Raw genomic sequence first — 107,424 nt, forward strand, 5'->3', positions numbered from 1 at the left:
TTTAGCTCTTGTGCATCCATTTGGCTGTTTAATATGTGTTTTCAAATGATCGTAACTTGTATTACATAATTACATAAAAGGGCAACATCTTTCGTCCAATATCAGATAACAATATATAGTATCTAAAATAAGAATAGTTTTATTAAGATATTAAATGCCCCTTACATTGATGCTTCAACAATGATCAAAGCATATGCCGCATAGACATGTTTGTTAGCGCTCCGCATATATTTATAGAAGAGCTGTAAATTCTAAAAAAAAAATTCTTGTTGTTGTAGATGGTTAAAATGAATCCTCAACAAAATCTCAGTAACTTTGTTGGAACGAATAAAGGCTTTAAATCAAATTTTCGTGGACTTTTTAGCTTCCACCCTGACGAGGCATGTTAGCTGTTCGTATGCTGTTGCACCTGTGTTGCACCTGACACAGTCCGACAAAGGACACATCTTTCTGTATGTAGGACCAGGCTACTTCGAAAGGAGGGTAGTATACCTTACCTAACAATGAATTCACGGTTTAGCTAACAAGCAAGCTATCCAAAGATATTACCTTTGCCTACATACTCAATGGAATCGGCTGTAACTAAAAACTCGAATACATTTTAACAGACAGTGGTCATATTTGCTGATGAATATTGTTTCTCCTAGATTCACTCTTGAAAAATCATTTGGTAATATTTGGTCAAGTAATTTCAGAAAAGATCTTTTTGTAATTGCGGACGCCATGACAATACATGAACCTCACACGACCCCTCGACACAGGTGAGCTCATATATGATCTTACAGCGATTCGGGTTGATAACCAGTTGAAAGTAAGCCAGTTTTTTGTGTGTGTAGATTTGTATTGTTTTAAACTGTTATGACCTTTTAAAGTTAAATGTAGGTGTTTAATCTAAGAATTTCTTTTTTTTAAACTTATATACTTGTTTTATACTCAATTGGTAGTATGAAGCTACGAGATATTAGAAATATTTGAAATTGAAGGCACAATTAACAAAGCAAACGGTAGTTTCAAATACTTTTAAATAGAATGTACGCTTGTGTTGATCCCATGCTAAACATAACAAAAATCTCTGTACAAAGGTTATCTCGTCTTCATTCTCTGACATATTATAGTCTGCCCTTTCATAAAATAGTGAATTTTTTTTTAGTGTTCTATCGAACTTTCGAAAAAAAAAATACCTGATAACCGTTCAGACAAAGAAAATATGTTGAAAAAATCTTACAGATACAGCAAGTGATTCTTAATAGCTATAAGATACATTTTTCTTTTAAAATACAACTTTTAAATCTTACGAGAAACTATTCCAAGCTTAAAACTTTCACTGTAACCTCGCTCTAACTTATCCCCAATCCCCTCCAAAAAAAAACCAAACAAACAAACCCGCAATACTATTGTCATTCTTATAGTCAGCACTAAATTGTTCACAAACAAATGTGTTTTAAGCTGATAAAGACATATGATTCAAACGCTCAGAAAGTCCTTTGTTCTATATTTTTGCTCTCCATTTTTATGCAAAACCTTTTACATTTTTATTTTATGGGTTATTGTTGAAGGTCGTACGATGACGTATGGTTGTTAACACATACTTCCTTTGGTTTATTATGGAAATTTGTCCATTGACAACAAACATACCACATCATCTACTTTATATAAGTATTGTATAAATTACAACATATTTTGGTGATCTTGCAAAATGATCGTAATCCCGAAAATCGTAAACACATTTTCTTATCTTAAAAGGGGGCAAGAAGGTTTCCATTAACAGGCCAATAAATAAGATTACAGTTATTTAAAAAAAAAAATAAAAAAATAGGGCTATTTTTTCTCTCATAATAACAGTAAACAGATTCACAACAATGTCAATTTCAAGAAAGCAGACAACAGTTAATTAGTCAATAACAGTATCAATGATCTTGAATATGTGCCATTTTTAACTAAAATATAAAGGCACAGAACCAGGACATAGGAGCACAGAACGAGGACCGTTTTTCTTATCACCAGCACAGCGTCAGGACAATTCCGTTTAAGGAACTTGCACGACTTTTGCAATATAATATTGTTGTAATATACTTTGCATGGTACTTATGACGAATCAGAGAAAAATTAAGCAACAAAACAGTCCTTGTATTGCCGTCCTGATACAATGTAAACAAACCCATCAGCACAGAATCAGGACCCACCAGCACCTGACAGGACCAAATCACCAGCACAGAACGTTCTCTCGCAGGACAACCATACCCACCGTGAAAATAAACAGATTTTTGAGAATCATTTCAGTTATCATTTTCATTTAACTAAGTTTGGTTTTCGTATCAGCACCTTATAAAATTAGCTTTAAAGTACTACTCACCGCAAACAAACGAATACAAAAAAAAAAAGACTTTTATGGAGACATGTATTGTTATCAAAAGTATTACATCAATAGCTTAAGTTTTTTTTTAAAATTTATCTAAAGACCTTAGATTCAAGTTTTTCCCAGTCTTGTTTAAAAATAATAATTATCATTATGACTAAAACGGGTAACGGGGATTACCAAAAAATACTGTACATAACTTATATGTACAGTTTGTTAACTATGATTTTGTTACGAATACATCATACTGATACAAACATTGCTCTTGTTTAAGTTATATTTTTTTAATATACTAGATGATCTAGGAAGTAAACCTTTGTGCGGATTTTTATCAATTCTTTGATTATATCTCCTCCAAATCCGGTCGAAGCAAAGAAAAATTTTGACCAATATGACAATGATTTCACCAAAAGAACCTTTGTGGGCATGCTTCAAAGACTCATAACTGCTCCAAAAGTAATCTGATAGAATTTCAAGCATGTCAATTGGATATTATCAACAGCTACTTAATTAGTCTTAATATGTCTAAATATCTACAAAGTAATAGTATTCAAAAGGTTATGCAAAATTATTCTCCTTTCATTTTTTTTTTGGTTATATGGATACAAATATAAGTGATACATGTACCAATACAGTATTTGTTGTGGTATGAAAGTGTAGTAATTAACATTTACTGTAACAATAGTAATTCACACAAATTAAGAAATAAACAAATGAATGAAAAATGTTGAACATGCACAATGAAATATAGATTAAGAAATCGATTAGGCCAGATAGGCCTTATAATTTTTTTTAAACATTAAATTGAAGGACCATTTACACTCAGGACCGAGTCATCAGTAGGCAGAACAGATGTATTAAAACAACCTAGCATCATATTGCTAGTAGCGGGAGTAGCATTGTCGGGTAAATTTGGTCTTTTTTTAAAATTTGGTCAATGGACATACATTTGTATAATGTTTGGTTCAAGTCGAAATAGAACGCTTTTATCTCCCTATTACTTACATTGTACATAGAGGTAATACTTCTTTAACAAATCCTTGTACATGAGAAATGTCTGTCAAATCTTTATTTCACAAAGAATGAATTGCATAACAATGAACTGAGCTCAAAGCAAAGTACTTTAATAATACATTTAGACAAAGAGCTAAATCCAGTGATATACTTTGTACTACAGGTCCTTCAGGAACATCCATCGACCAAAATCATATCTCTTATAACATGCCATACTACATGGTTGGATAGGAAGTCCTGAAAAAGACGATTTTTTTATCGTATTTTAAGTACCGGTATATATGCACAGGTAAAAACTTTCTTGTGGTATAATCATTCAGTATCGAGCAACTATCAATTTGCCTCATGCACAAATTGATATAGGTTGAGTGCCCCTCTGTTGGAAATAAGAACACACCTTCACATAATTTTAGTAAACTGCTAAACAAACATTCAAAACTATCAAATGTTTTCCAAGACTTGTCAGTGTCTATTTCCCATTGCCACTGAATCAGTGAAATATGTACACATAATTATATACATGTAAGACTAAAATTTTAAAGTACATATATAAGACTAAAACTGACATTCAGTCTATACTGAAAACTTTATATCCCAAGTCATTTTCAAATCTGACTTCACGATAAAATAAGATTCCATATCTACATGTACAACGAATGAAAATCAAAGACCCTCTATTAGACTAGCATTGAAATCCCAGTTTTCTAAAATGTTAGCTAGGTGGAACCTAAAATTAAAAAAATTAAAACAATATATATTAAATATTTCAAATGCATGTACATGTAATAATATAATTTCTCAAAAATTCGTTATATTTTTCTTTTTTTTGTCTTCTGTTCGAGACTGTATATTGACCTCTAGATGTCTTTCAATTATATTCAGTTTGGTGTGGGTTGATGTTTGATTGTTGTCCATATTACAACCAGAAGCTCAGCAGGGTGCAGCTTTAAACGACTGCAGAGGTCGAACCCGGAACAGTTGGGGAACCCCAAGAATTCAATTTTTGAAGAAATCTAATAAAGTTCAGTTTTGAACCCTTTATACCTAAATGGCGTAGACCAATTTACAAAAAAAATAAATGTCAAGATTCTAAATACACGGTTAGATTCAGCATTTCAAAGAACTCAAATAATTCAATTTTTGATGAAATCAAACAAAGTTTAATTTTGAACCCTCTTTTTCCTAAACTGTTTGGACCAAAACTCCCAAAATCAATCCCAACCTTACTTTTGAGGTTATTAACCTTGTGTTTAATTGTCATTGATTTCTATTCACTTCTAGTAAAGTTATTGTGCAAAACCAAGAAAAATGCTTATTTGGACCCTTTTAGTTTTTAGGGCCCTGAATTCCTTAACTGTTCGGACCAATCCTAACCTTCCTATTGTGCTCATTAACCTTGTGTTTAAATTTCATTGATTTCTATTCACTTATACTTATTGTTCGAAAACCAAGAAAAATGCTTATTCAGGCCTTTTTTTGGACTGTAATTCCTAAACTATTGCGACCCAGCCCCCAAAATCAATCCCAACCTCCCTTTAGTGGTATTGCACCTTCTGTTTAAAATTTATAAAAATCCATTCACTTAAACTAAAGTTATTGTCTGGAAGCTAAATGTGTCTTCAGACGAAGAGACGACGACAACATCATACCATTATACTACGCAAATTTTTTGCTGTTGTATAAAAATTGTCACTTGACCAACAGAAAAAGCTTGCATTTTGTGTATGTCCAATGCATTATTGGAAGTGATTTAAGCAAATGACCCTTAGTCTAGATTCAAGTCATCTAATATCACTTACTATTGTCCGCTGACCAGATAATCTGTCCCACTTTAACTATTGATGTCATACAACAATCCCGTTTCTATTGTGGCAACAGTTATTTTGTATTGTGAAGTCAAAATTTTACAGGAACCTGGGTGATGTCCCGTCATGGCAGACAAATAGCAATACGATGTTTAGGAAAACATGATCTAAAACCTCCTCCATATAAGACACAAATACATGGAAACCGAATCAAAATCACAAAACAGCTGTTACTGTAAATGGACTAAAGAGTATATATGACTTTTAAACAAATGTAGAAGAAAATGACGGAGAAGGGGCCAAATAGAGTTCAAGGGGAGCAAATTGGAGGGAAATTTTAAAGTTGAGTCATCTTTTTAGACGCAAGTTAAATGAGAGGGGGCAGGACCTTTTTCGGGACGTCTGGATCGGGTGTTTTTAAGTTCGTGATTTCGGGATTGACACTTTCGGGGTCAGGGATCTTTTTTTTTCAAATTTCGGGATATCAGGTTTTGATATTTTTTAAATTCGGGACCTCGATCAAGATTTCATGTTTTTTAAGCCGGGGATTTCGGGATCAGGACCCCTCCGACCCACCCTTCTAAAATAATCACTTATTTAGACTTACCTTCTAATTCTATATAAAAAATCACAACTCAGAACAGGAACAATATGACACTATGTCTAATTTACTTCGACTACTGATATGTGAACCTTAAAACAGACACAACCAGATGCTCCGCAGGGCGCAGCTTTATACGACCGCAGAGGTTGAATCCTGAACGGTTAGGGCAAGTATGGCACAACATTCAAGCTGGATACAGCTCTAAATTTGGATTGTGATTAAATAGTTGACACAGCATAGGTTTCTGACACAGAATGAATGAGGTCTAATGAACTTAAAATATTTTTTTTTGCCTTTGAGCAATTCACTATGCTGTTGAATATTAATCCTCTCAAAAAAATGTTTGAAGAAATTTTCTTTTTATTTATGAAATCTGAAATGAGAAAAATTTAACCCCCCCCCCCCCCATTTTTTTTCACATCCCCCTTTCCCTTTTTCCAAAACTGATCTCAATTCAAAATTTTAATGGAGTTTGCAACAATAACTACTCATTTAAATACATCATGAAATATTAAAATGTAACAAAAGGTGCTTGTTATCACTGAATGGTAAAGATTGTTTTAATTTATCAGTTGGTAGTAAAAGTGAATATACATTGTATATTGTATAAAACAATGATTTAAGTTGACTCAACTACTATTCTGGACAAAGAAAGATAACTCCAATCAATTGAAAATTTCTTGCTATTGCACAATATAGTGCAATTAGATATTTCTTGCTATTGCGCAATACTGAGCAATTGAAAATTTCTTGCTATTGCACAATATAGTGCAATTAGATATTTCTTGCTATTGCGCAATACTGAGCAATTGAAAATTTCTTGCTATTGCACAATACTGTGCAATTGAAGATTTCTTGCTATTGCTGAATACTGTGCAATTGAAAATTTCTTGCTATTGCACAATACTTAATATAATAATTTTGGATCCTGATTTGAACCAACTTGAAAACTGGGCCCATAAACAAAAATCTAAGTACATGTTTAGATTCAGCATATCAAAAAAGCCCAAGAATTCAATTTTTGTTAAAATCAAATTTAGTTTAATTTTTGACCCTTTGGACTTTAATGTAGACCAATTTGAAAACGGGACCAAAAATTAAGAATCTACATACACAGTTAGATTTGGCATATTAAAGAACCCCAATTATTCAATTTTTGATGAAATCAAACAAGGTTTAATTTTGGACCCCGATTTTGACCAACTTGAAAACTGGGCCAATAATAAAAAAATCTAAGTACATTTTTAGATTCAACATATTAAAGAACCCCAAGGATTCAATTTTTGTTAAAATCAAACTAAGTTTAAATTTGGACCCTTTGGAGCTTAATGTAGACCAATTTGAAAACGGGACCAAAAATTAAGAATCTACATACACAGTTAGATTTAGCATATCAAAGAACCCCAATTATTCAATTTTTGATGAAATCAAACAAAGTTCAATTTTGGACCCTTTGGGCCCCTTATTCCTAAACTGTTGGGACCAAAACTCCCAAAATCAAACCCAACCTTCCTTTTATGGTCATAAACCTTGTGTTTAAATTTCACTGATTTCTATTCACTTAAACTAAAGTTATAGTGCGAAAACCAAGAAAATGCTTTTTTGGGCCCTTTTTGGCCCCTAATTCCTAAAATGTTCGGACCAAAACTCCCAAAATCAATCCCAACCTTCCTTTTGTGGTCATAAACCTTGTCTCAAGATTTCATCGATTTCTATTCACTTTTACTAAAGTTAGAGTGCGAAAACTAAAAGTATTCGGACGACGACGACGCAAGACGACGACGACGCCAACGTGATAGCAATATACGACGAAAAATTAAAATTTTTGCGGTCGTATAAAAATATCATAAAATAGTGATTGAAAGATTGATTGCACTTTGAATATTTACTTCAGACACGTGTTACATGAGCCGGTCTGTTTACAAATAATAATGTCACGTGCTCTCGCACTGACGTCACAATTTGCATCGATCTTTCAATTCACTACACAATTCATTCATACAGAACCAATTATCATGCAAACATACATCGTGAATGTGATTGGTTATCAAATAATACAGAAATAATGCATGTACAGTTTTAGGAGAAATTAGTTCATCAAATAGATTAGATTTTCACCTTTTACACGAATAGGTCGGGTTGACATTCTGTCATCGGGGATAATATTCAGATAAATGGGATCAAACTGACCGTCAAAAATGTCTAGAGAAGCACATCTCGAGAACATTAACATCAAAAAGCCATACTTACCAAAATTACTCTATATTAATAAACTCTATGTAAATAAAATTTCACAATGACTACGATACATAATTTTGATGATGGCAATGATCAATGCTGGATAAATTGGCGCTAAAAATATTCTTACTCCTATTGCTTTACGTAATAAAATTTGTATGGAATTGAATTTGACTAAAGTTCAGCATAAAGAAAACGTTAATATGCAGATGCATGACAATATATTTCTGATAAAGTGTATATATATTTCTGTAAACGAAGTTGCCTGAATACTTTACTAAGGATTACATTGGAGCGCAAGGAGATCTCTATTTGTGAATCGGTTTATTGACCCCTTTGAAACCAGGGTCGAAGTTCAAGATGTTAACATATTAACGGATTTTTTTTGCTTTGCGTTTACATTATTGAGGCCATCTATTTTTAATGCGGTGTTTCACATATTTAAATCGGAGTTATAGAAAAATGGAATGTTGTTAGCAGAATTAAAACAGAAAATGATGAATAAAGGCAACAGTAGTATACCGCTGTTCAAAACTCATAAATCTATGGACAAAAAACAAAATCGGGGTAACAAACTAAAACTGAGGGAAACGCATTAAATATTAGAGGAGAACAACGACACAACACTAAAATGCAACACACACAGCAACGGACCAAGCACTAGACAACATCCGATGAGAATAACCAATATAACATCAAAACCAAATACATGAATTTGGGATAGAAAAGTACCGTGACACGTCTTATAGTAATGTGAATTCACTTGAACACTTGATTATTTTCAGCAATACATAAGTTGAATTGAGGGTCTGTGTATTCACATTATTTGTAAAACTCTCTTTATTCCTGTGAAGCGTGTGCTTTACATCGAGGCTTGCTATGCTTTACATCGACGCCACAGTACTTCAACCAATCAGGGAATGTTTATTTGGGGCATTCGACCTATTTTAACTCAGATTTTGGCACATTTTAATCGAAACTATAGAAAAATGGAATATTGTTAGTACATTTAAAATAGAAAATGATGAATACTTTTATCTAAAGATGAATTGGATGGAGGTTCTGTGTATTCACACTATTTGCACAACTCTCCTTACTGATGCCATATTTTGGAATTTCCGTGACCTAAATGGTTCGCGAAAATTAATATTTTTATATATAGTATAGTAATAATAATACTAGAGTTTGATAACCCCTTAATTTGAAAACATGCTGAACCTTGATTTCATTTGAATATTTCAATTAAGAAGAAAATATTTATTTGATTTTCAATTTTATTTCCTATTATTCCAAAGTTATGACTCTTAAAACTGATATATTATTTTAGTATAAAAGTGGCTTTAAAACACTTTGTTAATTGTTTCTAACGTTACCTAGTCTATAAATAAAAAAGAACACATAAAAGAATTCGCCTATAAATATATTTCATCACGATTTCTATTATTGCATGCATGATAATCAATCTTTTACAAAATAGAAACCCATTTTATACTACACTTTTTAATATGCCTGTAAAAGTTCTCCTGCAAAGTCAATGCAACCATCAATACGTTTACAACTCTATTCAATTTAGTTTTGTCAAAGGTTAAGTAATGATACATTGGTGATGACGTAAATGGGACGGATATTAGCTTCTATTTCAGTATAAAAGTCATCTAATTTTCTACTTAGAGTCATATAAGGCATTAAACAGCATAAAAGGTACAAAATGGAGAATTGTATCACGTTTGTCATGTTTGTCTTCTTAAGAAAATAAATCATTTCACGACATCATGCATTTTGTAATGACTAATTGCTTTCATTTGAAATCAGTAAAAGCAATTGTATAAAACAAATATTCAATTCAAATTCAAATGTCGGTTAGTAAGTGAAATAAGAAAGATTGTAGCCAGATTATGTTTTATCTTTCAATGAAATGACACACAGATAGTGTGAAGTATTTATTCAATTTTGCGATAACAACAATACATGTTGAAATATTGAATCGTACAAATAACAAGAAATAAAGCATATGACAGCCAAATATATATTGTAGGAGGGGAAAAAATTATTTGCCAAAAAAAAAAGATGGTAGACAAAACAATTATAACGTTCCACTAAGCACTGCATTAGTAAAAACAAATTGAGAGACATGACCCAAACGAAAAAGAAGTACATTCATGTGCTCGTCTGTGGAATGCCAAACAATTCATGCTGACAAGCCACAACATGTTAAATATGATATGTGTTTTGTTTTTCGTATTTATGCATTTTCATTCTTACAATTGCTACTTTCGAAAGTTAATACTAGTTTTAAGTATACCTGATGTTGAATTACAAAGCACTAGTATCACAGTGTGTTTAACGCTAACTTTTCAAAGACTAATATAAATGAAGGGCAGTTCAATTAATGAATTTTGTTATAAGGTTACATTCATTATTTATACATTACAAACGAGTAATACATATTTCTTATATTTGATTATGAATCATACATATACATTGGAACACTTATTGGCTCTCCCAATCAAAACTACATTTCAATTTCATCAGCTGAATTATTCTGTTTTGTTGTAAAATATTTGTATGGAATATCATTTAATTTCGGTGAGAAAACGTTTTCTTATGAAAAATTTACATTTATATACTTTTTATTAATTTCCGATAATCTATTCACCAGCAATCAATTGATGACGCGGAAGTCAACTCATGATCGTAAGGGCAATTACCTTCTTTATTGTGTTCAACAAAACAGTCTGACGGATTTCAGTTATTCTAACATTGACGTCATTCTGTAAGGCTTCTGTAAATTCAATATACATTGTTAGCGGCAAAAATACTTATTCATTCCTATTGTTACCGCATTTTTATTACCAAACTGTTATACAAAATAAATATTGACTATCAAATGTAAGATTAAGCTTTATGATATACACACAAAACTTTCAATTAAACGAAAGATTTACTTCCTTTATTTGCTGACATTTTTATGTTTATTCTCAGAAAGGATTAAATATTCGGAAGTATAAGTTACTTATCTATTTTTGATTTAATCACAAATTGTGACACATAATACAATAATTTCAAGTTCATGTGTTAGATTTAAAATCAACAAATAATAATGTGAGTCAACGACTGGACAGGGGATAATATAAAGTCAGTCAACACATATCATATGATAACCTTTATCTCAGTAAAATTGATGTCGACGTATCGACAAGAACATTATGAACGCTAGCCATACAAGAATTACGATCCTATCCCCACGATATTGACTGCTTTTCTAATTTTTAACATTTGAAAAAATTATCTCTATAAATATATTTGAAAAAAAATTCTTTAAAATCGTCACATCAATAAATTTAATGTAATACATCTCATGAAGCAAATAATAAATGTTCTCTTTTTAACAAACAAGACTGATGTTAATTTTTTTATTGATATGCAAGGCGTTGAGGATCAAATTCCCCTCTATGACAAATAAATTGTTAATAGCGTAATAAGTTACTAAATAGAGACAATGGTAGAAAGACCAATGTTTAAAAGGTCATGATTGTTCTACAACATCACGATTTTACCAAGTTGAATGAAAGAAAGACCATAAACTATCAAGAAATGTCACGTTTTTGGCGCTAAAAGAATATACCTACAAAGAAATGGACAAAAAGTGTATGTTTACTTGTAAAAATATCAGAATAGAATTATCAATAGCCATTAAAAATGCGAAGTTATTGGGAATTATTTAACATCGTGATATTTTATGCCGTCATTTAGTGTATTGATATTCAATGTTTCGTGTAAAGTGGTTTTATTTGTTGAAAAGGGTCAATATTGTTAGGAAACTTTTGAGTTAAAAAGAAAGAAACAATAAATTACATCAAAAAAGTGTAGCTGATGTATATACAGTATTCATGTCCTAATATTTACCCCAACACAAAAACAAATAAAGGTTTATGTCCAAAATTTGATAAAGGTTTGCAGATTTACGATGTGACGGCTATACTCTGTCTTTCATTTTCAAGCATGCAAATTTGTTTTGTTCACCAAACCATATTTAGAATTCAAGCGAGAACTTGTTTAACTAAGGATTTTTATTATCCCAGGAATAGATTACCTTAGCCGTATTTGTTACAATTTTTTAGAATTTTGGATCCTCAATGCTCATCAACTTTGTACTTGTTTGGCTTCATAAATATATTGATATGAGCGTCACTGATGATACTTATGTAGACGAAACTCGCGTCTAGCGTACTAAATTATAATCCTGGTACCTTTGATAACTATTACTATATATCATGTACTGGAACCCACGGGTTAAAATCAGTCATTAGATATTACTGGATAAATAAAGGCAACAGTAGTATACCGCTGTTCAAACTCATAAATCCGTGGACAAAAAACAAAATCGGGGTAACAAACTAAAACTGAGGGAAACGCATAAATATAAGAGGAGAACAACGACACAACACTACAATGTAACTAACACACACAGAAACGGACCAAGCATCAGACAAAATCCCACGAGAATAACAAATATAACATCATGGATAAGTTATTAATGTATAAATGTCCTTGAATTGTAATTACATTTATCATTTTCTATTTTAACTGTTAATAGTATCGATACACATCCGATCAAGACTCTCATTCGACATAGATCAGACGAGGAAACTCATAAAACGTTCGTCCGTGATACATCATATCTTCGAAAGATTCTGCGAGCAGCTATCAGTCAAATCATTGATAGAATTTCTCTCATTTCACTAAACGCAAGATCCGTAAAGAACAAATCGACTTCGATCTGTGATTTTATGCTTTCAAATGATGCAGATATACTATCACTGACTGAAACCTGGCTAGGAACTTCAATTGACAAACAAGTTATCTCCGAAATTACTCCAAATGGATACAGTATTCATCAAATTTCGAGAAAAGAAAAGACAGGTGGTGGTGTAGCCGTTATCCACAAATCAAATATTGAAATTAAGCGGTCTAAGCACGCACAAACCTTCACACATTTTGAGTTGCTAGAATGCGATGTGGTAGTTAAATCACAACATTTCCGACTATGCGTCATCTACCGTCCTCCTCCATCTCGGACAAATAAACTGAAAAACACCTCATTCTTTGAGGAATGGTCCGAGTTCCTAGATCGGCTTGTTGTCATACCAAACGAGTTGCTTATTACGGGTGATCTTAACTTTCACCTAGATAATGTGATTGCGAGCGATACTCGGAAATTCAATGAAACTCTTCTCGACCATGGACTGGTACAACATGTCCAAGGACCAACACACAATAAGGGTCACACACTTGATGTCGTTATAACAAGAGACAACAGCATAATTGTGCAAACATCTCCATCCATTAAGGACCCATGTCTATTCGATCAGAATGGTAATCTTTCTGGTGATCACCTTGCTTTGTTTACATCATTGAAGATCTCAAAGCCCCCGAAACAACGACATACCGTGTCTTATCGCAAATTTAGTGACATCAACACAACTGACTTCATACAAGATTTGAACACCACTAAAATAGTTCAAAATCGTGAAGGGTCGGTTGAAAATATAGTAAACCTGTATAACACTGAGCTTAGTTCAATCATCGATAGGCATGCACCATTAAAATCGAGGAACATCATAATGTGTCCTAACACTGAGTGGTATACAGACGAACTTCGCTTAGCTAAGAGAGACCGTCGAAAAGCAGAACGACGAAAGCGGAAATCAAATTTGACAGTTCATCGTCAAATATTTCAAGATACCTGCCTGAAAGCAAGCAAGCTTCTCCTTAAATCTAAGAAGGACTATTTTTCAACAAAAATATCCGAGATAGAACATGATCAAAAGCAATTGCATCGTTTGACAAATGACTTAATGGGAAATAGGCGAGAAATCATACTACCTTCGCATAATGATGAAAAAGTTCTGGCTGACAAATGTTGTGAATTTTTTGTTGGAAAAATAAGTGCCATTCGTGACAACCTCACGGCTAAGAATGATGCATCAAGTTACAACCGTGATACAATGAGAGCTGATATAAAATTCGATCGTGAACCATTAAGATCGTTATCGCCAGTTTTAAATGACGAACTTCGTAAAATTATCTTGGCTGCTCCAACAAAGTCTTGCGAACTTGATCTGTTACCAACAAAACTTCTTAAGCCTTGTGTGGATCATTTGTTGCCGTCAATCACAGATATAGTCAACAGGTCGCTATCAGAACAATGTCGTTCAAACAAGCTGTTGCGAGACCATTACTTAAGAAACCAAGTCTAGATAAAGAGGTGCTAAAAAACTACCGACCAGTCTCCAACTTACCTTTCATTTCAAAGACACTGGAAAAGGTTGTCGACATTCGACTGGAAATCACATGAGTTCACATTCTCTACATGATAGTGTTCAGTCAGCCTACCGTACATGTCATTCCACGGAAACTGCTCTCTTACGTGTTCATCACGATATTGCCTATGCATTAGATAATAACTGTTGTGCCGTTTTGCTCATGCTCGATCTATCGGCCGCTTTTGATACCATCGACCATCAGATTCTTTTTGATCGTTTGGAATATTCTTTTGGCGTTACCGGAGATGCTTTGCTATTGTTACAATCGTATCTTATGAACAGGACTCAACGTGTTGCTATAGGATCAGTACAATCTGACGATTTCAAACTCGATTTTGGTGTACCGCAGGGCTCGGTCTTAGGTCCGAAATTATATTGTATTTTTCCAAACCCTTAGGCGAATTTGTAGGCGCCACGGAATGTCATACCATTCGTACGCAGACGATACTCAGGTTTATCAAATCATAAGACCGAAAGGAGACTGGTGCGATCTGTCGAAACGCCTTGAAAAATGTTTATCTGATATTGGTGATTGGATGAGTGTCAACATGCTGAAACTTAATGAAGACAAGACAGAATTAATAATCTTTGCATCAAAACATCAATTGAAGCATCTTTCAGATTTTCGTCTGACATTTGATGGAACAGTGACGTTTCTTGTGTGAAAAATCTGGGAATGTACTTTGATAAAACCATCAGTATGGAACATCAAGCCAGTGCGATCACCAAGGCTTGTTTTTACCAAATTCGGAATATTCGGAATACGAATTATACAGCAGCTCTCTTTTAACATTGATTCTCGATGAGCGCTACATTTAATATTAGTTTCAAAGAATAAATCTCAAAGAACTATTAATCTAGACATTGACAATGAACTAATGTCAACGCATACAAATGTTCTTTGGGTTTCTAGGCCAGTGGTATACTTTTATGAGATTGATAGAGTGTACGAAATGTTCTGCCTTTGAATGACAGTCATATAATATTTTTGAGGAAATTAAAGTAGGGAAACTGATATTGGTATCAGGTGCTACTGGGGTGAACATGTCCTACTTACTTACATATGCTCCGGAATAGAAGTCATATCGTATCTCATATTTGCTGACTAGCACTGAATCACAAGAGAGGGGCGAAGGATAATAGAGGGACATTCAAAATTCATTTATCGAAAATAAACTGTCAACTTCATGGCTAAAAAAAGAAAAACAGACAAACAGACAAACAATAGTACACACAACACAACATAGAAAAACAAATACTAAGCAACACGAACCCCGCCAAAGAAATTTGGTGATCTTAGATATTCCGGAAGGGTAAGCAGATTCTGCTCCACATTTGCCACCCATCGTGTTGCTCATGTTAGAACAAAACCGATAATAAGTCCGGAACACAAGTTGTCTGATCTGTACTTTTACCGACTAGTTTAATATTTCTAATTATGACAACCTAACTAGTGTGGATTTGAAGGTTGTGTGGAACACGCTTAACCGGCACATATATCTCGCTTTGTTACAGTTCATGTTTTGTTTTGTTTTGTTTTATTTCTTGAATTGGATTTCTTAATCGATTTATTGATGTGAGCATTGGTGAACTACTGTTATTTTGTTTTATTTGATCGTTTGCAAAGGAATTTTGACATATCCTAATTAAGAAGAATGAAGGAAATTGATAAACAAGTTGATACCGTTACGGATGGATATCAATAGTTAATTACATCCTTCAGTTCTAAAACTTGAATGTTTGTCAGCATTATGACGTCAATGCATTGACAGCTATGACGTCATTCGTTCTATAATGGTGGTCAAATTGATAAATTTAATTAATATAATATGTTACCGCGACGGTTAAGGTATCGATTATATGTTTACAAAGGCAATAGTTTTAGCCAAAGAAGATTTATAACAAAGTCTGCTTTGATTTTAGGATGCTTAAACCTTTTTTAAAGGTTTTCATGACAAGGAAATGCGTCAGTGACTGAACTTATAGAGACTTAATCGGGCCTTATACGGTATCTTAGATGATAGATCTTAATTAAAATGTTTACCAAGTTTATAAACATATAATCGTCAATGAATGTTAAAGTAAAACAGGAAGAAACATATATTTACCAAAAAAACGTACACGATTTGTTTATAGAAGTTATAGTTCACCACGAGGTGACATTCTCATTTTTCTGAAAATTTAAACACAATGTCATAATTTCATATGCCGAGTTAAGCGATTCGTCAATATGTATTACTTTATGAATGCAACTTGAATGAAGAAAAACATTCTGTAAATTAAAAAAAATAAATCATAATTGTGTATAGGCTCTAAAATTTGTGCAACTTTTAACCTGTGTTTGCTTGACCTGGGAGTTAAAGCTTTGGAAATGTAACAAAATGTAAAATCACAAAAATACTGACCTCCGAGGTAAATTCAATGCGGAAAGTCCCTAATTAAATAGTAAAATCCAAAATTCAAACACATTCAATCGAATAGATAACAACTGTCATATTCTTGACTTGGTACAGACATTTTCTTATGTAACGACCTCGAGTGGATATAATAAGGTACCAGTCTTATAATTTAAAGCACCTGACGCGCGTTTTGTTTACATAAGACTCATCAGTGACGCTCAGATAAAAAAAAAGTTAGAATGCCAAACAAGTTCAAAGTTGAAGAGCACTTATAATCCAAAATTCTAAAAAGTTGTGCCAAATACGGATCAGGTTATCTGTTTCTGGGATAAGAAAATCCTTATTTTTTCTAATAATTCATACTGTTTTCAACAAATGAGACTTATTAAGGAATGTGTACTTGCAATAAACACTTTTACGGGTGTTCCATGTGTATCAGGGTGTGTTTACACTTTGAAGGCACCTGGAAACGGTATTTGATTGGGTTTGTGTTGAGTTTTCTATGCCTATGTACTATTTTGTGGAATATTAACGGATTGCATTTGAACTAATAGAGATATATCGTGCCATTCGTACAAAGGGAGATAATTGTTAACAATGTAACGATTTCATTATCAACAATATTTAATTCGGAATTTTCTCCGCAAATCTAGCAAGAATATAATTTTTGAAACAGATTTTTTCATTTAAATAAAGTTGTTGGCTGATATAAAGCGATAAAATTTAAAGAGATTTTTTTCTTTCATAAAAAGGATTAAAAAAACATAAATACAAAGAAATGTGTTCAAGTAAGGAAACAATAAGCATTTCATTATCTAAAGTAGGATATATAACCACATTTACAAAGCAAACAAAACGAAAAAACAAACAAGCCAAACAAAACACTACACACTTAAAAGTAAGATCGAGCAAGATAACTCGCACACAAAAAGAACTAAATATGTAAAAGAAAGAGAAAGAATCAATGTGCTCCAAAAAGAAGCGCTGAGAGATCTAGAATCCCAAATTATAGTTTATCATCTTAAAAATTATACGAAGAATAGCTCTAAGTTATACATCATTATTAAAAGAAACTAGGATATTTAAAGACGTCCGATCTAGAAAGCCATGTAAAATGAAACGATAATCAAAATATACATGGATTTTCTTTTACAAATTGTGACTTGGATGGAGAGTTCAAACATAAGACTATATCAACCAACGGAACGAATTAAGAATAACTGTCATATTCCTGATTTGGTACCGGCATTTTCTGAAGAAAAAAAATGTCGTTTTAACCTGGTTTTAAGCTAGATAAACCTCAATCTTCCAATCACATGGTATAATAGCTTCAAACATAGATGCTTTTACTAGTAGTCCATTGTTAAAAGTATCATTGTCATTTTGCATAGTTTCTTTTGTTATCTATTCTGACATCGGACTCAGAAAACTTATAAACATAGATTTACTGTGCGTATTGATATTTGTTTGTTTATTCTACATTATGTAGAGGTATAAGGATAGGGTTGAGATCCCACAAAGTATGTTTAATCGCGCTGCATGTTTGCCGGTGCAAGTTCCAAGTCGGGAGCATCTGGGCTTTGTAAGTCTTTTTTTTAAATTAGTTATTTGTTTTAGAGTTGACACCTATTTCCATCTAACTAGTCAACATTTTTCAGCCAGCTGAAGCCCGCCTCCAACTATGGCTATTTCTAGCTGTGTTGACGATCCATATGTGGATTTTGACTGTTTTCTGCTCTGTGATCGAGTTTTTGTCTCTTTGACAAAAAATTCCTCATTTCCGTTCTCAATTTTATTTAACAAGGATTTTGTCACTCTACATTTATGACTATGACAATCCTCGAATAATTACTCTAAATTGAATCTACATATATATTCTATTATTTAATGGAATTGTTAAAAAGAATCAATGAAATGATGTGAAAGTAATATACCAGTAAATGAAATTATCAAAGTTTAACGACAGTCATACAAGACCAGTGGAAATATACATGTATATCAGTATCTGCTTGAACCCATACGATATCACCAATTTGTAATTCTAAGGCTACAACGGAAGTTCCGGTATCCACGTGATTGTCACTAGAAATACTCAGTTTGGACACTGAATTTCCATTCATATAAATAGAGAAACTAGCGTGATCCGTAGGAGTATTTAGAACGACGGATATATGATATACTCCAACTTTCTCACATGTAAACTTTCCCGTGTTTCTTATTACAGCCATATCCAGAATACCAACATGTGATCGCACTTGGTCAAATTTTATCGCGTTGTTATGGTGAACGACTCCATCGACAGAAACACAAGTTGTTATAGCAACTGAAATAAACGAATAATATATATTTAAAACTCATTTTTATTTTCATGCAATGTCGAATTTGATATTTGTGAATATTAATTGCAATATCATGAATGTTAGTTCTCAACTAAATACTGAATTTCGCATTTCCAAACAATGATAAATTAAATAAGAATGCTTGTATCAGAGGACTATTTGAGTACACTGCCTTAATTACTAAAAGAAGGTCTGAATAAATTCTAATGAAATAAGATTCTGACAAGCAAATACAAGAATGTGGAAGTTTGAAACATGATTGTTGGTGCTTTTTAATAAGAACTGCCACACATTTCATATTCATTATTGAACTCTGAAAATGAACATAAGTGGTGAGCTAACTCCACTAACGCCGTATAAAGTGAAGGAAGATACCAAGACGGAAGTGAAAAGCCATAAGTTGAAAAAAACCCAGACAATACGTTGACTACCTTTCAAACCTTCTACGTCGTTTTGTCTCTGGTGTAGAGTTGTCTCATAGGCAAACATACCACATCTTTTTATTTTTATGTTTATAAAACCATGACTTGATATTCATAAAATACTTCACAGCAACACGAACTCCACCACATAACTGGGAAGAAATTGTCATGGAGCAGCAAGGAACCAATGTTGTATGATGTCAGCTAAAGATACTTTTTTATATTCATTACTACCATCATTATAACCATACACAACAGAGAATGTATATTGCCTACCTTTTTCATTTGCTTGACCAACTCTTTGCATGATCCGTTCCTCTGTAAGGTTTTGCTTAAACTGATACTCTTTAATTGTGTTACTAAGGGCAACGACTGTTGAATTATGACTACTTTCTACCAGCTCTATCCTTTTGCCAAGTTCTAGAATTGATACATTTGAGCCGTTTGACGCACACTGATTTTGAAAAGCTTCTATAGTCTCATTTTGAATACGTTGAAGGTATTTCATCTCTATATTCGTTTGCATTTCAAAGTTCTTAATCTGACTGCTTGTCTCTCCAGTTCTGTTATACAGTGTAAAAATGTCACGGTTCCTGGCTTTGTCGTTGGAATCTAATATGAACACTTTAGCACCTATTGTCTTAACTTGCTCTTGTAAAACATGCCAATCTTGAGGGTCCTGTGTATTTCTGAGTTCAGGCGGACTGGAATGTATACTATTCATTTCAAATGTCATGTTAAGCACAGAAGAGAGTCTTTGTTCGAGGACATTATATTTCTTAAGCAGCTTTTTGAAACTGGACTGTAATTGTGCATTATTTCTTTCAAGCGCATAGTACTTCTGAAACCATTTTATCGGCGTACTAGATGGTCTGTTTGATTGACTACTATTCATCGGGCTTTGTTGTACGCGGGAACTCTCAGGCTGTAAGCGTGACGTCAGCAAGTTAATAACATTGTCAATTTCCTGCTGTTGTTTATGTTTATATTCATTGAATTCAGCAGCCGTTATACAGTTCTGATCTGAAGAATTTTGTCCAACAGGATCATTTTTATCAACGAGAAATCCATTGGAAAGAGAGGTAAATGCAATGAAAATCCAAATTATCATCCTGCTTGTAGTTTAGTTGCTGTTGGATTTATTTAGATTCGTATAATTAGCTTGTAAATTTTAATGAAAATTTAAATAAACTAGTGTTATCAAAAAGGTCACAATCTAACTGTGACATTATACTTCATCACGTGTTTATTTTCTTGTTTTGTTGTCACATGAACGGTGATATACTCGTTAATCAAGTCACCATGACTGAACATTTTACATAACAAATTACAACTTCAATGAGGTTAATTTTATCATTTTACTGTCTTATTAGAATGTACCCTACACGTCTGTTTGTTGGTGGCAGTGTAAATCATAATGTTCACGTAACCGTAATTATTTATTCTTACAGTTATCTTAAGTAATTTAGATATTTGGTATGATTGCCTATGAGACAACTGTCCTTCTCAGAGACCATTCATTTTTCACCGTGCGATCACCAATCATGAGCATAACCCACATCGCAAAGCAAGCTATAAAGAACTCAACATGAAAATTTTTGAATAACTCAGACGCGAAAACTATCGGCCTGATTATGTAAAAAACAAGGAACAATGAAACAAATAAATAATATGCAGCAACAAACAACAACCAATTATAACATGCTTTTATATTAAGCCGTTAGTTTTATCAATTTAATTGCTTCCTATTTTTCATGTCGGAATCGTTTATAGTCGAGCTGACGGCATGTGTTTGTTTTCATTTCCAGTGCCATGAGGTTGTCTATGATTGATCTACATCAACTTCATTTGAACTTTGGTGGATAATAGTCTTATTTGCAATGATACCACATCTCCTTATTTTACTATTTATGACTTTGTATCCGCTGATTATGCTATATCAAATATATGGACTTAGTTTTCGTCATATGAGAAACTACTTCTAGATTGATTTTAATTATTTTAAAATCAAATGACTCAATTACCTTCCGTATAATTTCAAGAAAGGTTAAGGTCAATTATTTAAGTATGTGCCTGTCCCAAGTCAGGAGCCTGTAATTCAGTGATTGTCGTTTGTTTATGTGTTACATATTTGTTTTTCGTTCATTTTTTTTATATATAAATAAGGCCGTTAGTTTTCTCGTTTGAATTGTTTTACATTGTCTTATCGGGGCCTTTCATTGCTGACTATGCTGTATGGGCTTTGTTCATTGTTGAAGGCCGTACGGTGACCTATAGTTGTTAATGTCTGTGTCATTTTGGTTTCTTGTGGGCAGTTGTCTCATTGGCAATCATACCACATCTTCTTTTTTATACTTAACATAGGTTTTGATATATTTAGTAAAAAATATATTCCCTTAATTTGATCCGTGTTGTGCTCAATAAACATGTTTAATGCAAACACTTTTAGAACTTTTATTGTACCTAAATATCTAGTTTTGTTAGTTAGATACAGTAGTTTTAAATGGATTGAGTCGGTTTGAATTCCTCGTATAACGCATTGATGCATACTCACCAATAACAGGCCCAACTAGTGCTTTTGTTGAAAGTTAACATATTCTTCATGTAGGCAGGCTGGTTATGGCAAGGCTAAAAGGTAAACAAGTCAACATGACCATACTGCAATACTACGCTCTAGCAAACGATTTTAGAGAGGAGACCAAAGTCACATTTTATAAACAACCGCAACAGGAATAGACAAAACCCAAAAAACAGGACATCAAAATCATCATGGGAGATATGAATGCTTAAGTTGGATCAAGTAACATCCACTTTAAAAGAGCTATGCGAAATCATAGATGCGGTTTTATGAATGAGAATGGTGAAAGACTAGCAGAACTTTGTAATAGGAGGGACAACTTTTCCTCATCGAAACATTCAAAATTTGACATTGTGCTCTTCTGACCAAAGAGAAAAAATACAAATAGATATCAATATGGAATGTAAGTAGAAACTATCCCTGTTGGATGTTAAAGTAAAGAGAGTAGCTGATGTTGGAAGTTGTCACCATTTGGTAACAGCTGACATTAATCTCAAAATCAGAGCTAATGGAAAGAACACATAATCTTGGAAACAGTTTGACATTGAAAAGCTGAAAGAAGGCACCGCAGGAAAGAATATACAACCTTGATTAGTAGAAAACACCAACTAATAGAAAACACCAACTAATAGAACATTAAAATGCTGAAGAAGACACAGAAACTATCAATGATAAAATAAAATGAGTGGGGATCTTTTAAATATTCTCTAAAAGTGCAGAAGAATCTACTGGAATTAAACAAAGACAGACACATATGATTGGATCACATTTAGAACCCTGGACAGTAATATTATCAGAAGAAATATAACAAAGAATTTGAATGAGGCGAAATCACATCCTTTTAAGGAAAGACTAAAACATGAATACAGTTTTATACACAGAAATGTAAATAGAATGATACGAAATGGCAAAAGAACATACATATATATAGCCTTGCTGAAAAAGCAGAAGAAGCGGCTAGCAAAGATGAGCAAGACAACCTCTATAAAATCACCAATTTATTTGTGGTAAAAACACAACATCTTCTATTATTCCTGTAAAACCATAACCTATGGAATTTGTGAACATCGGAAAATATGAAGAAGAACAAAGATGGACAGAACATGTTAGTGAGCTACTAAATAAACCAACTACTAAAGAAATTCCCTTTTATATCAGAAACTAATAATAAGCTTGAAATCCGCATGGAACCACATGAAAAGCAGGAGATAGTATATGCATTCAAAAGTCTAAACAAATAAAACAAAATCACCTAAAAACCACAATATGAATGCTGAACTGTTTAAAAAGACATGTGCTCATCTACCATCCTGCTCTACAACATCTTTAAAGACAAATAGAAAAATCACAAATACCATAAGTCTTGAATTATGGCACTATAATCAAAATACCAAAACAAAAAAATGAGATCATAGCAAAAACTATCATAAGACGAATTGCAGACTCCATTCATGGCCTCCTGCAAAAAGAACAAACAGGTTTTCGCCCAGTGAGAGGTTGCATCGACCTGGTATTAACAATAAGAAATATTATATAAAAATATACAGAATGGCAAGGGCAGAGGTATATAAATTTTGTCAACTTTGAGAAAGCTATTGACAGCATCAACGTGGATAGTTTTTGGTAAATATTACGATCAAATGGCATTCCACAACATCTCATAAAAACATTCTACAGATTCAAATGTCTCACAAACACGAAAATATTCAAGATAAGACCTTAGAACTATAAACAAATTTAGGACAGATGGGACTAAAGATCAACATTAAGAAAACTGAAATCATGACGCTTAACGTAAATAACGCAGGTTCAGTGATATAGATACAATGGATAAGCGTTGATTCTTGAAAAAGAAACCATGAGCCCGGAGGGTGAATGGTTTGTTTTTCATGAATCAACGCTTATCCATTGTATCTATAACTTAAACTTTTGTGTTAATGTCTTGTCAAAATTAACGCCTATTCTTAATTAGAAGGTATTGTAAGTGAGTTTAAATAACCATGTTATCGTGTCAAACGATCCATTACAATAAATTAAATATTACAAATAAATTTTTAAAAATACAAATATATTATTACACAACACGTCTGCCCTTTAAGATCTTCATATTATCAGGCATCTGAATATTATCTGTTTATACAAAATTAGTTCTATTCGGACTCATTTCTATTAAAATTGAAAATGGAAATAGAGAATGTGTCAAATGGACAACAACCCGACAAAGAAGATACATATAGTGCATATAATAAGTGTGTTTCCGAATTTTTTTTAACACGAAGCCTTATTCTAGGCACATAACGATTTTCTTGCATAGGAATTTGCGAATTAACATTTGTAAAATTATGTAGTAAAACAGATGAAATCATATTATATTAATTTATAAAACAATAATGGACCAAAAGAATGTAATCATTTTTATTTCAAACATGTGGAATATAAAAAAAAGAAGATGTGGTATGATTGTCAATGAGACAACTCTTCACATGAGACCAAAATAACACAGAAATTAACAACTATAGGTCACCGTACGGCCTTTAACAATGAACAAAGCCCATACCGCATAGTCAGCTACAAAAGGCCCCGAAATGACAATGTAAAACAATTCAAACGAGAAAACTAACGGCTTATTTATGTAAAAATTGAACAAAAAACCCCACTGAATTACAGCTAGGCTCCTGACTTGGGACAGGCACATACATACAGAATGTGGCGGGGTTAAAAATGTTAGCGGGATCTAAACCCCCCTAACCTGGGACAGTGGTATAACAGTACAACATAAGAACGAACTATAAAAATCAGTTGAAAAAGGCTTAACTCATCAGATGGACAGAAATACAAGTGGACGTGGAATAGCCAACATTAATCCGATTATAAACGACTAAACTCGCTTTTATTACACAAAATATCCACAATAACATACAAAACAAGAACAAAAACTGGAAAACCAGAGATTATTGACAACAAAGAGAATTCAGGGATTCGAACCTAAACAACCAAGACCTAAACTTTACCTCATTAATCTTAACCATGAAACCTCGTGGCTACCAACTTATATTGTACGTTTGCCTATTATTAATATATAAAGGCACAAGCCCTGTGTGTATGTTGAACCGATGTATATCATTTATTCATTTATATATATAAAATAAACATATAAATCGTAACCAATTGGTAGCCCAGAGGTTTCATCGATATGTTGAAGTCAGTAACATTTAACAGAATTCATGGACGGGTTCGATTCCCGGTGAAGGCATACAGAAATTACAAAAAGTAAAGGTAAGTTTTTAAAATAATTCCATTTGTGAACAGAAATCAGTAAATTAGCGACGGATTTAGGAAGCGTTGATTCTAGAAAAAGAATCCACGGTAAATGAATAGGCTGACATCACCACAATGGTTTAAGTTTAACTGGATGGAAAACATTACTACATGTTGATAACTTCACATACTTTGGCAGCACTGTAACTTCCAATGGCGTAGCAGAATCTGACATCAATAGACTTTCAAAGGTAAGGTCAGCTCTTAACAACTGGCAAGCTGTATAGAGATCTGGTCAATATACGATCCTGACCAAACTCAAACTTTACAGAAGTTGTGTCCCGCCTGTACTTTTGTATTGTTCAGAATTTTGAAGGATGACAGACCACGACAAAAATATGCTATCTGTATTCCATACCAAATTCTGCGAATCTTTTGGCCATACAAACATTCAAACAAGAACCCTCAGATTCAGAAAATTACACGGAGGAGAACTCTAGAGGCAGAGGCTAGTAAACATCAAAAGACATGGGGCACAGTACAGAAAACTGCCAGCAACCGACAAAAGTGGAAAATCTTCGTCAATGCCCTACACCTAAATAGCATACAAAAACAGTAAGTAAGTTAGTAATTTAGTCATTTAGGCACGGGAAACATTAAGGACAGGGTTCAACAAACTGGATCTTTTGTCGTCGTTTGTAGTTTATGCTATTTATTTTTTTGTCTTAAAAATCAAGGCAGTGAGGTTACCGCTGATCCGTTCTGAACCTTACGTCAGGTCAACATTTCAAAGGTGATAATGACAAAATAAGTAAGGATGGCGTGCCCATAGCTAATTGGTTTATCTTTACAAAAAAACATGTTTCACGTACCTTGAAATTACCCCTCAAACAGATTAGCACACTTGTGACGAAAAATACTGACCTTTTTCTCGATCATTGAATTTCTAATTCTTAAACTTCAGGTAAACTTAGGAAGTAAATATAACTGTGCAATCCTATTGTTTACATTTACTTTTACTGTATTCCTGTCTTTTAATGTTGTCATTTAGCGGTATTTATGTAGAAAAAAGAACGAAAAACAAATATGTAACACATCAACAAACGACACCCACTGAATTGCAGGCTCCTGACTTGGGAAAAGCACATACATATAGAATGTGGCGGGGTTAAACATGTTAGCTTGTCAACCCACGTCATGGTCTTAAGTATTCTAAGTTCAACTTGTCTTAGGTGAAAGTATTTTGTCGTCATGTAAATGAAACATCACTAAAATATACAGAAAAACTATCGTATTTAAAAAAGCATAGATTTTAGCCTTTTTATAACAGTATTTATTTGGAGATCTTTATTGATAACCTCAGGAGTGAAACATGGCAGTAAAAATATAGTATTACACAAGTAAGCGTTGATTTCAATTTTATTCTTTGTTGTTTAGTGATGCAAGCTACAAAATGTTCTTAAATATGCCTGTATGCAGGGGATTACAAAAATATATATTTGATTTCGTCAAATACAGCTTCTAATACATGAAAATCCTTACTTACACACTTGTGGATGGGTTTTCCTTGTGCTTGTATGGAGTTTTATTATATTTCTTTGTACATTTGAGGATTATTTTAACATTGTTAAATATTTGATAATAAATCCATTAAATTGCACAGTTACAGCTTGCATTTATACACCAATGATTTGATTTATTATACAATTTAACGTCATATTAAGATAATTTTCCAAAGAAATCTTAATATGATACTTTGACTCCAGAATGCTAATTTCTGAAAAGTGACTCCAAAAGCTACCTTATTGGCATGTTACAGTGTTATATTTACCTTATCAACTGTCAGAAAGTTCAATTTTGTGGGTATACATTGCAGTGAATACTCTAAGTTCATACTTTTCACGATTAAGTCATTTAATTGAGTAAATGTGGAGCAGGATCTGCTTACCCTTCCGGAGCATATGAGATCACCCCCGTTTTAGATGGCTTAGTGTTGCGGAAAACAAGATTTTTATTGCACACTTACTTTTGATTGCGTCTACAATTACAAGGATTTATTTAATTATGTAAATATACGTTACTTCGCCTAGATATAGCTAACTATATGGTAAAGGTTTGGCTCACTCGTGAAGGTCTTACATATTTCATATAGTTGTTTACATTCTCTTCTGTATTTCTCTTTTCAATCGATGTTCCTTTGACAATCCTACCCCACCACATTATTAGGATTTTATAACATAAATAAAGGCAAAAGAAGTATACCGCTGTTCGAAACGCATACATCGATAGAAAAAAAAACAAATTCGAGTTACAAACTAAAAATGAGGAAATCTAAATACGGAGATTGAAAAAAGCAAAATCACAAAAATACTGAACTCCGATGAAAATTCAATCGGAAAGTTCCTAATCACATGGCAAAATCAAAGCAAAATCAACGATGATGAACTAAGACAACAGTAAGGTACTGATGTAATACACATAAGATGAGAAAATCGCATGATATCTATGAGCAGCAAGAGCGTGTAGTCGACAGCATAAGCTATGCATGTATCACCCACCTTGCGATTCCACACTCCATCACCATCGGTAACTATAAAGATCAGACGACTATACTAACATCTAAAGACAAAAAAATATGAAGGATGAACTTTGATGCGCCAGAAGAGTGACCTGTATTATTCGTTATAGTTATTTATAATTAATGAAAAAAGAAAACAAACTCTATTAATTCAACTCTTTATATCAATATATTTTATAACAAAACGTCATATGTAACTGTCATATATATAACATATACATTACATCTCACATATTACATTAACTATTGCATTGCACTGCTTCTGAATGTCAGTATCAAAGAGGTATCAATGCGTCTTACATTCCGTATACTCCATTCACATTAAAATTAAACTGTTCTTATATGATTGACATGTTGTAAAGCTACAACACTTGAGGTAACTAAAAAACCGAATGTTCAAAAAAAGGGAATGTTGGTTACACAACTGCTTTATGGTCAAAAGAAAGAATTTTTGAATCATGAATCAATTTTTCAATTTATTTCTTATACAGCCATCTTGGTTGATCTTGCGTCATTTTGAAACGACAGCATTATCAATTAAGTGAGGAAATAAATCTTTAAACTTACTACTTAATATTTGATAAGCCAATTCTTTAAGTTTGTGAATAAATATTGGCATGATTTACCTGTACCTTGTCCTTAAATATCCCCTTCTCGTAAAAGCAAGTATCTTGTAGTCACTGTTATTAGTTTTAATCCTATTAATTTACAAAAAGGCAGAGCTTACAGTAACTATAAGCTCAGTAATAACTTTGTAGTTATATATTTTACGAATTTTAGACTAGACAAAAAACATTTGCTTTTTTTAATAATCTAATCATATACAATTGATTAGGAATAGTCAAAAATATTATCACAAATAGGAAACACAATTCCTCATTCATAACTCACATTTGCACTTGTCTATACAATGATAATGCTATATACAAAACACACACATGTAAACATAACTTAGAAATATTGCACTTTTAGCTTATCACGAATCACATGAGAAAATACGAAAACTAAATAATAAATATGACTTTGTCAAAATAAAAATAAAAATAGCAAAACTAAATAAATAAAACATGGCAGTGGTTTACAATTTGACTAGAAAAAAACAAAGACACGTATTTGATGACAACTTATATAAATGGTATTTACAAAGACGTTTTAAACTTGAAAAAAAACATTGTCAAAATGCGCAATAATGAATAGTTATTTACTTTAACCTATATATGTAATGAATAAACATTTCAATAATGAATGACAACTATTGAATATTGACAGCGCTAAAATATAAGTTTAAGGTGGTATAATAATTTTTAATTTGTTGAATAGAATATTAATCAGTTTTACAACACAATTTTATATCATTGAGAAGTAACAATAGAACGTGATTAAAACGTTCAGATGATTTTAACAGAGTTGTCTCCCTGTAGTGTGTAGTACAATGTTTGTACCGCCTTCATATAAGGATTAAACAAGAGAACAAAATTGACAGCGTATACATGAAGCCTCTCTTTGGCAAATACTTAATATTACTACCGACTTATCAGTCATGGATAATATCAAAATAAAAACAACAATAAAACCTAAACATCAAAATAACACAATAATTTATAAATAATAATGATAAATACTGTAAAATCATGTTACCTGATGATTATCATAGTTAGTGGTCGATGATTTTGAAGCAACAGTAATATACAAATGTCAAAGAAACAGTTGTTACTTCAATCAATTTTATTCAAACATATTTCATTTCGTCCATAAAGAATAAAAGCCAAAATATAAGTTTAAGATTTTCAAAGTTATGGCTTGACTCTACTTAAAACCCCAAAACATGATCAGTAAACATATACTAATGTGTTATTATTTAATAAAAATAAAAGAGAAAAAATTACATTACCAGTATTATTAAATGCCCAATGTCATTTTTCATACCTAAAACGTTACTATATAATTATGAGTCATGACTTCGATAAAATGCCTCGATAAACAAATCTTGTGTCCAATCCATTTTACTTTGAATAAATACATAAAATTGAGTTAAATAAAGTATGTTTAAACTAATAAAAGAAAATTGACAGTTCATCTTGTTATTATAAATAACATGAACATCGATATAAATTATATTTGTAAACATAAATAATAATCTAATATTTACACATTAAACATAAATACTGATTCGATATTACACGCTAAACATAAATACTGACGTGATATTTACACACTAGTTTGTTTTGATCTTTAATATTTAACCAGCATTTGCATATTAAATATACAAAGGCACAATGTTTTAGATGCTTAAACATCTTTATATCTATATGGTAACTTCTAATGCCAACTGAACTGAAACTTTTGCTAGTTTAGCTTGATTCAAGACAACCATTGTCAATATATATATATAGATAGACAAGTTCTGTGACAACGTAAAGGAACCGTTTTTACGATTTAACCTATCACATATCAAGATATCTTCCCAATAATATGACAAAGACTAAAGACTGTTCACTACGTATGCTATTATGTTAGATCACTTAATTTATACTATAGTAAAATCGTCTGTGTAGCCTTTGTCCGAGGACCTTGTTCTGTCAGTTAATATAACAGCACCTCCAATTTCTACAGGTCTATAATGTCTGCAATGTAAGAAACACAGTAACATGAAGGTTTGTTTCATTATAAAATATATGTTCCTCATTTTAAAACAAAAGTTACAAAAGAATACCATTTGATACGAACAAAATTTAACAATTTGTTTCAAATCGGTTCAGTTCAAACGGTGTCATACTTTTCGCTGATTAACTTTTAATATGAACAGTTCTTTTCTATTTTACTACTAATAAACCAATATATGTGTTTGTCATTAATTGTTTTGTATTGCCCAGCTACCAAATTGAAATAGGTTTCATCATAAAATCTACAAACTTATGTATAGTGTGAAGAAGTTATGTCTAGATGCAGTCATGTTTGTAAAATTTCCGATAAATGACATTTTAAAAGCATTCGAAAATCTTAGATAATACTCCTCCAGGTTAAAGATGGCCTTAGCAATATTGAGAATAACTTTTTAAATTTGGTTTTCAATGTTCTTGAAATCCTTAATTAATTTTGCCATGAAAGTTGTTTGTTTCCGTTACCACTGGTGAATCTTGTTAAAACCCAACACACAACTTGAAGAGTAATTGTTTATATTGGAATGTTAAAAGCAGTGATCGAAAACAACTGTTATATTCCTGACTAGATTTTCTGATGGAAAAGGAATTAAGCTGGTTTTACAGCTAGCTACATCCCCAACGTATTTAAAAGTTATTTATAGTTCCGAATACATTCAAAATATTTAATGAGCAACCACAAAAGACATATTGGGATCCAGAAGCCACATCTGTGTTACAATACAAAATAACTGATTAATCAATTAATTAAATCTGACGAAATGGAAACAAAATTATATTTATTGTTGATAGTAAATCTGAAAAAGGCGCCAAAAAAGAATGGAGTTTTATACATATGTAAAGACAGAAATTTGTCAAAATAGTGAATCTCTGGAAAACAATGTAATAAATCAAAACAAAAATGAAATATGTAAAAAAATGATATATAATTGTAACACATATTCAATCTGAAAGGATCAACAGGATCAGATGTTTCTACAGAGTTAATGAATTAATTGTATATACCTATCTAGCAGTCTGACAGCTTCCTCGTCCTGTTCTGTCGCAAACCCCTGTCTTAAATGAGAGGCCACCAGTGGTTTGTTTTCATCACTGCCAGGTGTTTGTAAGCTGGTGACGTATCTAGTTTTTACATGAGGTGTAGATCTGCCTACTAGCAAAATATAAACACTATACCTTGACATATGTAAAACAAATCAAATGATAAAACACATCAAACGAATGGACAAGAACTGTCATATTCCTGACTTGGTACAGGTATTTTCAAATGTAGAAAATGGTGGATTGAACCTGGTTTTATAGCGCTAAACCTCTCCTTTTTACGACAGTCACACAAGTTACTTTGTTTCAAAACTATCTGAGACAGTTTGCAAACTACAAGAAAATATGTTTACAAATTTTAAACAAGATCTTTATTTGAATCAATATTTGTTATTATAATTCATAATAATGTCAGTTAAGTTTAAAACAAATAGATAATTATCAGACCAACAAAGTCAGTAGTAATGTTTCCAATTTCCAATAAATCCTTTCTTAAATCAACGATTGCTATTATAAAGTACTAGTAAAGCAATCAAATTCAAACATGCGATAATAGTTTCATATGAAAATAATACTCAAATTCACAAAATCAAAACAAGTAAATAGTAAAAAAACTATTGTCATATAATGTCATTTGACATCAGATTAAAATAATATACTAACATGTCATACCTCTTTTACTTATGCTATAGTCTGAATCCGGATAACTTTCATGAGGATATGAGAGATAACCTTCAGATGGACTATATCGCGGTGGCGTTTCTTTGCCTCCAAAGGTATAAGTCACCTCTTCACTACTCGTTGTACTAGCCATACTAGGCGTTCTAAAATAAATAATTGATAAATTATTTCACAACGAGAAATTAAGATGGTTTTAATGAGAATTCATATTGTAACTTTAGTATCAATTTTCGCCTGAAAAATATGGAATTGTAGAGGGATCTCGTGTACTTTATCATTTGTTCCTGTTATTTTTTCAATTAATAAATAATAAATTCATGTAATCCAGCGATGTGTTTTCCTTACCCATAAAACCATGAAATATGCATTCCACAAATATAAATGATTCCACAGTATAAGGTACTTTTCTATCCCAATGTTTGTGTGTTACATTTTAATGATGTGGCGTTGTTCTCCTCTTATATTAAAAGAGGGACGAAAGATACCAAAGGGACAGTCAAAATCATAAATCTAAAACAAACTGACAACGCCATGGCATATATTAAATGCGTTTCCCTCAGTTTTAGTTTGTTACCCCGATTTTGTTTTTTGTCCATGAATTTATGAGTTTCGAACAGCGGTATACTACTGTTGCCTTTATTTTTCGAGTGTTTTGAGAATCCTCTTGTAAATATTTTGTATTTATATTGACAAGAGATTCAATGAGGTGTAAATCTTTACAGCAGGCACATCACGATACGTTTTTTTTTCAGAAAAATAAGTTGTAAGCTTCAAACTTTCCCCAAATTGTTTTCAGGATACAAAACAAAAATAAGATTCACGCATGTGCCTTTACTTTTTGTGGAAGCTATGTTATGTTGAAAATTTTTTTTATTTTAAACAAAATCATCTCCAAATGCTTATATGTAGAAAATGAATACCTTTTTACATTTTGGGAAACATTTCTTTTTCCTGTCAATTGACCTCGTTGTTTAGTTTTATGTTTCCCTCTCGTTTTCCTTGGATGTACAGCAGACTGTTTTCCAATGTCTGAAACGCCTGGTTCTACTTCTACCTTCTGTCCTGTACATAACTTGTCTGAAATGATATAGCAATTTAATTTGATGCTTGGTCAGAGTTTATGGGGTTATGTTAAGTATTTGCCAGCTATTTCTTCTTCCAACATTTTGATATGTCGACGAATGAAAAAAATTGTCTTAAAATTTCTTCTTGTTATACAGAAAATTAAACCCGAAAATGTTCATTTACTTAGTATTCATATATAAATAGCCTTTTTTAAATGATTGTAGTGGGTCTTATGATCCAGTAAAAAAAAAGATTACCTTGTTTAGATCGAAACTGACAAGCTGCCTCCCTTTGTTCATTGGGTTCAGGCGGTGATTGGGTGAATTGACGAATACCCGGATCACCAGGACTATCAGTCAGCTGTGAACTGGTATCCTGTTGAGATTCATACAGAACAGACGATGGAGGGTTACGCCGTGCATTCTCTAACGCCTCCAGTAACTCGTCACGACTTGAAGATACTGTCGTAACACTTGATATAATACTATGTCTTAAACTGGCTGCAAAATAGAAATATTGAACACTGTGAAGGATGAAATTAGTTTCTTGTCTTATAATTCTCTCAATTTTTGTTGGTTACCTTTTTCTATTGTTTATTCAACTTTGTTTACAAACTATATGTAATATGTTCAATTTTGTGATATTTTAACACAAAATTCTAGCTTTCAAATTTTAATTAATGCATGAATTGAAAAGATCGTATTTAGTTTTACAACCTAATGATTGCAATGTTACTTATCAGCTTTGGTGATGTTAATTAAAATTTGTAATATTGGAATGACCGTTTTTTTTATTTACAGATGCCGATACATCTATTTTCTTATTTCCTGTATATTTACAGATGTCCATAATATCATGACACCTCTCCTTTTCAGAAGCTCGTACAACTTTCTTTGGTTTGTGTGTGTCTGGTTACTGTTTCATTAAACATTACCCCACATCCTCCTTATGTTTTTCAAAATACTGCACATGTCCATACTGGCAGAAAATAGTTGTCTTTTTAGTTTGTTATCCAGATTTTTTTTTCTCTCAAACGATTTATGACTTTTAAACAGCGGTATACTACTGTTGACTTTATTAACTAATGTTGCAATTTATATAAGCAATATGACTTTTATCTTTTTTATTAATTTTATTAATGAATGAGTTCTATAATAAGTTAGAACTCTTAGTACACTATTTGAAAAAGATTTCAGCAAGAGCTTAAGACCCAATTTTAAAATTACAGACATAATGTAATAACAGACATTCCCGTTCGAAAGGTTTTACACTAGTCATTTTTAGGAACCTTTATTGCTTGTTGTTCGGTTGAGCCCAGGATCTGTGTTGAAGACAGTACTTTGGCCTATAATGGTTAACTTCACAAATTGTGATATGGATGGAGAGTTGTCTCATTGACACATATTCAACATCTTTTTATGTGATATAGATACAATGAAAAAGCGTTGATTCTTGAAAAAGAAACCATGAGCCCGGAGGGCGAATGGTTTGTTTTTTATGAATCAATGTTTATCCATTGTATCTATAACTTAAACTATTGTGTTAATGTCTTTTCAAAATAAAACCCTATTCTTAATTAGAAGGTATTGTAAGTGAGTTTAAATAACCATGTTATCGTGACAAACGATGCATTACAATAAATCATATACTCACAAGTAAATGGTAAAAACAATACAAATATAACACAACACGTCAGCCCTTAAAGATCTTCATTTATCAAGCATCTGAATATTAGCTGTTTTGACAAAATGAGACACATTCGGTCTAATTTCTAATAAATGAGAATGTAAATAGGGAATGTGTCAAAGCCGGGGACAACAACTTGACAAAGAACATTAATTATATCCCATATAGTATATATATAAAGCATGTGTCCGAAATTTCTAACAAGAAGCCTTATTCTAGGCACATCACGATTTTCAAGCATAGAAATTTGCGAGTAAACAGATGAAATAATACTTTATTTACTTATAAACAAAAAAGGTCACCTAGAATGTTAACATTTTCGTTTCAAACATGTGGAATAGCCAATAATGATCCGATAATAAACGATCAAACTCGCTTTTATTAAACAAAATATCCATAATAACTTACAAAACAAGAAACAAAAACAGGAATACTAGAGAATAGGGACAACAAAAAGAATACAAGGATTCGAACCTATTTTTTAACCGACAAGTTCTAACTCACCGAGCTTAACCCTGAAACCTCGCGGCTACCAACTCATACTATAGGATCGCCTTTTATTGTATGTGTACGTCGTACCGATGTATATCATATATTAATTTATATATATAAATTATACAACGAAATCGTAACCTTTTGGTAGCCCAGAGGTTTCGTCGATATGTTGATGTTAGTAACACGTAACAGAATTCATGGACGGGTTCGATTCTAAGTAAAGGCATATAGAACTTACAAAAAATAAAGGTAAGTTTTTAAAATAATTCCACTAGTGAACAGAAATCAGTAAATTGACCAATTCAAACTTAATGAAATATGACATACAAAGAAAACAATAGAATATAATTTGGTGAGTCCATTTCAGCGACGGATTTAGGAAGCGCTAATTCAAGAAAAAAATCCACGGTAAATGGATAGGCTGACGTCACCACAATGGTTTAAATCTATTAAATGTAATCTTGACATTTTTTATGCTACCTTTATCATCAGATGCATGATGTGGTGTATTTCTGACTTTTCCGTATAAATTATGTTGTCTCCCATGACTAGTTGTAAACAAAGCGTGTATTTGATCTGCACTGGCATATTTACGTGGGCTCAAAGCCATACCTAAAGAGACAAATTATATCGATATGAAGGAATAAAAATATAATGTACTGTTCGTGAATAATGGGAAATAAAGACTGTATTTGATATATACACCGACAGATCTGCGTGGACTAAAAGCCTAAAGAGACAGATGATATCGATATGTAGGTAGTACATGCATAATAAAAAGAAAACGTACAGTTTCTCAACCTGAAAATGTTCCATATAATGTAGGTTTTTTTTTAAAAATATAAATCACATCACATAAGCTGCTTGAAATAGAAATCACGCATTTACAATTCGGATTTCAAATGTTTGGCTTTAAGCGTTCCTGATGAAGGTAAATCCAGAAAAGCGTTTCGGACGCAATAAATTATTAAACGTGTTGTTTTCAATTTTTTCACTTGGAAACTTGACATATGCCTTCACGACACTTACAACGGAAGGAATCCGGAAAAAATAAAGGTCTGTGCTGTGTGTCATTTGAATAAATCAAAGACAAGAACGAGATCAATGATCTGGATACCTACATTACATATAATCAACGTTAATGTGCTGGGTCGTACAAGTCCACCTCGAAACCACTTTTAGGAATTCCCCCTTTTTAAATTTACCTTGTGAAAATACCAACTCTAGGGGCGATGTTAATCAGATGTAGATACTAAATGCTAGTGAACATACAGTCTGAGTCGCTTTTCTCTTGTAATAGAATTATATCATTCGATTTTTCTGCTTTTTACACAAGAAATTGCCTTTCTAAAAGAGGGACGAAAGATACAAGAGGGACAGTCAAACTCATAAATCGAAAATAAACTGATAACGCCATGGCTAAAAATGAAAAAAGACAAACAGACAAACAATAGTACACATGACACAACATAGAAAACTAAAGAATAAGCAACACGAACCCCACCTAGACGACAAATTGAAAGAAATTCGTCTAGCAAAATCTTTTTTTTTTAATTCATATGTCGAAGGCTTTAAACAGAGTCATACAGGGGATTCTTTTGAAAAAAGAAAAGAATCTAGCATTATTCTTTTACTTCCTAATATCTAAACGACGAAGCAATCAATCTGAAGAAGGGAACAAATTTTAATGTCATCAAATTATTATTATACAGTTGTACAAATCTCTAACATCTTAGATGAAGTGTAAGACATCATCGGACTGATGATTTGCAATAAAAAAAGTTTCAAACCTTACCTTCATTGTCATATCCTGTAGTATTGGATGATGGGTCAATGTTTGGTGGTTTAACAGGAGGCACTGGAGCTAATTTTTCAGGATATTTTGATTTCTGTTTATAAAATGGCACGTACGGCTCAGTAAGCATCTACAAAGAGGAAAATAAAACTGAAAGTTGCACTGCAGGACAACAAAATAACTATATTCATATGTTGTTTCCTAATGACATGAGAAAATGGCTGTACTAAGTCCAGAATATGACAGTTGTTATCCATTCGTTTGATGTGTGTAAGGGAAAGAGTAAAATTTTAATCCCTGTTCCTCCCAGGAAAAATTAAATAATTACAAAGTATAATATAATCTATTAAATAATATTCTCACTTTCATTGACATATTGACACTTGATCTCCGCATTCAAAATTTCGGATGTAGAATTGAAAAGAAACGACAAAACGTGCAATAACTATTTTATCTGATATAAATAAATGAATAAAAAAAAATAGAATGCAGAATTATAAATGTTCGGCAATATCAACAGAAGGTGAAAATTCGCAGCATAGCACACTTTTGCTTCTGTATTTAATTTCGTTATACACTTAATATAATAATTCGAATTAAGAAAATAGTTTCTAATCTGAAAAAATAAATTTCTTTCAGTTGTGGCTAGTGACATTTGGGAAATATTACACACACACACACACATTTGTTGTGTTTGGAATTGCTGCGCTTTTAATTATTTTGAAAATACTTACAGCTCTTTGAGCTTCTGCTTTTTCCAGACTTATATCATCCATATCTGACCTTTCTTTCAGTGCTTGCTTCATTTCATTAAATGTTGCATAAGGATTGATGTTACCATCGTCGTCTATAATGAGAATAAGTAAAACTGAATGACATAACATTCGTTTTTTAAGACCTGAACTATTAATTATTAGAAAAGACAAAAACCTTACTTTAAATATGTACTCGTATCATTTAGAAGAAAGTGAAACTGTAGATAGGTTAAAAACCGTCTCTGAAATAGTATGTATATCATCGTGAATAAAACCGTGACTTAAATTAATAAACGTTATGTGAATATTCTATTTAATATAATATTTATTACTGTAACGAATCTGTTGTTGTTAAAAAAGACCATTTCCATACCTGACTTTTCAAATGATCCATTTTCACTATTACTTTTACTCGTATCCGTGTTAAACAACCAAGATGGACTGTTTTCAAGTAAATTGTCATCAGAGTTCAAAGACATCAGTAGGTTTACATTTCGTTTAGTGAAAGGTTCAGAATTGCCACTGCTGCTGTCGTAGTCACAGTTTAACCTTTTGTCAAGGTCATTCATAAGAGACGTTTCTGCTGTAATATCTCGACGGAGATTCGAAGATATTTCTGTAACATAAGTGATAAGTTGCTTTGAAATACTCAAACATTGGTTTTTTATTCATGCCTCAACTAATACGTATCAAAAACTTAGAAAGCGTCTTTTCTAAATGATATTTTTTTAAGAAATATCAAGTAATCCGCTGCAGCATTGCTGTTCTCGAGAAATTGTTTACAAAATACAATCAATTATTATTCTATTTTTGTGAAACTATGAGTTGAATCCATATCACATAGTCAGCCATACAAGGCCCCGAAATGACAAATGTAAAACGAGAACTTTCATTACTGATAATAATTTCTATTTTGTTAAAATATTTGAAGAAGCTGTTGCATAAGGACAATACTGATATATAAACTTACTAAATGTATCTTTGAGTTTAAGTAATTCTCTCTTTCTTTTGCAATAAAGTAAAACTGCAACCAGTAGTACACATGTTGATACGATACCAGCACACAGAGGAATTATCACAATTTCTTTTTCATAAAATCTTTTCTCATATTTGTTAGATACATAGATAGGAGTAATTAGTTCTGAAATATAAAAAAAGGAGGTTAGAACGTTTACTTTTCCGATGATTTATCAATTTGGTGATGTCTTAGGATAAGATAAGAGTCAATTACCAACCTTTTACCAAATGTTTTTTTTTTTGTGATTCTTAAAACTGATCCATTTATTTGTTAGGAGTAACATGATAAGATTTGCCAACCTACCTTTGATCTTTAAAGTTGGGATGACGTTGCTCAGTCTTTAGTTTCTATGTTGTGTTCTGTGTGCTGTTGTTTGGGTATTTTTTCGTTTTCGTTTTTTGCAATGGTATTGTTAGTTTAGTTTATTTTCTTTTTTCTAAATTGTTTCTACTTAGTACGGTTGGTATAGTTTGGTACAAAATAAAACTAGCTAACGTATTGCCTCAAATACCAACATTATAAATTTAAAAGATGCAATTATTTTCTAGAAAACACATTGCACACCTCCATGATAGTTAAGGGTTGCAAACTCTATTGGACTTTCTGTTGAACCAGCATCACTGTATGCTGTAACGATCATCTTATACCAAGTAGCCGGATGAAGGTCCAACACACGGAAAAATGTCTGAAAAACAATATAGACATGTTTGTGTTAGATGGGAATCAAAATAAGTATCAATGGTTGAAAGCCGGCTAAAATTATATTTTTATCCCACAAAAATACCTGAGCTTTAAGAGTTTTATCTTTGATTAGTGTTGCTTCGTGTATAATAAACTCATCATAAATACCAGGACTAAATTAAGTATATACGCGCGTTTCGTCTACAAAAGACTCATCAGTGACGCTCGAATCCAAAAAAGTTAAAAAGCCAAATAAAGTACGAAGTTGAAGAGCATTGAGGACCAAAATTCCTAAAAGTTTTGCCAAATACAGCTAAGGTAATCTATGTCTAAGTCGGCCTCATATCTTGATTTACATCTAGAAATTGACAATGAGGGTCTGTTGAAAACAAAACTTTACGACAAAAGAGATGATTTCAGCTTTCCAATTGTGAACTTTCCATTTCTAAGTAGCAACATTCCAGCAGCACCTGCATACGGGGTATATATCTCCCAATTGATACGATATTCCCGTGCTTGCATTTCCTATCATGATTTTCTTGATAGAGGGTTGCTGCTCACAAGAAAGCTATTAAACCAAGAGTTCCAAATGGTGAAGTTGAAATCATCCCTTCGTAAATTTTACGGACGCCATCACGAGTTGGTTGACCGTTATGGAATAACCGTTTCACAAATGATATCGGATATGTTCTTACGTCGTAACTACAATCCCCTTCCTTTTCATGAATGTGACCTACCGAATTAGACTATTTACCGGATTTGTTATCACATAAGCAACACGACGGGTGCCGCATGTGGAGCAGGATCTGCTTACCCTTCCGGAGCACCTGAGATCACCCCCAGTTTTTTGGTGGGGTTCGTGTTGTTTATTCTTTAGTTTTCTATGTTGTGTCGTGTGTGCTGTTGTTTGTTTGTCTTTTTCATTTTTAGCCATGACGTTGTCAGTTTGTTTTAGATTTATGAGTTTGACTGTCCCTTTGGTATCTTTCGCCCCTCTTCTATGCCTGAGATAGAAAAGCCTTGGTTTTTCAAAACATTCAAAAATTTGTAAACAGTAGATTTATAAATATAACCATATCAATGACAATTCATGCCAGCACAAAAAGTGCAGACTACTGGGCTTGTGATACCCTCGGGGAAATAAATCTCCACCAGCAGTGGCATCGACCCAGTGGTTGTAAAGAAACTCATCATAGATACCAGGATACCAGGACTAAATTTAGTATATACGCCAGACGCGCGTTTCGTCTACAAAAGACTCATCAATGACGTTCGAATCCAAAACAGTTAAAAAGGCCAAATAAAGTACGAAGTTGAAGAGCATTGAGGACCAAAATTCCTATAATTTACTTCTATACACTATACAGAATAACAATGTGACTTGGACAGACGCAAAATGATTTTCCAGGCCAAATCATTATGCGTCTGTCCAAATTAATGAATTTTGTCAATAGAAATTGTATACGATAGTTTTCATGAATCATGCGTGGAAGATGACTTTATATATTTTTTAATTTATATTTAACGATTGTCAATTAAAGTGGTCGAAAAAAGTATTTCTATTGATTAAATGATGAATGAATTCTTTTCCAACTGAAATACAACACAATGTAGTAATGAGGAAAGAAAATTACTTACAATATTCCAGTCAATGTGGTTTGCGACTTCTTTCCATTTGTCATCTCCCCAAACTTGGTATTTTATTGAAAAGAATGTGATTGGACAACCAGATGTAAGCCATGACGTCATATCTAGGTCAACAGAAGTTACATTTGTTGACTTCAGAAGCATACTCTTTGCTGGCATTATTGGAGCTGAAACACATATTTATAAAAAAGTAAGTATGATCGATGGTATAATGTTTGGGTTTTTTTTCTTTTCTTTCGTATTGCTGAAGCATCAAAAGACTTAGTACTTTTTAAACTTAAATTGCATAAAATAAAGAAAATCAACCAACATTAACCTTTGAAATGTAATACTTAATAAGGTATAAGGCTGGTCTGAAGAGTCATTATCAATAACAATTAAGACTGTCACAATGTATTTCACAAAAGTTTGTCGCTAGGAGAGACAGATGGATGACCATGCATGAGAAAACAATATTCCTGCGAATTATATCAATTGGAACTTACTTGATCCATTGGTTTTAGCTGATACTACATTACTGTCAGGGCTGTCTCCGTGCTTGTTTTGAGCATTAAGTACAAATTTATATGAGGTCCCACACAAAAGACGTGATGCTGTATATGACCTGTTACTTGACCCCAATTCCATATGTTTCCATTCTTCATGTTCTTTTTTAAATCTCAAAGAAAATTCTGTAAATAAGAAAACAATTTTTAATTCAATTTTCCTATCTTCATCTCGAAATATTGCAGCATGTTCTCAATAGTGTTTACAAATATATCCTTTGAGAACATATTTGATATGTAATGTGTAGGGGGAAATCACAAAAATTTACACTTTTAAATTGGGTTGTATCTAAATCACTTTCCGTTTTAATTCATCTAATCCACTGTTTAAATCAAAAGATGATATAAATGAAAATCAATATGAAAATTTACCACAATTTGATTTAATTTTGTAAATGTTTATATGCAGTTCCAGTGAGTTATGTCGCACGTGCTCATAATGTGTGATGTTTTTTCGATTTATTAACTTGGTGTACAAAGTAATAATTCATATATGATAAGTTTAGAAAAACAACAATAAAATAATGCCCTACTTTGTATTGGACTTCCTCCATTACTGCCAGATTTCCAGCTGACTTGTATTGTACTAGCTGTTCCAGTAACAACGTATAATACAGGGGGCTTAGGTGGAGCTGTAAAATATATTACTACAGTATATTACATGTACAAATGTAAACACACTAAACGGGTGCAGCGGTAATTAAAATACATTATAATTCGTAAACAATATTTCAAAACTTATGTGGATATAGATATTTTTCAGAAACAAACATTGTGAGTCAGATAACTCTTTAAACAAGTATTAACGTTTGAAAATATTGTAAACCAGTTAAAACAACAATATTTTATATTATGGCTTTTTGTGACCGATAATGTTTAATGATATAAATTTTTAAAAATTGAAATTTTAGCACAGACATTTGAATTTATTTTTGATATTAATTTGTAGATACGATTTCGTTTGATTTACAACAATTTTACAAAATGCATATTACTCATGCAGGTGGTTTACGGTTAAATAAGTAAATGAGTAGATAAAATATTTAAACGACTGATGGATGATGAATGATAAATTTAAAATAAAAAAAAAGATGTTATGATATTTTGAACTTAGAAAATAATAGAGCTAAAATGAAGACAAACGTCATGATATGTGAATAATGAAAATCGTAGCAAACATAAAGGTAACTTGAAGGTATGAAAGGTGTCCTGGATGATACAGTTACAGCATGCAACACAATGCTTCCTCAAAGATAAGAATGACAAAAAAATCATCAAAGAAATCAATGACATTGTGGATATTTTATTACTTACTGCCGATTGTGTTACTGACTGAGTGCATTAAAAATAAAAACAAAAAGTATAAATGAGGAAGAAATTTGATTTTCAAATATCTCATCGTATATTTATGCCACTGTCTTATGAATTAAGTGTTTCCTATTTCTGTATATAAACATTACATATTTTTTCTTATCATTTATTAAGCATCATGGATTTATACCTTAAATTTACATGTAGGTATTTCAAACGCATATACTTCTGGAAGATACATGATATATTTTCCACTTACAGTTGAGCAAGAAACAACAAATTTCATCAATACCAAATCATGTTTTTATCTATCTTACTAATTCTATATTATACAAAGAACACTTTAAGCGTAAACGTTTTTTTCTTCACTTAATTGTTGATCATTTAGCCGTATATATTTCATTAATATCAAAGCAATCTTTTATTATTATATTGTAATGATTACAAAGACAAGTTAAGATTTAGAACTGACCTTGTACACTAACAGCATACACTATTTGATCTGTGCCATGGGTGTTTTCTGCTTGACATGTATAATTAGCAGCATCAGATCCTACGACAGCGTTTATATACAGTGATCCATCAGGTAACAACTTAAATCTCTTGTCAGTAACCACAGTTTTACCTCTGAAAACAAATGCATTTTGTAGAGACAATTGTGCTTGTTAGCGTAGACTAAGTTCAAATTTAAAAATTTGATGCCATCTTTTAATCAATCTCTTAAACATTTACTTATAAATTTCTGATCACATTCTTGCATAACGATCTATTTCGTTTCCATAGTTTTAGAATTTACTGGCTAACAAGCAGATTAAAAGTTGCATATAACAGTTGAACTATTCAATGCTGAAATGACAATTGTTTATGATATTTTATCCAGCCACAATGTTAGAGTGTATTTTGTGGAGTTTGTTTTAATATTCAAGACTGTTAATATTCTGATTTGTAACTTTACCGAATGTGACATTTTATCTAATGATGAATTTGCATTGCTGATGATGTGATGATGAATGAGGGCGACAATTACACTGTCTGGACCCACGCATTTCCTTAAGTAGTAACGCTATAACCGATTTCTGAAAATTAAACATCGATGATGAATATCATACCTGATTTTCCACGTAATTTTTGGTGAGGGAATCCCTACAGCAAGACATGTTAAATTCAGTGGATGATGCCATGGTATAGTCAACTCACTTGAAAAACTAGCTATTTTTGCTGAAACTAGTGAAAACGAAAGGAATATTACTTCTGAACAACCACACCAAAAATAAGGTTCTAGTACATAATATTCAGTTGCAAAGCTTAACACTGTTTTTAAAGTTTCAATTTCCTCAGCACTTATTACAACATCTTTATATTTGTTCAGTGGTTATTATACACCTTTAACTCAATATGATTACATTTTAGTGCAAATTGAAATAAGAAGCATATTCAACACTGTTAAAGTCAATAAAAGTAGTAAATTACATATTAAATATCTTAAAATGAATGTCAGATTGTTGATACCTTTAGATTGAATTGACCCAGATACTACTTGAGTTCGCTCTCCTTCTCCCATCCTGGTATTTGCTGACACTTGGAATAGGTAATCCACATTACTTGATAGATTTGTCAACAGAACAGTTAACTTTGAAGCATCTAATTTCACTGGTGTCTTTTCCTAAATGAGAGAATATAATTTTCATGTGTAAAAAGAATCATGGAATATATAATAGGAGTTGAAAACAAAACGAGACATCCATAACGAAACAGTACAAAGAACAAAAAACATTTCAATACAAACCCAACGAAAAAACAAGACTTAAGTTAATTTTTCAAAGGTCAAGAATGTCTGTTAGTCGATTAAATGTTTCGAAAGTAATATATTTCAAATCTTTAAAAACTCTATTCTACTTTTGAATTAATTATGCATGCATTGTCGAAACCTGAAAAAAATAGTTTTGGAACGATTGCTATTAGACAAACCTATGATTTTAGATATACATGTATAAATTCTTATCAAAATAATTGAATGTATATATTTCTTTACCTTGTATGTTCCACCTGTGATGTAAACATTATATCTGGTAAGAATTCCATTGCTATGAAGAGGGGATTTCCAAGACACAAGAATACTACTATTATCCACGGGCAATGCCTTTATATCAGCTGGACGTTCTGGAACTGAAAGCATAATGCAATTATTATATCAGATATCTTACCACTTTATCGAGCAAACATTAGTATAGATGGAATTGATTGATGTCCTTTTTGGTCATACAACTCTTCATGTATTTCGATATGTATATCTTTTTTTGAAATAAATTAGCTTTGAGCTTTTGTTTGGTGAAAGTAATTAATAAACGCGCTTGAGACGCCTATAATCTACAGAATGTTTTTTCTAGTGTTTGTTATATAATATGGTTAAATATTTTTTCTGTTTGTACTTAACAATTTCAAATAGACAAGATAATAGACAATTCATTGAGAAAACTTAATTCCATTATTATTAATTGAAGTAAAACAAATAACATAACAGTAGTATTTTGCCTTTAACATACCATCTTGTTGTGTGACTACATATATAGCATGACTTCTGACTCCTACGCCTTTCCTAGTATATGCCAGTACTTGTAGGCTGTAGTTGGTATATTTGGACAATCCTGTTATAATGGCTTCCAGATTATCAGTTATCAATGTGTTAGCGTCACTTTCATCTACAAAAAGTTGACTTTATATAATCATGTTATACACCTGCAATTACATTTATTCTTTTTTTTAAGACTCACAATATAAGTAATTTTTGATAATTTGTGTGAGATTCAAAATAACACTCAGACAGTGAAGTTTTGGTACTACATGAAGTTGTAATATATTTGTAGTTATTTTTCATTTAACAATTTGTTTCAATAATATCTTTAATGTTTAACACATTCTTTAATGTTTAACACATTCTTTAATGTTTTACACATTCTTTAATGTTTAACACATTCTTTAATGTTTAACACATTCTTTAATTTTTAACACATTCTTTAATGTACTACTTCCGACAAATGATTCATACCTTCATCGTCCCTGACCGGCTGATACAATATCTTATATCCCTGTAGTATCCCATGGAGAGTATATAACGGAGGCGGTGACCAGATTATTTTAATGCTTCGGGAGTTTATAGATGTGGCTTGTACTCCTTGTGGAGGCTGACTTGGAACTGCAATAAAGAATTAAAAGTTAGAGTTGATAGATGTGGCTTGTACTCCTTGAGGAGGCTGACAAGGAACTGCACTAAAGAATTAAAAGTTAGAGTTGATATATGTGGCTTGTACTCCTTGAGGAGGCTGACTAGGAACTGCAATAAAGAGTTGAAAATCAGAATTTCATATTAACAATTAACTTTATATTATTCACTTCATGATTTGTCCTTATGATACCTTATGTATTTTCGGACTGTTTTTGATATTGGTGGCATTGTATTATAGAAGAACTTTTCAATTGATGAAGAAAATGAATTTTTCCTTCAAGTTCTTGTGTTAAAATTAAGGCTTGTGAGACTTGATCTTCGATTTTTTTCAATCAATTTCATGAATTAAAACATAAGTAAAATATTGTTTTGTACTAACCATCTTCTAATGTAAACACTTTATAATCTGGAGAAGAGGGACCACGTCCTTTGCCATTATAAGCTTGTATGTGGACCGAGTATTCTGTAAACTTTTCAAGATTGTGTAGTGTATGTTCTGGTTTGAAGTCTTTTCCGATAACCTTTGGTATATAAAGAAACCTTGCAGGGCTATCTGTCATCTTATAACCAATATAATAACCTATTATTTTACCATTGATGTGCTTAGATGCTGGTGGCTGTAGAATACATAAAACATCTTGTTAAACAATGTTATTCTTAATTTCATAGCAGATAGTTTATAGTTATCAAATGACAAAAATCTTTATTCAATATGAAGTTGAACTTTAATAGAAGGCAATACATATCTACATTGACTATAGGTACAGTATGTTAAGAATCTCCACTCTCCCGAATACATAATGTATACCCGGAAGTTGTAAATGTACAACTTGATAAAATCTGAGAATAGTCATTCAAAACTTACCATCCATGTAATTTTTAGGGATTCTGATCCTAAAGCTGTCACTTCTATGTCTTTTGGTGGACCTGAAGGAGCTTCCTCTAACATTACAATATCTACTGGCTTGCAAGGTATTCCGTACCCAACTGAATTGTTAGCTCTTATTCTCACCATATAAGGTACACTAGGTTGCAAATTTGGTATATTCACTGATAATTGTGTTGACGGTACTGTTATATTCGGAATTTTTCCCTGCCATGTTCCTATAAATCAAAGTTAAAAAAGGCTTTTAGTGATTAACATTTCAATATTTCTCCGTTTTACTTTATATACTGTTGTTTGTCTTTTGGTGTTTTTTTATGCAATATGAGATTATTATCAATTTTACAAGATTGAATATCTTTTTGATATCATTCGTCTCTCTTTTACTGTTTTTTGTAATGAAAATAAACCCCAGGTTATTACAGTTAGAATGTTTGAAAAATAAATAAATAATAAGAAAAATACCTGTAGATTTGATATATTCTATAACATAAGACAGTATATCTGTGTTTCCATCATATGGTTTCTTCCATTCTATCACTGCTTCACGACTTGTTTTGCTGACAACTGTTAAATTGAGTGGAACCTCTGGTCTTTCTATGAATTAAATAACACACATTATAAATAGTTATCAATAACCCGAGTCTTTTGGGGCAAACACGGTTTGTTTTTGTTTGGTAGTTAAGTAAAAACATTATTTATTTCAAATTACAATGGGAAGGAATATATTATATTGGAGCGAATACTATGTATGCTTTGTTTTCTAATAATATAATACAAATCTTACCCATATCTATTTTGTTTGGTGAACTGAATTTTGAATTCACGGAATTAAAAGTTATAAACTATTTAATCTGCTAATAAAATTTTTCACGTTTTTTCTTTGATATAACTAACTATTTGATGTTGAAGCGTTAAATTCATTACGATTTGGCTAACGCCACCAAAAAATAACACTTTATTAGTGTCAGTATCTTGATTTATATAATGGAAAATTTAAAAGCACATAGCAAATATCAGTTCATAAAAATCGTAATATATGCTTACCAAGTACAACTAGTCTCATAGACAATATGCCATTTCCAAATTTGTTCGCTGCAGTGCAGACATAAAAGCCGGTGTCATGTCTTCCAGAAGGACGTATAGTTAAGCGGGATAACATTCCTCTGTTTGTGGTTATTTTCTCTATCTGTTTCCTATTGCGAAGAACAAGAAAATATATTTCAGATTAAGTGCTTACTGAAATATTAGTATAAAGATACAAACAAAGATTTTAAATTATTTATGTAAAAACTTGTTATTATTCAATATCATTTCAACTAAAAAAAGAATAAATAACAAAATTCTATTTGATCTAATTATAACCATTTTTTTTACAAATAATTACTATTACTATATAATAATTGTGGCTAGTTATACAAGCAAAAGCATGTAAATAGTAGACATTTAGTTAAGTATAGATACCTTGAAGATGAAGATAACGATTTTCCATTAAAACTCCAAGATACAGACATTGGATTATCTCCTATAGCTTGACATTCTAAAGTTGTATTTTGTCCTTTTATCACAGAATAGTTCTTACTAGGTTCATCAAATCTGGCTGGAACTATAAATAATACAATAATACAAATATGTTTGAAATAAGGCAACAGTAGAATACCGCTGTTCGAAATTCATAAATCGATTGAGAGAAAAAAATCAGGGTTACAAACTAAAACTGAGGATAACATGTCAAAAATAAGAGAACTACGACAGATAACAACACTTAAATGTAACACACACAGAAACGAACTATGATATAACTATGTCCATTTTCATGACTTGGTACAGGACATTTTACGGGTGAAAAAATTGTAGGTTCAACCTTGGTTTGAAGCTAGCCAAACCTCCCGCTTTTATGGCAATGTTAAATATAACATTTTAAAAAATGATAACATTACATGACAGGACTACATGACATTCCATTTATTCAAGAATGATATTTCCGAATATATATAAATGTTAAATTAATAAATCAGACGGATAGTATAAGTATTTGCCTAATTCTTATTAAACATTGTCAACCGAGGTGAAACCAAATTTCAGTAAAACATATTGCTCCTGTTGTTATAAAGTAAAATCACTAAAATACTGAACTCCTTGGAAAATTAAAAAAAGAAAGTCGTAATCAGATGGCAATATCAAAGCTCAAAAAAGCTCAAACACATCAGAAAATTTATTTTAGTATTTTTAAAATAAAATGTGGGGGTATAATCTAGAGACAATTCTTGACACTTACTATGCACTGTGAGAAAAATAACTTTACTGAGAGGATATCCTACACCGTTGTCAGCATGACAGAGATAATACCCATGATCCTCTTCTTCAGCATGTCTGATTACAAGTGAACCATTACTCAACAGCTGTAAACGACTGGAGTTATCATTGGTATCTTCGGTATAAGGCAATACTTGGTAGGACCCAAGTGTGTCACCTGCAGGAAAATGAATACTACATTAGCAAATATAGTTCACAGTGTTTTAATCTTTCCCTAATTGCATTAGTGACTCTTTAATTTCGTTTGAATTATTCAAAAGAGACAATACGGATGACAGCACCATGGTTTGGAGCCTCTGGCCTTTGTTAGTCTTGTATTATTTTTAATTTTAGTTTCTTGTGAATAATTTGGAGTTTAGTATGGCGTTCATTATCACTGACCTAGTATATATATTTATTTAGGGGCTAGCTAAAGGACGCCTCCGGGTGAGGGAATTTCTGGCTGCGTTGAAGACCTATTGGTGACCTTCTGCTGTTGTCTGTTCTATGGTCGGGTTGTTGTCTCTTTGACACATTCCCCATTTCCATTCTCAATTTTATTGTTATTGGATTTTGTTCTGCTCAGAGAACACATTTAAATATAAGCACTATTCTGAGATTCTTATTATTGTTATTGACCATTTACTCTTTCAAAAATTATATAAAATGTTCCGCGATGTCTAGTAAGGAAATTATCCAACGTTTCGATGATTGAATTTTAAAACATCATATACGCAATTGACAACGCCATAACGAATTATTAATGAGCAATGGGTAAATATGCATCTAAAACATTCGAGTTAGTCATCTTTTACCAGAAAAATATGTACAGGTTATGTAAAAAAATATACCTAAAGCTTTCTTCCATGAAATCTTTGGCGATGGGATTCCATTAGTAAGACAATCAAGGATCACATTTTTCTTCAAAATTACAAAAGAGTCTTCAGGTTCAATTATCCACGTTGGTGGAACTGAAACAACAATGGCTATTATGAAAATGCTCAAATGTACAATTAATTGGATATAATATATAGATATAAATTACCATTTAATAATCAAATTCGTTTACTAGTGACACAAACAGATTACGGTCGGTGTTAGTTTATTTTGCCGTCTATTGTAATGTCCAGTGTTTGTGGTAATTCTTTTTATCGTGTTTGAATAATCAATAATTCAGTTCTCATTTTTCTAAGGAAATGAATTATTCGAAACTTTATGTGATCTTTCATTTTGATGTATTAATAATTATTCAAATTGATTTGTAAGTTATATTGATAACATCCATGATTTTAGTTTATTGACATGAATTTATAAAACTATAAAGATATAATATATTTTCTTTTTATATAATATAATAAATGCCTATCGTATTTTATATCATACAATTTTCTAAGTTCAATTGTACACATAAATAAATGACTAAGTCAAAACAATCAAAGTGTGAAAAAAATAAAAACAACTTGGTGTCATCTTGCAAACTCATCATAGAACATTTTTGTCCTGTGAGAAATATTATCAAATAACAATAAAACAAATATTTTTCATCTAAAATAAATGACATACCATCCACCTGCAGTAAAGATGTATATGTCACCGTAGATGCTGGGTTACTAGCTTGACAGGTATAATTTCCGGTATGCTTTGTACTGGCATCACCAATAATGAACATACTGGTGTATGAATCTAAAAGCTGAAGTCAACATTTAAATTATGAATAGAATCAATATTTATAGCATTTCATTGTTTTCAATTAATTTTGCAAAAGCTTGATAAAATTGATTGACATATCGAAATCCCGATTTGGATAAATGTGTGTTCTAAGAATTGATATCTTTGTATTCCAGCTTTGTTAATCTTTATATATATAGTTGTACGAAACTTATTGACTGTCCCTCTGGTATCTTTCGTTCCTCTTTTATAAACTTATAGTATTGTACTAAAACTAAATAAACACAAAACACTATGATTCTGTCCTTTTCAAAAAAATTATTATTTATATCAGTCACCTGAATTTTTATGCCCATATCTGGTGGAATGGCATGTCCATCTTTTGTCCATTTGATTTTTATAGGTTGGTCACCGCTACTAACTACGCATGAAATAACAATTCTGTCGCCCTGTTTCTTGACAGGAAAGGTAAATGGGTCAATCATTGGAGGTTCTGTAAATGTATAACTATCTATATTCTAGGCATTATTGTAAATAAAATATATAACTATCTATATTCTAGGCATTATTGTAAATACAATGTATAACTATCTATATTCTAGGCATTATTGTAAATACAATGTATAACTATCTATATTCTAGGCATTATTGTAAATACAATGTATAACTATCTATATTCTAGGCATGATTGTAAATACAATGTATAACTATCTATATTCTAGGCATTATTGTAAATACAATGTATAACTATCTATATTCTAGGCATTATTGTAAATACAATGTATAACTATCTATATTCTAGGCATTATTGTGTTCTTTGGTTTATTGTACTGTGGATTCAATAATTTGTCTGGGTACCAATTTTCGTGGATTTAGGAAAACCCACATATTCGTGTATATACAATTTTGGGGTTTGCCTAGGTGGATACAAGTTTATATGAAATTTCTAATTCGTTGAACATTTAATTTCTTGGTCCACCTGTACCTCACGAAAATTGGTATTCAACGCTGTTAACGAATCCACAGTATATTCGGATACATAGTTTACGATGTCTAAAAAATATGAGCAACTATTTTCCATTCAAGTTAATACAAATAACAGACAGTTTTAAAAAACATGGTCTTTTTTTATTGTCAGTTTTGTATAATTAACACAAGCAGTAACAGGATCGATATGATTACCTATATAGATATATATTTGTAGACGAAACGAGCGTCTGGCGTATATACAAAATTTAGTCCTGGTATTTATGATGAGTTTATCTATATAAGGGCATAATTTCAAGCCAGTCTTCTTTGAGAGTATTATTGTTTTGTTTACGTCTGCAGAGATTGAACATAAGACATTGACAATGGTATCGTTGTTCATTACCATTTGACAACAATATGTCAAACCGTCATTGTGGTCATAGCACATAAAAGACATCATATCTGATATGAAATGATTGCATTATGCAAATGACATTAAACAAAAGAAGAATTATAATGCATTTGATGCTCATTTTGACAAACATATCTCATCAATACAGCAAAGCATGAAATTCGAAATATAAAAAAGCTTCTAAAATAAATGAACATTAGAAGAACTTACCGACTACATTGACATAAACAGATTGATTTGATCCTTGACCATTGGAATTTTTGGCTGTACAAACATATTTTCCAGAATCTTGTCGTTTCTGAACTTTATCAATTGTTAGTGTCCCACCAACAATGTGCTGTAAATGGTTATGTGGTAAAGCCGTGCCATCTAAAAGATGAAATCTAACATTAAATCATTTCATTTTATAGAATATTATGAGAGAATTGCCACTTTGTACTAAACTTAACGTTTGAATAGCGTGTCGGCTGATGCATGCGTATCTTCAGATGGGTATACTGTTCACTCACTAAATTTCACTCATTTATGAGTTAGTTCTATTTAAATCGTTTCCCGTTGTACTGTTGTCAATATTGTACTTAGATGTAACTGAATATTAGTATACTACACAAATTCTATGTAAGTATTTTTTTTTGTCTTATCCAGGACGACGTGATAACTTTCTGAAATGCCTCTGATTTTATAATGTTGTTTGCTCATGCGTTTCGTTTGATGATATAGTCTAACATTTAGGTTTATGAACTCCCCCTTTACATCAATATTGACGGAAATGAATATTGTTGTTGTGTTAAATGATTCTGACCAAAAAAAACACAAAATATATTATATAAATTAATGTTCATTTGTATTGATTCATTACATCAGTGTCAACAGTATTGTTTTACAATCGCTTCCTGAACAAGCAATACAATAATGTTAACGAATGCAACAAGGTTAAATAAATAAAAGCAACAGTAGTATACCGCTGTTCAAAACTCATAAATAACAATTTATCTTGACACATGATTTATCTACGTGAAATAAATTTAACTCTAAATGTATGTTGAATATACACTGTTGTTAACACACTTGATCTTTGGATCTCCAAAAAGACATTTATCTTATCTTGAATGCAAATGGAAAAATGTTTTTAAAAATACTAATGTCGTTCAAAATAAATTAAACACTAAACAACATTACTATTTGTTAACCTTACATTTCTTTTTTATGTATTTTATGACATCTGAAATATAATATTTATATGTTATGTATATTTTTTTTCGTATTTATCGCATCTCAAGATATACTCTTTTAAAGGTGAAAAGCATAATTATGAATATCATAAGTGAAGACACTTTAATTACGATATATGCCAATGAAAGAAGTAAATTTAAGATAAGTCTATGTCATAGGAGCAACCTCAGTAACTTAAAAACTAACATACCTTTAGACCATATTACAGAAGATACGGGATAACCAGCAACGTAACATGTGATACTTAATGGTTGATTAGCTGTGGCAGTAATGTTCTTCATCGGTCTAACCCAGGGAATGCCTGCAAAAAGTTGTGATAAACTCATCATAGATACCAGGATTGAATTTTTATATTAACGCCAGACACGCGTTTCGTCTACAAAAGACTCATCGGTGACGCTTGAATCAATAAATGTTAAAAAAGGCCAAATAAAGTACGAAGTTGAAGAGTATTGAGGACCAAAAATTCCTAAAAGAGGGACGAAAGATAGCAAAGGGACAGTCAAACTCATAAATCTAAAACAAACTGACAACGCCATGGCTAAAAATGAAAAAGACAAACAGAAAAACAATAGTACACATGACACAACATAGAAAACTAAAGAATAAACAACACGAACCCCGCCAAAAACTAGGGGTGATCTCAGGTGCTCCGGAAGGGTAAGCAGATCCTGCTCCACATGTGGCAACCGTCGTGTTGCTTATGTGATTACAAATCCGGTAAATAGTCTAATTCGGTAGGTCACATTCATGAAAGGGAAGGGGATTGTAGTTACGACGTAAGGAACATATCCGATATCATTTGTGAAACGGTTATTCCATAACGGTCAACCAACTCGTGATGGCGTCCGTAAAATTTACGAAGGGATGATTTCAACTTCACCATTTGGAACTCTTGGTTTAATAGCTTCCTTGTGAGCAGTAACCCTCTATCAAGAAAATCATGATAGGAAATGCAAGCACGGGAATATCGTATCAATTGGGAGATATATACCCCGTATGCAGGTGCTGCTGGAATGTTGCTACTTAGAAATGGAAAGTTCACAATTGGAAAGCTGAAATCATCTCTCTTGTCGTAAAGTTTTGTTTTCAACCGACCCTCATTGTCAATTTTTAAATGTAAGTCAAGATATGAAGCCGACTTAACCGTATCTGTAGTATCCTTTATCTCCAATTCGATGGGATAGATGCGTTCCACATAGTCACCAAATTTTGAATTGTTTAGTGAAAGAACGTCATCTATATAGCGGAAAGTAGAGTTAAAGGATATTGCTAACTTCTTATCTTTCTTCTTAAGAAGTTCCTGCAAGAAGTCAGCCTCATAATAATAAAGAAACAAGTCGGCAAGTAGAGGGGCACAGTTTGTTCCCATTGGGATGCCGACAGTCTGTTGAAAAACACGTCCTCCGAACGTTACAAATATGTTGTCAATCAAGAAATCAAGCATCTTGATAATATCGGTTTCAGGGAATATTTTGTTTGAATCAGAGTGATTCTTTACAAAGTATGATTTATCCCTCCCTAAGACAAGATACTTGTATCTACGTTGGCCATTCTTTTTTATGAAGCAAAGTAATACCAACTCTTTCAATTTGTCTTTTAGTTTGGAATGTGGAATACTTGTATAAAGAGTAGAAAAGTCAAATGTTTTAATACTGTTACAAGATGAAAGAGAGTTAGATTGTATGTACTCTAAAAGATCTTTGGAATTTGTAAGTATCCACATCTGATTCACGCCACCTCTAGAATAGGCGGTTTCACAATAACTTTGAAGCCCGTCTTTGATTGCTGATAAAATAGATGTTAATAATTTAGAAAGAGGTTTCGTGGAGCACTTGGAAGACCCAGCAATATACCGTTGTTTGTAAGGACACCTATGTAGTTTAGGTATCCAATACAGTGATGGAAGATCCAATTCTTCATCTTTGGTTGAAATACCAAAGGAACAAAGAACAGACCTATGATTATCCAGGATTTCATCTTTGGTAAGTGTCGTGAGGGTATATGTTGAGTTTCCAAGTGAATTGTCTATACCTAATTCGTTTATCAAGCAATTAATGTAGTGACTTTTATAGACAAAAACGATGTTATTTGGGGCTTTGTCTCCGGGGACAACAACATATTTATCATGGAGGTCGGATAAGTGTTTAGCAATATTTGGGTCTTTAAAGATTGACGTAGCATGGGCATGGATGGACCCATTCAGTTTCTTGATTCTGATTTGTATTAACGACCTCACTGCCTTAATCCATTCGGATAGAGTGTCTATGTCTTCCTTTTCACGTTTAGCCCATTGCCTGGCATAATCCTCGACTGAGTCCATCAAAATTTTAAAGTTGTATTCCAATTGATGGATTTAGGCTCACGATATTTCGGACCTTTCGATAACACATTTCGTAGAGAAGTGTTATTAACAATGTTAAGGTCACCGGTGATAACGTGGTCAGCAGGATTATATATGAATTGGGAACTAGCACAAGTGCAATCAGGAGGTTTAGACTTGAAGTCGTCAATATCGAGATTCTGCAAAACGCGTTTGTAATTGAAAATTTTAGTTGCAATAGGTTTGGTATAGGTATAAGAAATTATTGGTACAGACTGGTGTTTGAAATAAGGAGGTATTTTCGATTGAACTAATTTATGATGAAGGATATTGCCTAGGTTGACGCCATCGAGACCTTTGTTGGCAAAGGAAAGATTTAGAAAAGATCTTTTCTCTTTTTCATCTTTTCCAATGCGAACTGGCTTGAAAAGTCTGTGACTTGCAATATCCGAAATTATAGCTTGAAGTTTGTATTGGTTTGAATGAGGGTTTGTAACAGTGGATTCCAAACATAAATTGAACAGAGAATGAAGTTTTGTAAGGGGTAATGAATAAAGTTTCGTGCGAATGTGATGAATACCTAACGGCTTTTGTATGAATGACAGCAAGTCATTAATAGAGACATCATGCAGAGAAGGTGATGTATAATGACGATGACCATGACTGCGTCTACGTCGAGGAGTCGAGTTGAAAATATTCATCACATTCACCGAGTTACACGAAGGACTAGATAGAATACCTATACCATCAATTTTGTCATTGCAGCCATACGGTGTTGCAGTTCCCAATTGTCTAATAAAAGTTTTGCCAAATACAGCTAAGATATGTTTCCACACAACAATTTTAGTCTCAGTTTTAAAGTTCATAGTCCATATCTGTACATATTTAACAGATAATTTCATTTAAACAATAAACAAAAAAAATACCCGAACCGTTATTAGTAGTTTTTGCTTTGTCTTCTATGACTTTACTTAACATAATTATACCATAAGGTTAAATAACATATTTTATTATAAAACTTAAAAATTAAAAACTAGCAGCAGGGTTAGATACGACTATTTACATGCAGTCAAAAAGAATAATTGATATTACTATCTACAAAAAATAAAGGCAAATAAGAAGATGTATATATTATAACTCCGGCTTTTACAATTGTTATTACTGAAAAGTTTGAGGTACACAAAATAGAGTTTCCCTTTTTTCTACATAAGAAAAAGACTGTACCCAGTCAGATTATGACAGTTGTTATCCATTCGTTTAGAGTGTTTGAGCTTTTGATATTTTCCATTTGATTACGGATTTCTCTTTTTGAATTTTCTTTGGAGTTCAGGTATTTTTGTGATTTTACTTTTTACAGTCAGTGTTATATATTGTCTCTTTCTGTTCTATCACTTGTGTGTGTGTTAAAATGATACAAAATGTTCTGTTTATATCATACTTCGAAAAAAATTTCATTTACCATCCAAATATACGCAAGTGTTGCTGTATATTTAGTGAAAATGGGTAATAATGATAAATTACATATTTCAAGAACTAGTATTGGATTTGTTAGAAAAATAAAATGGAAATATCCGTCCATGCTATCAATTTCAATTAGTCTTATCTTTAATTTGAAATTACACTTGAAACCAAAGCAGCCATCTAGCAAAAATTATGACATTAATGATGTCCATAATCAACTTTATCAATGAAATTAGCTCGAGTTACTAGAATCACTCAAGATCTGTTTGAACATTAATACAATGAATAGAAAATAATCATAACAAGAAAATTAACTTATCAAAATTTTTATAATTGTAGTTTTAAGTTTGTTTTGAAAATGAAAGATAAGTCGCCACAAAACAATATGAAATTATTTTAGCAATTACATATTTAAGTTTATATAATTACACATTTCCTTTTTTAACGTTTGTGGTAAAATCAATTTAATTCAACTTTAATGTTATCATTTTAAATGTTTCTTCCGACAGATTTATTACAGTTTTGCTGAAATTAATCACATCTAAACTCTCTCAATTGTAATTTAATTTCTATCTAATCAATATAAACCCTTCTCATCGTTGACTGAGAGTACTCTCAGGGGTTTTCGCCACTGGGTTAAGTCAATTTGATCTAAACACACACTTGATACTTTCATAGTGATAAAAATGTCTCTTTTTCGTTTGTTCACTGTTATATTAAAACAGCAGAGTCAGCAAATAGTGTTAACTACTACATTGGGTAAAATAAGATCTCTGAAAGCAATTCGGTAACGCACAATTCTTTTTATTAACTGACAAATAAAGAGTATATTTAACAACACAGACACCACATACTAAAACTTTGGGTATTATTCATGCTCTAAAAACACTCCTACCGTTCGCAAGTAAAAAAAAGCAATTATTTTATTAAATTTCCGGATCATTGCAGTGATTTTTCATTCACATTACTTTAAATAATATCCAGACCCTAACTGATTGAAGAAGATGTGGTTTGATTTGCCTGCTCGATTTTATGATTGTTAAATCTAATACTACTCAGTAAACGCAAATTTATAGGACACCAATGCTATATTGATGCACCGTATGTACATATCAACGAATATTTCGTTAGAGGTACTCGTTATATAAAAAAAAATGTGAACAAATATTAAATAACGCATTGGTATACAACACAGTATGCCTTAACCAGCTTATGTTTATCACTACATAGCATAGATTAACATTGGAATTTAATAGTATATTTCAACCATATATCAGCTGGAAATATCTGTATTATAAATATCAAAGTAAGATCATGTTAGCGGAAAAGTATCTATTTTATGATTCCCTGTGGGGAATAGCAATCAACCACCAGAAGCTGTAGTGGTACAACATTACAATAAAGTCTGGGTATATGTATTGAATGTATCAATTGCATATTTCGAGAGAACAGAAAATCATCAGTTGTGTCAATTTCATATTTGTCCTTAATACTTTCGCTTTAATATTTTCCTTGGTTGACTGTAATACAACCATAAGGTATACATAATCGTATTTTGATCAGTACAATTTATTTGTTGGCAGAGGAATATAGCACCATTATTTTGTCTGGAAACATATTGTTTTCTCTTAATTTAGATATCAGAAATACGAACCATAAACATTGAGTTTGCTAGAATGTGAAATCGTTCCCACTTCGTTAGACACCTTGCATGTGTATTCTCCACCATACTTGATATCAACACTGCTTATGTTGACATAGCTGATAACTTCACCAAGGCCGTTCATAAAACTCCCTTCTTTTAATTCATTGTCACGTGGTAGGGATTGGCCATCTAAAGTCCATGATACATTAGGGGTTGGATTCCCAGCTGCATTACACTTAATCGAAGTTTTCTGTCCGATTTGAACATACTGATCAGCAAATAAATCAACAAATGCTGGATGAGCAGCTACAAGAATAAAATGACTCGTTAAAAAAGAATATAAAGCACACTTTGATAGCTTCATTTTTTATTTGACAAGTTTTTTAAAGTATCAAAAGCTCATTCTTCCGGTTCATTTACAATATAGAATTTCGTTTATGATGTTGTTGGATTAAACCTAGTTTTGTTTATATGTTAATAATTTAATTTTGGATGTAACGCGTCTTCTGATTGGCCGACGTTATTTTGTTATGAGCCCATAGACATAATTTAGTCATGTGAGCGTGACGTCATCAACGTTTTTTCATGGTTTTCTACGGTTTAAAATGGAATTTAGAATTAAATTATTAGAAATTACTGTAATATTTTTTCTGTCTATTCGAAATAACATAAAAAATGTGGTGCACACTGTTAAATAACCCGCTACGCGCGTTATTCAGTGTGCACCAAATTTTTTATGTTATTTCTTCATAGACAGAAAAAATATTACAGTCATTCCTTAATTAATGTGTAAACTCGGTAGATGCACTCACACACGAAATATAAGGACTTTTATGTAAAAGTTGTAGGTCTATTAGAGTTTTATTTATACGCTCTTCACTGTGGATAAGATGACATTTATGCAACTGTCATACAAGTGAGAAGTTTAGTTAGCTTTAAAACCAGGTTCAATCCACTATTTTCTACATCATAAAATGTCTGTATCAAGAAGGCAAGTAGGGTTATCGTGATCGCTAACAAAGAAATTCAAGAATATTACAGTTGTTATCCATTCGTTTTATGTGTTTGAGATTTTGCCATTTGATAAGTGACTTTTCTTTTTGAATTTTCCTCGTAGTGCAGTATTTTCTGTAATCTAACATTTTACTTTAACAACTTGATGTTGAAAGTTAATATAATCTACTGATCTACACTAAAAACTCAAGTGCAATTAGAATACCGTATACGCAATAAAGGAATAACGCCAATGTACCTAGGGAGTTTACGAGTTAGGCGTACTAATGTTGGTTTTTTTGTGCAAAGTGTAGAAAGAATACGAATTTACACACTATCATTATCAACCATTAAAAATAACTCCACAAGCTCGCCAACCTAATATCATATGAAATAATGCACACGTTTTAATCATTGTTAGAAATTGAAGTCGTTAAAGAACACGCTTTTACTCCTCGTACAAATACATTTACATGATATTAATATATTTGCATTATACTCACCACCTAGTAACAGTTGTGCTGTTCCTTGGGCTCCATCGTTATCATTTGTTATAACACATTGGTACATAGCCTGGTCCATTCTATTGACTTCATTGATAGTCAAATAAGTTTCATCCTGTATAGTCATTCTATTCTCCTTGACCAATGGATGACCATTTTTAAACCATTTGATAGATTTGATTGGATAGCCTTCCACAGAACAGTTAAAAACTGCAGGTTCTCCTGAGTCTACTATTTGATTCGGGGGATCAATCTTCACCGACAGTGGTACTGTAAGTAAATACAACATCTTGTTAATATTTGTTCAGATTTTTGTTCAAGTAAAATGTGGTATTATCAGAAATTGTCTGTATAAACTGAATACATTAAGCAATTAATTTATGATACAATAGACTTTCATTGTTAAAACATATATAAGTTTATCATAGGCTCGGTTACTACTAAACATTTTGGAATATATATATTTGTTTTTAAATGGTACTAAAATTCAAATGTACATATTTGAATTATTTTTAAACCATGTACGTCTTGAAATATAGGGTTATGGCCATAATAAATAAATATTTATCAACTATTACATGTGACAATAAGCTGAGTCTTGACAAGTGCTGATCCATGTGGGTTGGAAATATTGCAGGTATAATCGCCACTGTTTACTGTTTGTGCATTTTTGATGAAGAGATTTCCACCTCTCTGACTATAAACGACATTATTAATACTCAGATCTTTTCCTTGGAAACTCCATCTATAGGTAGGTAGTGGATTTCCACGACCGACACAGGCTAATTCTGCTGATGATCCCTGTCCAACCGACACAATCTTTGAATAGTCATCAATTTCAGCTGGCGTCCAACCAGCAGGTGGTTCTGAAATAATAATGTCCGATTTGTATTTCTGTTGATTTTTCCAACCATACCAAAAGAGATATCATTTATATCACAGTAAAATAATGAAGTCAAATTCTCTTATCAATACACATGAACATATGATCACCACGTATGTTTTTATTGTAAATATTTGTACATATTTAATTGGTTTATCATCTAATTATTAATATATCTCTTTTATTAGGCCTTTGCGGTAAAAATAAACTTGCGTCTTTCCTTTAATATCTCTTGAAATCCAAGTAATCATCTATACTGGTAATCGAAAGTTGTTAAGGATGTTTGCTTGTCATGTTTTGGAACTTTTGTCAGATTTTCGGAATCCTCTGGTTTTATCCATTTGAATGCCTTTAAAAAATTTTGCCCATGGACCCCCATTTTTCTTTTTATAAATCTTTTACATGTATAATTATAAGCCATTTGTAAAAGTCTAATAAAATCTTATTAATTTTTTAATAGTATTTGAGAGCTTTAACTGGTCAATGATAAAGCTATGAAAAGTCAAGAGAGAACATTTTCCCGCCAAAATTCCAATGGCTAATATCTCGAAAACAAGCACATTGACCCCTATATTTTTTTTAATTTTTGGATTCCTCAATAAATCCCCTATCAATATATACTAGTAAAAAGTTATTTATTTGAAACTAAGCAGCGAATATCCTTAAAATCCTTAACTGCTAGTATGAAATAGCAAACTACCAAGTCTAAAATAATTGTTAAAACTCATTAAAGGTAAAAATGGAGAAACAGTTACACATCAGCTATTTGAAAAAAGAAAGAAAAGGTTGTTGAATTGATACAGTCGCAAGTGCATTTTCACTTACCATGAACATGTAAATATGCAAATGAGCTGACTTTTTCCTCTTTGGTAAGTATATTACGTGCTATACATCTGTATGTTGTGTATCGATCTTCATCTCTAACATCTCGAATTTGTAGTTTTCCATTAGGAAAAAAGCTGACTCTTTCACCTTAAATTTATCATAATAATCGTTGTTATGCTAACTCAACAAATGTTTAACTGTAATTCTTAAAATCGTTAATAATAAACACTACTGAATTGACTGCAGTGGATACGTGTGAAAGATGACTGAATAACTGAATATGAGTAAACATTTTATAAAAACATTTGAGCTTAAGAAAATTAAGATTGCTGCGTATTATACTCTTGTATGGTTAATTTTTACTACAAAATAAGTAGAGAACTTTCTTGTAAAAGGAAAATATTCATTTAATCAAATCATCATTAATGTACTGCTATTGAATAATGGTCTTTCCGTCCTCTAATTCGACGATATTTTTCGTCGAAGTGACCTTAACTAAGATACCCTTCGTTAGAACTTCGACCACTGCACATCGCAAGTGTGAGGGGAAGTCGTGATTATAGAATGTAAACAAACATATTAAACAGGAAGGTAAATAGTAATAACTGATCCTTAAAGAACAAAGTAAATGGTAACGTATTGCGAATACAAATTTAGCACGAACTTAATTGTTATGTTATGGTTGTTTGAACTACTTTTTCATTAATTTGCGAGGACGTATGTAAATTGGTTAACTTTTAGCCAAACGATACTCACCTGGTACAATTGGTTTGGTTCCTTGGGTCCAGCCTACTACTTTGATGTATTCTTTAACATAAGAAGGATTGATAACACATCTAAACGTTGCTGTACTGCCCTTCATAGCCCAAACATCTGTCAACTGTAGATTGTATGTCTTGTAGTCATCGATTAACACTACAAAGTAGAATGTTATACATCAAGTAAAATCAAAAAAATACTGAACTTCGAGGAAAATTCAAAACGAAAAGTCCCTAATCAAATGGCAAACTCAAATGATAAAAACATCAAACGAATTGACAACACTTGTCATTATCCTGACTTGGTACAGGCATTTCTAAAAGTAGAAATGGTGGATTGAACCAGGTTTTATAGCGCTAAACCTCTCACTTGTATGACAAGGGCATCACATTCCATTATATTTACAACAATCCGTAAACAAAACAGACATAAGTAATAGGGGTACAGCAGTCATCACTGTGTCACCATCTCAATTAGAACAAAAGAAACACATATTTAACATGTAGCACAAAAAGCATCTATCAAATTTAACAAATAAATTCATTGTTTACATGTATGCGTATTTAAAGTCAACCCATAAAGGATTCAAATATTTGAAGTCTTGTGACTGAATGAGAAGGTTCACATCAACTCTAAAGTAGAGTCGCGTGTTTGAAGTCACACAAGAAGAAATATAAAAAATCGTTTTAAGTATTTTCAAAGTTGTAATGACGTCAGACACTCAAATCAATAAATGTGTTCGTAGATAGTAGATGTTTTTGTGTTCTGTTAAATTGTTCCTTTTAAAATTGTTAAACGATGATGACTGATGTACCCATATTTTGACTATTATATTTATTGTATCTGTTTATTTAACGCATCAATGTAAAAATATCGGAAATTGATGAGACTGTCATTAAAGTGAGAGGGTTAGCGCTATAGAACCAGGTTTAATCCACCATTTTCTACATTTGAAAATACCTGTACCAAGTCAGGAATATGACAGTTTTTGTCCATTCGTTTTTGATGCGTTTTGTTATTTGATTTTGCCATGTGATTATGGACTTTCCCATTTGATCTTCCTCTAAGTTCAGTATTTTTGTGATTTTACTTTTTTCATATGGGCAATGGTGGTATACAGGACTGAAAAATCAAAAGTTTTGATAAAATTTATTTCAGAAAAAGACCGAGATTTAAAATTGTCCAGAAGTTCTTTAGAATTTTAAAAAATCCGCATATGGTTAATTCCACTTCATGAATAATCAGTTTCACATTAACTCTAGTGTAGAGTCGTGTGTTTGACGTTTCACAGAAAGAGATATGAAATAATTTTGTTGTTTAAAGTATTTTCAAAATTTTAATAGAACAATAACATAACGGCGGGATCTTTAAAAGTACAGTACCACGTTATATGTACCAAAGAAACACAAAAAGTTACATGTACAAAACACACAGAATGAAAGATAATACAAACACATTGACGAGATGTATAAGTACAAAGCCACGTCAAATGAATATCACAGAAAACAGACCAAACAGTAAAAGTGATATTAATAGTAGAACAATATAACACTTTATTAAGATGATAAACAACGTCAGTACGCAGACCATCTATACATTGAGACCATCATGTATTATTTTTGAAGTTGATACGGAATATTTTTCAACAAAGCTAAATTCAAAGTCTATTTATTTAATGATTGAGATTTAACAGATTGTTTAAGTCATAACAGGAATTACCCCAAAACTCATTCTGAATTCCTTGATTATTTGTACCAGTCAACGCCGTGTGCAATTTACATAGTTTAGTAACATTTAATGGGTTTATTTCTAAACAATGTAACAGAAAATGAGACTGAATTATGAAAATAATGATGAATAAAATGAGTACTTAGCTAGGGTACTTAAATATTAGAATTACCTCCACGAACTAATAACTCATTTAATTAATGTTGCTACGACATCGATTGTGTGCTTTTCCAAAAACCAGTTTCCTGTGAGGGATTTATTAGAATTTTCTGTCAATGTCAAAATTGCATTGGAAATAAAATTATGTAAATATTCATACAATAATGATGAAATGAGAGGAAAAATGTGAACTTCAATATATTAATAGTAATTTGAAATACGAACAATCAATCAATACTTCAAACAAACTGAGCAATAAATTTTTAGCAGCGTTTTACTCCGAAAAAAACGGAAGTGAAAAACTCGCATTAAGTAATTCAAGTTCTAACAGTTTCCGTTTTGACACGTGTCAGTTATAATGATCACATGTCATTAATGTAAAACATATTTAATCCATTAAACCGTTCAAGATTAAAGAAACTAAGACAGTGTATAACATTCACAGAAACACTATCAGCGAAACCAAAACATGCAATTCGCAAATAGTGTTTAATAAAGTGTACTATTACAATTACATTTTTCAAGATTTCGCGATGGATCGTTGGACAGATTAAATATAAACATAATTGGAATTTGCATTTGACTTCTTTTCGTTTTTCTTACTGTTATCAGGAAACGTTTGAAAGATTAAGAACAACATAAGCAAGTGTAACTGGCTTGAGAAAACATTACTAATAAAAAGCAAAATGGTGTTTTATAGAAAAATCCATTACATACAGGAAATAGAGTAGAATAACAATTAGAAATAACATGCATACAATCACACCAATCTTAATGTAATAAATGTTACTGCTCTTTTGCATTAAAAAAATCTCTTTAATATGGAATAAAAAAGGTGGAAATCGTTGTAGGCTATTACGATCAACGTCATTTTTTGTATATCATAATGAGTTCAAACGGTCGAATTTTATGCACTGCTAACGAAAGTGAATAAAGTTAAATTGTACTTTACATGAAAAAAGGTAAAATCACAAAAATACTGAACTCAGAGGAAATCCAATCGGAAAGTCCATAATCACATGGCAAAATCAAATGACAAAACACATAAAATACGAATGGACAAGAACTGTCATATCTATGACTTGGTACAGGCATTTTCAAATGAAGAAAATGATGGATTAAACCTGGTTTTAAAGCGCTAAACCTCTCACACTCATTACAGTCTCATCAAATTCCGTTATATTTTCAGTGATGCGTGAACTAAACATACATAATAAATAAAATTGTCAAAATATGGGTACAGCAGTTATCATCGTGTAACAATTTTAAAAGGAACAATTCAACAGAACACAAACAAATCTATCTACAAACACATTCATTGATTCGCGTGTCTCACGTCAGAAAATTTTATACGTCACATAAATTTGTCGTTCAATGTATATACAAACAATTAAAAAAAATATCACATGGGCAATGTTAGCGTACAGGGGTAAAAAATCAAAGTATGTAAGAATTAATTTCAGAAAAAGACCGAGATTTAAAATAGTCCAAAAGTTATATAGAATTTATAAGAATCCACAAATATTTCATTCCACTACGCGATTAAGTATTTTGACGTTGGTGGTTCAACGTATTTTCTAATTCATAATAGAAATATATCATAATGACATATAAAGAACAATATCATATTGACGGGATCATATTAAAAATATGAATATTTTTGCACCTCATTGTTTATAACATGAATTTAATAAACATCGCAAGTTAATAAAATTCTTTTACATTTTACAACGTATGGGCTGAGCTGAGTTCAGTCAGATTACCCACTTCATCTCCTCTTAAACTTTTCTTGATTGTAAGTTACATGCATTTATTCTAATTCTAGCAAATCTATTCATTTTCACGTGTTACGCAAAGTCAAGCTCAGATGTTTTTTTTTTATTCTTATTTCAGACCTTTATTGTATTGTAAGTTGCCATATTAAAAAAAAACATAATTTGCTTAAAAATGAATGAAGTAAATACTTTCAACAGCTGTTTGATTTTATACTATAAAATGTCTTAATAAATCTTTTTTTCATAATTGTTCAAATCAATGTGCTTAGGAATCGCACGATTTCATTTTAAATTTAAAAAAACAAAGTATTTTTTTTAATCACGAATTATTTTTATTTTAGATAATACCAAATTAGATAGTTCTGTCACGATTAATTGTATCCATAACATCTTTTTCTTCACTGGAGGCTATAAATATGTCAAATTGATGTTGCTCTTAATTTCACAATAAAATAAGCATATAATTTAGTGTAAATCAATATTAGTTTATACATTTTCAACAATACGCTGAATGTAATCATCTTAATAGCATTGTTGTCTGTTTGCAAGAAAAGAGTAATCGTCCCAAAAGTAGACCAGCATGGTGTGTGTGGGTAAAACATATGAGAGGGCAAAACATATGAGAGGCCCAATTTTTTTTATTACATTTACCTTTAAAAATAAGTAACAAAAATACCGAAATCGAAAAATTCAAAACGGAAAGTCACTTAACAGATGGCAAAAAAAAAATGTTTAAACAAATTGATCGAATGGAAAACAACTGTTTTACTCATGAGTTGTTACAAGCACTCTTTTATGATTAAATATATATGTATTTTTATAAACCGATATCAACAGGGTAAACAGAATTCGTATACTATATTTCAAATTAAAGGAAGTCAGGACTAGAAATGTTTTCTTTTCTATACCAACCTGATTTAACTTGCATAGGTCTACTTATAACGGAACCAGCAACGTTGGTTGCCAAACATCTGTAGGTTTGTGTATGGACGTTGTCCTGAAAGCTTGCATCATCAAAAGGATAGAACTGGAGGGTATTATTAGAGAGAACTCTGAGTAATCCAGGAACATCATCCACTGCAGACCCGTCCCCCTTTATCCAATCTAATGCAGGTGCAGGTTTTCCATACGCTGTACAGGGAACCAGAGCACCGTGTGTATTGGCAAACACTAGAGAGCTGGGAGGTTCTGAGAGAAATATTGGTCCTTGTAACCTGTTTTCTGGTGATTGTGTCGTGGCCCATCCTGTAGATAAACGATATAGAAAAATATTATTACGTTTTAGTTTGTCACTATCAAACTTCTATTCATTGATATTCAAAATATTAAAATCATACCATTAGAAAAAAACCATCAAGTTGATATTGATTGCATGCATTTCCAATATTCAAGTTAGAATATGATTTGTCCTTGGTTTAATGCTTACAAATTATTTCTATATTAGATAACCCCCTTTTGTTTCTTTCTATATAAGATACCCCCTTTTGTTTTCCATGTAGTGTTTTGGTTTTCGTCATTGACCTAAGAATTTTTTATTTCTCCGTGATATCTTTCTCTCCCCCTTTTTATTCTACACCGAGTAATCAGACAGCTGGTTGTATATAAAAGCTCACTTTAGTATTTATATCTATTAAAAGCTTGACCACTGTAATAATCTCTGATAATTGGTTCATTTACTGCATCAAACTACATGCCAAGACGAATTAATCGGTCCATCATTTATAATTACAAAAGTAAATTTGTATAACGAAGTCGGTCTTTTGGCAACAGATGTCCGTTAAACTAATCACAGAAACCTATAACTATTATTGTACACTAATAAGTGTAATGATTCAATCTGTGTGACTAATAGATTAATATATAATAAACTACGCAATTTACAAAAAAAACTATTATAGGATAACAGGGAAATTCCACATTTTATGATGACATTCTTAATATCACAAACATGAACGATTTTGCACCAAAAAAAAAATGTCATGAATAAGCTTCTTCAAAATCATATCTAGTCTTTCATTTTATTTACAAACTAATAAAACAATAATACACAAACACGAAACGGTAGCACGAAATCAGAAACAATCGGAAAGTGTTAAATCATTAGTTGAGGTAATCGATATATCCAGTTTTCAAAGAGTTATTTTAAATTAATTCAGACATATATGACTAACAAGAACCTATCCCAAAACTATAAAGGTGTGATATGATTGCAAATGAGACAAATATCCATTCTCAATTTTATCTACTATCGATCAAATGAAAAAATTGTAAGCAACTATAGCTCACTGTATGGTCTAACGCTTATTATGGGTCCCATACCGTCTCTCAAGTTATAAAAAGTTTCCGACATTACATAATGTAAAACATTTTAAACGAAAAACCGACAACTTAATTAATGTGCCAGACAATAAATTTAAAAAAAACAGTAAGCGAACGCCGATAATCACTGAATTACAGGCTCCTGACTTGGGACTGGCATATACAAAATGTTTCGGGAATTATGATGTATGTAAGCGTTCAACTCTTTCAGTATCACTTTAATTGGGACAATGGTGTAACAGCACATTATACGAACAATTCATTATCTACACAAAATGAAAATCCGACGACAATTGAATAGTTAAAATAGTGCTATTACAGCTAGTTCAAACAATAAACTGTACATATGTTTCAAAATTTTAATGCCTTGAATCTATATCTGATATCTGATATAATTTGTGATACAAGTTTATGGCAATATATATTTCTCATGTGTAACAGATGTGAAAACAATATGTACTTCATCCCAATAACGATAACAGTTTAGTCGATGCATGTTTGCCCTAGGAAACGTTTTTGACTTTATGATTTACAATTATGGCTCTACGAAATCAATACAGAACTGAAAAGGGATATGTAGGTGATATATTTTCCTTACTGTAGACAACTGTATTAAGGGGACATTTATAATGAATACTATACACGCAATTTACAAATGTGAAATTCCCTGCCTGCATCATAAAATAAAAAGTTATATCATTGAAATGCGCATCTGGTGCAAGAAAATTGGTACCGTTAATTTTATTACTACCACTGGGTCGATGCCTCTGCTGGTGGAATATTAGTCCCCGAGCGTATCACCAGTCCAGTAGCCAGTACTTCGGTACTGGCATGAAAATACGGATTTTTTGTGTTATTAAAATTTGCTGTTACAAAATGATAGAAATTATTATAAATTAAAGAATGTATCTCCCTCATGCAAAGCTCTGATACTTTTTGGACCTTTTTGCTTGAAGCTCTTCATCTTTTATATAAGCTTTGGATTTCAAATATTTTGGCAACGAGCATCACTGAAGAGACATGTATTGTCGAAATGCGCATCTGGTGCAAGAAAATTGGTACCGTTAATTTTTTTATATCTTGTTTAAAAATAGTTTTAAGTTTTCCTTCGGTCATCTGCTATGCGACATTTTGATTTTCATATTTTATAATGCTTCTATTTGTAATCCCAATATTCTTTGATTTGCATGTTTGATCGTATTAATTATTTAAGGTTACAACCAGAGATTTTACCATATGATAACAAAAATCAGGTATTGACTTGACCTTAGAAACGTCAGTGAATATGTCAATAAAACATATCAGTAAAGCCACTGATTATACCCAATGAAGTTCAAATGACAGATATGGTCACATTAGTAATTTCTACTTAAACAGACATCCTTTTTGTAATCGCAGCTATGTAAATATTTGCCTTTCAGTACCAGGTTAACATGAGAGCTTTATATTTCAAAGGTTTTTTTGTAATATAGTAGTGTTTTCATTATATTTTTTCACCTTTTTTTTGTAATAATTTTCAATGAGTTCTAATCTGGATAAAATTATCTGGATAATATGAAGTTTAAATAGTTTTGAAATCATTGAATTAAAAAAGTCTAACAATTTTGTTTGTTTAATTTTTGTTTTTTAATTTTTGTACTTTATATCCTCGATGTTCGACACACCTTTAAATCTAGTGTACCTTGCAACGTTAAGTAATAGTAGTTCAAGTTGTCTCGACGAACTCATTAAAATGCTTCCTATTCGATTATACACTCAGCGACAAGATATCTTAAAGTAAGTAGACCATCAATCAATCAACACTCCATCAAGATAATCTTCTCACTGTGGTAGGCACTTTAATCCTATTAATTTCTACCTAATTTGTCACATATCAATAACACGTCTATAAAAAGTTTAATTTAACCATTCAACACTTTGAACTTTAAATTCCGAAGTAAAAGTTAAAAAATAGTTGCATTAACTATATTCATTCCCCGGTATCATACCTTTATATAGTCAGCCATATTGCATTTGTTTCAATTCATCTACAATATAAGTATGCTCACGGGACAATAAAACATAGACTTCATAATCACAAGAGTTTTCGCAACGTTCGTTTGACTTCGTGTAATGCATTGATACACAGTCGATACACATGGAGCTACTGCCATATAAGTAGAAAGTTGGGCTTGTTGTTATTCCAATGGTATTCCAAAGTCCAATTTAAGGGGGGAAGTGCCTGAAGTGCCTGTGTTAAATGCATGAGTATGGCACTTATTCGTAAACGCAGTCCTTGAAGGTCGTTTGAAAAGACTGTAAGCTAATATTAACGAGAAAGAAAGGATATTGTATTTATATGAATATACCTTGCATTTTTTTAAAAAAAAAAAGAACGCAAATAGAAAATATGAGTACTCGGACACTGGATATTACAACATATTTTGACTTTCCATAAAACATTCATTAGATTAACTTTCTTAAATTGATTGTCCGTTTATTGTAGAATTTATTAAGACACTAACCAAAGTTAACCTTAGACGAATTTGCCTATTATACATGTAAGTTGGTTTTATGTCATAATCAAAACTCTTCAACTGTTATGGTTTTTGAATTATGTGTGGGTTTCTTATGGAAATAAATCCGGAAAAGCGCATCAGACGTAAGAAATATAGAAAGTGCTTTTTTCATTTTGTTATCACATTTTCTAGTTTAGTTTTAACCACGTGTATTTATCGTTACCCTAACGTTAATAATCCTCACCCTCAACTTTCTCATTTACAGTGCAAAGCAGCTCAGGAGTAGAGAGACATATGAATGTGACTTTCAACGGATGCAGATAATAATATAGTTGTCTACAAGGAAGTTAATCTCGTGAGACCTTACAAAGTGTCCGGTAAACGGAAATTAAGGTAGAATATATAGGGTATAATCAACACATCTTATAAAACTAAAAATAGGAATGGAAACATCTTCCTAAACATTATTTGTGGCATTTAAATGAAAAATGAGAACTGAAATATATTGATTATTTTGTAAAATAAAAAGTTGACAAAGAATTAATATTAAGACAATGGGCAAAAGTAATTTCATCTATACAACAACAACTAAAAAAAGATAAAAAAAAACAACAAAAAAAAAAACAGTAGCAATGAGGCCTTTTTTGTTTGAATTGTTTCATATTTTTCATGCTTGTAGTGTCTTTTAACCAACAATAACGCATGGTTTATGCTCATTTAATATTGAAGATCGTACGGTTGCCTTTGTCTGCTTACATCCACATAATTTTGTGGTCTCTGTGAGAATAATTGTCTCAATGCTACTCATATCACTTTCTTTATTCTCATATACTAAAACAAAATCATTAATTATATCCAAAAGCCTTTTTCGAATTAAAATATATACCATAATGTTTTTAAAAGTAGTATGTTTTTTCTTCCCGCCTGATGACTTTCATTAATCAATTACAAAGATTTATGTAACTAGAATAAGATAAAGTCTTGTTCGTGCAATCACAGTAGTTTATTTTATACTGCATATTGTATTCAATTCTGAAAGTTTGTGTCAGTATGCGTCCAGGACTTATCAAAGTTAGTTCTAAACGTAAAAAGAATTTACTATATAAAAAATATTCTTGATTAACTGTAACATGTTCAAAACTGATCATATCGTCTTTTCATTCAATTCATAATCTGGCTCATATACGACAGAGAAGTTGCTTAATTATAAAAAAGATTGCAATCACTTATATTGATAAATATTGTCCCAGATAGAATATTGACATCAATCACGGTGGGTATGGTTGTCCTGCGAGAGAACGTACTGTGCTGGTGATTTGGTCCTGTCAGGTGCTGGTGGGTCCTGATTCTGTGCTGGTGGGTTTGTCTACATTGTATCAGAACGGCAATAAAACGACTGTTTTGTTGCTTAATTTTTCTCTGATGCGTCATAAGTACTATGCAAAGTATATTACAACAATACTATATTGCAAAAGACGTACAAGTTCGTTAAACAGAATTGTCCTGACGCTGTGCTGGTGATAAGAAAAACGGTCCTGGTACTGTGCTCCAATGTCCTGGTTCTGTGCCTTTATATTTTAGTTAAAAGAAGCATATATTCAAGATCATTGATGCTGCATTGTTATTGACTAATTAACTGTTGTCTGCTTTCTTGAAATTGACATTGTTGTGAATCTGTTTACTGTTATTATGAGAGAAAAAATACACCTTTCTTTTTTTCTTTTTTTTTTTAAATTAACTGTAATTTTATTTATTGGCCTGTTGATGGAACCCTTCTTGCCCCTTTTAAGATAAGAAAATATGTTCACGATTTTCGGGATTACGATCATTTTGCAAGATTACCAAAATACGTTGTAATTTATACAATACTTATATAATGCAGATGATGTGGTATGTTTGTTGTCAATGGAAAAATTTCCATAAGAAACCAAAGAAAGTATGTGTTAACAACCAAACGTCATCGTACGACCTTCAACAATAACCGATAAAATAAAAATGTAAAAGGTTTTGCATAAAAATGGAGAGCAAAAATATAGAACAAAGGACTTACTGAGCGTAAGTCTTTAGCAGCTTTAAACACATTTGTTTGTGAACAATTGAGTGCTGACTATAAGAATAACAATAGTATTGCGGGTTTGCTTGTTTTGGTTTTTTTTTTCAGGGCGAGGGGATAGGGGATAAGTTAAAGCGAGGTTACAGTGAAAGTTTTAAGCTTGGAATAGTTTCCCGTAAGATTTAAAAGTTGTATTTTAAAAGAAAAATGAATCTTATAGCTATTAAGAATCACTTGCTGTATCTGTAAGATTTTTTCAACATTTTGTTTTTGTCTGAAGGGTTATCAGGTATTTTTTTTCGAAAACCTAGTACACACTAACAAAACTAAGATTTCTTAGCTTTTTCATTTCAAAATTCCAAAATAGCTTGTTAGCTAAACCGTGAGGTCATTGTTAGGTAAGGTAAAGTACCCTCCTTTCGAAGTAGCCTGGTCCTACAGACAGAAAGATGTGTCATTTGTCGGACTAGTCTACTCTTAAAGTAGGGTAGTTTACATAACTTACAATGACTTTTCTGTTCAGCAAGCAAGATAACCAAAGTAATCCCTTTGTCTACACACTCATTGAAATTGGTTGTAATATTGCAAAAGTTCAAGCGATTAGGACAAACTTACCGAGTAAAAAAAATCAAAATGTCTATCTACCTTGCACATTTTAGAAAATTCAGATCAGATAACGAAACTGGGTCCAGCAACATTTATAAGCAATTTAAGATTTTGACCCTCACAGTTTCCATTCACCACAAATATTCTCGTTACAACGAATCATTTAAATACAAAAATACGAGTTGCAGCCTTTGGTTATCTATTTTAAAATAATTGTATACGGATAAAGTTATGAAAGGCAGCAGGGTCACCTGGGTGAGGAGTCCATGTCATCTGAAATAAATGCTAAGCATATATCTAGATAGCGACAGATAACCATGACATTAAAAAACTCTCTTCTTTTCGATTTTTTTCGAACAAATTGACACATAAAATGAATTATATAGTATTGTGGAATTTTTAACTTGTGTTCAATTCATTGGTTACACCTTTTACTAGAATAACAATCCTGTCAAGTATGAGCTAGGTAAAATATTTCAGAAAAGAAGATGGAAATGTGAAAGTTTCAGTGCGTCAGGTGCAACAGCATACGAGCAGCTAACATGCCTCGTCAGGGTGGAAGCTAAAAAGTCCACGAAAATTTGATTTAAAACCTTTATTCGTTCCAACAAAGTTAATGATATTTTGTTGAGGATTTAACCATCTACGAAAACAATTTTTTTTTTTAGAATTTACAGCTCTTCTATAAATACATGCAAAGCAAACCTTGATTAAATTGCTTGCTATGATTGTTTGGATGGTTGTAAACGACAGGTAAGTAGTATGTTTACTATATACTAGAATTTGTTTGGAAAATAAACATTAACTTCAATTCCGGTCAGCTGTATTTGTCCAATCAAATCCCAGTATGTATTGAAACTCCGCCTACCTATTGTTTGAAAATATCCTTGGAGCAAACATAGCAAGCAAGTCAATCAAAGTTATTTTTTGCATGCTTTTAAAGAATAGTTTTACTATATAACGCAAAGAAGCGTTTAAGTCTTTCGCCAAAAAATACTATCAATTTCTTTTTGTCCTATGTAAACTTCCGTACCATTTCCTTCCATTCATGATCATTAGTTTGAACTGTAAAATATTTCTTGGTACCTTCTTAATTCCTTTATAAGTCTTATGTAAACATAATTATGACAATAACTATTGTGAGCACAAGATTCACTGCACACTTTTAATTAAAGTTCTGCTTAATCAAACATTAAAATGTGAACTTAAGTTTTGAGACTTTTTTAATCGACACGATTGGGATTTTTGCATATGAGAACATGGTTTATCAAGTAATCAGTACGATATTTTACGTTTGAAGTTAGATTCATAACAAACCTGACAGTTTTATAATATAGTTAATTGCTACCTCAGTTTTATATTAATAAGAATTAAAATGTGCTTTGTTATTAAATGCAATATCAGTATTTAGTTCAAATATATAATCTTAAATTAATCCTAATTCTAATGACGTCATTTTTTCGTCATTTTTCATTTTTTGATGCTCTGTTTTACTAATTCTAATGACGTCATTTTTTCGTCATTTTTCAGTTTCAAATAGGACGTCACTTGGCGTAGAGGTTTAAACGTATTCGGATGTGTCTACTTTTGTGTTTCAAATGTCTGGTTATGTAAATGTATTTCAGTTGTTTCCTGTAATTAGTTAATACTTCAGCTTTATCATGTACATCTTTTGAATATTCATTTTATTAAATTTACTGTTTGCCAAAGTATAAATTACTCTAAATTATAGGGATTTTCTGGTAACTTAACGGAAAACCCTTGCCGTTTTTGGCACAACCTTTTTGATCTTTTGGTCCTCGATGCTGTTCAACTTTGTACTCGTTTCGGCTTTCAAACTTTTGTATCTGTGCGTCACGCATAGGTCTTGTGTGGACAAAATACACTTCTGGCGTATTAAAATTTTGAACTTGTTGCCTTTTGTTGGCTGTTGTTCGTGTGATTCTTTGTCAATTGTGTTCTCCAATTTATTTATATTGTAGTCCTGTGTTGTCATTTTGATGTTATATTTCACATGGCCATAAAAGTGCGAGGTTTGGCATGCCACAAAACCAGGTTCAACCCACCATTTTTTCCTTTAAAAATGCCCTGTACCAAGTCAGGAATATGGTCATTGTTATATTATAGTTCGTTTCTGTGTGTATTACATTATTACGTTGTGTCGTTTGTTTTCTCTTATTTTTGAGTGTAAATTCACATTGCGATAAGACGTGTCACGGTACTTGTCTATCCCAAATTCATGTATTTGGTTTTGATGTTATATATATATGTTATATTTGTTATTCTCGTGGGATTTTGTCTATATGTGTTACATTTTAGTGTTATGTCGTTGTTCTCCTCTTATATTTAATGCGTTTCCCTCGGTTTTAGTTTGTTATCCCGATTTTGTTTTTTGTCCATGGATTTATGAGTTTTGAACAGCGGTATACTACTGTTGCCTTTATTTATCTATTAGTTGAAAATGCGGCTTTGAACTAGCTTTCAGTACCTGTGAGCATTTGTTGTTCAATAATGTGTGTCTTTGTGTTATTATTTTTGTGATAAATTGTTGTGTTGCTACACCACTGTAACAATGAAGGAGGTGTTGAGTAAGTGGGGAGGGGTATGCGGAGCGCTAACAAACATGTCTATGCAGCATGGGCTTTGATCATTGTTGAAGCATCAATGTAAGGGGCATTTAATATCTTAATAAAACTATTTTATTTCAGATAGTATATATTGTTATCTGATATTGGACGAAAGAGGTTGCCCTCTTATGTAATTGTGTAATACAAGTAACGATCATTTGAAAACACATATTAAACAGCCAAATGGATGCACAAGAGCTAAAATAGGAGTCATAGATCCTATTGACAATAATTATCTGCCCAATTTCATTGATTTTGTAACATATGTTTCAAATATGAGCAACTTCTTATCCAAAATCACCAGCACCGTATCAGGACCCACCAGCACAATGACAGGACCCACCAGCACAGTATCAGGACATGAATAAATTGAAAAAATGCTAAATTTTCATAAATTGCAATGTTTTTTCACAAAATAGTTTTGTCGCGTGGATTGCGGTATAGAAAGCGGACTCTATGAGCATTTTTGTTTTATTTTTTCAGTTCCAGATTTTCTGAAAATGAGCATTTTTGTGTTACGCTTACTGAAACAGTTTAGAGGGTCAACTTTTTAATGGTTTACATATGAACCCATAAGAAACAAAATTGAAAAATCTCAACTGTTTTCTTCTATTTTTTATGAGTGAAAACGTCAAAAATCATCATTTTCGTCTTTGTTTACATTTTTTCATTGATCACCAGCACCCGTCAGGACCGAATCACCAGCACAGAACATTCTCTCGCAGGACAACCATACCCACCGTGATCAATACTCTATGGGTGATGACATTTATCAATATTTGTGCAACAAACTTTTTATTGCTTAGCAAATCTTAATATAAAAACAGATAATCGCTTCTTATGCCAGCAATGTTGCACCATGTTGTTTTTAGTGGACACAGTTGCATTATTACTGTTGATTTAGTTGCATACGGAACATAACATTACTTTACAATAAATACGTAAGACGTTACGCGCGATGTTCGTACCTCATTGAAAATTCGGTGTAGTTGGCAAGATGCAAGTCCAAAATATATAATTTTGTGATATCATATTTATTGCTATTGTACGTATTTTAAAAAATAACAATTTTAAAAATAAAAACGAAAAAAATAATTGTTGAAACTATGTTTTATGCTGCATGCGACAAGCTTCATTTTTAAAAAACGGCGAATTTTAGGTTGTCCCGCGTAACATATTTCATTTATAGTAACCACTAAACTATGATTTTAATCAAAACTATTTAATATTTTGAAAAACGCTTTTTTCCATTATTAAACAGAATGGTTCCTTCAGTCTTTTATGCATTTTTTATGACGTTATGATGACGTCATAGAAAAAAAACTCGTTCCATACTACAAGGGCAAAGCTGTCCCACGGGGAAAAAAATTGGGGTTCCAGTTTCGAGAAACAAAAAAAAAATATCTAAAATGAAAAAAAAAGTTTAGTATTTGTATTCACTACATCAATGTTAATTTACTTAATTTTATGAATTTAAGGACAAATATCCTGAAAAATGATATATGATGATTTATGAGCGATTTTTCACAGGATTACAAGGTTGTCGCATCACCATTTTTTGACGTAAAAATGAACTCAACTCAAATTTACGTCAATTGTTTGCTTATCACTACTCTTATAATGGTAGGATTTAGTGACTTTTTAAAATGTTATTTTTCTTAATTTTTCAAAAAACTAATAAACGTCACTTTTCGATAAGTAGTTAAAAAGCACCGTCGATTTTGCGGAGTCTTACAAGAATGTCGCACTTGCTTAAAAACAACGTTTTAGTCGAATTTTTGGTTTGAACGTTACGAAATATCCGCGACGTTGTGTTACGCTTACATGTACGAACATCGCGCGTAACGTCTAATCATTTCTACATAACTGTAATGGTACAAAATGATATAAATTTTATAATGTTTTAAAAGATAAAAATGGTAATACCATATGGTCATGTATGCCATAATTTTAATAGATCGAGTGGTCAATATAGTTGCTAGGCAGGTAATAATCTTATTAACAGATTACTGTCCATTCTGATTTATTATTGGCACTAAATTATTGATTGTTTACAGTCAAGATAAAAATTATCTATAACATTATTCAATGATTCAATCAAAACCCAATGGTTTGAATAAGTATATAAGTAAATGAGGGGCGAATGATAAAAGAGGGACATTAAAATAAAATATACCTATATTTAGAAACACTAACATAATCATAGTGGTACATAATCAGTACTTAGGCATTGGTGTATGAAGTTAATTGATTAACATGGAAGGAAAACAACTTAAGTGAGCTGAGCTCAGTGTTTGTAATCTGCAAACTCAGTGTTTGTAAACTGCAACCTCATTGTGCAAATAAATTGTAATATTGGTGTATGCATATCAAACAGATATATAGTAAACAGTGTATCAAACCCATGTTTGTTCTTTACAAACATCATATATAATAGAAAGTTTAAAATCTGAATCCATGAGACTAATGCACAAAGCAACCTTCGTCATAAGTCTACATAGCAAGCACAAAGATGCATCCGGTATCCAGGTGGCAATTCCGTCTTCCATATTCAAAAATACTTCCGGCAATAACTATCATAATATCTTCAGCAGTGTACAGCCAATAATCAAATATTTGTTTAGAAATTAAACATGTGGTAAAATCTTTTTATAAGATGAATTAATATTGATCACAACCTACTTAGCCAAGTCGATTGCGATCGATTTCTGATATGTTTTTTTCTTTACTAGAGGGTTTCGTGAGTGCACTTCTGTAAGTGTTGATTCTATAATCCACCTAAAACCGATCGGCAATAGTGTGATGGAATAAATAGCTTCTTTAATACTAAAATCAACAATAAAACGTGTTTATGGTATAAATTAATCATTGTTATTATTCGACGATTGGCACAATTATTGACTGGTTCTTCTTAACCTAAGGCTGAATGTATGTAGTCACAGAAATAAGTTTTTTTCAACTACCTTATTGATTTCTGTTCACTACCTATGAACAGAAAGACTGGACATCTTTCATTAATACCGTCTTTTGTTTTATTGATATACCTGAATAGATGGAAATTATGTTTCTAATACCAGTAACAAAATGGAAATTGTTTCATAACAGAGTTTGACCGATTTTACTCGACAAGACTTGTTAGTCTATATCTTTGAATAGGAATAGTCAGGAAGTCAGAATCAAACAATAAATAAACTATTTAAAAGCTAGAACTTTGCAACCTAAGATCAAGGAGAATAAGATGATAAACTGAAAGTATGTGAAAAGTAAAATGACAAAAAAATGAACACTAAGGAAAATTTAAAACGGAAAGTCCCTTATCAAATGGCAAAATCAAAAGTTCAAGCACATCAAACGAAAGGACAACAACTGTAATATTCTTGACTTGCTACATGAATTTCTTTGTTAGCGATCACGATAACCCTACTTGCAAAAAACACCAACGTTTTAACGGTAAATGTCGCAATAAAAATTCAAATTAAATGTGTTCTGTATATAATGTTTCAGAAAAATGTGTTAAAATTTAAAAAGATGTCATCAATGGTACGTTCTTTGGGTTGTTAAAAATCAAAGTTTGTGAGTAAAAATAAAGCGTCTTCAAACGTTTGTGACTTACTTGGCTTATGACAATTCACATTTTTTTCTGAAGGCCATTACATATTTTGTAATAATGATATTTTTTAAGAACTTAATTGGGTTCTTTGACAATTTCATCAAAGTAATTGTTCATAACTTAAGTAAAAGGCTATAATTTTATGAGATTTTTATAAGGTTTATTTAATGCTATATTAAACATTCTCAGGGGTGAAATTTGAAATATAAATATGAAAAGAAAAGTTTATTTGTAGATGAGCGATCAAACTAATTACATTTTTTTATGATTGAGTATTTTTTTCTACTTATTACCATGCTTTGATCATTTCGGGGATAAAAGATTCATGTGTGGTTTCAATTTTTGTTTGAATATTGATTTTGTGTGTAAGATTGACAACTCATTACAAATGTGCATGTACACTGCAAATAATTGTAATTCGTTTTGCAATTTCCTACCGTGCTTTGATCCTTAAAATCAGTGCATCATTATAGATTTATAAATTTATAAAGGTTTGATGTGCAATGTAATTCCTTGTAACTATGTGCTTTTATGACAAAAAATCTGTTTTCTATTTGCCCTAAATATTTGATTTACATTAAATGGATTTTAAATTACTCTAACATTTGATTTAATTTTTCTTATATTTCTTTTTGTACTTTAATTATAATTGCAACATCAAAATTGAGACAACTTTGATGATTTGCACGTAGGTATTATTGCATTTAATGATAGACTCACCAATCAGGTGATTCGTTTTACTTATAGCGTATTGTTGAAATGTGCATGGTTATTGATTACCTGAACATTGTTTCAATCCAGTGCTAATTTTTATTGATATATAAGATTCTCTTCTTCAGGAGTGTCGAGCTTCGAATAATGTCATTTTCTGAATACAACATAACTATAAGCCAGTCGTATTTTATTTCACTTACTTAAAGAAGGAGACTCTATACAGCCATCATTATCATTATCAACAGGTATATTAGAACCATATCTTAATCACTACTAAATAGCCTATCAAAGACATAGAAATTGATGTCACATGATGTTCCTTATCATTCTGACCACAGTATTGCTTAAAAAAATAACGAGATAATTTAAAATTATGACAACAAATATGTATTCATTTAATGCAAACATCTTCACAAATGAATATCTAGTCTTTGGTAATGATATGCACGACATCACTGAAAAGAGCAAACATTAATTGAAACTTCTGACTGATAGATTATATGCAACTGTCATACAAGTGAGAGATTTAGTTAGCTATACAACCAGGTTTAATCCAACATTTTCTACATAAGAAAATGTGTGTACCATTTCAGGAATATGACAGTTGCTATCAATTCGTTTGATGTGTTTGAGCTTTTCCTCGGAGTTCGGTATATTTTTTTTATTTGGTATATTCTCTATACCTGCATAAGTAAACCACTGTCGACTTTGGTTACTCATATTGAGAAAGTTGAAATGGATAACAGTGTGTTGTTAATATACTTTAATATACTAATTATATTACATATATTTAATGATAGTTACTAAAATTATAAACATGTCTCTTTGTATAAAGGTATGATACAGTATTGAGTATTATATATACAAAAATAGTCCTTATTATCGTTTCTAAAATTCTGAAAATTATTGTCTTGGAGACTTACTAGTTTTAATCAGTAAACAAGTATTACCATTAATATGTCTACAGTAAATAAAGGTTTGAGTACTATGATTGTGTATGAATCACAGTGAATTGAACAAATTTACCACTAAAAATCTCCTCTATAGAGAGAAAAGGGACTTAATTTGATGAGAATGTATTTTATTTAGAACCTTTTTTTCTTGAAGGAGTAATTTGTAATTAATAAATCGTCACAAAGAAGGAATGGCATTATAGGTCATCCATATAATCCTATCTCAGTTAGAGATATGACTATACTGGTGGCACGATGTCATCAGGAAAGGCAAATTAGAAGAGGTCATACTGGTATGATGATCGATCAACTTAAATAGAAAATAGTCTTTTGGAGAATAGTAAATGTACCATAAATGCAATTACATTTAACGTCGACAAAATGTTTTCTTATTTCCATATCTTAAGCAAAATTTAACAAGGGACAGTATACGAATAATGTTAATAACGAGGTGAACTCTATTACATATGAAAAATCTGTCAGAAAAGTTTGATATACCTTTTTATCATTTTTTAATGCAGAATACACCAAATAGGTACCACATTTCGCCTACCGAAACATCAACATACAGGCCAGATTTGGACTACTTTCAACATGTTCAAAAATATGATAGACGGTCATAGAATTTGATGCATATCGGAGTTATTATTACTAACGAAGTAATTCTCAAACATATTTGATAATAAAACTTAAGATAGATCATTACCTAAGCATTGCAATGCACGTCACTAATGCAAATATTTTGTCCAAGGGTAAAAACTCCAATATTTATGTTCGTGTAGAGACAAACAGTGTACCTGGAGTACTAAATTATAAGCACTATCTCATTGATGACTGGTTCAAAAGCATACAAACGATATTGTCTTATATCCCTTGGCCTTTGGTATAACTTGATTGTTGTATCGTGCCCAGTTTGTATTCTCTCCACCTTGTTTTAGTTTCAATAAATTCATTTATTCTGGCTAAAATAAACAAAGACGGTGATGTCTTCCGCTTAAAAAACAATTCGTTAACAAATGAATAAAAACAACAGTAGTATACCTTGGTCAAATGTCATAAATCGATTAAGAGGAAACGGATTTGGGTAGAAAACCAAAACCAAGAGACACATCAACTATAAGAGGGAAACAACGGAACAACAGAAATACTGAATTGCAACAAAAACAAAAAGTAAAAAATATGTCTTTCGAGAAATAGGGATGAAAACAATGTTTGATACATGCACTTTGTATGTTAAAATGTATCCTCTACGTTGCTTGATATAATATGTAAACAGAAAAAAGGCGGACAGAAACGATCAAATGACGTTCTTGTGTTTGTATGCTATTTTTATAACGTTAAACTTGATTAACTAACTGAATAGTTTTGGGTTTTTTTTTCAAGGAAAGAAATTACAAATGTCTCCGTCAAATTTGACCTCAGAAAGAATAGGGTGTTTATCTAATTTCCCATTCATTTAATTAGCCGGCAATAGGTGTTCAAACTTTAAACTCTGTGCGTTCCTAATAAAATAAATCCAGAATTACGAATCAAACGCAACAATTTGGAATATTTCCCACCGAATATCTTTTGAATTTCTAAGTCATGTAAATTACATGCATCCGATTTAATATGCTGTGCTTGTAAATATTCATTCATCTCACAACCCTTTTTTGTCACAAAGTCAAAATTATATCATACATGTTTTGACGAAAAGGCAAAAACTTTCTATCATTGTTATTGAAATATTTCCTTACTTTTAAGAAAAATGAAAAAATATATATATATAAGACAGGTACAATATATTTTAAACATTCTAAGGCTATCGATTTGTTAAATTACAGTTCCATTGTATCGCCAACAATGGTTATTTCAAAGAGGTCGACTTTCTCCCGTCATGAGGACGGTTAAAATGTAGTTGAAAATTGAATGTATTCTTTGCTTCGAGTGAAATTGCCAGCAGGAGATTTTTATTAAAAAATAAGCCCACGTATTAAAGGTTATTTAAATTATCTGTTTGCTTAACATTTGAATAACTTAAAAACTGAATAGAAAGATAAATTTTCGATTTACAAGTTTTATGTCAGTTGATGAGAAATTCATGCAGGTTTAACCTACTCATACCATTATTCTATACATCGAAGAAACAGTATCCGAACAACTAATTTTGATTTTCAGATGCTTTTTAAGTTTTAATTAGAAACATACAGCACATTTTATAAATAAAAATGAAATATGATTATCCAACCTTGAAGACAAAATTACATTCTATTGTATAAATTACGATGAACTGTAAATGCTATATTTATTTGTGTGCAGTTTGATTCTGTATTTATATGTGATTAAATATGAATTCCAGAATAATTAGGGGGGTTAAACTAGATTCGAGTTATCACGGACAGAGTGGTCCGAGGTCCGTGATATCGTGTGTTTTTATGAGTAAAAGCTCATATCTCAACTTGAACGTGTTTGTAAAGCTGTTTTTTTTTAATACGTCTTTTGTTCATTCGTCCACAAATACTCATCTTATTAGAAATGTAATTAGACAGTTTCTTGTCCGACCTAAATTTGTGAAGTTCGAAAAGATTTTGTTGAATTTAGAATATGGTCAGCAATACTTTGTATTTTACCAGTCCCTGTTAAGATGGCCGTATAACCTTCATCGAGCAGTAACTGTCATGATATTATGTTCTAGGTTCAGTATATCGAATTTCCACGAGCACCAAAACAAAGTCAAACATTCCAATGAGAACACTATGTACAAACATCAAACTGACAAAGTATGATATTCACTGACAAACGATTACTTCTGAATTACATGCTAGTGACTTGGAAATTTGGCGGGGTTAGAATCATTTTGATTTTGAAGATTTCTAAACGATTTATATACTTGGCTTCTCAAACGTATCGGATGAAAGAAAATCCAAAAATGATTTGTCATGCGCGTTAAAATCTGTTTCATTAATCTATTTACCTATAACATATGTCATTCTTTGCGCTAAAAATGTCAATTCGTTAAAATATGCAGCATTACATTACGGATAAGATTTCATATTATAATTTTACTATAGCTGTGAAGCTTGGTTTCAATATAGAATAGTTTGTGAATCAGATAGTTCAGTTAAGTAAATTGATCCTTGATTTTTGTGTGAGTATAATTCATATGCTAAATAATCAATTGTTAGTCAAGAGGATAGAATTTTTATTTTTATTATTTTATTGCTTTTTAATGTTAATGCCTTTTAACATGTTTTATCAAACTTTCATTAATTCAATCATATCATTGATATCTAAATACTTTTTGTACCTCATCCACTTTGCATTTTATTTTTCTTATAAATCAAAAGTAAAAATAGGTTTGGCTTTGATGCCTACATTCAAATAGATAAGTTCATTCCCAAATCCGAGCATTAGTTAAAAAGGGGTATTACAAATGTAAGTAAAAACAGAACAAAGCATAAATTCTTTAATATCTTTTAATTATTCAACTTATAAACTAATTCTGAAAAGTAAATCGGTAACTGACAACAGAATATTAAACAAACTTTTATGTTTATGACAAAACAGTATACCAAAAATGATGTACTCCAATGCAAATTAAAAAAGGGGAAAAAGACAAAATCAAACGGTATCAATCGACAGAACAAATGATAAACAACTGCCATATAGTTTGAAGAAGATTTTTGGTGCAATTTTAGTTTTCATCTGTAAAGAGCAGTTACATTAGGTGCATTTTGTCTTATCTGAATCAATCTTGCATGTTTGCCTTTTCAGAAATAACGTTTAAAATTATAAGATATAATAGTTCATTCAAGATATTGTATGAATCAGTTTCCATTTGACTTCCTTTCGTACAATAAGGAATGTAGTTAATAGGTATGAAAATTACAGCCTATTACAAAATGTATTCGTGATTATGAATCTGATCCTATGATTATAACAAAAAACTAAGTGCAGGTTAAAACACAATTACAGGTGTTAATTTTGTCTGAACAGGTAAAACATTCAACAAGTCCTCAAAAAGTATTCAAGTATCAATAAGGACAAATTTATTACAATTCGTGTTACAGAATAAAATCAGGGGTAATTCTAGAAATATACCATGGAAAAACAATCTTATTCTCGAATAAGTTGTTGTTCTGTGTAATGAGCTAGTAGCAGTTATGTAAAACAAGTTGTTTATTTACATATTATAATTTATAAGTAAAAGCTTTAATTATACATACACATTACTAGAGCATAATAAAAGATTAATATTTCTTGAATAATTGATTTCATTGTAAAAGAAAAACCTACCTGTTATCAATGGACTTCCGGAAATAGTCAGGAATAGAAATGTCCGTAGTAGTGACATATTCAGGTGTAAATGTCCACCTGCAGTCTGTCTGTCACCCTGGCATGATTATATTGCACTATTACATAGTTAAAATCCATTAAAAAAACTATACTTTGAGGTATTTCCTTCCAGTATACACCATTCCCATGAAAAATTATTTACCTATGCAAAGGTAAACGAATTATTGTTAATCCATATACCGTACGTTTTCACAAGTCAGATGAAAATAATGTTTCATTGAATATTGCCATTCAAATATACCTTGTATATTAAATTTCAAATTCTTCTGTCGAAACTTGTCGTCTGCTCTTGTCAAATGAAACGGCCAGGTGACGCAGATTTGATCCATCAGATGATAATATTCCTGTACCACGTGCACGTACAATCAATATGTCAGTTTGATAGATATTGAATGCAAGTCCAGCCTCCAAATACGGTAATAAATTAACGAGCTTGTTTTATTTAATTATTTCAATAAAATTTACTATTCTAATGGGAAATTAGCGATTGCTCTACTGCATTACAGTTAAATAATATAATTCGAGTACCCCATGCACGTGACTCGCATAATACAAAACATTTTGAAAAAAGAAAGTAGTTGTTATATGAAATACGAATTATATTTTATAACTTTTAAACAACATTAATCATAAAAATTAAACTGTTTCTGATCAGGTAATAATTCAAATCATGTTCATACTCGGTCTTGAATTGGAAAGATCAACAGGATTAAACAGCATCGGTTTAAAATTTTAACAACGTATTCTATATTTTTTGGGGTTTTTTTTTATTTAGAAATACATTGCATAGAAGACAAAGTCTGCTGTATAGGTCCTTGCGCAGCAGTTTCCTGATTTTCAAATCACATTTAAGGAATGAAGAAATAACATAAAAAATGTGGTGCACACTGAATAACGCGCGTAGCGGGTTATTTTACAGTGTGCACCATATCTTTTATGTTATTTCGACATAGACAGAAAAAATCCTTATAATTTAATTCTAGATTCCATATTCAAGGAGTAAATCATGAAAAAACGTTGATGACGTCACAGTCAAATGACAAAATTATGTCTATGGGCTGATAAAAAAATTCTCACAGCCAATCAGAGGACGTGTTGTATCCAAAATTAAATTATTTAATGATAAGGACAAACAAGGTAATTAAAAACCAGGAAATCAGGAATCTGGTGTTCAGTGGTTGTCGTTTGTTGATATGGTTCATAAGTGTTTCTTTTTAACATAGATTAGACCGACCGTTGGTTTGCCTGTTTGAAATGTTTTATCATAGTCGTTTTGTGGCTCTTTCTATCTTGCTGTTCGGTAGCAAAGCCTCCATGTTGAAGGCCGTATTTTTAACCTATAAATACACTCATCATAGATACCAGGAGTTAAATTTTTATTTACGCCAGACGCCCGTTTCGTCTACAAACGACTCATCAGTGACGCTCGAATCCGAAAAAGTTAAAAAGGCAAAATAAAGTACGACGTTGAAGAGCATTGAGGACCAACCTTCCTAGTTTTGTCAAATACAGCTAATTGTTTATTTTTTATAGATTGTGACTGGGAGGGAGAATTGTCTCATTGGCACTCATACCACATCTTTTTATTTTATAACAACCGCGTTTGCAGGAACTCCAAGTTAATTGTTAGCCTGTGTTTACCTTCAGCTGCAAAGAAAAATGATCTGGTCTTTCATGTTGAATATTGAAAACACACACACACATGCACAAATTAATTCAAGTACTAAAACACCATCTCAGTAATGTATAATAGCAATGAAACCAGGTCAAATGCTTTAAAACAAGACAGGTTCTTTTCAAATCTAGCAGAGTAAAACTAGTTTTGGGTAGAAGATTGTTGGAGCCAAACAATCCACCTATCCAGAGAAATTTTCAAAACACAAAAACTGAAAAAACGGGATCTTCAATAAGACCATACGTAAAATAATTCTAATCAACAGTTATATAATGAAATGATTTAATTATCCGAAAAATCACTGTTTAATTGTATATATCAACTCACTGCAAACTTCAATCCATTATACAAATATATAAACTTTTCATTGATTGTATAGCAATCACTTTCTAGAAATGAACACCAAGAATAATTTTTGGACATTTTGTCTTCGTGAATACTATAAGTTATGAGCTATAAATGTTTACAAAGTAACGAATAAACACACACATATTCCCCAAAACATATTTTCAATAAGTTTAACATCATACATTGACCTCCGCGGATTTTAGACATTACAGCGAATTTTTTGTATGTAGTTAGCGCACAAATTTGTAGATATTTAGTCAGGCCAACCATTTATTCGTCATTAGTACGTTGAAAATGACATTGTAATATTCTTGTAATGTTGGTAAAAAATTTGAGGGCCATAACAATCTATACTTTACCATTTGTGTATGTATATGAAGACCGATACTATATGATTTGATAATATAGACACGAACATATCAATTTAAGGTATACTATTGTTGCCTTTATTGTACAATTTAAGTATGGAGTAGCTTAGTAGGAGACGCTTATCCTGTCGGCACATCCCTTTGGAGCTAGTCTATGATAATTCGTCAGAATTTTTCATTCTTTTAGTGTCTGAACATCAGTGTACAGAAAAATAACAAAATAATTGAACACTAAGAAAATTCGAATCGAAAAGTCCCTCATCAAATGGCAAAATCGAAAGCTCAAACACGTTATTCGAATGGGAAACAATTGTCATATGTATTATGTCGTATATTTTTGTCAAATATTCATAAAATGGACTTTCAATAAAAAGTAAAATCACAAAAATACTGAACTCCAAGGAAAATTTAAAATGGAAAGTCCTTAATTTATACCATCATTGTCATATTACCGAATATGACTGCTATAATGAGTGTGAATTTGCATTGCAGTGCGGCGTATCTCGGTGTGTTGCACATCCAACATTCATGTATTTATTTTTTATCTTTCGGTTGGATAATATGTTGTCTTGTTATGAAATTTGTTTTGACGAATATTATGAAAATACTTGAATAAAGTTCGAGAATGCTTGTTAGTTACGTAAGCACGTCCCTGTTTTTTTTTTATATCCTGTGGTGTTTGTCGTTAATGGAATATGTTCGTTGTTGTCCTGTGGTTTGCATTTTGTGTCGACTGTTATATTATTTGTTTGTGCGTTTCTCTGTTATGAATGTTCTTATGTGTTTGTGCTGTATTTCTACCATGTAGTGTTCCCCTTTTAGCGATATTTTTTCAACATTGTCATAAAGTGAAAGTTTGACTATCCATTAAACCAGGTTTAACCCACCATTTGTTCTTTTAAAATATATCTTGTACCAAGTCGAGAATGTGTCAGTTGTTATCAAATAGTTCGTTTCTTTTTGTGTTGGCTTTTGTTTTTATTGCACTCTGGTGTTCCTATTTTTCCTTTGTTATCCTCCTGTGGTTGGTGTGTTTGCCTAGGTTTTAGTTTGTAACCAGATTGATTTTCGCTCAATGGATTTAGGACTTTTGAACACCAGTATACTACTGTTGCCATTATTCATATGCCTAAATTGGTAAAGCGTTTATTATGTAGAAAATGAGGGATAACATCTGGTTTGTTAGATAACTTAACCTCTCAATTGTAAGACAGTCGCATACAATTTATTATATTGACTACAATGTTTAAACATAACAAACAGTCATTATAGGTACAAAAGTCAAATAAAGGGGTACAGCAGTCAACATGTTTATCACTATTGCTTTGATATAGTAGGCTGAGTTTCTAACACAAAAAAATTCCGACAAAGCTCTGACAAAGAACTACTAGCGATATATTTAATCTCCACCTTTCAGAAACCAAAAAAAAAATCGACTACTCTATCGATTGTGTTCTAATTCACGATTTGTAACATTTTGAAAGAGTGCGAATTTGCAAGTCCAGAGATACATACATATACCCTATTAACGTACCACGTCTCGTTTCAATAGGAATTCATGCGTTAAATTCTGTATTTGTTAAGTTCATTAGTCTTTTTAATCGATTTATTAGATTATACCATCGTTAACTACTTGTGTCCTAATTTTTGAATATTTTTCAATTTAACTCAAGTATGGTATGGGAGTTGTTTGTTTTGGAGTAGTTTGTTTAAGAAAAAGTCGAAGAGCACGAAAATACCTTAAACATGTTTTGCTTTTCTCAATCCGTTCTTGTGGAGTTTGTACACTACATTTTCATATTTAATAAGTTTAAAAACTAAAAGTTGGGAAAATATATGTTGTTTGAACAACAATATATAATCAAACTTTATTTTAGCTGCTGAAATGTATATCTTTTAGTAGAATAACAATGAAAATAACGAGAATATGAATAGTAAATTTGTGCGCATTTGTCAAACATATTTTGCTAATAGATCAAGGATTACAAAGCGTAATAAGGATGTCAAATAAGAGTGGTTTGCATTTGTTTTTAGGGTTTGTGATATTTTGAAGAGACGTTGTATGATTGCTGTACAATAGATTCGTTGTTGTAACAGGGTATTTATTTCAATACCTTACAGTTCATTGTTTCTTTGTTATATTATTCCTGTGCATGATTTTATTCAGAATCTACTCCAGGTTCAGATCTGTACTAATCATGTAATATAAAGGATAAACTGCATAAACGCAATATGGATAAACTAAAACGATGTTCTTGATCATGTTTAGTTTCACTTTTTCATTCTTATATGCGGTTAAATATTTTGATATCAGTATTTTTTGTTTTGTCACATAAAAGTTAATGTATTGAGTTTCATTTATCAATAAGATTCTTTCAAAGTGATTTCTTATAAAAGCCCTGATCGTTTTCTCGTTTTTTGGGAAAAAAATAAAAGTAGAATAATGTGTATTATTGTAAAATAATCAAATTGATTTTTTAATGAAAAGTATGCTCATTTAAATGCTTTAAGGACCTGGAACAATAGAACACATCAATATACGGTTACTCAGCATTAACGATGATCATAACAATAACTCTCTTTGAAATTTCTACATAGATTTACATATCAATTCAGAGCTAATGCTTAATTTAAACCATCACTTTGAACATACATCATATTGAAAAGGTGCGATTAATATCAGAATATAAAAAGGACAAACCTTAAAGGCAGCAATGGATTGAAATAATCGAACGCTGCTGTGGTTAATAAACTGCTTCACGTTTTCGATTTTCATTTTAATTTGCAATTTTTCATTGATTTTTGGTTTTTCTTGAGTATTTAAAAGAATAAATCAAAAGTTTCAATGGTTTCCATCGTTTGCTTTGTCTGTGTCATTAGTATTCGTGAAAATAGATAAAAAAAAACTTTTTTTCAAGTACAAGTTTGTCTTGGTACCAATGAAACATAAGTTTACGCAGACAATTTATATTCTAAGTTCGGAAGTGCCAGGAGGGCTTTTTAAAGGAAATTATTAATTGACATGATTTTGATAAATGTACACTATAATAAGAAGATCGTTACCGATTAAATAACAACGAAAATGAAAATACAATGATCAATTAGGAAAACAACACTACAAGTTAAAATATTTATTTTGGCCTTGAAATTGAAACTTTGTCAAAGCCGGATAAGTTAAACGCACGAAGAATATGAAACATAAACTGAAGGAGTTTAGATTTATACTTAAGGGTTTTTCAATTTTTATTGTCCTCGGAGTTTAGTATTTTTGTGATTTTACTTTTTACTCATGCTAAAATCACATTAATCGATTGAAAATATACAAATCAATTGAACAAACGAAAACTGAAAGAGACGAATGAACTTTAAAAAAAAGCAAGAACAGGTGTAACGGCAGGATAGTATGTTTGCATCACCGTCCATGTCACATTCGGGTATAAAAAAAAGTAAAATAAAAAAAATACTTAACTCAGAGGAAAATCAATTCGGAAAGTCCATAATCACATGGCAAAATCAAATAACAAAACGCATCAAAAACGAATGGACAAGAACTGTCATATTCCTGACTTGGTACAGGCATTTTCAAATGTAGAAAATGGTGGATTACATATCTGACCAGTATTCTGATCTCTAAAGATCTCAGACCACAGAAACATGTCACTTGGACGTTGAGACACAGACTAATTGAATTGGTAAAAACAATCGTGATGGTGATTGTGAACATGTATAGTGTAGGTTTCACCTCACACCTCTGTTAGAACAGTTTTCGACACAGAAACTTATAAATTACACTTTTGGCACTATTTCCAAAAGGAATAGAGTCTTTTATTTGTACCATGCTACATTTTTAATAATGTTAATATTTAAATCAAACCGGGATAAATTATTGCCTTTCCATGATAATCCATCAGCATTCGTGATAAAAGAAGCGAGTAGGAACAGTCTTAATGACCTACCGAATTAGACTATTTAACCCTTCCGGAGCAACTGGGATCACCCCCCCCCCCCCCCCATCTATGTTGTGTCTATTATTTGTCTGTTTTTTTTTCTTTTTTTAGCCATGGCGTTGTCAGTTTACAGTGATCTATGAGTTTGGCTGTCCCTCTGGTATCTTTCGTCCCTTTTATTTGACATACATATTCAAATTTTCATTATTATATCAGAGTTAAATAACTGAAGTATTCCTATGAGCAAGCAGAACATTACTCTAAATGTTTTCTGTTGAAATTTAAAGAACGTTATATTTGAAAGTCTTGTCCGTGTAGGAAATGTCACAGAGGGTGAACATCTTTCTTAACGAGATGAATGACAATGAAGAAGCCCAGTCGATTACCAATAATCAAGGGCATAGATACATAGCGTTTCTCAACCCTGTCATATAGAATTAAATCAATCTTAAACTCGTATTACAACAAAGGGTAGTTTTGACAAGTATACATGAATAAACGGTCATTGTCCATGGGTGGCTGTATTTGGACTGTCTGCAATGATTTTTTTAAAGTTTGTTTTGAGATTTGGGCGTTACATCTCTTCATTGAGTTGGAGAAACTTATTTACATAATTCATAAAATCAATAGTTCATTTTAAAAATTTGCTACCTATCGTTTTCTGACGACATCATATTCTATGTTACTTGAGAGTTCAGAGATATTGTTCGCACGATTTTTCCCACAATTCTGTCACCTGCAGTTTGGTTTATGCACATTAGATTACTTTGGCACGCGACACAGGACAGGTAACACTGCTGACCTCTGACATAATTACTGTATACAAACATTGTACAGTTTACGTGGAGAATGGCGTGGCACGTGCCATAGCTCAGTGAAGCGTGGAATTGAATTGGCCAACCTGTTGACAAATTATAAATAGGTTCAGATCTGTATGCAAGAGTCTTTAAATATCATAAATATGGATGTTATTATTGTTTTGTCAATAGAGTGGCATGTAACACGAAAACATGAATATAAATAACTTTTTGTAAGTCTTTGTAAATGGAGGTGAAATGTGTCATTACGATAAGAAAATTGACACCGGCAAACAGGTGACCCACGTCAAATACCAATTAAACTACAATATTATGGTAAATGGAAACCAAAACAAGCCACTCCGGACAACAATGTGCAAATCAAAATGGTCCTAGTCATAATTTCAAACAATTTATCTGATAATAGAAACTTCTGTTGCAATCACCCGGAGCGTGATGTCGTAAATGTGACCATTGAAGGTGGTCGTCGTCTTAATAATGTATGAGATTACAGCCATACTGTACAAATTATCACATCTATAGTTATTATAGTAACTTGAATTCTTTTAATATGAATAAATTATTTCTTTCGTACATTTAGATGAATAAATCTGGGTATATTAAAAGATGAAGAACACTTAGCTATCGCAAGGAGGAAGGGTCAATTTTATCTCAATCTATTTCACACTAAGAACATTTTCCATAAAACTTTCAATCTGATTTAAAATTCACGGTATCTTAAATTCAAATATGTACTTCAAATTTTTAAAAACATTTTTTGTGTATTCTTGAAGAGGAGACTTTATATGCATAAAGATGGTTCAATACTGCAATTTTAGGCAGATAGTGGCTTTTTTCTATTTATTTATCTAAACAAAACTTATTGGTACAAAGAAGCCACCTGAACACAAACTGAAATTGTGTAGGAAGTAATGCTATTCATTGTCTTTTGTATATTATACAGCTGATTTTGGTTAAAGATGTCCTTTGATGCAAATTTTACAAAAACTGGTAAAAACTTCAATATTGTTTTTAACAGCCATATGTAGCGAGTAGCATGTCTATACTGAGTAAGCTAAATCTTATGTTTTCAGATTTTGACCCTATGAATGAAACAAATAGAGGTCAATTGGTCTTACCTCTTTGAAAAAGTTTAACAAGTTTACGGATCAACGAATTTTGGAAATGAAATTATAAATTTGTTTGTAAATTAATCGAATTATTCTATATTTATAAAACGTACTAAACATAAACCTTTTTGACGACAATGTACAATTGCTGCAACTTGTCGGTTTTTGGTGATTTTTATCTGAGTTGCTGTTCAATTATTATTATATTGCACAATAATTATGTACAAAGACTCCCCCACACGAAAAATTATTTTTAACGAACCGAGTGTAGTAACAAGAACTTCATGTCTTTCAGGAAAGTCTGAGTAACTATAGTTCATGAGGCTTTTATTGCCTGGTCTTAACTTTCTGGGTAATGTGATTTTTTGTTGTTGTTAACTTTTGGTTGTCTGAATATCTGGTTTCTCTCGTCTAGGGTCCCCTCTTTTTGTTTTTAAGAATTTTGACTTTTTTTTTAATCTCTTCTCTTCTTCACTCTTCTTCATTTATCTCTGGACACGTAAAACAGGATTTTTTTCCCCTTGAAATTTAGTGTACAATTATGAATGAAAAGTGTCGTATCACTTTATGTATATGATTTAATTCGTGGTTTTCGAAAATGCAATTTATCATCCTTAACTACTTTCAATTTAGCTTAAAACAAATGTTTGCAAAGTAGAATATTAAGGCAACCAGAATATATGGGTAGTTTAAACGGAAGAGAAAAACTAGAATTTGACGCATAACATATCGACAAAATTGATAAATTGAAAATGTAGAACTGCTTTTGTTCAATTTGTTCTAATTTCTGTACTTATATTTTCATTTTAAAACTGGCAAGACTTAGTGTTATGCTAAAATCTTCTTGGTTTGGATATAACTTACTCTGAACCTTGTAGTAGCAACCATACAATTCGCTTTCCATCTTTACTAGTGTAGAATGTTTTTAAACTTCGATTTTTTTAAATAGGCAATTATGCCAAGCACTGATTGTTTTTTATATTTGTTTTTCGATCATTTTCATATTTTAATGTCGTGAAAGACTACAACTTATCAATAACAATAACACTCATCATTTATACCCATTATAGAACCTGTATGAGTAATGAAGCTAATCAAACTTTAACTGAAATACAATATTTATTAAATATAACCTGGCCATTTTGTCTGTGGATATAGATTTGAGTCTTTTATATTAAATAATAACGTGTTAATAAAATCTGAGCATTAATTGATCAATCAATTTTCCTTTTGTATGGGTAAATCTTGAAATATGAAAACCTTTTAAATTCATTCTGAATCATAAATGGAAGCTTTAATAAACCAATACACTGTAAAAGGATATAAAACTGATGCCATTAGAAACTGCCTTTTATTCTTTGAATACTTTAGTAAAATAGCAATAAAATCCTCATAATAAACAATATTTTTCGGTTAAAAGAATAATGGACCATTACTTTGTGAATGTTCGAAATTTTTATCTAATGATCATATCATTTCAATAACCAGATTAACCTCGTAAGAGAGTTTACTAAGCGTGAACTTTTCACTAAACCCCTTTCATCTCACTCCTTTTACGTGTTTCATTACTAAACTTCCATCGATGCATACTAAGTAAGGTTAAAATTTTATAGTACTATTATAATTATTTCCTTATATAGTTTTACCTTTTTATCATCACTATAAATGCTCACTTCAAACTTCAAAGATTTGAATACTCTAACGGTGACCTCCATTTTTTACATTTTATGTTCAACTTTTAAAAGAAATATTATTTTCAAAGTATGTAAAATTCCTCTGTAAACATCAGATTACAAAGCTGTTTTAGTGATAGAAATTGTACTATGGCAATAATACACGTATAATTTATATCACTGGTTTAAACGGAAGACACATATTTTCATCCGAGAAAACCTTGTCTGGCAAGTGTAGTTGATATTATACCAAGGATTTGTATATACGTGCAGATTGGTTAATTGTTTGTAGAACATAACAACTAAATACAAAAAAAAATGTGCTATTATAGGATGGTGAGATTTCTATCAGTGGTGTATCCAGGGAGAGGTTTCCGAGTTTTGAAACCCCCCTTTTTTCTGCACAATCAATGCATTTGAATGGGTACTTATGGTTGGACCCCCTTTGTTTAACCTCGGTGGGGAATCCCCTCTTTTGAAAATGGCTAGATCTGCCCCTGTCTATTGGACGAATATTTCAAAATTTGTTGAATTTGACAGCATCATTAAGTAATATTTCTTAATGAATAAAAAATGTTGTAACACTAGGCACCATATACTAATGTACTGTATATTTAATCAGAGTTCTGGTGATCGGTTACAATTCTGTGTCTGAGGAAACGACCTGCAGGTTTTATATCTCAGGATGTGTAGCTACGAAAGCTACACATACATTGGTTATCTTTCCAAATGCCTTTTGATTAAACATTATAAAACTGCAATTAAAATGGTTCTTTGAAATTGTGCATTAAGTTTAAGGTTTTAAAAGATTAACATTAAGTATAAAAAAAAGGTTGTGTTTGAATCTTTATTGATGTTTTATCGAGCAAACATTCTTCTTTCATCAGTACAATTATCATCCAACATTTAACAGAAACATGCAATAAAATACAGAAAGTGACACGCGACTAACGTAAGGCAAAGTGGAGATCTGCTGCCGTGGGAATCTTTAGATAATACGATGTCTTTGTGCTGATTTTGTGGGAAACTCAATCCCGTAATGTCACACGTTACCAGGTGCTCATTCTCACCAACAAACCTCTTGTCTATCATTAACATTTTAATAATGTATTTTATGCATTTTCAATTTATATTGATCCAATTTTTTTAAGAGTCAGTCAAAATAATTTAAGCATCCGGGTTAGTTCTCCAAAAAAAAAATTAGATTTTTAATTGTTTACCTATTTTGTTCACTGATGCATACTTATAAATGTTTACTTTTATCTATTGTATAGCCAATTGATACCATAGCTTGTACCCCTAAAACTTATAAATGTTTGCTTTTATCTATTGTATAGCCAATTGACACCATAGCTTGTACCCATAAAACTTATAAATGTTTACCGTTTTAAGCATTGTATAGCTAATCGACATCATAGCTAGTACCCCTCAAACATATTAATGTTAACTTTTAGTATTGTACATAGCGAATCGACATCATACTTCCCATATGCTAGTGTGTGTCCCTAATTATTATTTTTAAATGTTCTCTTTAGTGAAACGAAATATTTTAAATGCTCTATTTAAATTAATTACGTTGCTGTACTTGTTCGTTAAATCGGACGTTATACCATGTCGATTAATATTAATAATACCAAACCGGAAATAAGAAGCTTTGCAAATATGAAAATTCAGTTTTAGAAAATTAACTTATATCGTAATTGACAGCTTTAAGTTTTATAATATTTTCTCTTTTAAATATAGTCATAATGCAATGGAATCAAGAAGGTCCCCTTTTAATCACTATTAGCATAATCATCTAAAGATGTTTCCTTTCGAGACTTGAAACTATCACTTGTCTTTTTTCTAACAAGATAGCCGTTGTCTAAGTGACGCGTTCTTAATTATCTGCATTCCCCTTTCTGCACTAGCTGTAATATCCTTAGCTTATTTTCCATCTTTAACAAATAGTAAACAACTTGTTTTTTTCCGCATTTCTTAAATTTAAACCCTGACAATTCTAATTAGTTGAACATTTTGTGTTGACCATCAATGTTACAGTTCTCTATCAATTATTAATACAACTCTATTAATGTTCTTGTTTCTTGAACTATATACACTAAATCGGACAGTTTTATTGGATTAGTACATTTTTTTCAATAGATTATTTATACATTTGCTAAGAAATTTACAACCTAACTGTTTGGTTTAATCGTTGAAGCAAAAAACAAGTCTTTTTTGTAGCTTATTACAATACGGTATGGGTTTTGCTTACTATTGAAGTGCCCTTTTATTGTTAAAATACTTTTGATCTTTGGTGGATATCTTTCTCATTGTCATAATACCATATCTCGTTATTCATACATAAAATCCCTCTTTTATGCAATATGAAAAATACGGAAATTCCATAATCAAATGGCAAAATCAAAAGCTCAAACACATCAAACGAATGGATAACAACTAACAACTGTCATATTCCTGACTTCCAGTGGTACATGCTTCTTCTTGTGTACACCACAATCTACAGTAATAAAAACCCGGAATCCTTGTGATAAAATTTCTAGGCATATGATTGCCTGTAACTAAACACATAATATCATTTCCACCAAGATGGCATCTGATGTAATTGACATTTTACCTTTGATAGAAGAGATACCAAAGGAACAGTCAACGGCTTTATACGACAAGCCGTTTTGTAACTATTCAATATCAAGATATCTGCTTAAAAAGCATATCTTGAAATATCGTGAAATATCTTATTATATTTAATGATGTTGGTGAAATATCATATACACTTAATAAGATGGGTTAAACGATCCTGAAATAAAAATGAAAAACAATTCAAACGAAAAGATTAACGGCCTGATTTATGTGTAGAACAATGAAAGAAAAACTGATATTATCTACAGCAACAAACGACAACCGCTGTATAACTGATAGTGTTTTTCGTTTGTAGCTGTATATATAATATTAGTTTTTCTTTCGTTTTTCTGCACATAAATCAGGCTGTTAGTCTTCTCGTTCTCGCCAAACATGCTCCTTAAGTTTTCTTGTTTTCTTGTTTAACATTGTCATTTCGGGGTCAATATAGCTGCCTATACTGTATCATGTGTATGGGCTTGTTTCTTTGTTGAATGCAGTACGGCGGAACTATAAGTGTTAATTTCGGTGTCATTTGGTCCCTTGTGAAGAGTTGTCTCGTTGGCAATAACACCACATCTTCTTTTTTTTTATATAGTTATAGCTTACATGAAATAAATGTGATTGGACTGTTATCATCATCACAGCAAAGGCAGATCTTAGTAAAGCTCGACATCCATAAAGAAATCTGGAAAGTGAGAAGTCAAAGTTTTCACCCTTCATTCCTCCATTCTATCCCCACTGTGGTGAACCAAGGGAATGAATATCTGAAACAGAAACAATCATCACATTAGCAATTAGATGACCAGAAGCCTAGCACTATGTACTGGTATAAAAAAAAACAGGCTCTTAAGAGCCCAAATCGCTCATCTGTATTTTTTACTTTAATCTTTCAGAAATGATTAATATTGTGTTTCCATATATATTAATGAGTGGCTTAAAAATTACATTTAAATGTTTTGAGTATCCGTCATATTTTCTTAAAAAATTGGGCGGTGTTCAACTATTTGTTGGCGTCTAACTTGAGAAAGTGCCGTAACGGTAAGAACAAACTATAAAATTCATTTCAAAAGGACATAGCTCAACAGATCGATAAAAAGTAGATAAAACATCTTACAAAAACACAGACCTGACGTGGCAGGGTATGTATTCATCCCCATAACAAAAACGACACCAAGTACAGATCTGAGAGCACTCGCAGTTACTGAGAGCTAATAAACCAATACAGAGTCATTAAAAACATGTTTCTAATATCAGCTTATTTTATCCTTAGATTTATAATGTGGCCAACATAAAACATATCGTCATCATACATTCTTAAAAATAGGTTCTCTCATACAAGTGAGAGGTTTAAAACCAGGTTCAATCCACCATTTTACTTAAGAAAATGCCTGTACCAAGTTAGGTATATGACAGTTGTTATCCATTCGTTTGATGTGTTTTAACTTTTGAATTTGCCATATGATTTGGGACTTTCATTTTTGAATTATCCTCGGAGTTCAGTATTTTTGTGTTTTTACTTTTTATTGCTTACAAGAGTGATGATCAATTGCATGGGTTTACGCATAATAGTTATAATGGGGTGCTAAAAAGCTCTGTGTGGGATTATTTTTATCACATTTCTCAAACTTATCCGACAGACTGACAGGATATAATGCAGGATATCGGAAAAGATAAACAGCGTCTAAAGATTTCAATAATTCCCCTCGTACATAAGAAACAGAAGATGAGAGGACGGAACAAAACTAATTCGTAATATGAAACCTTACAAGACGGAGTATAAACCAACCTAGTATCGTCTACAGGGTATCTCTCCTTAACTGGTGCATCAATTTAATTTTTTGCTTTGTTTTACAATTCCAAAATATAAAGACCTTATAAAAATTTGAAAAAAATCGATAAAGACTAGCAAAGGCTCGAGGCACCTGACTTTAGACAGGCGCAAACAAATATGTTATTTATTTATCCCTTTCGAAATATATTTGATATTTCCTACTTTATTAATTCACAAATTTCTATCATTATATCAGTATTACTTATATTTGTCACCGCTATCCATATATGAAAAAGAATAACATATGTATCTATATTTTGAAATGCATGTAAGTTTTGTGTGTGTTTTTTTTTTTTCTTTTTTCTTTATCCATTTCTTGTTTAGAAAAGCAACGTTTAGCGTATATTTTTCGTGACTTAGATTGAGAGTTGTCTTATTGGCACTCATACCACATTTCCATATAGTTTTATAATGTCGTCTGAAAAATTTGAAACGACATAATGAAAGAGCAAGTACTGCGCCTCAGTGCCAAATGAAAGTTGATACTTTTGAAGCGAATATCTTCTATACAATGGATCAAATTCTGATATTAAAAATATCAATATTAATCTAAATCTGTGTTGAGTTGCTATCAACTTAAGTTAGCTAACACGCCAAGCAATGAATTATTAACCTTTAATAGAAGTCATATATCATAGTTTCTGTAGCAATAATTGATTCTCCTTAATTATCAAAACATTCAATTTGCTCTTTTAAAACCCAATCAACAGAAAAGCGAATTTATTTATTGAAAATTTGATATATTTGTATTAATGTGTTTCATGTCAGATTAAATGTCACAATTTTCTCTTAAAAAATCAGATGTTTTGTCAGATATTGCACCGCAGGAGTGATTTAAGAGGGTTAATTAATACTCCAAGAGACAATTGAGAACCACTGCAGGGTTGCAAATATAAGCTTCAAGTTACAAAAACACAAGTATTATTAGCTTGCATTGCAATATTTGATGATAAAAAGCCTTGGTTGGTATTCGGTTATAAATACATGGGTTTTGCTATTGGAGTTTTAAAAAAAAACCTCGTCAATCGGCAAAGTTGTCAAAAGTCGTTTTGGGATGTCAAAATCTTGAAATATACTTGACCTATTAAGTCTTAGATTCCTTTTGATTTATCTTTATTTGACCTTCTCAACCTTTTTGATTCGAGCGTCACTGATGAGTCTTTTGCAGACGAGACTCTAGTCTAGCGTACATATTTGTAATTCCGGTATATATGATGAGATTATATTTAAGTATGGAATTGGGGACTGATTAAATTCATCATCGCTGTTTCCTACAATTAAAATTGATAAATTCGATCTATGTCCATAGCTCTCCTTCATGAAGTCGGTAAAGTGATACATTCTCGCGTCTCTTGGTGATTAGATGACAGTTTTAATTTTTCGCGTTCTGATGAATCTCTGTGGTGATCTCCAACTTCAGAAAGATGTCGTTAAGGTTAATGTCTTTTAATTAAAGAAAGATTGATAGTGCAAATAAAGATGAGCATGCTTTAAAGGTTTCATACATGTTCGGCGAAGAAATTGCTAAGTGATGCAACTCTAATCTTTGTATAGATTGAATATAAAAAACAATGATTTAGATTAAGCCTATAACACTAGAATTATCCATAAAACAAGTTTTTATTTCTATTCGGCAATCAATGGACCATGATAGTTAATTGTATCTCGTTTCACTAAACCATGTAAACTAAATGCATTAAAACACTGAATATGTTTCGGTGATTCGTTTGTTTTACTTAAATTGTTGTTATAGTAAGATCAATTGATCAAAATCATATGGGATGATAAAAAAAAACATGTAGTTTCGAAAGACTGGCGGGAGAGAGTTAATTTTTATATAGCTTTAAATATGTTTTGACAACTACAAAAGAAAGATTGTTCTTAACATTTCAATGACATAAAAAAAAAATTCCATCACATAAATGTTTAACGAACTATTCTCTTACAAAAATCGTGTTATATAAATGTTTCAAATGATTCTTATTATTTGTAGTAGCTTAATCTGTAAGGGTTTGATATTCATGATCGTGAAAGATCGGCACCACATTGTTTGTGATCGGGAAAGAGATCGTAAAAGATCTATTTACGCTTATTCGTCATTTCAAAATCTAGTCTAGTGAAGGATGAAATCGCTAGACTTTTAACATATAAGTATAAGTAAGGTATGTTCCTCTGTATAAATCAGCATAGCAATACTACTACTTGGATAGAAGTTTGTATTTCAGTGGCGGATCCAGGGGGGGTTCCGGGGGTTGGAACCCCCCTTTTTTGGACGATCAATGCATTTGAATGGGAGCATATAGTTGGAACCCCCCCCCTTTTACTCTGGGTTGGGACCCCCCTTTTTAAAATGGCTGGATCCGCCACTGTATTTGATTGCTTTAATGAACTTAAACTGTATACTAGTATTCATTAAGAAATAATTCTTTCATGCCGTTTATTATGCTCATTTTAACATTTTTTCGCATTATATTTGTCGATATAATTATACCAAGTGTGAGAATTATTGTGACATAGGAAGCCAAATTTCTGATTTTAGTTACAATAACCTAATAAAATAGAGAATAGAAATGGGGAATAAGCATGCAAATAGATATAGGAAGGCATGGTATGGGTGCCAATGAGACAACTCTCCATCCCAGTCACAATTTATAAAAGTAAACCATTATAGGTCAAAGTACGGTCTTCAACACGGAGCCTTGTCTCACACCGAACAGCTAGCTATAAAGGGCCTAAAAACATACTAATGAAAAGCCATTCAAACGGGAAAACAAACGGTCTAATCTGAATATAAAAAAAAACGAAAAACACTCATAAACCACATAAAAAACGACAACTATTGAACATCAGATTGATATAAGTATACATAATGAAGACAACTATAAATAGAGCCTCGTTTTATGTATTTTCTATCGATGGCTCCTGTTGAACCGGTCACCTGTTTTTCAATAATTTAAAAGTTGATTATAATCCTTGGCTTCCCTTTATTTTTAAATGAGAGTTCCTTAGGAACTTTCCGTTTTGAATTTTCCTCGGAGTTCGGTGTTTTTTTTGTGATTTAACTTTTTAGATGTCTAAAATCTGGCATCAGTATAAAAAATAACGCGATGACGTACATATTGGTGGACTAGAAGAGGTTTGACCAATTCCGCGAGGTTGTCATTTGCTTGTTGATACCACATATTTGTCTGACATCCCATTCGGTTATACCATATACCTTATGACGGTTAAACTATCAAAATTGAAAAATCCGAGATCAATAAATAAAAATATATATTATCAAGAAGAGTTTATGTAGAAACTTCTCTTGAACGAATTAAAAGTTGACTATGTGTAGCGGATTTAACTTGTACCAGTGTATTCAACATAAGTTGAATTCATCTTTGTTATCTAAAAAGATTCATGTGAATTGATGAGTCAAGTAATCATTTATATTACACATTAAGATTTAAGAACAATTAAGATTTAAGAACAATATGAATAAGTAGACGAATTGAGTTTACACTGACATTTACACAGCAGAATTTCAACCCACTGTCCTTGCTTGAGGGTTCAATATCCGTCTCTTTTTTGATTTTGGTTTCAATTTGTGATGAAGATTCTTTTAAGGTCCGGGGGTTCCAAGTGGAAACTCTACAGACTGCGTCTAAAACAGGAATTGCTAAAACTTTGTTCTATTCATATATTAGTACCTTCTTATTGTTAAGAAGTAAGTATTTACTGACTACAAACTAATCCTGCACGTAGTGCAATAAGTGGAACTTCTAGTCATTGACATTTTCTGTAGGATTGCTTTAATAGAAATAAATCTATGTTGTGTGACAAGACTTGTGCATATCGACACATAGAAAGTGATACATGTTATTGACGTGTGGCGCCTACGTTGACATATTTCTTTAGAATGTTGTGTTGTGTATGAGAGAAACGACCCGTTATTTATGACAAGTTTATATACAATGAAGTAGTTATATAAAGAAACGAAGAAACTGAACTAAAGAACCTCGAATGGTTCCAAATAGGCATCGAAAACAAAAAAATCCCACAATTGGTTCTTTTCTATAACTGTTACAGTGACTTATGTCCGGTGATTGTCTTGAAAACATCAATATGATTCTTTAATCAAAGTTTGGCTCAGATTGGCAAAACACTCGTTACATTAATTAATATGAACTTGTTGCAATGCGTTATATTTTTTAAAGTCTATGATTGGATGTTTGGGTGTTTATCATGATGAAAGCGAATATTTTAGGATCAATCCAGACAAATGTTCTTGATAAATAAAGGCAACAGTGTTATACCGCTGGTCAAAAGTAAAAATTCAATTGAGAGAAAAGAAATTCGGGATATAAACTAAATTCGAGAAAAACACATCAACTATACGAGGAAAACAACGTTACAATTAACACTGAAGTGAACAAAAACAAATTCGACAATGCAACACACAGACACACACTATAAGATAACAACTGCCATTTTCCTGACTTGGTACAGGAAATTTTAAGGAAAAAATGGTGGGTTGAATCTGGTTTTGTAAATTACTTATACTTTGTTTTTGTTATATTATGTTTTTTTTACTTGCTTATTATTCTTTTTATAGAATTTATATATCACAAACTATAGTCAAAACATTTACTAAATTTAATCATCGGTATAAGGAAATAATTCGTAAATATAACTCAGCATGCAGACATCTTATTCGTTCAGATATTTCACATCCAATCTTTTATGGTAATATTCTTTACAAAGCACAAAAATGTCAGTATTCACCTCATAAGCTTACAAAACCTTTAAACAGACTGATTAAGAAGGGATATAGTTCCGATACTGCACAGGTAATTAAAGATTGCATAGTTTGGCTTTAATAATGATTCTTTTATAGGATCTTTGCATCGGAACTAAACACATTAATTTAAAAAACAGTTGTTGGCATGACACGGGTTATGTTCTTCTCATATATTTTATGATAGTATGATACTAAACCCCTAACGGGAGGGATTGTGCCAGATATTCATATGATGAAGACATACTCTTTCAATCAGTTTAATTGAGGTCTGGAGCTGGCATGTCAGTTAACTGCTAATAGTCTGTTGTTATTTATGTATTATTGTCATTTTATTTATTTTCTTTTGTTACATCTTCTGACATCGGACTCGGACTTCTCTTGAACTGAATTTTAATGTGCGTATTGTTATGCGTTTACTTTTCTACATTGGCTAGAGGTATAGGGGGAGGGTTGAGATCTCATAAAGTTAACATGTTTAACCCTGTCGCAATTTTGCGCCTGTCCCAAGTCAGGAGCGTTTGGCCTTTGTTAGTCTTGTATGATTTTTAATTTTAGTTTCTTGCATATAATTCGGAGTTTAGTATGACGTCCATTATCACTGTACTAGTATACATATTTAAAGGGGCCAGCTGAATGACGCCTCCGGGTGCAGGAGTTTCTCGCTACATTGAAGACCCGTTGGTGGCCTTAGGTTGTTGCCTACTCTATGGTCGGGTTATTGTCGCTTTGACACATTCCCCATTTCCTTTCTCAATTTTATATATGGACAAGATACGTCATTATGCGCCATATTAATTGATTTATTATGTACAAAAAAGAACGTACATCTACGAAATGTAAGGAATATTTGCCTGTACCATCAGATCTGTCATGAATAATTGTTGATGTTTCGACTTTTTTTGTACGTATTGTGTCATAACATCTTATTTTTTTCATATGAAAAATTGTATCGATATGGAAAGTTTTCATAATAGAAACATGTCGCTCTTCTATAAAAAAAACCGTTGCAGTCATATATGAATAAACTCATCATAGATACAGGGATTGAAATTTGATATTTGCACCATACGCGCGTTTCGTCAACAAAAGACGCTCGAACAAAATAAAAAAATGGTTAAAAGGCCAAATAAAATACGAAGTTGAAGAGCATTGAGGACCAAACATGCCTAATAGTTTTGCCAAATGCAGCTAAGGTAATCTATTTCTGAGGTAGAAAAGCTTTAGTATTATTTCAAAAATAAAAGTTTTGTAAACAGTTAATTTATAATTATGAACATATCAATGACAACTCAAGTAAACACAGAAAATATAGCATTATTGTCCTATTACGAGTGATTATTTGGTAGAATGCAATACAATAAGTGTAAAGGCCATTACATTGTCTATGGTACCTTATATTCATAGTATTTTCCCCCAAATGCATCTCATTTACAAAAAAATGTTGCTACACCACATAAGAAACAAATTCGGATTGAGTTTATACTGACATTTACAGGGGAGA

At 31.7% G+C, this 107,424-nt stretch overlaps 1 protein-coding gene and 1 long non-coding RNA gene across 6 annotated transcripts; both read right to left on the reverse strand.

Moving 5' to 3' along the window:
• Nucleotides 1-18,600: 18,600 nt before the first annotated feature.
• On the reverse strand, nucleotides 18,601-20,705 carry LOC143078794 (uncharacterized). The gene is made up of 2 exons (XR_012979271.1): nucleotides 19,780-20,705; nucleotides 18,601-19,065 (listed from the first exon to the last, which is right to left on the reverse strand). It is a non-coding gene; the product is annotated as an uncharacterized LOC143078794 (long non-coding RNA).
• A 7,356-nt stretch (nucleotides 20,706-28,061) lies between these two features.
• Nucleotides 28,062-87,045, reverse strand: LOC143078795 (cell adhesion molecule Dscam1-like). 5 transcript variants are annotated; one of them, XM_076253771.1, is made up of 39 exons: nucleotides 86,690-87,045; nucleotides 67,947-68,279; nucleotides 63,370-63,528; nucleotides 62,614-62,760; nucleotides 61,484-61,771; nucleotides 60,906-61,175; nucleotides 59,419-59,715; nucleotides 54,171-54,281; nucleotides 52,958-53,116; nucleotides 51,705-51,859; nucleotides 51,262-51,388; nucleotides 50,550-50,669; nucleotides 49,682-49,876; nucleotides 48,868-49,009; nucleotides 48,451-48,599; nucleotides 47,869-48,000; nucleotides 47,386-47,624; nucleotides 46,900-47,137; nucleotides 46,344-46,490; nucleotides 45,841-45,996; nucleotides 45,330-45,463; nucleotides 44,807-44,960; nucleotides 44,407-44,521; nucleotides 43,770-43,924; nucleotides 43,301-43,318; nucleotides 42,520-42,618; nucleotides 41,927-42,112; nucleotides 41,433-41,608; nucleotides 39,678-39,798; nucleotides 39,066-39,236; nucleotides 38,469-38,711; nucleotides 38,075-38,187; nucleotides 37,341-37,470; nucleotides 36,026-36,157; nucleotides 33,622-33,864; nucleotides 33,220-33,376; nucleotides 32,291-32,442; nucleotides 31,583-31,727; nucleotides 28,062-30,541 (listed from the first exon to the last, which is right to left on the reverse strand). In XM_076253771.1, the coding sequence occupies exons 1-39, from the start codon at nucleotides 86,745-86,747 to the stop codon at nucleotides 30,445-30,447; spliced, it is 6,363 nt and encodes a 2,120-aa protein (XP_076109886.1). In that variant the 5' UTR covers nucleotides 86,748-87,045; the 3' UTR covers nucleotides 28,062-30,444. The 5 variants fall into 5 exon arrangements, with proteins under 5 accessions (XP_076109886.1, XP_076109885.1, XP_076109884.1 ...); XM_076253770.1 differs by having other exon boundaries at nucleotides 31,583-31,730; XM_076253769.1 differs by having other exon boundaries at nucleotides 31,583-31,730; nucleotides 32,282-32,442.
• Between the last annotated feature and the right edge of the window lie 20,379 nt (nucleotides 87,046-107,424).

This window comes from Mytilus galloprovincialis, chromosome 6 (genome assembly GCF_965363235.1).
Source record: "Mytilus galloprovincialis chromosome 6, xbMytGall1.hap1.1, whole genome shotgun sequence".
In the NCBI taxonomy this organism is placed as follows: domain Eukaryota; kingdom Metazoa; phylum Mollusca; class Bivalvia; order Mytilida; family Mytilidae; genus Mytilus; species Mytilus galloprovincialis.

Coding starts and splice junctions, on each gene's coding strand:
- LOC143078795 (XM_076253769.1), bottom strand. CDS start 86,747: ATGTCACTACTACGGACATTTCTATTCCTGACTATTTCCGGAAGTCCA. Junction 49,877..50,549: donor TTCATGGAAGAAAGCTTTAG/GTATATTTTTTT, acceptor ATTTTCCTGCAG/GTGACACACTTGGGTCCTAC. Junction 47,138..47,385: donor CCCTAAAAATTACATGGATG/GTAAGTTTTGAA, acceptor TGTATTCTACAG/CCACCAGCATCTAAGCACAT.